The 144179-nt window shown below is 37.4% G+C and overlaps 1 protein-coding gene across 2 annotated transcripts; it reads left to right on the top strand.

Moving 5' to 3' along the window:
- The first annotated feature begins 49509 nt into the window (after positions 1 to 49509).
- SLC12A2 (solute carrier family 12 member 2) lies at positions 49510 to 143376 on the top strand. 2 transcript variants are annotated; one of them, XM_019964596.2, is made up of 27 exons: positions 49510 to 50382; positions 75107 to 75226; positions 76481 to 76556; positions 76900 to 76995; positions 89264 to 89403; positions 91274 to 91384; positions 91962 to 92070; positions 94960 to 95087; positions 95184 to 95268; positions 97153 to 97304; positions 101543 to 101650; positions 102684 to 102807; positions 103783 to 103884; positions 105213 to 105368; positions 106670 to 106769; positions 111281 to 111392; positions 112906 to 113046; positions 123894 to 124000; positions 127516 to 127595; positions 129823 to 129948; positions 132647 to 132694; positions 134117 to 134239; positions 135725 to 135836; positions 137044 to 137130; positions 137455 to 137590; positions 137896 to 137963; positions 140524 to 143376. In XM_019964596.2, exons 1-27 carry the CDS (start codon positions 49651 to 49653, stop codon positions 140657 to 140659), a joined length of 3615 nt encoding a protein of 1204 aa, XP_019820155.2. In that variant the 5' UTR covers positions 49510 to 49650; the 3' UTR covers positions 140660 to 143376. The 2 variants fall into 2 exon arrangements, with proteins under 2 accessions (XP_019820155.2, XP_019820156.2); XM_019964597.2 differs by lacking the exon at positions 132647 to 132694.
- The last annotated feature ends 803 nt before the right edge of the window (positions 143377 to 144179 follow it).

Below are 144179 nucleotides of genomic sequence, written 5' to 3'. Positions count from 1 at the left end.
GATGTGAGGAGCATTAGTGTTGATGGTAAAGGTAGAGTGAAGCAAAAAATTTGATCCCAGAGCTCCAGCAACCTCGGAGAGAGAACCCCAAGGCGAAAAGTCCCAATTCAGCTAACATTCTGTAAAATCCAAGGATTTAAGCAACCAGTCAGCTACTCCTTCAAGTGATGTCTAGAACACAGTTTTCGTTATTACTTGAGATTTTTGATGTTTCAGATATCACTTGAAATGAACCTTGTCTGTTGCCTGTAAAATTCCTCAGTTAAATTGGAATAAACCCACTTAGCAATAGAATGAACATTTAGCACATTAATCCCAAATAATGAATTGACTAAAGAATTTGGTGGCAAGTTATTAAATAATTTGTATTCACTGCAGCACTGTGGCTAAAATCTATCTGACTCAAAATAGAGGCATTTACTAACAAAGAGAATGTAAGCAAGACTTGGAATTAGCAGGTTAACACCACATCTTTTCAGCATTTTAAATCCTCTTCTTTAAGGATGGATTCAATATCATTTTTAAGAAAAGCCCTCAAAATTTGACTTCTCTTTGGCTTCCTCACAAAGAACCAATGAGTAACTCTTGACAATATTTCTAACTATGAATGAATGTTACACACAAAATATGGCATTTACCAATGGAAAATATATACTTTTCAGGTACATCTGGGAATTATATAAACAGAAAAAAGCTAGTCAGTGTTGGTTCAGAAGGCATGCTTTTGAGTAATGTTTTGTCTACACTTTCGGCTTTCCTGCTTACCTAACTTTCTTTTCTTGTCTTCATTTCTCAACATCACCAAGATTTTTAGTCTATCCTAGAGTATTCATCATTGCCCAACTTATAATTTCAAGCTAAGCATGACTCAGAACGCCCTTGATTTTTAACATTCCACCTTCTTTGGTTACCAAAAGGTTACCATTTTTCGATGTCCTTATCAGTCAGCTAACATCAGGAAACTGATTCTACATTTTGATAATTTTCTCAGAAAAGAGAAGACAGCTGTTAGACAATCAATCTAAAACACTTCTATTTTGAATATAAACCAGGTGCATCTTAAATTTCAGTTCTTTCTTATCTGTACTCACTCAGTGGCTGATAACAGTGCTTTCACTTCCAAATTATTTGGCGTTTTCTCCACAGCATTGTCAAGTCAATATAAATCAGCTGAGAATTTTTAAAAGTGGCGATGAAATGCTGAGGTAAACTCAGTGAATTATAAGCTTTCTCAGGCATAATTCTTATTTAGGTTTGCTTTTAGACAACTGCTCTTATTTCAAGGTCAAGGAGGAACTGACACTTCCCTTCAGGTGAAATCTGTACTAATTTGAAACTGCAGGTGTTAACCACATTCATTATACAACATAAACAAACATTGACACCTTCCAAAGACAAAGAATGATACTCTGTGGCTAAAACCAACCAAGAGAGACTGCACTGATCCCATGAGCCCCAGGGATTATGCATTCCCTTGAGATGTGTCTGAGCCTGATCCACAGATGCTGGAGGAAAGGTCAAAGTGAGCAGCACCAGTGATCGATAGTATGGAGGCAGAGTAGGTGGCTGAGGAGGGAAGGGGGAAGAAGAGATTTAATAGTGGGAACAAGAGGAGTGGGTACTGAGAATGTAACTCCACAGGTTCAGGATGAGAACACTTGGGACTATAGGAATGGCTGATCTACAAACTTTGAGTTATGATGACATCTGGCTCATCCTTGGAATGGTTTTATTTCTGTAGTTTCTGATAATCTGAATAAAGATTCCTATAATTCCGAATTTCCTCTTCAAAATTTTAAGCATCAGTCAATTCAGAAAATATACATTTAGAGCTTAAAGAAAGAAAATTAAAAAATATGATTTTAGTAATAAATTTGCAGACTCATTATGTAATTTACTCCAAGTATAACTTGTAATTGGAGGTTCTATATTTAAATTCTCATGAAGTATAAAATAATTTTAAATGACCCACTCATTTCAGAGAGAAAACATGGATAGTATTTCTTAAAACAGCAATAAAGATCTACTTTAAATTCCTACTGAAACTGCCCCACAAGTGCAATTATTGCTAAGGTTTATAGTTTTTAAAGCAAGAGCCAGGAAAGTTTACATAAGTTGCGTATACCAAGTAAATGAATAAGTATTTTTAAACATTTGTTCAAATTATGACTTTAGCATATTATAATTTTATATTATAATTATAGCATATTATAATTCAGAGAAGGAACTTAGGGACATTTTAGTCTAATTCCTTTCAGGGTAGAGGTGAAGTAATGATGCCCACGAACACCCTGGGTACTCAAGTTCACACTTGGTACTTCAAGATCCAAGGCAAAAAGTCAATCTAGTTCTAATTCCTAGTCTACCGTCCTTTCCCTTGTATCACACTTTACCAGAAGAAGTAATTTTAAAAAATGAATAAATGTCATAACGCTAAGGTGTTGGCAAAAATACTCCATTGATCATGTTATGTTTCATCTTGGTCAAAGTTCAAGATTATAGTCTGCTTATATGCAGACCATCATCAAAGTTAGAAGACAGGAAAGAGGAAGCATATACTGGTATGGTTACCATATCTTGGCAATGTATTTGTAAAACAGAGGAAAATTGTAGATTTAGCTCCCCATAAATCAGCTGTATTTAAAGAAATATGGCTATTCTGAGAGACTTTTTCAAGCAACAACAGAAAAATTAGGATCAAATTTGCTGTTATTGTAAGAGAAGTAGCATAAATTCATTACTTTTTTTTTTTTTTTAGGTTAAAAAGATGACCAACAGCCAAGAATTTGCATCAGCATAAGGAAGCACAGATTTTCTCACATTTGTTTCTTTACTCACATCCCAGAGAATGAAGAATTTGTCTAGGCGTATTTGTCCCCCGGGTGTATATGACAGCTAATACAGTGATATTTGCCCTGTGGCTTTCAGACTTGACTGAAATGACTGGTAGAATAAGTGTGTGTTATGGTTGACAGCCTTCTAAATTTGATAAAGAAAACTATAATTATAGCCAATCTTACCTGCTCTAAACAAAATAACAGTACGCAATGAGAACATCTTTGTCCTATTCATGACCTGTAAAATGGCTTAGAAATGATAGTGTAACTGGATGCTTTGATAATTAAATATATATTTACCTGACTACCTAAGATATCCACGACAAAAACAAAAATGTAAGCTAGTAGGTTTTTGTTTGTTTTAGTTTCTCTAAAATTATTCACATCTGTAGTCAAATATAGTTTTTTCACATGATGCCTACTAGACAGAGAAAAAGAATACAAGATACTATACTTTTTTCTGTAAAGGGCTTCTATAACTTTATTTAGATGAAGTAGAACTTCCTTGGTGGTCCAGTGGTTAAGAATCCATGCTGCCATTACAGAGGTCACAGATTCAATCCCTGGTAGGGGAACTAAGATTCCCACATGCCACATTATGCAGCAAAAGAAAAAAAAGTAAATGCATTATTTAGGGGAACCATATAAGTCTATAGCAGAAAGAGACTAGAAAACAAAATAAAACTGTTTATCCTATTTCAAATATGAACAGAATTAAGATCTTTTACTTGGATTTTTTTTTTCACTCTTTAAGTTCTTCCTTAAAATTTTTTATAGTGTAAATCTTTCTTTCTATGACTTGAGCCCAGTTTTAATTTTCCACCTTCAACAGAGGTAGAACTATTTGTGAGGACTATAATACTTGATAATCTCCACTAGAAAGGTAATTACCAGCACAAACAAATGTTTTGTACTGTCAAGGATGGCTTATAAAGACATTGTTTCTATTGCAGTTGTATGCTGGTGAAGGCTCCAGACTGTTCTTCTGATTACAGACGGAAGCGTAGCTCCTTCTTAGGGACTTCCCATGTGGCGCTAGTGGTAAAGAACCTGCCTGTCAATGCAGGAGATATGAGCCATGGGTTTGATCCCTGGGTTGGGAAGATCCCCTATGGGAGGGCAACCCACTCTGGTATTCTTGCTTGAAGAATTCCATGAACAGAGGAGCCTGGCAGGCTGCAATCCATAGGGTCGCACAGAGTTGGACACAACTGAAGTGACTTAGCACAAGGTACTTTTATATCTAATGACAAAGAACTGTCTTAACTGTCACCTCCCACTATCTTTTTATCCAATGATCGCGAGTGGTGGTAGGATATGGGTAATAGTGGTCTATTCCTCGCTCACATGAAAGTCCATTAGTAGTCACACATAACGGCCTCTTAGGTCTTGTTGTTCGGAACTAGATTCCATGGCCATATCCAGCTGCAAAGGGAGGGTAAGAAATGCAGCCTTGATTTGGGGCAGTCATGTGCCCTAATGGCACATAACCAGAGGCTTTATTAATAAGGAATAAATGAAAAATGGACTTAGGGGAATAACAAATAGTCTCTTTCACACTCCACACCACACATTTTAACTTTGAGTTGTACCTAGTTTCTGTCATAGGAATTTCTTTAATATCAATTGGACTTTCAACCAAACTAACATTATTCATAGTTTTCAAACTCTTCAAATGTAATTCTGCAGAACAAATTAAAATTGCAATCAAGGATAATAGAGAAGAAAAAAAATCTCTAAACATCATGTTACCTAGAATTTACAATGACATGCTAATTTGTATTTTAGGAGTGAAGAAAATAATTACTTAGTTTTCACTCTAAATAAATTTCATATAAATCGATTTATTTTATTTAGTAAGAGCTCAGCTCTGATCTTGTGTCTTGCTGCAATTTCTCAAAATAATTTGAAGTGTTACTTTAAAGGGACAGGACTCTGTCATAAAATTTAGCTTTGGGAATTCTAAAACACAGCCAGGTCATTGTCATGCCAGAACACTTCAAGGTGCTTCACAAAAGATGTACAATTACTTACAAACTGTAATGCAATCTGTGGTCTCAAGATAAGGGTTGAAAACAGAAGGAAACAAGTGAGTCATTACAACTATTAGCTTCTATTTTTGATAAGATTATAAAAGAGTTGGTTGCTTTCAGTCTTAGCTGCTTCCTATGTGAATATGCACGAAGAATGTAGGTGTGGTAAATAAAACAGAAGCTATTTTCATACATTTTCATAACATCTTACACATACTTTTAAACTGAGTTCATTGCTTGCAATCTAATCTTCAAAAAATTATGTTACACTAAAAATTAAAAGAAAAATAAAGAAATAAAAATTAAAAGAGAAAAACAGCTCTTCCTATTTTTACTGAAATAAGGTTTGGATTTGATGTCTCCTACATTCCTATATACTTGCGCTCTACATAGTATGATTTATATTATCTATATTAAATCTTTCAATATTTAAATGTTTTTCTTTTCCTTTTTGCCTGGGCTATTAGATAGATGAGCACTAACACTTCTAGATTTCTGGGCTCTATGTATGTATTGAGGGAAAATTAGATGAAGATTACTTTTTTTTCTTCAAAACTACTACTTGCTTTTCTGACTTACTATAGCCTCAATCAGAGTCATTGGTGCCCATCCTTCTGATGGGTTCAGAGTTTCATCACTGACATTTTGACCTTTGATTCTGTTAAGTCAAAGAGTTTTGACTTAACTCTCTGTATCTTTGATAAGCAAACACAAAAACCAGAAAGACAGGCTTGAAAAGATGACTGATCATCAGAATGGTAAACACAAATCTGGAATTTCCAGTGAGGATGCCCTGTGATGAATATAAGTTAATTTCAAACTAGGCATCTCTAACAGCACCTAACAAATGTACCTGACACAGAGGGTTAATAGCAATTGCAAGTGCTATACTGCTGAATTTTTATCCTCAATGTTCAATACTTTTTCTTTAGTAGTAATAACAGTGTCAATAGCTAGCATTTATTAAGCATTTACTACGTGTGGACACTGTTGTATGTACAGTATACATTCTCTAATTAAGTTCTTATCATAATTTATAAGGCAGGAACATTTTCTTTCCAGTATAACTTTTAAGATAACTGGATCACAAGAAGGTTAAGAATTTGCCCAATATCACACAGCCAGGATATGGCAGATGGGAAATATCTACCCAGGCAATCTTACTCTAGAACCCATGCTCTTGATCTCCAAACAAACCTGTCTACCTGTCTTCCTCCTTTGTTCATGACATAAGTCATACCTGCAAAAAGATATTTCTCTTAAAAATAAAACTGAAGACGTATTTGGACCATTTATGTTTTGTGGCTCATTTAAATAATATTTAGGTTGCTGCTTTCTTATATGATAACTACTATCTACTATCCTTCCATCCATATGGCCATAGTGGAAGCATCAACTGACTCTGTCTTCTAAACTAAAATTTACTGAACAGTGAGTGAAACCTGACTCAAGATGAGCCACTGTGATCTTTTCCAGGATGTATAGTGTTGATTGAGGTTCCAGTTTTAGCCTGGTTATCTTCTTGAACAGTGAACACAAAATAAGGAAGGTGGTAACAACAGTCATCTACCATATGGACCAGGTAAGAGAAAAAACTGATATGGGAATGAAAAATAAAGTAAACCTTCACAGAAAAGCAGAGATGATTTCCTGGGGTTACTATAGTGGGCTGATTACAAAACCAACTCCAATTCTTACCTCTCCTTCCTGTACGCCACTCCCTTCCCAGTTATGACTTTACAGCTCTTCCCATCAAAAGGCAGAGCCTATTATCTCATCTCTTGAATCTGGGCTGGCCTTGTGACTTGGAGAAAGTAACAGAGTGCTAGTTTCAAGCCTAGATTACAAGAAGCCTTTCATATTTACACTTTTTCTCTTTGATCCATCCACTCCCTGAGAACATGCTTGGCTAGCTTGCTGGAAGGATAAGGAGCCCAGCCATGGTATCCCATCCAAGGTCATTTTAAGAAGCCAGTCCCTATGGGATGCACAAACTGACCAAACAGACATGAAGAAACCCAGCTGGGAGTGTGCAAGCCCAGCCTAAATGAACAGAACAACCCAACCAACCCACAGACTTCATGAAAAATAAGAAATGAGTATCAGAAACCACTAAGTCTTTGCTTGCTGTGCAACATTAGCTGACTGATAGTTACCTACAATGCTTCCATCCATGGTTTTGGAGGCATAGACACATCTCGGCACTAAGATTCCATGGCTCACATTTACAATAAAATTTCCAATTAATCTTTTTTCCTCAGTGGAGCTCCTGTCATTTACAACCCAGGGAATTTTAAATAACTGGGGTTCGATAGGATCTGAGACTAGCAGGGACAACATCTTACTCTTGCCCAGAGTCCCACAAGAGGTAGCCATACCATGCAATAGGGTGGCTCAAGGATACTCGGTAGGGGAAAGACGGGGCTTCTTAAGAAAATAAAACCCAAGTTAGCTATTCCAGTTAGAGGCAATTTAATCCAATTGGTTATAAAATTAATAAAAGAGAGAAAATAGGGAAGGAGGGAGCTGGAGGATTACGAGCAAGAAGGGTGGTACCCAAAGACTAGCAACTGCCAGCACTCCTGGGTTGGGGCTCAAAGCCTGTACCTGTCGCCATGCTGATAGAGACTGTTGCAGTCAGCTCTGGATCTGCTGCTGACGTGCCACCCCAACCAGGAATGGAAATTTGGCAACACTGTCACTGCATTAATTGCCATCATCACTGCCTGAGACTCTGTCAGAAACTGGAAATCACAAAATGATTTCCTTTTCCTCACTGTCTGAATCCCAGTATCCTGTCAGTGCCTCCCAATGGCAACCCTGGTCAGAAGACTACTGGCAAGGGACCCTGGGAAGTGTAACCTGCAGACTTTCAGCTCTCTAAAATATTAAAAGAGCAAAGAATAGCAGCAGGAACAGAGCTGATAGCAGACAAGTGACCGGTATACGAGAGACTGTCATAGGAGAGGTGGCAATACATTTTAAGAGAACTATCTCAGAGGGTTGCTAAAGGATCCTTGTGGTCAAACTAGGTTAAAAGAAGCTGAGGTGCCTCTTATTCTAGACCCTGTGGAATTGGACAATAAGCATGTTCAAGTGCTTGGTGTCGAAGACCAAGGGTTTACCACTAGATGTATGGACTGCACAGTGTTCATGGGACTCAGGCCGAATCCTATAGAAGGGGAAAGGAAATCTAAAAAAAAGAAAAATTGACTTTGAATTTTTCCCTCAACATAGTAAAAGAGAAATCAAAAAGATTAAATTTATTTGGAGAAAGAAAAAAAAGTGACATTTCTTATAACCGGAGCATTTAGGTGTCCTACATGCTCTAGAATGGTGGCGTTCCAGGAGATGTGAGCATTCCATATAACACAGGATGGACAGGAAACCAGGGGATTGAGTGATATGCTCTAGGATCACAGAGGTGTTCAGACTCCTGAGCTAGTCTTTCTGTTGGACCACGCTGCCATTGGATCAACAACAAATGCTGCCGCCATGATTGCATAACAGTGCACTCGAAACAGACACACCATGAGCTCCACTGTGAATTCTTCAATGTATTTGTGGCCAGGTTTCTACTTTGTTAGTGGTGATATTGGCAGTATTTCTTCTAAATTATGTAACCAATATGCTAATATATTCTCATCGCAACAATTTAAAAGTATGCATATGATATGCTCAACGCATGAAAATAACCCCACCACTGCCACCCACACACAGACACCCACCCTCCTCAGAGGAACTGTCATAGGAGCTGAGATCGCTAATCAAGGAACAAGAACCTTGAACTCATGCCTTTATGAAATCTGGCCAACTGAAACCTGGGTGGAGATGAAAACCTTATAAAACTATCAATGAGGTGAGCTGGGTTTTATCACCTGTTTGTTTTACAGTACTGAATCTACTTTTAGGGCAGACTGTTTCTTTGATCTGATAATCCTAAATAGGCCATTTAGCTATGTAAGTGTTAAACTGATCCCACATCAGCATAGAAGGTGTTTGAGACCGTGAGCCCCTCAAGCTTGAATGTTTTGGTCCATAGAGGTTCACACAGGAGGCTGCCTACACAGGAAAGCTAAGTATTAGCTTACATGCTTACAGTGCTAAGTGCATGACAGGTATTACTCTGTTTGAGAGAACTGTTTTGTTTTATCTATTTGGCTTGAGATCTCATTGTCCTAAAAATGTCACTTGTTCTTACAGATGAGGATAAGTATGTGTAATTGTTTGCAGTCTTGCTGACAGGAGCTTTGGAGCTGAGCTCTGAGAAGCTGAAGGGGCTGTTTCCTCTAGAGTCATGGTGCATGTTAGTGCTGCTTTGAGCTCCATGAGACAGTTGGCAGCCTTCTAAGCACTGTGAGATGGAAGGTTCCTTCACAGAGGCAAGGGTACCATTAGCAATGGTGATGGTGAGGCTCCTTCAGGGCCATTATAGTCAGTGAACATGGACCCAGGGGCACCAGAGCAGGGCAGGAAAACAGTGGTGGGTTCCTCCTGGAGATCAGAGCAGGCCAAGTGCACAACTACTCCAAATAATCAGAGTATTAGATATTAATTCAAGCCCAGATTGTTAAAGCTGGCAGTTAAAATTCACATAAATATATGTGCCCTAAAATTTGTTGTTTTGAAAGAATATACAGCAAAGCAGCACAGGCTATCTCTGGATAATAGCATTAAGGGTGTTTACAAATTCTTTTTGTAAAAAAAAAAAAAAATCTTTTTGTGCTTTTGCTTATGAGTATTTTCTCTTTTTTTCAGTAACGTACATGTACAAGTTGTAAAATTGTTTTAATAATTATTATTAATTATTAATTTAATAAAGTTATTAAATATAATATAATAATTTAATATAAATGATTAATTTAATAAAAATTATTCCAGAGGAGGGAAACAAAAGATGATATGCTACATTTCAGTTCAGATCAAGACCTACATTGTCTTGTGCTTACGTGACAGTTTTTGAAGAGCATGTGAAAACTTGTCTTACTTTTTGAAATATCATTAGTTAGGACATAATTTCCATTCATTAAGATCAGGTTATCTGGAGCAGTGGCATTTGGGTGTGTGCTGATAATCTGGTAAGCATAGTCTTTTATAGTCACTTGGGACTTGGTTTGTTTACCTGTTCTTCTGCTGAAATGATAGAGCTGCGATTGGAGGCCTTGTCCTGGTAAACAGGTCTTCGGGCCACTGAGGTCACTTGTTTGGTCCTGTTCGCTGCACAGTTAACACCCCTCCACATCTCCAGAGTTCTACAGCACAGTCACAGGAAGAATACATAAGACCTCTGTTCTAACTGTTTGCTCTAGTAGAAGATCATGTGTCCACAGAGTCTTACAGGTGGACCTTCTTGTTTAAGTATGTAGATGGTAGCCAAATATCTTAGACTGCCCAATTTTAGATACTGTCAAGCCATTTGTTCTAAAAAATATAAGTATGTAGATGGTGGCCAAATATCTTAGACTGCCCAAATAGATATTGTCAAGCCACTTGTTCTAAAAAGTATGGTTTAGAAGTAGGAGACTTTGGGGGGTTCCTTGGCGGTCCAGTGGTTAGGACTCTGAGCCCCCACTGCTCCAGGCTTGGGTTCAATCCCTGGTGTGGGAACTACAATCTTGCAAGCTGCTCTGCCAAAAAAAAAAAAAAGTAGAGGACTTTATGTTTTAATTGAGTGAATTGGATGATATGTGAAATATATCTCAATAAACTGTTTTAAAAGAGGAAGCAAGAACATAGGGTGACAGAATAATAATAAACTCCAGTGCTCTGACTTCAATAATTATTTGTTGAATTAATAGTCTAATAAATAGTTATTAGAATAATAGCCTAAATAGAGACATTTAATCAACCTGTTTTTTAAAATAAGTATAATATGCATAATTCAGAATTTATATCATTGGTAAAAATGTAAGAAACCAAAGCTCTAAGCTTTAGGACTATTTGAAGAAAGTCTCCATGTACAAACCATAAAATTACAACTAATCAATTTATTTGTACCACTATTGTGAGTACCAAGAAAAAACAGAGGGGAATCAGATCTAGAAATGTAAATATAAGTCAATTTATGAGGGCAGTTTTAAAGATCTGAGAATGGTGTATGTGACAGGCAGCCTACAAGATGATCCTCAGTGATCCCCACTTCCTGGTACTCATATAATCCCACCCCTCCCCCATATTACATTAGAATTGTTCTATATGACCAATAGCATATGGCAGAAGTGATGGTTTGTCATTTCCAAGGCTAAGTCACAAAAGACAGTGTAGCTTCTACGTCCCCCTCCCTACCAACGCTCTTGCTCTCAGGTAATTTGCTTTGAGAACATGAACTGCTGTGTCATGAGCATTCCTTACAGAGAGGGCCTTGTAGTGAGGAAATGAGGCCTTCTGCTAATGGCCACATGAGTGAGCTTAGAAGCAGATCCCCCTGTTAAGCCAAGCCTTCAGAAGACTGCAGCCTCTGCTGACAGCTCAACTGCAGCTTTACAAGGGACCCTGAGCCAGAACCACCCAGCTAAGCTCCCCCTAGATTCCTGACTGTCAGGAACTGGATGGGATAATAAGTGCTTGCTGTTTTCAGCCACTAAGCTTTGGGAGTAACGTGTTACTCAGCCATAGATAGAGTAGAGACTAAAACAACTGACAAAATGTAGAGATCCAAGACATATATATTATTATAGGCCTTTCTAGAAAACATACAACTGGTAAAATTCTGTTTGCCCGGGTCCTTCTATCCTATCATTTCCTTCCTCCCCAAAAGATTTCAATGTGCTCAACTGGAAGATTTCACTCTCCCATGGAAACATGTTTTCTAATTGTATAATGAAAGTCCATAGAAAATTTACATTTACTTTAAGTTGGTCATGGTTTTTCTCTTCAAATTTTAATGTTCTATTCTTAAATACTAGATGTACTTTTCTTATAATATCCACAAAATTCATTATGTAAGAAGCATGATTTAACATTCAGACCTAAAAGAGTTGACAAATTTTAAGAATTTGTTTCCATTGTAGAATTTTTTGATCTTTTTAAAAAAAAATCGAAGTATAGTTGGTTTATAATGTTATGTTAGTCTCAGGTGCACAGCAAAGTGATCCAGTTATCCATATACTACTGAATATACATGTGTGTGCAGCTTATTGGAAGATACTGAATATAGTTCCCTATACTACACAGCAGATCCTTGTTGTTTATCTATTTTATATATAGCAGCGTGTATCTATTAATCCCAAACTAGAATTTTCTTATTCTTATTACGATTTTGACAATAGGTAATTTTGCATTTGAGTCAAGCTAGAACGCAGAGGACGCTATCCCTTTTGTAGATGTATAGCTGAAAAGCATGTGGAGGTGTTGCTGCCCAGCGTCAGATAAAATGAGCTCAGACTTAGAGAAAGATATTCTTATTAAAGAAAGAAAAAGAGAATTTACTTTCTTCTCCTGGTCTAACAATGCCACTTTATTACCATGAATATCTCCGAATAAAAAAGTGAGTATGATGAGTGATGAGAATGTGATGGTAATATAGATTGTCTCCCCAGCCCCACTTTTCCTCCCCACTGTTTATATGGCTGTTGGGTGACTCCTGGCAACTGTGTTCAACAAAATACATCCTTTGACCCGAGCTGATAGTGCCGAGGTGAACATCTGCTTATCCTGGAAATCTGGAATGGTGAATAAGGTGGGGAGAATGAGAAAGGGATGGGGTTGATTTAGTTTTATTGAGAATGGCTGAATCTGTGACACATAACCTCGCTGCTGTCTGTGTCGTGTTTTTATCCATGTAGCATGAAGCAGAGGAAGACTGCTGGCTGAGAGGGAGGTAATGAATCTGAAATACAGAGACAAGTATACATAGGAGCCCAGAGAACGTTCCCAACTCTGTTTCCTTGTGCCTAGTTCCTCAAGATACCCCTGATATTCTTCTAATACATTCCTCTTTTTTGTTCAAATGAGGTGGGTTTCCATTACTTGAAAATAAGAGGTCTAATATGGAAATATTGTAGTGATATATTCTAAGGATTAATTAAGGAAATCGGAAAAGATTTAACCTCACAGCTGTTTATCACAGCATAGAAAACGTTAAATATTTAACAGAAGCAGATTAGTACCTCTTGATTAAAATGAAAGAGGAGACTGAACAAGTTGGCTTAAAGCTCAACACTCAGAAAACGAACATCATGGCATCTGGTCCCATCACTTCATGGCAAATAGATGGGGAAACAGTGGAAACAGTGTCAGACTTTATTTTTGGGGGCTCCAAAATCACTGCACATGGTGACTGCAGCCATGAAATTAAAAGACGCTTACTCCTTGGAAGGAAAGTTATGACCAACATAGATAGCATATTAAAAAGCAGAGACATTACTTTGCCAACAAAGGTTCATCTAGTCAAGGCTATGGTTTTTCCAGTGGTCATGTATGGATGTGAGAGTTGGACTGTGAAGAAAGCTGAGCCCCAAAGAACTGATGCTTTTGAACTGTGGTGTTGAAGAAGACTTTTGAGAGTCCCTTGGACTGCAAGGAGATCCAACCAGTCCATTCTAAAGGAGATCAGTCCTGGGTGTTCACTGGAAGGACTGATGCTAAAGCTGAAATTCCAATACTTTGGCCACCTCATGCGAAGAGTTGACTCACTGGAAAAGACTCTGATGCTGGGAGGGATTGGGGGCAGGAGGAGAAGGGGACGACAGAGGATGAGATGGCTAGATGGCATCACCGACTCAATGGAAATGAGTTTGAGTGAACTCTGGGAGTTGGTGATGGACAGGAAAGCCTGGCGTGCTACAATTCATGGGGTCAAAAGAGTTGGACATGACTGAGTGACTGAATGGAACAGAATGTACCCAATATATAGAAATCATATTTTAGGGTAATATTAAGATAAAATTATGTGTTTATGATACATGCTAATGAAAAATGTAAGTTTGAGGGGGTTATGTCCTAATTAGTCACATTTTTTTATTTATTCATATATAGGCATACAAGAAATTATGGCATTGTATAAACTGTCAGTAGTGGTTCTCTATGGTAGAATTGCAAAATTTTTATCTCCCCTCCTTTTTAAAAATCTCATTATTGGTAAGGAACTTGCATTTCTTGTGCATTAAGAACAAAGAAAATTTTATACCAAAAGAAGAATTAAAATAATATGTGGGAAGTTTGTCAGTCCACAAGTAAAACTAAAAGCTATAAAAGTTTAAAAAGAGTGAGAGCTCAGGAATAGGTTAATATCGGAAATGAGATAACACTATGATCATGAGAATGTGAAACAAGAGAAAAAAAAAAAAAGCCTCCTCCAAGTACATTACAGCTTGATTGCTATAATTATAGTGTAAAGATAAGGAAGAGGTTTATAACAACTAGTTGGATAAGCAATATGTGGTTTGTAAGGCTCAGTCATTCTCTGCAGGCAACTAGCCACTGTCTCTAATCTCACCCATACAGTAATAACTTAATTCAGAGTATAAATCCAACAGATACTAAACATACCCTAGAGGGATGAAGTATGCAAAAATCTAAGCATACAGTGATAAACTGTCATTTATATTTAAAGCAGATGGTAGAAAAGGACCAAAAAGAAAAAATTCAGTGGAAAAGGAGAAAATGATCAGATTGCGTATTAAACATATTTTTGCAGAAACAGATTAAACTAAACCATGATTTATTCAAATACAAAACATCACAATCAAACTCTCTCTAAATACCTGCATGGCATCTCACCCTTTCTAACCTGTTTTATACCAAAGAACTTCAATCACAAGACGTGGTTGGCAGTATTTCAGAAATGCTATTCAACAGTACAAAATCCTTTTTTTGGAAACTAGGATTAGCTTAACACAAATATGGGTATGTAAAAGTAGGCAGTGAGTTATGCAATATTTATTCAAGTGGAATTCTTCCAATATTTTCTGGAAGAGAGGTACTTTTCAATAATGCCATTCTGTAGACCAACATCTTAGAGAGAGTGCTTATGAATATGCTTCTTTTCCTCAAATGAGTGTTTCTTAAGACTGAAAAGGCACAAAAGTGTGAGAGCAAGATAAATCTCAGATTTTAATGTAATTAGTGACTAATTTCAATGAAGTTTATATAGAAATAAAATAAGCTCAGATTTTGTATAAGTTCTCTCTACTACCTTTTATCCATTTATTAAATTCTGGGAAAAAATTTACTTGGATCTGCAAGATTCTAGTATTGCTCCTTCAGTTTACCCACAGCAGGCTTGCTGCATATCAGGAATGAACTATCTCTACCTATATTGTCTGTGCAGTAAGCCATGTCCATCACTGTCTCCCTCTCTTAACTGTATGTTACTTATTTTCTTCTTGAGCATCTTCAGTCTGGTCCCTGATCTGATGGTAGAATTGAACTCCATGTTCTCTCCCATCATTTATAACCCTAAACATTGATGTTCCTATGTTTCTATTTTTCATTAATTTTTTCTTTTTCCTCTTGACCCCTGAAATCTGATCATTATCTGAAATTCAGTCTATAGCCATTGGTCATCTCTCCACAGTCTTTTTTTAGAGCATTCTTTCACTCTCAATGGAGAAGGAAATGGCAATCCACTCCAGTGCTATTGCCTGGAAAATCCCATGGACAGAGGAGCTTGGTAGGCTACAGTCCATGGGGTCGCAAAGAGTCGGACACGACTGAGCGACTTCACTTTCACTCTCAAGATTTCAGTTCCTCAATTTTAGTCCCTGCTGCCAGCTGGGTGTTACTATTATGTTATGGCCTCGTCTAGAATAGAACCCATCATCTTGCTGTCTAAGCTGACTATTCTCATTCTTCATTATTTCATTACCGAGATCTAACAGTTCTTTCACAGAGTCTCTGAAATCCATCTCTCCATTTCACTTTGCAGTTACCTTTCTTAGGCTATAGCCTTATGACATTGGTTTCTCCCTACTTGGTATCTCTCAGAAGAAGAGCTAAGATAGGCTTGCATATTGGTAGCTTACATGGGCAGTGATATCAAGAAGCATGATTTAGAGGCTGACGGAGTGGGACAGTAAAGGAGGGAAGGCCGGTTCAAAGATTCCTTACTGAATTGGCCACCACTCTGGGTAACTGATGTCAGGTCTCACCAAGATCTTCTAATGAGCCTTATGAATTGCATCTCTGAAAATCCACCTGGGAGATGAAAGGAGGAAATATTTACTTATAAGATCCGTCCCCCATTGATTAAAGCTGGTTTTACTGGCAATGCCTCCTCTGCACTTCCTGATTGCACGTGCATGAGACTGCACTTCTACTGGCCTTTGAGAAGCTCTGGGCAGGAAGCAATAAATAAATGTTTTTAGCTTACATGCGTTTTGTCCAGTTGCACCTATAAGACGTGGCACAAAGGGGACTGAGTGGCTTATAAAAGGCATATGATGTATCTTATCATTTAATTTGCTGTGTGTATCTCTTGTCTCTTCAACAGAACTCTGTCTCAATGGCATATATCCATTTACCAACAACTACTACCACTCCATCCAGGCTTTAGCCCCAGTATTGATGCCAAAGCACTTTCACACACACATAACACCTGTTTTTAAAGTTAGTATTTTGAGTTGTTTTTTTAACAATGTTACTATGTTCCTATTATCTGGTTTTCTTAAGATCATTGCACATTTATGTAGGAAGTCTGGCTAGTTTAGCAATATAGCCACTGGCTAAAGAAGGCTATCTGAAGTTGAAACACTGGACTCATTAACCCTCACAGTCCAGCCAACTAACCTAGTAATTTAAGGTTAGTTTTTGTAATATCTTATTTTTACATCTTACAGCTTAGAGAGAGATTTTTTGCATTCTCTAATCTATTCCATCAAGATGAGTTGGAAGACTTCGGCAGTGGTGTATAAGACCAAGTTATAATGATCTCGAACTATGCCTATTCCTACACATCAATACTGTTGATTCATAAAATGTTCCAGTGAGAAAACAAATTCACCTTCTTTATCCTCTGAGTATAATATAACATCCACAGCATTTATCAATGTCTTTAGTTACTTGGTTTTCAAATGTTGAAGATAAAAGTTAGCAGAATACCTCTCCTAGAGGAAGTCTGGGGAGTTCTTTGGACCTGAAATAAAATCCTTAACATTTTTAAGGGAGAAAAGTTCAAGAATTTGAAAAAGGCATACATTCACTTAACAATATTCACTGAGCACGCTATTGTAAAAAAGCACTACAGCAGTCCCCCTCTTATCCACCACTTTGCTTCTCACAGTTCCAGTGACCTGCAGGCAACCATCGCCTGAAAATAATAAATGGAAAATTCCAGAAATAAATAATGTATACATTTTAAATCATGTGCCATTCCAAGCGGCATGATGAAATCTCAAGCTATCCTTCTTCACTGCATCTGGGATGTGGATCATCCCTTTGTGTAGCACATCCCACTCTAAGTGTGGTCACTTAGAGACCTTCTGGGTAGCAGTCTCACAGCGTTTGTGTTCTAGTAACTCTCATTTTGGACTTCCCTGGTGGCTCAGACAGTTAAGTGTCTGTCTACAATGTGGGAGACCCGGGTTCGATCCCTGGGTCGGGAAGTTCTCTGGAGAAGGAAATGGCAATCCACTCCAGTACCAGTGCCTGGAAAATCCCATGGACAGAGGAGCCTGGTAGGCTACAGTCCATGGGGTCGCAAAGAGTCGGACACGACTGAGCGATCTTCACCCTTCACCCTAACTCTCCTTTTACTTAATGATGGTCCCCAAAGAGCAAGACAATGCTGACAATTCAGATATTCTCTCACTTTGCTTAATTTATAAATTAAAGTTTATCACAGGTATGTATGTATAGAAAAGTAGCCTGGTATCTTCCACAGGGGGTCTTGGAACATATTGGCCATGCCTTCCATGGATAAGGGGGAATATTATATAACATCATGTTCATCACTTCAAAAACTAGTGTTTACTGCTCTACTTATAAAAAATTACATATACTCTCTGCAAAATAAACAAACAAAAAACACAGAAACAGTACAGTACCTATAATCATACCACTCAAAGATAAACACTGCTAACCTGTTACGGATATCTCTAGTGCTTCCATGTTAGAGTCCTGTTTAAAATGCTCTCATGGGAACAAAGTGAAGGTTAAAAAATGCAAATGCAAGAATCTCTGTTCAAGTAGACTCCGTGTTTTCTAGTCACCAGGATTATGTCCTACTCTCCATGGTATCTACCCCAAGGGCTGACACATACTATGCACTAATAAAATTGTTTAGGGGGCAGTTCCTGAGTCTCATTAAAAACTAAACCAAAACATATTAATAAGCTCATTTCCCCAGAGTGTCTGCTGTTAAGTGAGACATTTAGAAGGCTGAGTCACATTAACTCCTTCTGATCATAAAGGGATATTCAGGAACTTTAAACAGAGTTTCTCTATATTCACGAAAAGATGGTAAGTTTTGGATTTTAATTAGGAATGGAATTTGGCGGTACAGGCAAGAAAAATCTACACTTAGCTAGTTGTTGAAAATCGGAAGAGTGGTATCTATTGAAGAACATGTGGGGATGGTGTCATTGTCTCAACACTCCTTCATATCACCTCAACAGGAGGAATAAGACAAAGATTGATTTATCATATCAGGGACTCATTTTCACATAGGATAAAAGGTGAATATACTGGTAAAATTATCATTTTAATATTTATGCAAGAAGATTGAAAACAAAGCCTATTTTTTTCCTTTTGTTTGGGAATTACATAGTACTTGACTTCAGAAAAATTTGCTTTCCAGCAGTTATTCGTAGGCTGGATATGAACAATTAGTCTTTTTTTATATGGAATATTTTCTCTTGTACTCTAGTATTAAAAGGAAGATTCTGATCCATCTATGGAGAAAAGAAATCATCTTTATACCCTCAGGAGAGAAAATAAGTATTTCCAGTCTCTTCCAAAAGGTGGAGATGAGGGACTTGCCTGGTAGTCCAGCGACTGAGAATCTGCCTTGCAGTGCAGGGGGTGCAGATTTGACCCCTGATTGGGGAACTAAGATCCCACAGGCTGCAGAGCAACTAAGCCTGTGCCACAACTACTGAGCTGAGTGCTGTAACGCGGGATCCCTCATGACTTAACAAAGATCCTGTGTGCTGAGGCTAAGACCAGACACAGCCAAATAAATACATAAGTATTTAAAAAATACATATTTTTTAGATAAGCATTTTTTTTTAAGTGACGATGAATCCCATGTTTGTAAAACCAAATTCTTTTTGACCTTGAGGAAATGAAACTAGCTTGTTTTCTGATAATAGTTTTTCTATACTTTTGCTGAGGTTATTGATATTAGTTTTACTATGCAGTCAAGATTTTGTATGAAAGGATAGAGGATATCCTTTGAGTTGAGACTTCAAAAAAAAAAGTAATAGGTCTGACACAGGAGGCCAGGAGGGGATGGATAATGGTACCATTAGAATTAGTTCTGTGTGACTCCCTGATGCTTGTGATAACAGAATTCAACCTTGGTCCTATGTCCCTGGCACTGGTTTGTTTAGCTGAGATTCTGCCTTGGTCCTGGTTATCATTCTGCTCCAATACCCCCAAGAGAAATAAGAACCATGTCCAGCCTGTGCCAGGCGCCTTTACTGAGGTTTGGTATCACCTCTTCCCGTAAAAATGGCAGGTCAAAAAGGAAGCCCATTATTTAGGGACAAACCATGCAGATGGTATTTCTGGTTTGTCTCCCAAGGTCAGCTGGCTGCTTTACCTAGAATCCACGTTGAACAGTTTTTACATCAAATCCTCTGTACCAAGATGGCGGATCATCAGTCACTGAGAAGTCAGGCCTCTTCCTAACTTCTCTGCCTTCTGAATAATCTGTTTTATCCCAGTCCTGAGAGGGCCAAATTGTTCAGTTAACAGGACAGGTTTTCAGACTACCCATTGGTTAGCTGGAGAAAATAATATGATATGGGATGAATGGTCAATAGCATAATATAAGAAACTAAGAGTAATCAATATCTTTAAGATCCCATCAAGAAGGAAAATTATATGCAAAATAGCTCAATCACTAATTAGTAGTTGTTCTCAATTAGAGGCACCTCTGTTTTATGTTGACTTTTTCAAAATATCTTAAAATTAGGGAGTTAGAGTTACCAAGTTATTTGAATTGTATTGTAAATCACTGGGAAAATTCAGTCTAATTCATGTAAAACTCCTCAATTATCTTGGTAATTTAGAAAAATTAGTGCTTCCTATCCTGATTTACCCAAATAAGTATGGTTATTGACCTGAACTATTGTCTTTTTATTGTAAGTAGCATTCTGGTTTGGATTGGCAGTTTTTTAAGTGACATTTTAAGGCTTAACCTCTTTATTAGGAGAAAGAAAACTTAAGAAAGAGAACTTTTTAAATTCCTTGCTTTGTAACAGTTGCTAATAAATGAAAAAAAAAAAAAATTCCACAACCACAAAGACTGAGTCTTAAGTTGAGTTTATTCTGACATTTCATAGACAAAATTCTAATTTTCTAGTATCAAAAGATATAATCAAATGCAAACATAGTTGATTTTAAAAGAATTTTAATGATTTATTTAAGTGAAAAGGCCAAAATTATTTGTTTATAATCAAATTTCCCAGCACTGCCAAATTAGCTTTTTACTTACAAATTTTGTCAGGCTGTTTAGTCAACTAAATGGATGTAGGGCTTTCCAGGTAGCACTAGTGGTAAAGAACCTGCCCACCAATGCAGGAAATATAAGAAACACAGGTTTGATCCCTGGGTCAGGAAGATCCCCTAGAGGAGGAAATGGCAACCCAATCCAGTCTTCTTGCCTGGAGAATCCCACACACAGAGGAGCCTGGCAGGTTCAGTGCACAGGGTGCAAAGAGTTGGGCGCGACTGGGTGACTGAGCACACACGCGTAGACTCACTGAGGGGCTCTTAACTCTAGAATTCACTCCCCTGGTGGTCCAACAAATATTAAACTTACTAGCCTTCAGGGAATGGCATTAAATACTTTCTCCTCGACAACCACGAACACAAAACTAAATAATACTTTCATGTCAAATGACCAACTATAGTTAATTTAAATGTATTTTCATAAATAAGAGACAATATTTATTTTTAGAAACTAGTAAATAATTCTAATTAATATACTTATGAAGTGAAATGAAGTGAAATTTGCTTACTTGTGTCCGACTCTTTGCGATCCCATAGACTATACAGTCCATGGAATTCTCCAGGCCAGAATACTGGAGTGGGTAGCCTATCCCTTCTCCAGGGGATCTTCCCAACCCAGAGATCAAACCCAGGTCTCCCACATTACAGGCAGATTCTTTACCAGCTAAGCCAAAAGGGATTTGTGTATATTCACAAGGGAATTGTGAGCCACAAGGGAACTGTGGTATACTTACACCAACTGTTTAATATAATAATAAATAAAACTTTTATTGACAAATAAAATAGCAATTATCAATTTATAAGTAAGTTAATAAGCCTGTTTATACTTTATTGCATTTGTATAGAGAACACCTAACATATTTCTATAGTCATAATGCTTTCCCAAGCAAAGTGAACCAAATATTTATTTGGTGAATTTAGGTAGCAGAAGAGAACATTTGCAATTTATATGTTTCAAGCCAATTTGAGGAGATATTACATACCTCCTTCAAGCAATACAACCTAATATCCAAATCTTCTAACCTATCCTAAATTTAATGAGAATCTTTGTTCCAGAGACCTTGTGTGAAAGTTCATAACATTATCAAATGGCAAAGAGATGATTCTATACTATGCATTCTAAGATGCATTTTTTCCAGCTAACTCATGGGGTGCTATAAATGCTAAGCATTTATAAACAATCGATGACATTAGAAGATTACAAAAACAAAGATAACATTTTTCTGTTTCTCCTCTGAGGGCCAAAAAGCCAAATGAAATGAGAAAGATAAAGGTCAAAAACAAAACCCTCAAAAAACTCCACCTTGAGTGACATCCCAGAACATTCATGGGAAACCAGGTAGAAGGTAGGAAAGATAGGGACAGATTTTAGCAGATGTTTTTGAATTATCCAATTATTTAGGACAACTGCAATTAATTCCAAGGCAAGTTTAACACTCAAAAAGAAACTGATTTGGAAAAGGTAGGTTGCGAGTTTAATTGAATACAAGCACAAATGAATGAATCCGTAACTAAACATCTATATAAGAAATACTTATACAGGAAGTAAGCAAACTATCTGAGACCTATTCAATGGTTCTGTCTTCCCATAATTTCTCATCTGCTGCTGTCATCAAGACAGAAAGACTAATTTTCAAATGTCAATAGTAACAGCAAATATTTTTGGAGTGCTATGCAAAGAGCTTCAGCAGATTAACCTCAGTTATCCTCACAGCAACCTATTGAGACCTATTCAGACCCCTGGAGTTGGTAAGATGATAATTTTAAACTAAAGACATTTGAGATTTAACAGATACAGAAAGAAGCCTGTTCAGAGCTTCTCTTATTGAAATAAAGGCAGAAGTTTCTGGAAGAGAGGTAGCCATAAATCCCCTGTCCATGGGGAGCTTTACTGCCCAGAAAAAAGATGGCGAAGACCACCTGCACCCACATCAACAAACTTTATCACAAATTTCCTTACTTTCCATTTGTCCCCCTAAAAGCCCATTTGTTCTTCCCATAAAGCCTCTTCTCCCCCTCCCCATCCTTATTAACTGTTGGGAAAATCTCATTTTTCCTTATGCTCCCATGTACATAGCTGATTAAAAGCTGTCTTTTCCCTTGGTAATCTGACTTTTGTCACTCTAATTCACATGTCCCTAATTATCAAACCCAGGAGGGTAGAGGAAACATTTTCCTCTGACAAATCCTGCAATGTAAGTAATTTCATCCTCACTGTAGACATCAGAAAACTTAAGGCTCAGGGAAATTAGGAAACTTGTTGAAGTTCACTGAACTAAAGGAATCATGATTTTAAATACAAGATTATTGCTTCAGAGAACATATGCTAGTTATCATTTCATTTAATTATTCATATTGGGTCCAAAGCCTCTACCAGCCTAAACAAACTGTCAAAACTTAAAAACAATTCTTCCAAGACCCTACCACTGATGTCTTAATTCTGAATGTTTCAGTATTTACCAGGAGGGACATTATTTGGATGACTGCAAATGTACTCAAATTGTGTGGTAAAAACAAAGTACATAAAGCAATTATCTTAATTTTACTTCCTTCACAAGTTTCTAAAATTGGTATGCTTAATTCACGGGAAGAAATTCCTTACATACAATTGGAAAACTGACTCAAGGTGAAAAAATCTAGCAAGAGCAAGACTCCATTGGTCATACGTTACAAGGAGGGAGTTGAATGGACAATACACAGGACCTAGAGCAGTCAGAGAACAATGTCTGTGAGGCCCTAGACATGCCCCAACTTTGCAAAGATGAGGAATCTGCCCCAGGGCAGTCATTACTAACAGCCACAAAGAAAGGCAGCTAGCCTGATCACAGAGATTAAACAGTGGCTCAGAGAATGAAGATTAAAGGAGGATGTCCTGGGGATGTCCCTGGGTTGGGAAGATCCCCTGGAAAAGGAAATGGCAAGCCACTGCAGTATATTCTTGCCTGGAAAAACCCACACAGAGAGAAACCTGGCAGGCTATAGTCCACAGGGTTGCAAATACTTAGTGACTAAACAATAACAAACCTGGGGATGGGAGTCAAAAGGAAGTAGGAAGCCCTGCATCATACAGCAAATTCCCCTTATCTATTTATTTTACATATGGTAATGTATATGTTTCAATGCTATTATCTCAGAGGTGCAAAGGCAGAAAGTTCCTGCGATGGACACAGATAAGCAAGTAGTCTGCAAAACACTGAAGCAGGTAGCACCACAGAGCTAACTATGTTACAACAAGCCAGAATAAATATTACTGCCTTCCTCCAGTGAAAACAATTGGGATGAACATGGATAGAGTTCCAGGATATTTTTAAGAAAAAAAAATCAAGTAACAAAATACTATGTACAATATAACACTGTTTCTGTTTTTAAAAATCCATAAAGCATCCAAAGAAGACATATAGATGGCCAATAGACACATGAAAAGATGCTCAACAACACTAGTTAGTAGAGAAATGCAAATCAAAACTGCAACTGTACCACCTTGCTGCTGCTGCTGCTAAGTCGCTTCAGTCGTGTCCGACTCTTTGTGACCCCATAGACGGCAGCCCACCAGGCTCCCCCGTCCCTGGGATTCTCCAGGCAAGAACACTGGAGTGGGTTGCCATTTCCTTCTCCAATGCATGAAAGTGAAAAGGGAAAGTGAAAAGGGAAAGTGAAGTCGCTCAGTTGTGTCCGACTCTTCGAGACTCCATGGACTGCAGCCTACCAGGCTCCTCCATCCATGGGATTTTCCAGGCAAGAGTACTGGAGTGGGGTGCCACTGCCTTCTCTGGTACCACCTTACACCAGTCAAAATGTCTTAAAATAGCAAATGTTAAAGATGTGGAGAAAAGGGAACCCTCCTACACTGTTGATTGGAATGTAAGTTGGTGCGGCCACTATGGAAAACAGTATGGGGTTCCTCAGAAAACTAAAAATAGAATTACCATATGATCCAGCAATCCCACTCCTGGGCATGTATCCAGACAAAACTTTAACTTGAAAACACATGCATTCCTATTTTCACAGCAGTGCTATTCACAATAGCCAAAACATGGAAAACTAAAAGCCCATCAACAGATGAATGGATAAAGAAAACGTGGCACACACATACAATGGAATATTATTCAGCCATAAAAAGAACAAAATAATGCATGTTCAGCAACATGGATGCAGTTAGAGATGATCATACCAAGTAAAGTAAGTCAGAAAGAGAAAGACAAATGCCATTTGACATCACTTACACGTGGAATCTAAAATATGGTACAATTGAACCTGTCTACAAAACACACTCACAGACACAGAGATCAGACTTGTGGTTGCCAAGCGGGCTGGCAGGAGAGGGAGGGATGGACTGGCAGTTTGGGGTTGGTAGATGCAAACTGTTACATTTAGAATGGATAAACAAGGTCCTACTCTTTAACACAGAGAACTATATCCAATCTCCTGGGATAAACCATAATGGAAAGGAATTAAAAAAATATATATATATATATACACACATACATATATATATATGTAAATATGTGTGTGTGGGTGTGTGTATAACTGAGTCACTTTGCTGTATGACAGAGATTGACACAACATTGTAAATGAACCATAGTTCAATTTTAAAAATCTATAAAGTGGTATATATTTCCCAAGGATACATATGAATATCCATCTGTAAAGGCATAATAAAAAGACTGGAAAACTACTGTGGAAATAAACAAATGAGAGTAATCTAAGGATATTTATGCAGGGCTTGCTATATTGAGGGAGTCAGGCACCATCACTAATGTTTGGCAGAGGCTGAAAGACAGGCAGGGGAGTGGTAAAAAGAAGTGCTGTAGTGGGAAACAGGAAGGCTTTGGGTATTCTGTGATTGGAAATTGTTGGCATGGAAAGCTAGAGACTGGCTAGCTAGAAGCAGGGGTATCTTAAGTGATTGGTTTAGGGAGCATGTTTTACTCTCTCTGGTTGGTCCTGAGTTGGAAACTGGCAGTCATTGACCAAACTTGCTGAGCTTGTGGTTTGATTTACCAGCCTGGGTGCTAGAGAGAGTGTGTGTCAGTGTTCTGTTGATATACATGGTCTGGCTCTTGTTCATTCGTATATTCAGTCCCTCATTATGCACTAAACTGGTATTTCTGGTGACCATTAGCAAGGTGGGGAGGGGTATGGTCATCAAAGACTAAACTCCTTATCTGTAATTTTTACTTTTTTATTTAAAAAATTACTTATTTTTATCTGTATAATTTTTTAAAATCCTGAAGCAAAATGGAAGAAGGACGTAGTTGTCATTTCTAATGTTTACAACAGCATGGAAGGATTGATGCTTTTGAACTGTGGTGTTGGAGAAGACTCTTGAGAGTCCCTTGGTCTGCAAGGAGATCAACCCAGTCACTACTAAAGGAAATCAGTCCTGAATATTCATTGGAAGGACTGATGCTGAAGCTGAAGCTCCAATACTTTGGCCACCTGATGCGAAGAAATGACTTATTGGAAAAGACTGATGCTGGTAAAGATTGAGGGCAAGAGGAGGAAGAGGCAATAGAGGATGAGATGGTTGGATGGCATCACCAACTCAGTGGACATGAGTCTGAACAAACTCCAGGAGATAGTAAAGGACAGAGAATCCTGGCATGCTGCCATCCACAGGGTCACAAAGAGTCAGAGACTACTGAGAGACTGAACAACAACAGGGCGAGATGGAGCCTATTGTTACTGTACTACTGAGAATACTAAGGCACTAGGAAGTTAACTTGGAGAAGGCAATGGCACCCCACTCCAGTACTCTTGCCTGGAAAATCCCATGGATGGAGGAGCCTGGTAGGCTGCAGTCCATGGGGTCGCTGAGAGTCGGACACGACTGAGTGACTTCACTTTCACTTTTCACTTTCATGCATTGGAGAAGGAAATGGCAACCCACTCCAGTGTTCTTGCCTGGAGAATCCCAGGGACAGGGGAGCCTGGTGGGCTTCCGTCTATGGGGTGGCACAGAGTCGGACACAACTGAAGCGACTTAGCAGCAGCAGCAGCAGCAGCAGGAAGTTAACTTGCCCAAGATCATACAGTTGATAAATAGCAGAATTTAATTCCACATATATCTGATCCTAAAAGCTACTTTCCAATATGCCATGCTGCTGCTTATGATTATGAAAGTATAGTTATTCTATCATTAAAAGAGAGGATGGTTATTTATACTAGCTAGAAAGGGTAAGCATAAGACATGTTGGATTAACACAATATTAGCATCTATGAGTATATTAGACTCTGTCTACCAATATGGTATTAGAACTCAGAAATTATTGCTATTCTTTTTAAATTGAATTTATAAGCCTATCATATAACAGTCCTGAATGAATTAATACAAGTCTGATCCTTTGTATTTCCAGAAAGCTAGCTTTGGCTTTTGAATGAGATAGCATCGAACCAGATGGGATAGTATGGAACCTTTTATATCTTCAGAGAATTCCATTCAGAGCAAAACTTATCACCTCTATTGCTGATAAAATGGCATGAGCCAATTCCTCCTCTAGGAGATGCTAATGATTCTACTTCCTGTAGGTGTAAAGCAGAATGTGAACCAGTTGACTGTTTTTCAGTGCTAATGTAGCTAACCTAACCTCATCAAGTTGATTTAGAGCTTATACTTATAAATGTCTTATATTTACCTCTGGCTGAAGGAGTGCCAAGGGCTTCTTCGGTGGTTCAGCAGGTAAAGAGTCTGCGTGCAGTGCCGGAGACAAAGGAGATGCAGGTTCATTCCCTAGGTTGGGAAGATCCCCTGGAGGAAGAAACAGCAGCACGCTCCAGTGTTCTTTTATGCAACTGGGCACACAAGGAGTGCGAACTAAACTGAACTCTTCTTTCTCTTTAAATCTTATTGGGATCACAGGTTATATAACCTATGAGTTTTTAAAGTAATTTTTATATCAAGTAACTATAGTACTCACATGAGACTACAGATGTGTAAGTATTTTTGTTATTTTTCTGCCTTGAATGTTACCTCAATGATTTACACAATAATCTAGTAGCTTTACACTGAAAAGCACATTACAGTCATCTGAAGAGCTTAAAAAACATCACTGCCTCGCTCCTCTCCATCACCACCTCTTACCCAAGAAATTCTGATTGAATTGGTAGCCTGGCTGGCTACAGTCCTTGGGATCGCAAAGAGTTGGACATGACTGAGCAACTAACACTTCACTTCAGAGTATCTGCATAGCTATTTTTTAAAAATTCAACAAGTAATTCTAACCTGCAGCATGAGTTGAAAAGCACTACTGTAGACTGTGAAAATTAATAAATAGAAAACATAATTAAAATAGTCAGGAGGCCAGAAGAGGGAGCTCTCACGCCCTAGGAAGCCAGCAGAGACCAACTCTTCCTGCCTGGCAGGAGCCCAGCCAATGAGAGACTGTCACAACTCAGCCATTAAAAAGTCACTATACTTTCAACTCTCAGTTCCTCCAGTAGACCCTTTGTTCACAATAACCCTTCCAACTTTCTTTCTTTGCTTAAAAGAATTCCCCTCTCCTTGTACTTGTGGACTTACTTAAAGCATACCAAGGTCATAGACCTCAAATTGAAATTCTTTTGTTGATCCCAAATAAAGCCATTCTTGCTGGAGAAGTAACTGGCAGTTCATTTTGGGTCAGTAAGACCAAGACAGTTGTGATGCAAAAGATTTCATGATGCAGTTGTTCAGTGTGTTTGTCAGCATCCATCCCTTTGGGGAATGATAGTCTCCTCTGATATGAGGTCCTAGCAAGTTTGACTTTACCCCTATCCACCCACAGCAGTCCTAGTGATCTGCATACAACCCAGTTCAAAGTGATCCAGACCATGGCGGAGACCTCCCTAAAGAGTTAATGTCAGTAGGTGGGAAATGTCAAAATTGGAAAGGGAGTATATGTCAAGGCTGTATATTGTCTGTCACCCTGCTTCATTCAGTTCAGTTCAGTTCAGTCGCTCAGTTATGTCTGACTCTTTGCAACCCCATGGACTGCAGCATGCCAGGCCTCCCTGTCCATCACCAACTCCTGGAGTTTACTCAAACTCATGTCCATTGAGTTGGTGATGCCATGCAACCACCTCATCCTCTGTCATCCCTTTCTCTTCCTGCCTTCAATCTTTCCCAGCATCAGGGTCTTTTCCAATGAGTCAGTTTGTCTCATCAGGTGGCCAAAGTATTGGAGCTTCAACGTCAGCATCAGTCCTTCCAATGAATATTTAGGATTGATTTCCTTTAGTATTGACTAGTTTGATATCCTTGCAGTCCAAGGGACTCTCAAGAGTTTTCTCCAGAACCACAGTTCAAAAGCATCAATTCTTCAGCACTCAGTTTTCTTTATGGTCCAACTCTCACATCCATACATGACTACTGGAAAAACTATAGCTTTGACTAGACAGACCTTTGTTGGCAAAGTAATGTCTCTGCTTTTTAATATGCAGTCTAGGTTTCTCATAGCTTTTCTCTCAAGGAGCAAACATCTTTTAATTTCATGGCTGTAGTCACCATCTGCAGTGATTTTGGAGACCAAGAAAATAAAGTCTCTCACCATTTCCATTGTTTCTCCATCTATCTACCAGGATGTGATGGGACCAGATGCCACAATGTTAGTTTTTTGAATGTTGAGTTCTAAGCCAGCTTTTTCTCTCTCCTCTTTCACTTTCATTAAGAGGCTCTTTAGTTCCTCTTCACTTTCTGCCATAAGAGTGATGTCACCTGCATATCTGAGGTTATTGGTATTTCTCCCGGCAATCTCGATTCCAGCTTGTGCTTCATCCAGCCTGGCATTTTGCATGATGTACTATGCATATAAGTTAGTTAAGTAGGGTGACAATATACAGCCTTGACATATTCCTTTCCCAATCTGGAAGCAGTCTGTTGTTCCATGTCCAGTTCTGTTGCTTCCTGAGCTGCATGCAGATTTCTCAGGAGGCAGGTCAGGTGGTCTGGTATTCCCATCTCTTGAAGAATTTTCCACAGTTTGTTGTTATCCATACAGTCAAAAGCTTTGGCGTAGTCAATAAAGCAGAAGTAGATTTTTTTCTGGAATTCTCTTGTTTTTTCTATGATCCAACAGATGTTGGCAATTTGATCTCTGGTTCCTCTGCCTTTTCTAAGTCACACTGCTTACTTAACTACTATGCAGATTACATCATGCAAAATGCTGGGCTGGATGAATCACAAGCTGGAATCAAGATTGTAAAGAGAAATATTAACAAACTCAGATATGCAGATGACACCACTCAAATGGCAGAAAGCAAGGAACTAAAGTGCCTCTTGATGAAGGTGAAAGAGGAGAGTAAAAAAGCTGACTTAAATGGCAGAAAGTGAAGAAGCAGCAAAGAGCATCTTGATGAAAATGAAAGAGAAGTGAAAAACCTGCCTTAAAACTCAACATTCAAAAAACTAAGATTATGGCATCCAATCCCATCAATTCATGGGAAATGGATGGGGAAAAATGGAAACAATGGCAGATTTTATTTTCTTGGGCTCTAAAATCACTGCAGGGGGTGACTGCAGTCATGAAATTAAAACACTTGCTCCTTGGAAGAAAAGCGATGACAAACTGGACATAGTATTAAAAAGCAGAGACATCACTTTCCTTACAAAGGTCCATATAGTCAAAGCTGTGGTTTTTCCTGTAGTCATGTACAGATGTGAGAGGTGAACCACAGAAAAGGCTGAGCACTGAAGAGTTGATGCTTTTGAACTGTGGTGCTGGAGAAGACTCTTGAGAGTCCTTGGACTGAGAGGAAATCAAACCAGTCAATCCTAAAGGAAATCAACCCTGAAACTGAAGCTCCAATACTTTGGCCACCTGATTCGAAGAGCCAGCTGATTGGAAAAGACCCTGATGCTGGGAAAGATCGGTGGCAGGAAGAGTAAGGGGTGACAGAGGAGAAGGTGGATGGTTTGATGCCATCACCAACTCAATGAACATGAGTTTGAGCAAACTCTCTGGGAGACAGTGAAGGACAGGGAAGCCTGGTGTTCTGCAGTCCATGGGGTCTCAGAGTCAAACACAACCTAGAGACTGAACAACAAAAACAAGGGAAAGGTGTTTTTCCTCTACTCACCTTAGGTGTGATGGCTGGAGTTTAACTGACAAAAGAGAGATTAACAAGAGAAAAACAAACAGAAGTTAACACATGCATTGCACATACTTCCAGGAGAGTTCAGTGATGAAAAAATGACCTCAGAGGGGTGTTTAAAAGTGGGGCTCATATGTTTCCTTAATAGAAGAAAAAAAATTTTGTAGAGAAATGACAGGACAAAGGAAAGGGTTTTCAGCTTCTAAAGGGAGCAAACTGTTGAAAGGTAAGTATTAATGTTAGGAGGAAACTAATGCTGCCAAGCAGGGCCCTGTGGGACTCCCGGGCGCAGCAGCCCTTTTGTCCCCCATTTCTAAACCTCCATGACCCTCTCTCAGTTCCAAATGGCAGTACAGTTGCTAATCAAAGGAGGAACAGCAACAAAACCAAAAGATTATAGAACCAGAGAGGCTCATCAAAATTAGGAAACTGGACCACCTAAGACCCTGCACACACTCTAATATTGTCAGCAACACCACCCTGACGAAACTTTGCAGAGAGTCTTACTGCCATACTCCTGTCTGTTATAACCTTTCTCTGCTCACCAGGGAGGGGGGCAGAGTTCTTGAGGCCCTAGCCTACTGTGTTTCCCCTTGACTGGCAAAGTAATAAGGCCACTCTTTCCTTCTCCTCCGTAATGGTCTCCCTATTTCAGTTCAACACTGGTGCAGAGAGAACCAAGATTTGGGCAGCACTAATGGAAGATACGGGCCAGTTGGTAAGGAATGTTATGTAGGTTCCTCTGGTGCCATCCCAAGGCTGACTGGAGTCTAGAGTTATGTCCCATGTCCAATGACTAAGAATTGTTCTGCCCTTTGTGGTATAGACCAGGAGCCATGTGTCTGTTTCTTTTCAATTGCCTTCAGCTCAAAATAATCCACATGCCAGAGTGGCATATTTTAGGGTGGTACACTCTGAACCCTTTCAGAAATCCTCTTCTGTGACTATAGCTGTAAGGACAACATCAGGAATGACTCATACCATCTTTATTACTGCATGGAAGTAATCATTCACCACTAGAAGAGAAGTGACGCTAACACACAAAGAGAAAAAAACAGAGAGGTGGAGAAAGCACTTTGATTTTCTTTTAGTAAATATTTACTTATTATGCTGTTGGCTGGTTGTGAAAATGAGCAAGGACCCTCAAGGTCCATGTCCTCCATCTGCCTTTTGTCTGTGGACAAACTTTAACCAATGAGTAAGTTTAATCGGAGAAGTGAGAAAATGAAGAGACAAAGGGAAACAGTTCAGGAGGATTCAATTATAATAGTTTAGTTATTAAGCACGGGCTCCCCGGGTAGCTCAGCTAAAGAATCATCCTACAATGCAGGAGTTTCTGGTTCCATTCTTGAGTTGAGAAGTTCCCCTGGACAAGGGATAGGCCACTCACTCCAGTATTTTTGGGTTTCCCTGGTGGCTCAGATGGTAAAGAATATGCTTGCAATGCAGGAGACCTGGGTTTGATCCCTAGACTGGGAAGATCCCCTGGAGGAGGGCCTGGCAACTCACTCCAGTATTCTTGCCTGGAGAATCTCCATGGACAGAGGAGCCTGGCGAGGTACATTCCACGGGGTCACAAAGAGTTGGACACGACTGAGCAACTAAGCATAGCACAGCACAGTCATTAAGCATAGTTAATGATCTTTAGTTCCTTCTCAAGAGCTACAAATATTCTGAGCCATATCCTGTGAGCTGTTTTGTGGATACTAAAACCCTCACCAAGTGGAAGATATTAACTACATGATGACCAGACTAGCCATGACATTAGCTGCCACAATTCCAGGAACTGGCCTCAAGGACATGGGAAAAAACTGACTTTGGAACTAAAGATTAATTGTACTTAAAACAATCAACATGACAGGGGTCAGACCACTGATGACTAATTTTAAGACGAGTGTTAGGGACTTCCCTGGTGGTCCAGTAAAGACTCCACACTCCTAATGCAGAGGGCATGGGTTGGATCCCTGGTCGGGGATCTAAAATCCAATATGCAGCATGGCATGGCCAAAAGAAAAGAAGACCATCAGAGTTGACCATGTTGTTTCTGCAATAGACCCCTCCCTCTGTCTATAAAAGCTCTTGCCTGCTGTTTGTCAGTGGTGAGGAGTCTGCCTTTGGACAGGAGTCTACCCTCCCTGCCAGTTGCTGGATTCCAAAATAAAGAAAACTTTCCTTTCCACCAACCTTGCCTCTTTATTGCCTTTTGAAAAGCAAGCAGCCAGACTCCACTTCTGATTACAGGGGTAGGTGACTGATAATAAGCCCCTGGATTCATCATTAGAGTTTATATTAGATGTTCTATAGAATTAGCTTAAGCTATTTCATGCCAGTTTGAGTTGACAGTCTATTGCTTGAAACCAAAACTGCCCCCCCAAATATAATACGCAGTTAACATTTTTGCAAAATCAGAACCATTTTTTGAAGTCATGGAATAGATGACTCCCCTCTCCAATCACGGTTTTAAAGTCTTTTTGTGTGTGAAATAGAACAGCCTTATTGCTGACTGTAGAAAGTTTTAGTGCTCTGGATAGAAGATCCGATCAGTCATAATAACATTCCCTTGAGCCAAAGCCTAATCCAGAGCTAATCTAATCCTAATCTAACTCTTTTCAAATCCATAAAGGCTGAAAAAGGTGAGCAAGCTGCTGCAGAAAAAACGTTTGAAGCTAGCAGAGGTTAGTTCATGGGGTTTAAACTTAGAAGCTGTCTCCATAACATCAAAGTGCAAGGTGAAGCAACAAGCGCAAGTGTATTAACAGAAGCTGCAGTAAGTTAACCAGAAGATCTAGCTAAGATGACTACACTTGGCTACACTACACAACAGATTTTCACTGCAGAAGATGCCATCTAGGACTCATAGCTAGAGAGGGGAAGTCAATGCCTGATTTCAAAGTTTCAAAGGATAGGCTGACTGCTGTCAGGGGCTAATACACTTGTGACCTAAGTGGAAGCCAGGGCTCATTGACCATCCTGAAAACCCTAGGGCCTTTAAGAATAGGAAAATATTTGTAATACATAAAAGACAAAAAAGGTAATTTCTTTAACATAATTAGTTTTACAAATCACTAATGAAATCAAGCATGATCATATGGGGACTGCCTAGACACAAAAGCCTTTCCTTGTTCCTCTTTTTCTCATTTGTAGGAAAAAAGATCTGAACTGACTATGGCTCAGATCACGAATTCCTTACTGCAAAATTCAGACTTAAAGAAAGTAGAGAATACCACTAGGCTGTTCAAATATGACCTAAATCAAATCCCTTACGATTATACATTGGAAGTTACAAATAGATTCAAGGGATTAGATCTGATAGACAGAGAGATTTGTAACATTGTTTAGGAGGTGGTGAGCAAAACCACCCCCAAGAAAAATGCACGAAGGCAAAGTGGTTGTCTGAGGAGGCCTTACAATAGCTGAGGGGAGAAGAGAAGTGAAAGGCAAAGGAGAAAAAGAAAGACATACTCATCTGAAAGCAAAGTTCCAAAGAATAGCAAGGAGAGAACAGAAAGCCTTCCTAAGGGAACAATAACAAAGAAATAGAAGAAAACAATAGAATGAGAAAGACTAGAGATCTCTTCAAGAAAATGAGAGATACCAAGGGAACACTTACTGCAAAGATAGGCTCTATAAAGGACAGAAATGGTATGGACCTAACAGAAGCAGAAGACACTAAGAAGAGGTGGCAAGAATACCGAGAAGAACTATACAGAAAAGATTTTGATGACCCAGATAACCACCTAGAGCCAGACATCCTGGAATGCGAAGTCAAGTGGGCCTCAGGAAGCATCACTATGAACAAACCTAGTGGAGGTGATGGAATTCCAGCTGAGTTACTTCAAATTCTAAGATGATGCTGTGGAAGTGCTGCACTCAATATCCCAGCAAATTTGGAAAACTCAGCAGTGGCCACAGGACTGGAAAAGGTCAGTTTTCATTCCAATCCCAAAGAAAGGCAATGCCAAAGAATGCTCAAACTGCCACACAATTGCACTCATTTCACATGCTAGCAAGGTCATGCTCAAAATCCTTCAAGCTAGGTTTCAATGGAAGCTTCAGTGGCAGCTGTGCAGCACTGGAGCTGCCGTGAGGAGATACCCCACGTCCAAGGTCAAAGGAGAAGCCCCAGCAAGATGATAGGAGGGGCAAATTCACGTTTAGAATCAGACTCCATTCCCACCAGAAATGCTCGGAGGGCTCAAACAAATCTTGTGTACACCAGGACCCAGAGACCCCACAGAGACTGAGACAGAACTGTATTTGAGTGTCTCCTGTGGAGGTACGGGTCAGCAGTGGACTGCCACAGGGCCAGGGGCTCTGGGTGCAGCAGACTTGAGTATGGCATAAGCCCTTTTTGAGGAGGTCGCCATTAACCCCACCACAGAACTGCCAGAACTTACACAGGACTGGGAAATAGACTCTTGGAGGGCACAACAGAACCTCGTGTGCACCAGGACCCAGGAGAAAGGAGCAGCGGCCCCACAAGAGACTGACCCAGACTTGCCTGTGAGTGTCCAGCAGTCTCCAGTGGAGGTGTGGGTCAGTGGTGGCCCGCGGCAGGGCTGGGGGCACTGAATGTAGCAGTACATGCATGGGACCTTTTGAAGGAGGTAGCCATTATCTTCATTACCTCCACCATAGTTTGGCTCCAAGTAAATAACAGGGAGGAAACACAGCCCCACCCATTGACAGAAAATTGGATTAAAGATTTTCTGAGCATGGCCCCCATCAGAGCAAGACCCAGTTTCCCCCTCAGTCAGTCTCTCCCACCAGGAAGCTTCCTGTAAGCCTCTTATCCTTCTTCATCAGAGGGCAGACAGACTGAAAACCACAATCACAGAAAACTAATCAAATTTATCACATGGACCACAGGCTTGTCTGACTCAATGAAACTACGAGCCATGCCGTGTAGGGTCACCCAAGACAGACGGGTCATGGTGGAGAGTTCTGACAAAATGTGGTCCACTGAAGAAGGGAATGGCAAACCACTTCAGTATTCTTGCCTTGAGAACTCTATGAACTGCATGAAAAGGCAAAAAGATATGGCACTGAAAGATGAACACCCTAGGTTGGCAGGTGCCCAATATGCTACTGGAGATCAGTGGAGAAACAACTCCAGAAAGGATGAAAAGACGGAGCCAAAGCAAAAACAACACCCAGTTGTGGATGTGACTGGTGATCGAAACAAAGTCAGATGCTGTAAAGAGCAATATTGCATAGGAACCTGGAATGTCAGGTCCACGAATCAAGGCAAATTGGAAGTGGTCAAACAGGAGATGGCAAGAGTGAATGTCAACATTTTAGGAATCAGTGAACTAAAATGGACTGGAATGGGTGAATTTAACTCAGATGACCATTATATCTACTACTGTGGGCAAGAATCCATTAGAAGAAATGGAGTAGCCATAATAGTCAGCAAAATAGTCTAAAACCCAGTACTTGGATGCAATCTCAAAAATGACAGAATGATCTCTGTTCATTTCCAAGGCAAACCATTCAATATCACAGTAATCCAAGTCTATGCCCTGACCAGTAACACTGAAGAAGCTAAAGTTGAACGGTTCTATGAAGCTTCTTCACAGAAGAAGGTTCTATGACCTTCTGGAACTAACACCCTAAAAAGATGTCCTTTTCGTTATAGGGGACTGGAATGCAAAAGTAGGAAGTCAAGAAACACCTGGAATAACAGGCAAATTTGGCCCTGGAGTACAGAATGAAGCAAAGATTAGCAAAGGCTAATCAAGTTTTGCCAAGAGAATGCACTGATCATAGCTCATCTCACACACTAGTAAAGTAATGCTCAAAATTCTCCAAGCCAGGCTTCAACAGTACATGAACTATGAACTTCTAGGTGTTCAAGCTGGATTTAGAAAAGGTAGAAGGAAATGGCAACCTACTCCAGTATTCTTGCCTGGAGAATCCCAGGGATGGAGGAGCCTGGTGGGCTGCTGTCTATGGGGTCGCACAGAGTCGGACACGACTGAAGCGACTTAGCAGCAGCACAGGAACCAGAGATCAATTGCCAACATCCATTGGATCATCGAAAAAATGAGAGAGTTCCAGAAAAACATCTACTTCTGCTTTACTGACTATGCCAAAGCCTTTGTGTGGATCACAACAAAGTGTGGAAAATTCTGAAAGAGATGGGAATACCAGACCACCTGACCTGCCTCCTGAGAAATTTGTATGCAGGTCAAGAAGCAACCGTTAGAACTCTGCATGGAACGACAGATTGGTTCCAAATCAGGAAAGGAGTACTTAATAAGCCTTTCTCTACTCCAAATGACAACGTTTCTATTTTTTGGCCTCACAGGGCGTTGGGCACAGGAACTTGTGCTCAGCAATCCTAGGAGAAAAAAAAAAAATGCAGCTATCTAATACAAAAACACGCAAAGGATATTAACAGGCAGTTGAAAGAAAAACAAATAGAATCATGTGCTTAACTTCACTCATAATTAAGTAAATGCACACCAAAACAAATTATGCTTTCAATGACCAGAAAAGCAAGCATAAATTATTCTGCTAATGCACAAGGCTGGCAAATAACAGGTGATGGACATGTAAATTGATACAACTTTTGGAAGGCAATTTTGCAACATCTATCAGTATTTATAATGCCTGTACACTGTGAAGTGTAAGTCTACAGCTAGGATTTCATCCAGTGAGCAAACTCTCAAAGATTACAAGGCATATGTTTCCATATGTTTACTGATTCATCACTGGTAATAACAAAAACCTGGGGGCTTCCCTGGTGGTCCCGAGGTTAACACTCTGCGTTCAGCTCAGGGGACTCCAGTTCAATCACTGGTCAGGGAACTAAGATTCCTCATGCCACACCGCATGGCCAAAAGGAAAATAAAAACCTGCCCATGACCTAAATACCCATCAATTAGTCTGCCTGGTTAAATAAATTATTATATACCCAATCAGTTCAACATTATTTAGCACTGCAAATTAAGAATTATATAATACGTGCTATTAAAAGAATGGAATCATGCATGCTATTAAATAAAGTGAACAAAAACAAAGAATACCATATGCATTATCCTCTATATGTATAAGGGGAAATATATTCAAACATTTTCCCAGGAAGCATACAAAAGAAACTGTTAATTAGGCAGTCAGTTAGGCAGAACTTTAGGGAGAGGAACTGGTAGAGACTTTTTCATTTTATGACTTTTGCTTAATTTAAACTTTTATTTTACCATATATATGAACCTATATTATATATTTATGCTATATTATATAGTGTATTTGATATTTATTTATACATTATATTATACATTACATGAATTTATCATTGATATATATTTTGTATATTAATACTAGATAATTTATAATATAATAAATATTTTATATAACATATTATCCATATTGAGATACCTTTCAAAATCATGGCTGAGAAAGGATGGGTTCTAGATGGTATTTTAAAATTTATTTTATAGTAAAATACAATATCATAATCAGCTTGTTTTCGTTGAGCAAACATTTGAAGATATGGTAAAGAATCTTAAAAATAATACCATTCTTTGTACAAGCACTTGGGAAACAGTTTGCCACGTATGATTTGTCACCATCTATTGGAGATGAAGGACACACCCTTTGAATGAGCAATAGTCTCCTAAATACAGACTTTACAGAAATATATACATATATTCACCAAAACACATGGACTAAGATGTTCACTAGAAAAATGTGCCCAATAGCAAACACAGAAACTGACCTAGAAAGCACCAAAATATTCATTACCAGTGGAATGGCTACATCAGTTGTGATACAGTCACTTAAGGCAAAGCTATAATGCTGTGAAAATAAATGCACCACAACCCATCAGCATGGATCAACTGTACAAACAAAGGATGAAAGGGAGCGAGATACAAAAGAAACACGTAGTATGAGTCCATTTATACTATGCTTAGGGTGTATACACAGATAGGAAAACCAAGGCATTGACTATCACAAACTATCTGGGAGTGGGACAAAAGGGTTGTAAGCTGGAAGGGGCACGCTTGGGGGCTTCTGGAGACCTGACAGTGTTATGTGACCTAGACTGTGATTTGTACAGATATTTGCTTTGTAATCTTTATCAAAACTTACACATATGTTTAAATGCTTCCTTGTATCTATGTTGCTGCTACTGCTAAGTCGCTTCAGTCGTGTCCGACTCTGTTCGACCCCATTGACGGCAGCCCACGAGGCACCCCCGTCCCTGGGATTCTCCAAGCAAGAACACTGGAGTGGGTTGCCATTTCCTTCTCCAATGCATGAAAGGGAAAAGTGAAAGTGAAGTTGCTCAGTTGTGTCCGACTTCGCAACCCCATGGACTGCAGCCTACCAGGCTCCTCCATCTATGGGATTTTCCAGGCAAGAGTACTGGAGTGGGGTGCCATCGCCTTCTCCGGTATCTATGTTACATGTCATAATAAAACCTACAAAAATTCAACAAAGCACCTGATACCATTCTGCGTCTAAATCATAGTTTACACAAACCAATATTCTATCTATGATACCAAAGGGTATTTTATGCTAGTTTCCAAGGAGTCATCTTTTGGGCTTGCAGGATGAAGTCTAAGATTTGGGCATTTATAACTCCAAAATAAAGTACAGAGAAACAGGATATCAAACTGTGTCCAAACGGTCATAGTAAAAATCAGCCCCAGTACCGAGTATATTTAAAATAGACGAGAAGATGGAACTTCAGACTATTCTTCATTGTTAGATCTTTAATAGCTATTCCTATCTATACAGACCATTACTTTTCAAGAAGATAGTATTTCTTGAAGAATTTACTACACAAATGTCAAGTCCTCTTAAATAATACTATTAATATATTCTTCCTATTGTCATTGTTCATATCTACCTACCCTGCAAAAAAGGAATCTGACAGCTGAACAAAAGAAGTATATGAGGCATGTCTAGAGGCTTAAAGTCATCTAACTAAAAGAAAATCTCTTGTCTACTTAAGCTCCACATCCAAACACCTGTTGGTGGTGATGGGTGATGGTGAAGTAAGAGGAAGATAAGCTTTGAATTGCTATGCTACACACACACACACACAGTCTCACATACACCACCATTTTGTATGGGGAACCTGCCACAAAATGTTAGTGGTGTATTTCATTTTCACTTAATATTTGTTGGTACATTTTTTAGTTCCATGTTCAACATAATTACTACTCTAATGGGATGTTTTACAAGCATGCAAAATGCAGATTTCTACCCAATGGCATCACAGGGAGTTTCAGCTCCATGGGTTTTTAGCTGACTACATCGATTGCCCAGTAAATGGTGACATTTTCTAACCTGCTGTACAGAGACAAGTGTCTAAATTTTGGCCAATAAGATGCAAGCATGTGAGTATGTGTGTGTTAGAGTGTGTGTGTGTGTGTGTGTGTGTGTGTGTGTGTGTTTAAGGAAGTTGCTTGTTTTCCACTTTCTTGTTCCCTCTTCACACTAAATAGAAAACAGCAAGAGAAGAAGTAACTGCCTCTGACCCAGAGATGACAGTTCCTGATGAGAACGGCAAAGCTACCTGATCATCTTGAGACACATTTCTGGAGTGTTGTCTGAGTAAAAGCCAAATGTTTATCTTATTTCTGCACTGTAATTTGAAGATACTGTTAAAGTAGATTTTAAATATAAAAGCCAAAATAAATTATTTGTAGTGGTGCAGGGTAAAGCATTTGCCTACAGTGTAGGAGACAAAGATTCAATCCCTGGGTCGGGAAGATCCCCTGGAGAAGGGCATGGCAACCCACTCCCATATTCTTGCTGGGAGAATTCCACGGACAGAGGAGCCTGGTGGGCTACAGTCCATGGCGTTGCGAGAGTCGGACATAACTGAGCCTGCACAGACTAAATGAATATGAGTTTCACTTTAGACACACCTGGCAATGCTAACTGGTAAGAATAACAAAAAATAGGCAGTATAAATTAAATCACGGCCTTATATCAAACAAAAGTAAATGTGATAAGGAGAGCAAACATAAAACTTTAACCTGAAACATATATACATATTAATTTTATGTACATGGTCTGGTAATGGCAAGTTTCTCTCTAAGAATTATAAAAAAGGTAAAAATCACAGAGGGAAAAATTGAGATACTTCACTCCAGCCGATTTTAAAAATAATTGCACGTCAACACTAGGTTGAACAAAACTGCAATGCCACTGATAAACTGAAGAGAACCAATTTAGTTTAAGGAATGTGTCTGTGATATTTAAAAACGCCTAAAATTGGTAAGTAAAAGACATTGGGAAAATGGCAAGGAGCATTGTATTAATACTGATTCTTGTTTGCAAGCCATGGGAACCAACACTGGTTAACTTAAAAGAGTTAATTACTGGGAGGACATAGGAAAGCTGAAAGGAAAGAGAATTGGATGCAGAAAGGACAAGAGAAGTAGTTCCAGAGGAACTACAATACAATCTTCTCTGAGGGACATCACTGGAATAAAAGCACAGCTCCCTGGAGATATTTTGAGGCGGAAGATGATGGTTTCCTGGTGACTGCTTTCAGGAGATAACACCTGAAAGAAATGAGGTGAGATTGGGCAGAGGGAGAAGCCAACTCAAGCTGCGGATGCAGCTGGAGCCTCAGCCAACCCCACAGGGTGCTCCTGAGAGTAGCCCCAAGTAGAGGCAAGGGCCTTTGTTTGGTGCTTTTCTCCAGTCCAGCCTTGGGCTGTCCACAGATAAGGCACTTGTCTATAGTTAAGGAGGCAGTGAAGTATGAGCAGCTAATAGACACAGCAGAGGACTTATTTTCTGACTTTGCACCACACCACACAAAATTCAAAACTCTTAGAAAAAACAGACAGGCACACTTGGTCATGTGCTCAGAGTTTGACTGGAGTGGTCCAGGTTCTCTAATATTCTGTCCTTCTAAAACTGCACAGAGAGGCCATACACCCCCCACCAAAAAAAAAAAAACCCATTTGTATGCTCTTACCAGAACAAGGCAGAGTGGAAGCCAGACTCCCAGGATACAGCCACTGTGTATTATAGGTATCAATGGACAATTCAGGAATAATGATATGTAAATCACTGGTAGGTTTTAAAAAGTTCACTCTCACTAGCAACTGATGATCTGAAAATTAAGCCTTGCAAATGAGAGTGACAGGGCTTTCCAGGTGGCTTTATTGGTAAAGAACCTGCCCGCCAATGCAGGAGACATGAGAGATGCAGGTTCGATTCCTGGCTTGGGAAGATCCACTGGAGGAGGGCATGGCAACCTACTCCAATATTCTTGCCTGGAGAATTCCACAGACAGAGGAGCCTGGCAGGCTACAGTCCATGGGATCACAGAGTTGGACACAACTGAAGCAACTTAGCACAGTGAGAGTGCCAAAGATTAAGAAGGATCTTTCTCAGAATTTCCAAGTGTGGTGGGAGACAGGCACTCAAATACAACGCTGCTGCTGCTGCTGCTAAGTCGCTTCAGTCCTGTCCGACTCTGTGCGACCCCATAGATGTCAGCCACCAGGCTCCCCCGTCCCTGGGATTCTCCAGGCAAGAACACTGGAGTGGGTTGCCATTTCCTTCTCCATTGCATGAAAGTGAAAAGTGAAAGTGAAGTTGCTCAGTCGTGTTCGACTCCTAGCGACCCCGTGGACTGCAGCCTACCAGGCTCTTCCGTCCATGGGATTTTCCAGGCAAGAGTACTGGAGTGGCTTGCCATTGCCTTCTCCGCAAATACAATGCTAACAAAAGAATAAAACTGTATAACCTTCCTGAAAATCAATTTTGCAATGCATGCCAAAAGTTTTAAAAATACACCTATTCTGCAGTTGCACTTCTAGGAATTTAGCCTAAGGAAATAACCAATTATAAAAAAAGTAAATGCGCAAAAAGATATTTAGTGCAGCATTGTTTGCTATATTTATAAAGGAAGGAAGTAAACTAAACATTTAGAAGAGGTTATAGAGTCAGTAAATTATGGAAAATCCAAATGATGCAATATGATGAAGCCATTAGGAATCAATTGGTTGCGAGATAATCATATACACAGAGAGATGGTCATGTTACTGTAAGTTTTAAAAATTACAACACAAAATACGTAGTAAATCTTCTTGTAATATCAAAAACCAAAAGGTAAATGCTATTTTAGTGTGATGGCATTACACGTACTATTTCCCAAATCTGTAACAGAAAAAAGACAGCTTACATGTCACTCAAAAATTATTTAAAAGCCTCTTAAAATCAAAACAAAAGCAAAATTTAAAAACTGAAGTAGGACACATCTTCCAAAAAAGATACAATTGAAAAGTTCAGCCTTGGAACCATTTTTTAAATTTCAATAAAACATTATATGTTTCAAATATTTAATGTTTATATATATTAGGACTTACCATGTATCAGGCACTGTCCTAAAAACCTTCTAGATAGTCATCACATAATCCTCATAACTCTATGCGTTAGGTACCATTATTACCCATATTTTACAGATGAAGAAACTGAGGCACAGACATCCCACTAGCTACAGGACTAGTAACTAGTGAAGATGAGACTCAAATCCAGGTAGTCTGGCTATGGAGACCATTATTGTAATCACTTGGCTATTTTGTAAAGTATTTATTTGAGAAATATTAATATTTGATAACAATCTTGTACTCTTTTGCAAATGTTCACTGCCTGCAGAATTCGAGGTAAATCACTGCAGACAAACAGCTTTTCAACAGAAAATCTGAGTGAAGGTGATATCCTTGATTAGTCTTATGACAAACACATGTGTAGGTGGACGTAAGGAAGGAGAAAAGACAGATTATGTTTATTTTAAATGTATTTATCAGGAATTTACTGTTTGGATAAGAAAAAACATAAAAGATTTCAATTCAAAAAAATCTTGGGCTCCCTTTTTTGAAAGATATAATTTACAAATACTAATTTAAATGTTATTGAGATGAAAAGCACAGTCAGATTTTGATTGATGTTTAATTCTATCACTGCCTTTAAAATCTTAATATATATTTGGACTTCCCTGGTGGTCCAGTGGGTTAGGAATCTGCATGCCAGTGCAGGGGAAACAGGTTAGGTCCCTGCTTTGAGAAGGTAGCACATACCTTGAGGCAACTAAGCTTGTGTGCCATAACTACTGAATATACATCCTGCAATTACTGAAGCCCACGTGTCCAGAGCCAGTGCTCCGCAGCAAGACAGGCCACTGAAGCCAGAGGCCAGTCACCACAACGAAGAGAAGTCGCCTCTCACGGCAACTAGAGAAAGCCCGCACACAGCAATGAAAACACAGCACAGCCAAAAATAAACACAATTTTTAAAAAAATTCTGTATTTTTTAAAAAGAATATGATTGGACTTATATAAGAAAAGAAAATTGTAACACAGCATACACAAGCTTCTCTAGAAAGTCTTTTTCCATAATAAACACTTTATTTCTCAAGAAAAATACCATTGATCTAATCTGTATGTTGATTGCTAGCTAGTAAAAAAGGGAAATCATAACCAGGCAAAATGTGAACACAGCTAACTAAAACTCACTGTAAAAAAAAAAAAGAAAAAAGATAAATAAAACGGTGACCTTAAAGGCTCTACATGGTTTTATACCTTACAACTTCTGTTGCTGTAAGATATGAAGAGTTGTAGGTCTAACATAATCTTTATCTCCTTCCAGGACATTTTAGCAGCTGTGAAATAAGAGGCTTGGAACAACATCCTAAGTCCCTTCTAGTCCTAAAATTCTAAGTACATTCAATATATAGTTCTAAAGACATTTATACATATCTTGGCCGGACTGACTTCCTGGTGAAAGGGGAAGATGAGAAAAATGCCTGAGTTACTCCTCCATCATGGCCCTTACAATGAGTCCGTTCTCAAAGTTAGTCTCTAAATTGACAACCAGTATATCTGATAAATGTTTGTGAACAGCAAATTACAGAAGACCTCTCCTGACAACGTCTCTACGTGTTTCACATGCATACTTTGATTCTATCTCCCGGAGCCCTTGCTCCCTCTCTCATTACCCCCTCATCATGTTGGCTAACACGTCACTAAATTCAATGTATATTCACCTTTAACCGTTCTCCACGTCGTGGCCCATTTAACACAGCTGATCCTACTTTGAAAATCTGGTTTTCTTCTCATGTCTTAGGCCACTTCTCCTTTAAGTTAGTCATCAAATGTTGGAATCACACAAGTCTGGGCCTTGGGCCTTCTTTTAAACTCTATATGTATGCTGTTTTATACGGAAGGCACTAGGCCATGGGACTATTTAATAAACTAAAGTTAATAAAACAAAAAATTCAATTCTTTAGTTGCCCTAGGCATTTCAAGGGCTCAAAAACCACAAGTGGCTCATTGTATTGGGCAACACTGAAATAGAATATTTCCGACATTCTATTACACAGTGTTGCTCTATACCCTCTCCCTGAGTGACTGTCTTTATGCCCAAGTTGTCAGTTATTATCATCTATTTGCAGAAAAATCTTCACATTTATACTCTTGTAAAAACTTTTTTGAGCAAAAGACCAGTGTGGCCAAACACTGCCTTAATTTTCCACTTGGGTATCTCAAAGCCCAAAATGCCCCAGACCAGATTTCTCAAGTTCATCTCCAAACCTGGCTTTAGAATGTTCTTCCTAATGTCACTGCCATCTAATTCCAGGTGAACTAGTTTGAAAACTCAAGCTACCCTCTATTTTTCCTTATTCTTTCAATCCATTTCCAAATCCTCTGCATTATTTCTTAAGTACCATACTTCTCAAAATTTTCCCCTTCCTCGTTTTTCTGCCACCCCCATAATCCATACTCCTATAGCTTGACTAGTGGAGAAATTTCTCTGAATTTAAATCTTGACTGAGAGACCTCAGGCAAATTTCTTAGACTCCTCCTTAACCAAGTTCTTCATCTGTAAAAATAGGGATAATACTATGATATTCTTCATAGTGTTGTTTTAAGGATTGAATAAGATTATAAGTGTAGAGCTTAGCATAGTGTATAGGACATAAATTCTCTAAATATTAGCTACTATGATTACTATCATCTCGTGCCTAGATTACTGAAATTGTATCCTGTCTTTCCATACTTACTCTTGCTCCTCTCGAATCTTCTGCCTGCAATGTAACTAGAGACTTTTAGTAAATATAAACCTGATCATTTGCCCCCTCAATCTCCCTGGAAACCCAGTTTATAGGTTTTATAGGTCTTTTGGAATAGACCTCTTTTTATCACACTTGTTCCTTAATCCCTGTGCTTTAACCAAAGTGGTCATATTCTTTCCAAGAAGGCTTTTGCTCATGATATTTCCCTTTTCTGAAACCCCCATGACAGTTAAAATTTTATTCTAATCATCCTTCAGACTTCACTGAACAGTCACTCCTACCTAAGTTTGGTCCCTCTCTTTTGCATTCTCATTATACCATATTCCTCTCTGTCCCAAAACCTCTCGGTTTGCAATCACACGTTTATATGAGTGGCTACTATTTATTATTACTATACATTTCTTTGTTTCCTTCAACAGACATGTTATATTGAACTTCTGATATTCCTCCAACTCAAGTCTGCTACATTCACCATCTTCTTCATCTCAGAAAACTGCAACACCATTTTTCTAGTTGCTCGGGCCAAAAGTCTTGAACTCTCTTCAATATTCCATATCCATCAGCATACTCTATTGCCTCCACACAGTCTGACCACTTTCCTTCCATTTCCACTGCTCCACACAGTGGCCAAAACCCACAATATAACTTTCTGGATTGCAGCAATATCTCCTATCATTTGCCTACTGCTCAGTCACTCTGTCGTGTCCAACTCTGCGACCCCTATGGACTGTAACCCACCAGGCTCCTCTGTCCATGGGATTCTCCAAGCAAGAATATTGGAGTGGGTTGCCATTTCCTCCTCCAGGGGATCTTCCTGACCCAGGGATCAAACTCAACTCTCTTACATCTCCTGCATTGGCAGGTGGGCTTTTTAACCACTAGTGCCACCCACATGTGATCATATTGAAGATACTGCGTTAAGGAGGTGATCAATGTTAAAATGCATCATAACGGTGGAGCTCTGATCAGATAGAAATGGTGCCCTATAGAAAAAGCAACACCAGAGTTCTCTTCCTCTTCCTATGTCTTCACTGAAGACATGGTGAAAAGGCAGCCCAAACTAACATACCATTCCACTCAAAGTAAAAGTCAAAGAGGTGCTATACAATCTGGTCTTCATGTCCCCAATCCCTAAATTCTGATTTAAATCTCCTTTGATTCTCCTTAACCCTTAAACAGCTTCAGCCACATCCACCTACATGCAATTCCATCAACATTTTGGGCATGCTCTCACCTTCCGACCTTTGCTTCTCCTCTGCCTGGAACACTCTTTTCTCAAATGTTTGCATCATTCATTTCCACAGTCAAATGTCACCTTCTCACTGGGGCCATCCTATGAAAAATTTGGTACCTCCATCTTACACATGTTACCCCTACTTCAGTTCAGCTCACTCGCTCAGACTCTTTGTGACCCCATGGACTGCAGCATGCCAGGCTTTCCTGTCCATCACCAACTCCCAGAGCTTGCTCAAACTCACATCCATTGAGTCAATGATGCCATCCAACCATTTCATCCTCTGTCGGTGGTCCCCTTCTCCTCCTGCCTTCAATCTTTCCCAGCATCAGGGTCTTTTCCAGTGGGTCAGTTCTTCACATCAGGTGGCCAAAGTATTGGAGTTTCAGCTTCAGCATCATAGTAGTATCATAGTCAGCACATAGTAGGTGCTTACTATTTGCTTAAATCAATGAATGCTGAATTCCCATAGCCACCAAATTAGCTCTGTAGCTAAAAGATACCACAAACACCGGCTACTAAGGCAGCAATCCTGTCGTAGAAACTGTACTGCCACTTGACTGCTCTGGCCTCTTCTAGTTTTCTGGGCTTCCCTTGTGGCTCTGCTGGTAAAGAATCTGCCTGCAATGTGGGAGACCTGGGTTCGATCCCTGGGTTGTGAAGATCCCCTGGAGAAGGGAAAGGGAAAGGCTACCCACTCCAGTATTCTGGCCTGGAGAATTCCATGGACTGTACAGTCCATGGGGTCGCAAAGAGTTGGACACGACTGAGGGATTTTCAGCTTCACTTTCACATAGGTTGACACTAGTGGTAAAGAACCTGCCTGCCAATCCAAGACATGAGGCACGGGTTCGAGCCCTGGGTCAGGAAGATCCCCTGGAGAAGGACATGGCAATCTACTCCAATATTCTTGCCTGGAGAATCCCATGGACAGAAGAGCCTGATGTGTTATAGTCCACAGAGTTACAAAGAGTTGGACCTGCAGTTTTCTGCCAATATAACTAAAGCTCATGATGGACTTAAACTGTGGCTACATGATCCAAGAGTGGTTCCTTCCTCTCTTCCATCTTTACAATAAAGATAATAAACTAAGATGAAAAGTGAATGTCAAATAAAATCATGGATAGGACAATTTTTTGAAAATTGCCTGGTTGCAGCCTTCTTCACAGTATTTCCAAACAGTTTCACAAACTCTGCCTCTCTGATCATGCTTCCAGGATTCAGCAAAGGATGGTTTTCATCTCTATAAATAAAATTTTAAATGACATAAACAACAATACAAAAAGACACGAGGGAAGAAGTCATTCATGGTTATCTGTTTTTATGTAGGGCTGTGGGTAGAATTTGTTAAAAATGGATTCTCTCTACTGCTAAGAAAGTTACAAAGTTCCCCTGCTTTTGACAGAATAAAAAATAGGCCTGGACAGGAGAGAGGTACCTTACTATTTTACTTGAAATAGAATTCTTCAAAACCTAAACCACGTGGAAACTTACAGGCGAGTGCTCCACTGTTAGTTTTTGCTCTCAGTATATTCATTAAAGAAAAAAAAAATTCAAGTTAAAAATCGTCTTGAAACAATAAGTTATCACAACTAGGCTCCGTTCTCGTCTTCAAACATCACAGCTTTTAAAAAATGAAGGTGTTACTGTAAGAGTGAACACACCCACTGCATCACTACAGGAATTAGTAACAGATTATGCAAATTAACGCTGCCTGGGGGTAAACGCCTCAAAGACCGTACAGAGGAAATCCTTCCTCCCCATAGGCTCAGGCCTGGAGTGAGTGAAGGGAGTAGCGGCGAGCCAGATCTCCGCGCAGGCCTCGCCCGGGACACATATTGCCTAAAACTCCGGAAGCACCTGCGGGATGGACGAGAAAACCGGCCGCATCACCCGCAGGCGCGCTGGGCGGTCAGCGGCTCCAGCATCGCCTCGGGTACCAAGCGCCGCAGGGAAATCAGCCCAGTAGCCCTGCAGCATCTCGCGAGATCTCGCCTTCGGAGCCCCGTACTGCGAGCTCAGAACCTAAAAAAAAAAAAAAAAGGCGAGCGGGCGACAGCCCCCGGAGCCGCCGCCGTGGTGGCAGCTGGCGCCTGAGCATCAGCGATCGGCGTGCGCCGAGGCAGGGCACGCGCGCCCCTTCTCCAGGCGGCTCGGGCTGGGCGCCGTCCGCAGCTGGTCCGCCGTGGCCTGGGTGCCGGCCCACTGACGCGCGGCCCCAGGGGCGGGGAGAAAGGGAGGAGGCCGGGGGCCAGCTCCTCTCCACCGCAGAGTGGGGCGGGGGAAGGAGGTGGAGGGGTGGGAGGAGGGCGACGGAAGAGGAGGTAGCCGCGCAGAGATCTTCCCGGCGACGACGGCGGGCGGCCGCTCCCCGATCGCGCTGCTCGTGCTGCTGGAGGCCCGGCTCGGACTGGCCGGACGCGATTCCTGCGTGGAGCCGCGCAGAAGCCGGGACCCGCCGGGAACCGAGGGAGCCTCTGCCGCGCGCCTCTGCCGGTCCGCGGGTGGGCGGGCTGAGGGGCGGAGGAGCCGGGGGCCCCGCCTCCCGCGTGCTGCAGCCGGAGCCGCCACCGCCGCGGCCCCGCCGAGGCTTTAAACAGCGGGGCCCGCCCCGCGCCCGCCACACTCGCGCGCAGACTCGGCCGCCGGAGGCATTCGTGCCGGCTCGGGCTAGCGGCGGCGAGCGCGCGGCTGGGAGTGCGACTCCCCCACCTGGCGTTGCGGCCGCTACCACCGCCGGCCGGGGGCGCGGAGGGCGTGCAGCCCGCGAAGTCCGCCAGGTTCTCCGGGTCCGCCGGGGGTCGGGCGGCGATGGAGCCGGGGCCCACGGCGCCCTCCTCCGGCGCCCCGAGGCTGGCCGGGGTTGGGGAGACGCCTCCAGTCGCCCCGCTGGCCGCCGCCGGGATGGACCTGCCCGGCACAGCCGTGCCCTCAGTGCCGGAGGATGCTGCGGCTGTGAGCCGTGGCGGCGGTGGGGTCCGCGGGGAGGGCGCCGCGGCGGCCGGCGACGGACTGGGCAGACCCCTGGGGCCCACCCCGAGTCAGAGCCGCTTCCAGGTGGATCTGGTTTCCGAGAATGCCGGGCGGGCGGCGGCGGCGGCGGCTAGCGCTGGGGCGGGAGGCAAGGAGACCCCCGCGGATGGGAAAGCCAGCGTCGAAAGCGGGCAGGCTAAGGCCAGCGAGGAAGCCAAGGGCCGCTTCCGCGTGAACTTCGTGGACCCGGCTGCCTCTTCGTCGGCGGACGAGAGCGTGTCGGATGCGGCAGGGATCGGAGGCGACGGGCCCAACGTGAGCTTCCAGAACGGCGGGGACACGGTGCTGAGCGAGGGGAGCAGCCTGCACTCGGGCGGCGGCGGCGGCGGCAGTGGGCACCACCAGCACTACTACTATGACACCCACACCAACACCTACTACCTGCGCACCTTCGGCCACAACACTATGGACGCCGTGCCCAGGATCGACCACTATCGGCACACGGCAGCGCAGCTAGGCGAGAAGCTGCTCCGGCCCAGCCTGGCGGAACTACACGATGAGTTGGAAAAGGTGAGCTCTCCTGGCCCTCTCCCTGCAGCCCTCCCCTCCTCCCCAGCCTCTGGTTCGCGCTGACCGCGGGACACAGCCGCCGGCTCTCCACGGGTAAGGCGACGGGAATGGACGTGCACGACTCGCTGGCATCTCTGGATTCAGCTGTCAAGGGTGGAATTGCATAGGAATGTAACTTAATATCTTGAAAGTTTGCAGCGGGTTAGGCTAGTTACGTGATACAGGAGAGGCTGCTTTTAACAATCTCCCCATCCAGTTGTGTATCTAGTTATGCTTTTTTTTTCTCCTTACCCACGCTTAACAGTTACCATCCCTCTGAATGACAGTTGTGCTTTTAGGTCCGGACAAGGGAGTGTGAGGGAGGTTTAGTTGAGGACATTTCTCAGGAGAGAGTGGAGAGAACCTGCCATCCGTGTCTTTTTTTAAAGGTTGTATTGTATGCCTTCTGTATACCCATTAGGGCTCCCAAGAGTGGGAACGTTAGTGTTTGAAGGGAAAGCCTTAGCAGCGTGTGTTTGTGGTCTATGAATTATTAAAGCTCTGTTCCTGCAATCTTGAATGTGCAAAGATCATAGAAATCTTAAATCTTGGGACAAGCTGTTCTTGATAATAGCATAAATCCACCTTTTATAATGTAAACCTTTTGGAAGAGGGTCACATCAAAAAGGGGGTGGAGTGGGCAGAGTATAAAAGAGGGAGAGGGAGAGAAAAACAGGAGACTTGGGGAGGATGTCTATCTAGAAAAGATCTTTTGGGGTCTTGCGTAAGTAGTTACACTTCGTGAACGGAAAGCCATCCCTATAAACTATTGATTTTTGTAATTCTATTTTTTATGACCCCATAAGACTTTTTATTTCTTCAGGGTACAAAATCGTTCTTTTGAGATAACATTGATGCTTTTGAGATTTGATTAATAATTAACTTTTTTTATAACTTGGATTACTTGAAGTCTGCCTTTACAAGTGTATAATGACTACATTGATGGAATTTGTGAATGCTGAGTTAGTAGTACCATGTAGATTGATGTGATCATAGTGTCAAAAAGTTGAAATAGAAATACAGAAAGTGTGTAATTTCTTTTGGATATGATTATTTGATGTCATACAGTCATTTTATACACACCTGTCCCAGTGTTTGAAAATGTGACATATTCATTGAGATAATTACTGAGGTCCCAACCCTTATAGTGTATCGATTGTTTAAAAGCCTGGCATCATTTAACTTTGGGTAATACTATTCCTTTCATTCCGTTATGGTATTTTGTCATTTCAGAAGAAAACATTTTTTAAAAAAATTTTATTCATATTTCTGTTGTTTCTCTTAAATCTATTCTTTTTTTTCAAAATTCCTTATATAGTCCTTATAAAGTAGATTATGTAGCTGGTTTATGTAGCTGGTAATTCCCCTTTTGTTAGAGCATTTTTATTATTGAAAATACTATATTGATATTTTCAGATTTATTTCATCAAAGCCCTTAGTTGAGTAGTAAAACAGTCTATATTTATGCATAAGTCTTAAAGGCTTTTTTAATGGAAGGATATTATTATATACCTTGATCTTGTATGCTTCCTGGGAAAGTTTTTGTTATTTTAAATTAAATTCTCTAAATAGGAAATCACTTCTAGTTGTCCCAGAATTTCAGGGTTTTGTTTGGTGTTTCTGGTCGGCTTACAATGTGTGAGCAAGAACACCTGCGTTGTTTAGAGGTGCAGTAGTTGAAGAAGTCACCTAGGCTATCAACCTCAGCTTCCTCATCTTTCAGAGTTATTTTGAAGATTAGAGAAAAAAATGTACACAAAGGCCCTTGTTCAGTACCAGCAAAATAATGGCTAGTGTAGTCACTATTTCAGTCTTATATTGGCCCTTCATAAAGTAAATAGTTAGGAACTTCCCTGGTGGTCTAGTGATTAGGACTCTGGACTTCCAATGCAGGGGGCAGGACTTCAATCCCTGGTCACGGACCTAAGATCTCATATGTTGTGTGCTGCAGCCGGAAAAAAAAAAAAAAAAAAAAATTTAAAGTACATAGTTAAGCTTTAGGATTTCACTTTTAAGATTCGTTTAATCTCTATAATTTTCAATGAATTGTGGTAACTAAGATGTTACGTTCAGAGTTTCATTTGTGCAGCATGTGGTGTAATAAGTTCTTTGTAGTTTTTTACCTTTTACTATTCAGGTCCTTTATGGGCAGTGAAAAGGTTTATTAGGTTAAGTAAGTACAGAACCTCATCTTGAAGATAGTTTTGTTTAGAAATTAGCAAACAGATTAAAGAGACGTGTCGTGTTAAGGAGTACCAATCTGGCCATAGATAAACCGCTATTGAAGGAGGGCAGGGTGAGGCTGATAGTACAGGTTGGCAAGATTCCCAAATGTTGTCCTTCACTTTTTAGATTGACTTTTACTCATTAAAATCTTTTCTACTGCTTGTAGCCTTGGATGAAATCACAGTGCTCAGAATTCTATAGCATTTAATCCTAGCTCTTGATTGACTGGAGTCTGGTCAGGTCACTGGGTTCTTCATTATCTACCATGGATCTAAGTCTGTGCTGGGAACTATGGAAGAATAAAAAGTAAAAGAAAAGCACTCCAGGAACGTGTTGGTGGAGAGGACTACACTGTCTTCCGTTACTTGAGTTCCTTTCTTTGCCTAGCGCTGTAACTTTTTAAAGCATTTTGCCTAAAAATCCAGCTGAGGAGGAATAGTTAAATAATCCAGGTGCATCTTGCTGTATTACACAGCCATTCTAGGGCCAGGACTCATGAGTCCCCCATTTAGCAAATATTTATTAGGGAGAAGAGTTTCTTAGGTGTAGGTCACATGACTGTGGCACTAGGGAACGATGCAGTGATTAGCAAAATAGAGACTGACTAAATGGCACCCCACTCCAGTACTCTTGCCTGGAACATCCCAAGGATGGAGGAGCCCAGTAGGCTATAGTCCATGGGGTCACAAAGAGTCGGACACGACTGAGCAACTTCACTTCACTTCACTTCTGTCATACTCTAGTAGGCATACGTTAACCAAACAAATAATGTAATTAAATCCCACCCCTGCCGGTGCTGTGAAAGAGGAGTATAAAATGTTGATGAAGATATAATAGGTCCTAATTTTAGTTAAGTTTGGGGAGGCCTTTTTCACAAAGTGTGACACTGAAGCTGAAACTTAAAGGCTAAGCTGATGATAGAGCAGAACAACATGCCGGGTCAAAGGAACAAAATCTGTGAAGATACTGAGAGTGGTGTGTTCAAAGAACTATAAGGAAGCCAATATAAGATTTATTTATAAAGGTTGTGAAAAGTGATTGATTTCGTATGACGTAGCAACGTGAACTGTTTTAACATCTTTTGATTGCCGGATGAAGAAGGGATTGGCAGCGGGGAGAACAGAAGCAGCTTTTGCTGTGGTCTCATTATACACGACAAGGGTTGGGGGCAGAATGAGTGCGATGTACGTGGATTGGATATGGGCATGAAAGAGAAGCTGACTCCTAGATTTTGGACCTGAGCAGCTGAATACGTGGTACTTTGCTTAAGATGGGAAAGACTGGAGAAAGAACATTGATTTGGGGAGGAAAGAGAGAATGCTTTTTGAGTAGCTTGTAAGACGTCTTAGTCCAAGAATCATTTTGAGGGAGAAGGGGCAGAAATATGTATATGAAATACATGTATGTATGTGTATATACATATGTATGTGTATATGTATTGATGGTCTAAAGTCACGCGTGAAGTTACTTGGGAAAGTGGGTAGATAAAAGAACGAAACATGGTCTGGGCTTTGACTTGGGGAATGCCTAGAGGTCTACTGCAGATTGTGGGTACACTGGCAAAGGAAATAAAGAAGGAGCTCTTAGGCTGGTGAGAAATAGCCAGAAGATCAGTGTCAGGGAAACTGAGAGAAAATAATTTTAAAGAGGACAGAAAGTCTTCAAAGCTGATGCCAATAATTGATTTTTTTTTTTAAAGAATAAAACTGATATAGTGATTTCTGCCCCTACAAGAAGCAGTTAAAAAGCAGATGATAAATAAATAAGTATTTGATAGATAATTTCAACATGTATGATAGAAAACATCAGATGTGGAAAAATGTCTCATGTTTCACTAAGCATGTTGCTTTTTTATTTAATTCCTAAGAAATAAGTCTTAGACACATTTTACTTATGATAAAATGGGCTCATAGAACCTGAAGAAATTCCTTAATACCACTGTCATAGAAAGTGGTACAGATGAAATTCACACCCAGGTTTGTTGTTTTTTTTTTTACTGTAGCCAGGACATAGCTCCTGTTTATTATTGTTTCTTCTTTCTCTGTATTCCCTGGGCCTGCTCTGAGATGGCAGGGATGTTGAGGGGGACATGTTGGGGGTTGCCAACATCACTCTTCTATCTTGACCTGAGAGTGGAATGGTTACATAACTGAAAGAAGAGAGGAGGAATTATTAACTAACGTGATTGTCTCTTTCACTAGGACCTGAGCTGGTATCTCATTCATCTCTGGACAGAGAATAGGTAGTTAATAAAGATTTGTTTGTTGAGTGTATCAGGGTGATCAGTTCCTCCCACTTAACAAGGACTTTAAACAAGTGTAGCTACCACTCTAAGTGGATTGTGTTGAGTCTTGGACAAGAAATTCCACACACTGCTAATCATATCAGTACAGAGCTTGAGTTTTGGAAGATCACCCAGGAAGAAGAAGAATGGGTCAAATCCCTGGGGATAGGGAGTAGAGTAGGTCCAGGTTGAGTAAAGGTGGGACCTTCATCAGAAATATTTGTGTGTGGCATAAACTTGGACTGTTTCACGATTTTGCCAGGGCCCCCACCCTCTAAGGGCTTCCCTTGTGGCTCAGCTGGTAAAGAATCCGCCTGCAGTGCGGGAGACCTGGGTTAGATCCCTGGGTTGGGAAGATACCCTGAAGAAGGGAAAGGCTACCACTCCAGTATTCTGGCCTGGAGAATTCAGCTGAGCGACTTTTCAGTTCAGTTCAGTTCAGTCGCTCAGTCGTGTCCGACTCTTTGCAACCCCATGAATTGCAGCACGCCAGGCCTCCCTGTCCGTCACCAACTCGCGGAGTTCACTCAAACTCACGTCTTTCGAGTCGGTGATACCATCCAGCCATCTCATCCTCTGTCGTCCCCTTCTCCTCCTGCCCCCAATCCCTCCCAGCATCAGGGTGTTTTCCAGTGAGTCAACTCTTCGCATAAGGTGGCCAAAGTATTGGAGTTTCAGCTTCTGCATCAGTCCTTCCAGTGAACACCCAGGACTAATCTCCTTTAGGGTGGACTTTTACCACCCTCTAAACCAGAGCCACCAGAGCTGAAGTCTGGTTTGCCCATAAGACTGTACACATTCTCCAAGTATACACCAACTGACTACCTGGGAAGAAGGAAAGATAAATTTGAGGTTTAAAATGTGGCAAAAAATCTGTGTACTGCTTTTGTAATCAATGTCTTCATGTGTTTGTGTTAACACTTACATTCCCGATCTTGTTAGACCAGAGTTTAAAGGACCAAAAGAGAGTTTCTTGGTTCTTATGTATTGAGTGTGTTCATTTTCACTAATTTTTTTATTACATGTTTCATATGTGTTTGTAAAGCCTGTGACACTAATCAGATTGGCTCCATGCTGAAGTGAAATGAATATGAATTTTTTAGTTATTCAAAAAGTCTTGATTGAGCACCAGTAATAGCCCTGTTCTGAGTGCTGAGGATACAGCAGTGAGCACAAAAGAATTGTAGAGCTTTTATCTCAGTTGTAGGAGAAGTAAGCCAGTAAGTCCGATATAACTGCTGTGAAGAAAATGAAAGGTAGATAGATGCTAATGGCTGGGGTGGTGCTGTTTTAGGCGAGTTAGAGAAGCCCGCTCTGACTCGAGCAGTCACTGCTGCTGCTGCTAAGTCGCTTCAGTCATGTCTGACTCTGTGCGACCCTAAAGACAGCAGCCTACCAGGCTCCCCCGTCCCTGGGATTCTCCAGGGACACTGGAGTGGGTTGCCATTTCCTTCTCCAATGCATGAAAGTGAAAAGTGAAAGTAAAGTTGCTCAGTCGTGTCCGACTCTTAGTGACCCCGTGAACTGCAGCCTACCAGGCTCCTCTGTCCATGGGATTTTCCAGGCAAGAGTACTGGAGTGGGTTGCCATTGCCTTCTCCACGAGCAGTCACTAGACAGGAGCTAAAGATCAGCTCATGCAAGTACCTTGGGAGAAGAATCAGCAGAGGACTGCAAACACCAGGACCTTGAGATAGGAGTGTGCCTGGGGTATGCTTGACGTGACTGAGAAACAAGGGGACCAACAAGACTGGGGTGACTAGTAGGAGAGTGATAGGGGAGGCTGGGACAGTAGTGAAGAGCAACAGTGTGAAACCTGGTAGATCAGGATGAAGACTTAGAATTTTACCCTGAGTGATGCAGGGAGTCATGGGAAGCTCTACCCTGAGTGATGTAGGGAGTCATGGGAAGCTCTGAGCGCAGACTTGACATGATCTGACTTACAGTTGTAAAACATCACTGTCATTGCTGTGTGGGGAGTATCCCATCAGCACTTAGAGTGGAAGCTGGGAAACCAGGTAGCAGTGTTATGATGATGATGACTTATGAAGGTGATAGTGTTTGATATGATGACAGGTGTTTACATGCTGATTACATTTAAAAGGTGAAATTCTTGAGATTAGCAACTGTTTGAGGAGTTTTCCCTTGTTGAGAATAGAATCAATGTTTATGAACAGGTGAGAGACTGGGAGGAGGAAGTTTGGTAAGTGGACTCAAGAGTTGGGTTTCATCCTACAAGTTAGTTCTGTAATGGGGCAAATAGTTGTAAAATTGCAGCTACTTGTTTGTGAAGTAATAGAACCTAAGAAAATGGGTTTTAATTTCTAGCATAAAAATGTGTTTTTATGAGAACTGGTAGTTTTTCAAAGAGGATAAGGGAGTGGGGAACTAGTGAGTTGACTCCACAAAGTGAAGGAGTGAGGGATGGACAAGGAAATCTACTTAACTTCCGAAGTTAAAAACATATCAATGGTTTCCCATTAAATATTAAATTTATCATCTGCCATTGGCTTTATTATTCTTCCATTTTTCACTAGAACCTGTAATAGTGCTTTCCTAAAGCTATTAAGAAAGATCCGTATAGTCAAAGCTATGGTTTTTCCAGTAGACGTGTATGGATGTGAGAGTTGGACCATAAAGAAGGGTGAACCCAAAGAATTTATTCTTTTTGACCCTTGGTGTTGGAGAAGGCTCTCGAGAGTCCCTTGAACTGCAAGGAGATCAAACCAGTCAATCCTAAAGGAAATCAGTCTTGAATATTCATTGGAAGGACTGATGCTGAAGCTCCAGTACTTTGGCCACCTGATGCAAAGAGCTGACTCATTAGAAAAGAGGCTGATGCTGGGAAAGATTGAAGGCAGGAGGAGAAGGGGACAACCGACAGAGGATGAAATGGTTGGATGGCATCACTGACTCAATGGACATGAGTTTGAGCAAGCTTCAGGAGATGGTGAAGGACAGCTGTCCATGGGGTGGCAAAGAGTCAGACACAACTGAGCGACTGAACAACAACAACAAAGCTATTATGGTAAAGAACCTGCCTGCCAGGGCAGGAGACATGAGACATGGGTCCGATCCCCGGGTCAGGGAGATCCTCTGGAGAAGGGGATGGACAGAGGAAATTACAAAATCCATGGACAGAGGAGCCTGGCGGGCTATAGTCCATACGGTCGCACAGAGTCAGACATGATTGAAGCAACTTAGCACAAAGCTGTTATGAAAAACTTAAAGCCCACAGAAGAGCTTGGGGACTTCTGATTAGAAGAAGAGGGAAGTCTGACAAGCAAATACCGCTGGTGGAATCTCATCTCTGTAGAAGCTGGTTGTGGCTGGTGTAGTCATAGTACCCTTGGACTCAGAAATTTCTCTGTCTGAAATTTTCGCTATGCAGTTCCTGAACACTGACAAACTAGCTATTTATCTAGAGTAAGCATACTAGAAACCTCTGGGTGGTTCTTTGTTGGGTCGGTGTGACTTGGTTCCTTGAGTGACGTAGTTTCTAACAGTTTAGTGTGTGAGTCATTTCGGAGCTGTATTGCAGGTAGGTGGCTTGGAAGACAGGCTTGACTATGCTCCATTAGAGCGAGACTTAAAGGAACTATGAGGATCCTGGCCATCTGCTGTACCATGACTTTTACCCCATCATTTCACCTAAATAGTTTTTGTTAAAAGTCACGGGTAACCTCCTTCATCCTCAATCACTAATTCCAGCAAACCTTTTTTCTCAGTGGCATTCAGCCTTCCAGCAGCATTTGATATTCTTTTGAAGTCTTCTTGACACTTCCTTGGCTTCTATAACACCAGTCTCTTAATTTTCCTTCTCCCTCTCTGGCTTTTTCAGTCCAGAGTCTTCTGCAGTCTCCTTTGTCTCTAAACTGGCCCTCCTCTAGGCTTGCTTCTGGCTTGCTTTCTTCCTTTGTCGTCTTGTCTCTGTATATCACCTTTTAGTATCACCTGAAGGCTAATTACTCCCTGGATTTTGTCTCTTACTAATTAATACGCGCTTTCTGAGTCCTGGGCATCCAGTGCCTGCTAGACATTTTTGCTTCATGTCTAAAGACACCCCACACTCATAAACTTATTTCTCTCCCTCTGCCCCCCAAAACGAAACCGCCCAGGCCCTCTTCCAGTGTGTCCTGTGTTTCTGAATGGTACTACCATTCATCACATTGCCCGAGTGAGAAGACTGAGTCATCCCTGACACTTTCCCTTCTCTCTGTATATCCAGGTCATCACCAAGTTCTTTGCATCATCTCTGTTTTCAAAATATGATTTTCATCCTCGCTGCTGCCATCCTAGACAACTGCAGCATGTCCCTCTCCAGCAAGCTTTTATGGTTTCCTCTTATTCACTGTGCCGTATCATTACTGTGCCCAGACTGATTCTTTTAAAACAAAATTGACCATGTTATTCCTTGGCTTAAAACTAGCCCTGCATTGTCTAGCTCTGGGCTACATCCTCTTAAATGTTTCTGTTCTTAACAGCACAGTATTTTCTTTGGCCATTGGGCCTTTGTAGTATGTAATACGATCCAGGAAATCTTCCTCCTTTCTCCCTCACGCCACACTGATAAAACTTTTCAGTCTTAAAGTTTCACTTCAGTCCTTATTTCCTGGGAGAGGAAGCCTTTAACCTCCAGTCTAGGACAAATCTCTTTTCTCCTGGAGCACTTATTTCAATTAGAGGGAGTGTGTGTGTGTTAAGATGGTTATTTGAGTCAACTTGAGTTGACTTCAAGCTCCATGAGAAGCAGACTTACGTCTTTGGCTGTTTATCATTATGTCCCTACTACATAGCAGATCCTGTCAATAAATGTTGAATAATAGAACTGTTTTTTTTTTATAAATTAATGTTGCAGAAGAATCTTAAACTTTTAATGTTCCTTATATCGTCATCTAGAATTTCTAAAGGACATGTGACAGCCGTGTGGCCCCAGTTGGCACATGAAAGAGCTAAGTGACCTACCTGTCCAAAATCATAAGACCCATAACTGGCAGAGACGAGGCTGGAACTTGCAACAGCCATTTTAACTCCCCGTTAATTCCAGTGTCCCACAGTTTAATCCTATACAAGTTCTTGCTATTTGGTGGATTGTTTCTTGCTATTTGGTGGCAGTTGTTTTTTAGTTCATTGAAAATAAAGTAGAAAAGGTTTGGACTCCTCAGTTTCACAGTGTGGATAGATCTTTTCCCGACAGAAAATTCTTTTCAAAAAATTTTAAGAAAGTTTCTTATAAAAGGACTCAGTAAGTTCCCCCCCCCCCCCCCCCATTTCTTCTGCCTTTCTTATCTGTATCTCTCAAAAGTGGGATGTAATTTTTATGATCTGGGCTTTCACGTTTCAATACTATAACCACTAGTCACATTTGGCTGTTAAACTGAGTTTAAACTAAAGTTAAAACTACATGTACTTGAGCCATATTTTGAGTGCTCGGTACCCACATGTTGGCTGGTGGCCACCATACTGGACAGTGAAGATACAGAGCGTTTCCCTCATCACAGAGAACCTATTAGCCTGTGCTTCCGTTTAAATAGTCACCGCTAGTTTAAAATTGTTAAAACAGTCACTTTTTCCCCCTAATTTTGCATGATATTCTTCCTTAAATAAAGTTGTCTAAACATATCAGGCCCTCAATGAAATATTTGTTGAGTCAGTGGACTTTATCTCTTTCCTCATCTTTAATATTGGAAAGTCTGTGAAGAATCTGTTAATATCGTATAAAGTGTTACATTTTCAAAGCACTCTTAACTCACATGTCTGCATTTGGTCTTCCAGTCTGTCTTTGGAGGAGGTGGGTTTTCAGGTCTTGGAGTAGCAGTTATATTTTGCAAGGTTGTGGTTTTCCTAAGCACTTAACTAACACTTGGTGAGGCTGCATCTCTTTGAAACTAACTTTCTGTCTTCCTTTCCTTTTGTTTGGACCAATGATTCCCAAATTTTAAAAGATTTACCTGGAAAAAAATTACTCCTCCTTCCCAAAGAATATGTCTTAGACAGATTTTGGTTATCATTATGACAGTAGTACATTGTTGTGGGTTGTTTTTTTTTTTTTTTATTGATATGCTGAGTGTCAATTTTGAAACATCCTAATATAGGAATCTAACTATTAAAGGTCTGGATTTAACTCTTAGGTGTATTATTGTTTTTCAGTTGCTTAGTTGTGTCCTTCTCTTTGTGACCCCATAGATTGCAGCACTCCAGGCTTCCCTGTCCTTCCCATCTCCTGGAACTTGCTCAAAGTCATGTGCATTGAGTTGGTGATGCCATCCAACCATTTCATTCTCTGTTGCCCCTTTTCCTCCTGCCCTCAATCTTTTCTAGCATCAGGGTCTTCCAGTGAGTCAGCCCTTCGCATCAGGTGGCCAAAGTACTGGAGCTTCAGCATCAGTCCTGCCAATGAATATTCAGGATTGATTTCCTTTAGGATTGACTGGTTTGATATCCTTGCTGTCCAAGGGACTCTGAAGAATCTTTTCCAGCACCACAGTTCAAAAGCATCAGTTCGTCAGTGCTCAGCCTTCTTGATGGTTCCAACTCTCACATCCGTACATGACTACTGGAAAAACCGTAGCTTTGACTGTACGGACCTTTGTAGGCAAAGTGATGTCTCTGCTTTTTAATACTCTATCTAGGTTTGTCATGGCTTTTCTTCCAAGGAGCAAGCATCTTTTAATTCCATGGCTACAGTCACCATCTGCAGTGACTTAGGAGTCCAAGGAAGTAAAGCTTGTCACTGTTTCCAGTTTTTCCCCGATCTGTTTGCCATGAAATGATGGGACCGGATGCCATGATCTTAGTTTTTTGAACGTTGAGTCTTAAGCCAGCTTTTTCACTCTGCCCTTTCACCTTCATCAAGATGCTCTTTAGTTCCTCTTCTCTTTCTGTCATCTCATCTTGTTTTCAATTTCTCCTAGTTTTTTTTTTTCCGTACGTAGTTAGTTGACTGTCAGTCAGGGGTTTAAGTCTTGCCCTTTCCACTTAATACTTGGATGATCTTTAGAAAGAGTACCTGCCACCTCAGGTCCTCAGTTTTCTTCTGTAGAAAATGGGAAAGACGTTAACTCATAGTGAGAAATAGCATATATTCACGTAGGAAACATGTGAACTACTAAGTGCACACTGTGCACCAGGTGAAGTTTTGTTATCACGTGTTTCTCCATGTTTATTGCTTTTCTAATACTACATATTTAGGAAGTCACTAAGTTGCATGTTTATATCCTTGACAACTTCTGGTTCTTCTTATTTTAAAAATAAAACAATTTAAAATGTAAATGATACAGTTATATCTTCCAGTATCACTTAAGTTTTCTGGTACCTTGAATTAAAATGTTCTTTTAAGCTATAGTTTGTTGACATTAGCAGGTTGTATGGAATTTGAAATGATATATAAATTAAAGTATTCTTAATGCATTTTGTTGTAACTCAGTCTTGAACAAGATGGGCTAGGTAGAGGACTGAATTCTTTGACTGTAATCAGCAGTTCTGACTTGGTTCATTGTAAAGTCACATGGTCACAGCATCCACTTTTATCTGTGGCACTTGAGTTTTGAGCTCTGCATTAATGCCGCTGGATATTAATAGACCATTGTTAGCCAGAGCAGATTGGATTCCTGTAAAACAATACTTTGTTTTGAGAGCATAGTCTGTATGGGGGGCATTACACTGAATACACCAATCACCGACAGCACGGATAGGAAATGTTGGTAGCTTTGGGATGATATAATTGGCTAGTGCTTGATGAAAAAATGCTTAGAATAAGCCCAGCCACTTTCACATCTGTATTTGCATATGTATGCATTCATTTGTAGATACTGATTTGGCTTTGCTTCATAATATTTTAACACTTTAGCTTACTTTAGTATTAAGTAGATGCTACTGAAGTATATGAGAAATTTTTATCTAAAGTATCTTTATGAATGCCTTAGTTCAAAAGTTTGTTTTTCCAATTTAAATAGTATTTTTTTGTGAATTTTAACTTTCTTGAAGTATAATTTGTTTAAATCAATAGTAAGCTGCTTTTAAAGAAAGTAGTGAATTATCTTAACTAACTGTACCCTGAAATGAAGATTTCCCACTCGTCTTTCTGTCATTAACAATGATTTAATTTGCCTTAATAAAGCTGGGCCCAGAAGTTTTGTTTCACTTCTCTTATTGTGCAGTGTAATATTAACCCTTGCTAGCCCTGCTCTAAAGTGCTTATCAGTTGCCACTAAAGCAAACAACACAGGGAGGAAGCGCTCATTTATTAAAGACATTTTAAACACCAGAGACAGTGCACAGCATTTCTAGTAGAGGGATCACTTCAGAGCCAGGTTCTTCACGCTGAATCCTGTTGACGTGCTGATGTAGAGGGTATAATCCTTCAGCACGATTCAGCGTGGAGATGCCATATTTGTACGTATAGTCATGTTTTTGTTTATTCTTCCAAAGGTAATATTAAACTGTCAATATTATAAGAAGCAATGTAGTGGAGTCTAGATTAATAATGTTTTGCAGTATTTATTTTTATGTATTTGTTCAACATCTAGTCATTTGAACTCACCCATGGGCAGTTGCAATAATACAGCACTTGTTTGTTGTCCATAATAATAGCCAAAATTCACCAACCACTTACTTTTAATGTCAGACAATGTACCAAGTAATTAATACATTTTCTTTTTTAACCTTTTAAAGGTCTTTTTAAAATTGTGAAATATAGCAAAGAAAAAACATAAAGCCTGTGTGTAATTTAATCAAAGAATAGACCATTGCTAACACCCCAGAAACCCTCTGTGTACCCCTCTCTGATCTTCCTGTGCCAAAAGTAACCACTGTCCTAACTTAATGGTGATTATTTCCTTGGGTCTGGGTCTTGGTGTTTGTTTTTTTTTAATGTCTTTGGTCACCTTTATGTATTCCTAAGACCATTAGTCTAGCTTTGCCTGCTTTAAAACTCGACATGGAATCCTATGGTTGTTTTTTATCTGTCATCTTTTGCTCTCTGTGTGTATTTATGATTCATTCATTTGTACTCCTGATTAGCCTCCATTATATGAAATGCTACTGTTCTGTAGTTGTGGATGTTTGAGATTGTTTCTGGTCCTTGGCACTTGTTACAATGCTGACATGAACATTTTAATATGTATCCTGCTTCATTTAAGTGTTGTTTATCTATAGGGATATTTCTAGGAGTAGATTTGCTGGATGAAAAGGTGTGCAGTTTTTTCAGCTTACAAAGATAATGCCCAAACTGTTTTTCCAAAGTTGTGTGCCACTTTATATTCCCACTAGCAGTATGGGAGAGTTTTTTGGGTTCTGTACAGTCATGTTTTCTCACTTTATCTTCTTGAACATTGTGGGATCGGTAATACAATCTCTATTTTACAGATGTGGAAACTGAGAGCCAGAGGTGTTAACTTGCTGGAGTTTCACATAGCTAGTGAGGAGCAGAGCTGGGTTTTGAACCTGCATCTGACTCAGGACTTAAAATTTTACTTGTTACTATTTCAGGACGTTATTTGGAAAAAAGGGATTGCTCATAAAGGCCCATAGAGGCTCAATATTCATTCTCTGTGTCTTTGATTAAAAATGTCAGGAAAAGCCATTTTAATTTATTTTGAAGGAGTAGAGGTAGATGCTTAGATAACAAGAGCTGAATAAATAAATTACTGAGTGTGATATATGCTATGAAGAAAATAAAAGGGGCACCGCTGAGAAGAAACTGTATATTGGGTGATCTGGGAAGGAGGCTACATTTGAGTGAAGACCTAAAGGTTGAGAAGGAGCCAGCCATTTTCAAAGTGTGTTAAAAACAAAGGGAATAGCAAGCAAAAAGTTCCCCAGGAGGAAATACTTTAAAACCAACATTTCAGCAGCAAAGCAGTGTTATATCTAATTAAATATTTTAGTTAGAAGTCTTTCAGTAATTTCCTAACTTTAAAGGATAGGATTTTGAGGATGTACAAAAAACTTAAAGAAAAATTATTAGGAATAGTGAAGTCTATAATTGTAAAAATACAGAAACTTTACTTCTATTTTTTAAATAAATGTATTTATTTTAATTGGAGGCTAATTACTTTACAATGTTGTATTGGTTTTGCCATACGTGAACATGAATCCGCCATGGGTGTACACATGTTCCCCATCCTGAACCCCCCTCCCTTCTCCCTCCCCAGAAACTTTACTTCTAAAACAGACTAATATTTACTTTTTCTTCAGTTATGTCAAATCTTACTGTGTGTGGACACAAACCACTAATAATAAGCCTGAAGAATTCTGTGTGGGTAATTTTATTTTTCAAGCCTTCTAGAAAGGGCATGGATGTGTAGGTGGATTCCCAGGGGTCAAGAGGTTGCAATGATAAATCATATATTGGAGGAAAGAACCTAGAATGACCTTAATTCAGTTCAGTTCAGTCGCTCAGTCATGTCTGATTCTTTGAAACCCCACGGACTTCAGCACGCCAGGCTTCCCTGTCCATCATCAACTCCCCTGGCCTACTCAAACTCATGTCCATCATGTCAGTGATGCCATTCAACCATCTCATCCTCTGTCATCCCCTTCTCCTCCCGGCTTCAGTCTTTCCCAGCATCAGGGTCTTTTCCAGTGAGTCAGTTCCTCACATCTTGTGGCCAAATTATTGGAGTTTCAGCTTTAGCATCAGTCCTTCCAGTGAATATTCAGGACTGATTTCCTCTGGGACTGACAGGTTGGATCTCCTTGCAGTCCAAGGGACTCTTAAGAGTCTTCTCCAACACCACGGTTCAAAAGCATCAGTTTTTCGGCACTCAGCTTTCTTTATAGTCCAACTCTCACATCCATACATGACTACTGGAAAAACCATAGCTTTGACTAGAGGGACCTTTGTTGGTAAAGTAATATCTCTGCTTTTCAATATGTTGTCTAGGTTGGTCATAACTTTTCTTCCAAGGAGTAAGCGTCTTTTAATTTCATGGCTGCAGTCACCATCTGCAGTGATTTTGGAGCCCCCAAAAATGAAGTCTGTTACCATTTCCATTGCTTCCCCATCTATTTGCCATGAAGTGATGGGACCAGATGCCATAATCTTAGTTTTCTGAATGTTGAGTTTTAAGCCAACTTTTTCACTCTCCTCTTTCACTTTCATCAAGAGGCTCTTTAGTTCTTCTTTGCTTCTGCCATAAGGGTGGTGTCATCTGCATATCTGAGGTTATTGATATTTCTCCCGGCAATCTCGATTCCAGTTTGTGCTTCATCCAGCCTGGCATTTTGCATAATGAACTCTGCATATAAGTTAAATAAGCAGGGTGACAACATACAGCCTTGACGTACTCCTTTCCTGATTTGGAACCAGTTTGTTGTTCCATGTCGAGTTCTAACTGTTGCTTCCTGACCTGCATGCAGATTTCTCAGGAGGCACATCAAGTGATCTGGTATTCCCATCTCTTGAAGAATTTTTCACAGTTTATTGTGATCTACACAGTCAAAGGTTTTGGCATATTCAATAAAGCAAAAGTAGATGTTTTTCTGGAACTCCCTTGCTTTTTCGGTGATCCAGTGGATGTTGGCAGTTTGATCTCTGGTTCCTCTGCCTTTTCTAAATAGCATTTAAAAAAATATTTTGTAATTTTATTTATTTATTTTTGGCTGCTTTGGGTCTTTATTGCTGTGTGCAGGGTTTTCTTTAGTTGCGGTGAGTGGGGCTACTCTCTGTACTAGCAGTGCTCGAGCTACTCACTGCAGTGGCTTCTGTAGTCGTGGAGAACGGGCTCTAGGGTAAGTGGGCTTCAGTAGTTGCGGCTCCCAAGCTCTAGAGCACAGGCTGAACAGTTGTGGTGCACAGGCTTAGCTGTTCCGAGGCAAGAAGGATCTTCCTGGATCAGGGGTTGAACCCATGTCTTCTGCATTGGCGGGTGGATTCTTTACCACTGAGCCTCCAGGGAAGCCCTGACGTAGAGCATTTGATCAAAAGAGGTTGCTAACTTGAGCAGCTAACATGGTTTGTAATTGGAAAAAGAATATCCTAGATAACATAGAAACCAAATGATTGATTAGTCTGTCTTAACTACCCTACCACCACAGCATCCAAAAAAGCTTCCAAAGTTAAATAACTAATGTAACTATCTTGGACAATTTCATATTTAAACATTTTACATGCCTTCCAGGTGGGTTCTGTCTGTACACTAGCAATTCTTTCTCATAGGTGGTCTCATGCAGCTGTCTGTAGCAGTCTCATATACACTGTAGACCCTGGGGGAATTTCTGCAAAGCACAAAGAGATTTTTAAAAAATCCCTTCCACTGTCATGGAGTGCAGAACTACTTCTGTCATTTTTTACGAGGATTATATCAGAGACCCTTAGCTTCTCTAGATTGGGAAGCAGAGGAAGGAAGGATGAAGCAAGGTAAGAGTGAAAATAGCTGAGGAATTGGGAAGTATAAGCAGGACAGTTCTTAAGTTGGGCAATTTGTCTATTGTCCTCCTACCCAAAATAGACAGCTTAAAATAATTCACTTTGGCTCACTCACTGTAGTATGTGGAATTCTCTCGTTTAGAAGATTCTCTGCATTGCCACATTAACAGCTGCATGGCTTGGGTAAGTTAACCTATCAAAAGACTGTTTCCGTCTTTGTTAGGTAGAGATTATATCTATCTCTCAAAGATATTCCAGTTCAGGGAAAGAGGATGTGTACACGTTTAGGGAAATGTCTGGCACACAGTAGGCTTTCAGTAAATGCTGGCTGTTATGAAAGGAAGCCAGACAGATAATAGGAGTCCAAATATACAAAACCAAATTATTGCCTAACCTACAAATCAATTCATATCCAGAGTCAAACTCTTTAAAAGTCATGGGGGAAAAAAATCATCCTTTTCTCTGTGATATTTTCCATGTGTGTATGTAGTTATAGGAAATAATAAGAGAATTGCTCAGAAACAGATGAAAATACAGTGTATTTAACATCTCAGGCAGATTGTTGCACTGTTAAATAGGCTTTTCCTACTTGTTTTTCATTTAGTACAAATATTAATTTGGAAGAATTTGAAACTTCTGGAATGGATTAATGTTTCAGTTCTACTTATATGTGATCACCCTTCATGCTGGACTTTTGAGCTTTTTGGTGGTTGTAGTTAACAGAAATTTTTAGCATTGTCTGCCACAACCGCTGGAGAAGGTAATGGCAACCCACTCTAGTACTCTTGCCTGGAAAATCCTGTGGACGGAGGAGCCTGGTAGGCTGCAGTCCCTGGGGTCGCTAAGAGTTGGACACGACTGAGCGACTTCACTTTCACTTTTCACTTTCATGCATTGGAGAAGGAAATGGCAACCCACTCTAGTGTCTTGCCTAGAGAATCCCAGGGACGGGGGAGCTTGGTGGGCTGCCGTCTATGGGGTCGCACAGAGTCGGACATGACTGAAGCGACTTAGCAGCAGCAGCAGCCACAGCCACATCAATGAATAGATAACTTGATAACCTGAATAAGGAAAAGCATTTTTGTATATTTAAAAATTTCTCTGTTCTCTGATAGAGAGCAGCTACCACCCTATGCATAGCATCTTCTAAATAGTGTTAGTCGCTCAGTCATGTCCGACTCTTTGTGACGGCCATGGACTGTAGCCCGCCAGGCTTCCCTGTCCATGGAATTCTCCAGGTAAGAATACTGGAGTGGGTTACCATTTCCTTCTTCAGTCTTCTAAATAAGTAGTTGTTAAATGCATTTGAACTTTTATAGTTTTATATCTGCCCCCAACATTGTATTCCTGTTCATGTTTTTTTTCCCCTGTGGCTTAAGATAATTTGGTAAGGTTGATTTACTGTCTAAAAAGTCACATCAGTTGTGTTTAGAATCCAAATGTTACTTCATAGTTCAAAATGCTGTAATGCAGTATAGTTCCCTAGTCTTCATTTGGCAGGGTAAATGATTCATTAGCCCATATTTTGTGGCAGCCAGAAAGTGATTAGCCAGTACATATAATTTTGTCATGTTGGAAAACTAAAGCTATCTAATATTGTTTCTTGTTTTTCTTCTTTTTGCAATTTTCATCTTCAATAATTTTAACTTTGTGTTTCTATGTAAATGAATACCCTATCTTATACAACCCTCACAGTAACTCTGTAAGTTGGTGTGTTAGTTTAATAACTACTTTCTAGTTGCCGAAGTAACACTATCTTTTCCTCTAAATAAGTGGACCTTTACATAGAAGCATGCATTCAGTTCAGTTCAGTCGCTCAGTCATGTCCAACTCTTTGCGACCCCATGAATCGCAGCACGCTAGGCCTCCCTGTCCATCACCAACTCCCGGAGTCCACCCAAACCCATGTCCATTGAGTTGGTGATGCCATCCAACCATCTCGTCCTCTGTCGTCCCCTTGCATTCATGAGACCATAAAGCATGATTGAGGTTTAATGCAACATATATATCAGAGATACAGTGTGAGGACAGAAGGAGAAGGGTCCCTAGTTGTAAGAGGAGTTAAGGAATGCTCACTGGCATGCGCTTTGGTCCTCCATGTAACATGGTGGGTTTGAGCTTCCCAGCAGGTGCCATGAGAGCAGCATTGTGTGGGCGCTGAGACATGTGCAGCCCCAGGGAAACTGCTGCCTTTACTCTGATGGGGTCAACTGAGTGTGTAATCTTGTCCTTGTTGAGAAGTGGCCAGGCATTGAAAAGCCGGGCCACCTAGGAATAAGTTTTCTGCTAATCCTTTTGAAATGTATTAACTGTGAGTCACACTCTCACATTTCTCACATGGCATTCAAAGTTAAATTGCTGGACTACAATCAAGTCATATCAGCTGACTTGATAGTCAAGCTCTAAGAAGGCCCAACTGGTATATGTGGCTGTAACACATTGATCTTTATTTGTAGTTTTGAGACTCCAAGGAGGTGGTACACGTAGGCAGGGATTATTATACCATTTTACAGATTAGGAAACAAACTTTCATAAAGAGGCTGTGACTTGAAAAGAAGCACCCAACCGTTTCTTTGACTGCTTGAGATTTACTGGTATAGTAGAAAATAAAATGCCCTGAATAAAAGATAGAAAACCTACCTTTCATTTTTAGTCTCTACTATAAAAATATGAATTCTGGGAGGGCTGAAAAGTCCTTAGCATGGTTCTTAATAAAATCAATTAGTAAATATTTGTTTAATGAATGAATGGAAGGATGTGGTTGTAGTTTATGCCAGAAACTGCTTTTTGCAACTGTAGGATCTTCAAATAAAAGAATATCAGGAGTTATTTTAAGGGATTGGAACATTTCCCTCTTCAAAGGGTGTCCATATTTCAGCAGCCTTAAGTCTGTCTGGAAACGATATTTTAGTAGCCGTAGATCTCAAGAGAGAGTTTGATACAGCTTTGCTCAATTCTTTAAAACATCAGTAAAGCAATAAAAACCCGAACATTTTCCCCTTCTCCCAAATTAAAAAAAAAAGTGTGTAGCTTACTGTCTTTTGCCTACTATGATCTACAATTGCTGAGCTGAGATACTTTTTACCAAGGCTTTACCAGTTTAATGGTAAAAACAGAATGAATTTGTATAAAAATGGATAGGGAATAGGCTTTGCCCAAATGTGTTATTAGTATTTTTTAACTGTATTCAGAAGTTGCACTGTCTAGACAGTCTTGATTTTCCTTTACACAATAATAAGCCCCTTTATTCAACTTTGGAAAAAGCATGTGATCATAAATCATTCTGATCCCTGCATGATCATCTTTCGTGGGTATTCACATCCTTGTCTAGTGATGTCACAAACACCATCTATACAACTTTGCACACTTAAGATGAAATTTTTGTGGTCTTAAATAACTGGCATGTCCAAAGAAAGAGAACAACTGTGACATTTTAATGTGATATGTACTTAAAGCATTTGTCAATGAAAAGTGCATTGGCGTGCCCATGGTGAGGATGTACACAGAAGATATTACTGCACTCTAGGTTACAGAGCCAGTGAGACGTTTTTAACTGTAATTAAAAAATCCTTGGATAAGTATTTTTTCCTAAAGCTTTGTTTTTGTCCATTATTGTAAAAAGAAATCTGGCTTCATCCTAGTTTGTCTCTAAAATGCTCAGGAATCTTATGTTAGGGAAGAAACAACAGGTCAATTTGGCAAGAAATTTTTTTTTTTACTGAGGAATCATCATTAAACCAACCCCTTGTATTGAAGTAGTATTCTCTCTTAGGTCACGCAGAATATGAACTATGACTTCTGATATGTAAAAGATAATTTAAACCAGTGAATTAAAAGACAAGTTAACTTTTGGATATTACAAACTGAAAAACTATAAATTCTTAAAGACATGCATTGCAGAATAAATTAATTTATATTATAAACAATGTTAATTATTAAGAACTTACTGTCTTTCTGATCAAATACCTTTTTTGATATTTGTGTTCACCAAAACGTTTAAGAATTAAAAACTAATCCAAAAGAGAGAAACTACCTCCCTTTCCTTTTCATTTAGAAAAAAGTTGTTGTTTGTGATACATTGACAATTTCTTTTTTTCTTATATGGTAAGAGCTAGAGTAGTAAACATAATGAACTGTTCAAGTGACAACATCAGTATTTACATAGCAGGCTGAAATTCAGAGGGGACATCTGATCTGGAAATGTATGGGAGCCATCACTTATTACTCGTCACATATGGATGGTGGTTAAAGCTACAGGTCTGGTGAGATGACCATAGGGAAGAAATAGGGTGAAAAAAAGAGATGGGTCTAAGACCAAGTGTTGAACTGACTTCTGCCATTTAAATGCTGGGGGTAAGAAAAATAAATAAATAAGTAAATGCTGGGGGAAAGAGGCTGAGAGAGTATGGTATTTCAAAAAATGTTTGAAGAAAGAGGGGTTTGTCAACAGTATCATGAGCTACTTCAAAAGACCTTTGAGAGAGAGACTAAAAAATGTACATTAGACATTATATTTGGTAGCAGAGAAGACTTTGAATGTCTTGAAACATTTCAGTGTTGTAGCATGGTGAAGCCAGATCGGTGAGCATTGATAAATAGACTGTATAGTATTTCAGCAAGTTTGGCTGGGCATTTGGAGGTGGGATGTGCAGTGTATAGCAAAAAGATAACCATGATTAGAGGAGAAAGAATGATCAAGTTGAGGTCGAAATTTGAATATACAAGGGAGAGTATCCATAGTGTAAAAATTCTACTTTTCTCTACTCCCTGCAAAGAAATGATGACCATGGAAATCAGTTCCTTTTCATTCTTATATTTTTTGTAGTCTCAGAAAAATGGTCAGTTACTCAGGTTTTCTCTCCCGAAGTTTCTCTCTTCATTTTTTTCCGGTAGCTTCCCCCACTAGCTCTTTATCCCTGGCCCCTCTCCTAAGTTCCAGTCATGAATTTTTTAATAGCCTGATAGAACTCTTTGTTTCATGGCTCCTCAAATTCAGTATGTCCAATTGAATTAATCATTTTCTTTTCAGACTGACATAATTGATCAGTATCTCTCTCTGTTCCATTGAGAAATCCTTCCAGTCACTGAGGGCCTACCTCTCTGGGTCTTCCATTGTTTCCTTTGCCTCTCTTCCCCACCCCATTCTTGCTCCCAGTCTCAATCCCTGCTTTGTAGGTTCAGGTTTACAGTGCTACATTTTGAAAGATTATGTCCCTAAATATATTTGAATTAATTTGGTCCATCTCATTCAATATGGTATTATCCAAAAAATCATTTCTTTCTGACATTGTATTCATTATATGAAAAACAGTAAAAAAAAAAAAAAAAAAATGTTTGTCTAAAAATGGTAGATAGAAGATTTTATTTATGTACCTTCTGTCAGTATAATATATAGTCCATAATTGTACATGTGAAATTCTTCTGGTAGTAAGATTTGTATATAATAGTGTGTGTGTGTGTGTGTGTGTGTATAGATAAAATGCCATACTCAACAGTGTCCCTATTTCTCTGAAACTAATGTATTTATAGAAACAAAATGTGTATTCTATGTTGGTTTCCTATTATTTTGGAAATTAATATAATTATAAACCCAATTTCATTAACTTAAATTTGTTGATTTAAATATAAATGACATAATTGATTTTAACTTTTGAATTGTATTTTAAAGATTAATAACACTTTTTAAAGTAGAGCTATTGTAACATGATAAGGAAGTTAAAAGTTTATTTGGACTCCTCTTTGTTTTAAAATACATTATTCATGCAGAAAAACCTTATTTTGTGTCTTAAATAATAGTTCATAGTATAGTGGAAAGTAGTATAATTATTGCTAGATTGTCAACTTTGAGGTTGAATTCTAATAAACACCCACAGCAAAAATTTTGAGATGCCATCTTGCTTCTGAATTATTAAAGACACCCACATTAGTACTTAGCCTTAGAGAAAGTAGCCTGTTAGGTACACACATCTTTAGTTTTCTTTTAATAGAAATGGGAATAGAAAGTCTCTCTTCATTATTATAGGTATTGAATTTTCTTGTAATACTTGCAGGTTATATAATAATTTAAACTGTTATTTTATAACTGAAGAGCATTAAATATCCTAGAGTGAAATCTAAGGAACTTCTGGCTATTTTAAAGGTAATTGAGTTAAAAGGCAGACATTTTTGTTCTTGTTTTATTTGGATAATGGAACAGTTGAGTCATCAGTTCTCTTTTGGGGGCAAGGCTTGGGGAACTCATCAGTGATGTCCTACTGTCTAGAACGTAAACGGCGGTGGACATAAAGCCAAAGTGGGGTGCTGAGCTACCAGGCCCCTGATTACATTTTTCCTGTTTGTACATGTTTCTAACATGTTTAGCTGTTACTGGTTTATGTCAAATTCTACGTGAGAAAGAGGGCTAAAAATAGGCAGATACATTGACTGAAATGAGGAGTAACAGTCTGCAGTCTGATAGAGAAGAGGTGAGAAAGATGAAAAGATGTAGTCATTGCAACAAGTACTTCATGGTCTAGCAATTCTATATGTATACCCAGGATAAATAAAAAACACATGTAGCTCAGTAGTTAAGAATCTGCCTGCCAATGTAAGAGACGCTGGTTCAATCCCTGGGTTGGGAAGATCCCCTGGAGAAGGAAATGGCAACCCACTCCAGTATCTTTGCCTGGGAAGTCCCATGCACAGAGAAGCCTGGCAGACTGTAGTCCATGGGGTCGCAAAAGAGTTGGACAGAACTTAGCGACTAAACAACAGCAGGTCTTGGTTGACAGCACTTTGAAAAACCATCAGCAACAATGCATTTGAATCTACTTGGCTAGCAGAAGTCAAAGGAAAAAAGGAAGTTTGTATTATTACATACATTTCACTCTGTTGTAACACAAAACTTGCTTCAGCTCATTTTTGTGAGAAAAATTATATTCAGAATTCAGTAGAGTGTGCAACCACTGAAAATGATTCTTTAAAAGGAACTATAAAAAAAAAAGAAAAAAAAAAGGAACTATGGACAGGGAAAGAGAATGTAAAGAACAGAAACTAAGAATTATAGAATCAGACGTGAAACATAAAAGCCTTAGAGGGAAACACTTGTGAAAATGCACTGTGTCAACCAGTTCATGTCTGAATCTGAGAAAAGTCAGGCAAGAGTGAAGAGCACTGAATGAAGTACTGAGTAAAGACAGCAGTTAGGAGTGAACCTTGGGGTCAACAGAGTCCCACTATCAGCAACTGTACAGAGAAAAGCGTTCATTGGTTCCAAAGAGGAGTTTGACAGTGTTAACACTGAAATTTCAGATATGGGTTGGATGCATCCGGGCAATATGAAGTTGAGACTAGAGAGACAAGGTCTGAATTGACCCACCTGGCTAGCCTATACTTAGCAAATAGTATTCTTTATGTTCTCGGGATACCACCAAAATGTAATTAAAATTTGAAATTATTAAAATGGATTTGATGTCACAATAAGATTTACAGGTTTAAAACTCAATGATTAAGGTTTTCTTCCACTTTATTGATTTACATTTTCGATCCCTGGGTTGGGAAGATCCCCTGGAGAAGGGAAAGGCTACCCACTCCAGTATTCTGGCCTGGAGAATTCATGGACTGTATAGTCCATGGGGTCGCAAAGAGTCGGTCACAACTGAGTGACTTTCACTTTCAGGTAAAATATTTAGAAACTCTTGGTTCTTGGAATTCTGTACTGTGCCCTCCTTAAACATGGTTAAGTGTGTTTAGTGATGATTGTTTTATCAAGTGGTTTTAAATGTTAAATAACTCTTAAGCATAATTCACATTTCCTCTTATGACCAGGAACCTTTTGAGGATGGCTTTGCAAATGGAGAAGAAAGCACACCAACCAGAGAGGCTGTGGTCACATACACTGCGGAAAGTAAAGGAGTCGTGAAGTTTGGCTGGATTAAGGGTGTTCTAGTATGTACCTATAGACCTAATTTTAGAGTCACATATTTCTGTTTATTAGAAAGTCTTCCTAGTATTATCATTAATTCTCAAATAATGTTTTCTCTTCCTAAAACAGTTTTATCTGGTTTTTAAGGAGAACCAAATTAATAACTTATACCTCCTTTTCTTCTGGGTATTAAATTGGGTAAAGGAAATATGCTTATTCATTTAATTGAATTATACTTGGTTACCTCTGAATTATATTATATAACCTCTTATGAATCTCACATATTGTCACTTCTCAGAAATTAAGTATGAAGCTGTTACATTGATGGGAGCAGCAGGATCAAGGAAGCTGGGCAGGCAGCATAGCTGAAATGTGCCTGCTTCCTTTCCTGCTACCAGATTGTCTTTTGAAGAGAAATGTGTAGAAGTTAAGCAGCAGAATATAGGAGAAATATTTATGTTGAGATCACATCAGTAGACAGGTTTAGGTAACTAAGGTTCAGATTTACTTTTTTTTTTTTTCCCCTGTGTTTGAATAGGCTCTAAGGATCTAACTAGAGTAGACAGTCTGACTGAGACTCTGGAAGCGCTAAATTAGAGTTGTGTTGATATTTAGGGGAGTAGAGGGAAAGTTCCAGTTCTAGCCATAGTTTTATTGTCTAATTGGTAGAATGCATTTTATGCTCTGGGTTGTATTGTTTGCCTAGTCTTAGATTTTAGCATTTCAGAAGACTGTATACTGTGTATGAGCATAATAAATAAAAGTAAAAATAAGTTGGGGATATTGTCTTACAAAGAGTTTTGGTTTCTGAAACGTGTCAATAGTTAGCATTTGAGTTGACGAATATTACAGAATTATTTAAGGCTACTTAGAAATTATGAAATGAGGATGTTATTAAGGAGTAAGTTAAAAATTAAACTTACTTGGTTTGAAAAGGCAGAACATACACCGCTCTTCTTTAGGGCTGAAGTCTTAAAATATTCCTTGTATCTTTCTTGTTCATTTGCTTCTGCTGCTTCACATAATTTGTGTGTGTGTGTGTGTAAAATATATACACACTCATATATTACATCATATTTATACTTTAGTTAGCTCACATTGAAGCTCTCACTAAAGCTCTTTTTAAAAATATCTGTTAAAGAAAATCTTCGGATAAGAGATTTGAAATGACTTTCTGTAGTTTTAAAAGTATGTTATCCAGCTATTGGCTAGTTGAGCATTTACTGTGTATTGTATTTAATTACTTTTCATCTGTGACTTGGCTCTTCCTCTTCTAGGTACGTTGTATGTTAAACATTTGGGGAGTGATGCTCTTTATTAGATTGTCATGGATTGTGGGTCAAGCTGGAATAGGTGAGTGAAATTACATACTGTTGATTCATTTGAGAATGAGTAGGCAAAGTAACTGAGTTCATAAAATTCAATAAAGTTCATAAAATTCAACTGAGTTCATAAAATTCTAAAGTTCATAAAATTCAATCAGTTGGAATCATTCTAGGCTACATTCTCCTTTGTGTCAGACAGTTGTCTTAATGTCCCTTTTTCTAATTCTGGATTTGATCTAAAATGGGTTAAAAGTAAGATAATTTGTAAGTTATAATGTTAATTCAGTATACTTAGACTCATCAGTTCTAGATGTGGCAGATTTAAATGAGACTACAAGTATTCTCAAGTTCTCTTTTCTCTTTCCCTGAAGGTCTGTCAGTCATTGTAATAGCAATGGCCACTGTCGTGACAACTATCACAGGATTGTCTACATCAGCAATAGCTACTAATGGGTTTGTACGAGGAGGTAAATTCAGTCTTTTCACATCATCGTCATTGGATTACTGACACTAAATAAACAGATTTAAAAATATTTCTATTTTTTACCTTAAAAACAACATTTTGGGTTCTGTATAGGCAAGAAAGTTGCTGTTGAGCACTTCTGAAGTAGATTTTGAATATAAAATTTTAAATTGATCCATACACAAACATGTATGCTTCAAATTGTTCAGGTGTTCAGGTGTCTGGTAGCAAGAATGGAGCTTCTAACTGGGTTTCTTCTCCGTTGAGGCACCCTTTGTTACCTCCTCCCAGGATTTCGCCCTTGGATTAGTGTTGTGCAGCCTGCATTTGGTCAGTATTATACAGGTGTCACCTCGTTCCTCCCCACTGAAGGAAATGTTCCTCATGGTCTTAACAGCTTGTGTAAGTTAAACCTGAATCCATACCCTCAAATCCAGCTCTCTTCTGAGGGTACCCTGAGGCCTGTTGTATTGGAGCCCACAAGATCTGCCTTGTAAGGTTTTACTCTTGCCAGGAAGAATACCCAAGACAGCAGGAGAATGGTTTTGGGACCCCTGAGAACAAGAAGAAAAGAAGTCCATTTTCTAAAGCAGAACTCATCATTCAGCTGGAGGGGAAGATGCTGAGAGAAAGAAGAGAAGATGTGTACCAGCTCCTATAAATTTGTCATAGCAGATCAACTGAGGAGGGCATCTGCCTGTTCCATCTGCCTCAACTATTTTGCAGATCTGTATTTAACGTTACGTACATACAACTTCTGCTTTATCTGTATTAGTACTTGGGGAAAGAACCAGATTCAGCTTTTCATTTTTCCCCAGTCTCTTCATATATCTTATGTTTCAGAGGATTCAGATCACTGTGGCCCTAGCGGAAGCTGGTAGCTCATATCAGTACAGTTATGACTGTGTGTTGGCTGTTTTATGTGTACATGAAGTTGGGGTCTAAGATGTGGGTATGCCCGAGAGTTAATCAGGCAATGCTGAGAGGTTCTTGGTTGCTTGTCAACTAGGTGCCCCATGCCTCATTTCATTCTGCTACTATTAGGGAATGGAAGTAGAAGGAGAAATGGATGCAGTATTAGTTATTTGAGAGGATCAGCAAATCATCATCGACTTTCTCCTTGTCTTCAGCCCTTCAAATCTAGATTGTGAGCCTCAAGGGGATTGGGGCACAGACCCACTGTCAGCACAAACCCCAGACTGTTCTCTATGGGAGTTCAAACTTCTGGAAAGTATAGATTTTCCTGCATTGTGACTAAAAAACCACTTCATGCAGTACTACCAGTAGTTTTTATATATTTTTACAAATACTTCAGAGACTTGTATCCAATCTTCTGTCCTGGGTCATGGACAAAGTATGAGAATGTGGAATGCATGAAGCTGTGTCCCAAAAAAGTACCGTGTTGCAGTTTTGTCTGACTTCCCTCAAAATGATAAGTCAGTTTACAGAGTAAACTAAAACTATAGGGAAAAACACACACACACACACATATAAATATATATATATATAAACATAATATATATATATAAAACATATATATATGGAATTATATAATTTGAAATTCTTATGTTACCACTTATTCTTAAATGACAAAGTAAATATGTTTGCTGAGATAATGAAACCTATAGGAAAAGAGAAGCCGTTAATTTAAAGAAATGACCAAATACTTTGAAGCTTTACTAGAAGGCATTGATTTTTCATTTAGATCAGTCAATGATGTTAGAAACCTAGTTGATCTTTTATAGAATATAAGTGAGCTGCATTATCTGCAGTTAAAGTTCCTGTAGATTCTTGCAATGAATGTAAACTCCTGTCTCCTCTATATATGCTTCATAGACTTTGAGATCCCTAACAGAATTTATTTTGGTTTCTTGGTAAAACAGTATTACCACATGGGAAAAAGTGGATATAGGTATAAAACTGGTGAGATTACATTTTATTCTGTATTCATGATTCTAAATTAAAAATACCAGTATGAATCATACAGTTTATCCCCAAAGAGTGTATTTCTTAGCTCTCTCCACAAAAATCACCTGTCACGGATGGTCAGCCCAGTCAGTGAGCACCCCTAGTGCCCACATTGTGTATTTTCATTCCAAGGAACCAGGGGACCTTGGAGAAATTACTGATTCCATATCCGGGTAGGACATGTACTAGACAAGTCTAGACATCTTTTCTCATCAGTAAGTAAAGAAGATAACAAAGGCTATTGTTTCATGTTAAAAGGACTGAGGAGCCAACTTGAAAAAGCTAATACTTTGGATAGTTTGAACAGGAGTACTACTAATTATAACTGATTTAAATGAAAGCATAATATAAGATAAAATCCCTAGCTTCACAGACATCACACAAACATACAAAATCTCATTTTTACCTTTGTAGAATGCTGGAGAACTAATTTATTTTGAAAATTGATAAAGAATCTAGTGTGAATCAGGCTTTCTGAATGAAAATTTCCTTACCTCAACTCAGTATAAGAAAGAAATGAATAAGAGATTTATCCTTTAGGTAATTATTCTACAAAATAAGTGAAGAAGAAAAAGAAATTTGAGTACCCCAATTCTGTAAACACTTTACTTAATAAGAGCACCTGTGAAGTACTGAATGTGATGTGCCTATAGCTCCAGGAAGCATAGAATAGGCAGGGAAAAGAGGACTTACAAATGAGACTATAGGATGACAGCAGCAAATGCCAGACTGGGAATCTCTCTGGAACAAGGAATCCTTGTTCAGTAAAATTTTGCAGGGAGCAAAAAGATAGAGAGGGGGTTATGGTTTAAAACAAACTTTCAGACTTGCTTCGTGTATAGATGGGGTTATCTTTCAGTATTGTGGGACCAGGGGTGCCTACACTGAATGCCCTCTATCCCAGTCACTGAGGACTTAATTTTGACTTCTTCCTTGAAAGGGCTGCATAATGGGAGATCAGGGGAACTGGAACTATCTAGAAGGTCAGGGTGCAAAGAGTTAGGTAGAGATGCAATGGGAATAGCAATATCTGCATTGGATGCCCTCTAGCCCAATCACTGAGGATTGAAAGTTGACTATTAAGGGAATTAACAAGAAAATATTTTACTCAAAATATTGCTGATTGTGGTTGCTCTGTTTAATAATTTCATTTTCAAGAGCCCTCTTTTAAACTGGGAAGGCCCAGGGGGATGGTATGGGGAGGGGGGAGGGAGGAGGGTTCAGGATGGGGAGCATGTGTATATCTGAATAAAATCTTAAAAAAAAAAAAAAAATAAATAAAAATAAAGACATCACTTTGCCAAAAAAAAAAAAAAATAAAATAAACTTGAGCATGTAGTAATTAATATAAACTACTTTGAGGTAGTGTTTGACAGTTTCATTTGTTTTATCTTGGTTCTTAATTATAATATGTATTTTTCTATATTAATACTGAATAATATTTTATTCTCATTTTATAAGGTGTGTGCTTCCAACTCCACGGAAGTGTGTGAAATGTGTTTTGTTCTTTATGCCATAGGAGAGATTTAATGTTACTAAGTAAGATCATGGCATCTGGTCCCATCACTTCATGGCAAATAGATAGGGAAACAGTGGAAACAGTGTCAGACTTTATTTTTTGGGGGGCTCCAAAATCACTGCAGATGGTGACTGCAGCCATGAAATTAAAAGACGCTTACTCCTTGGAAGGAAAGTTATGACCAACCTAGATAGCATATTCAAAAGCAGAGACATTAGTTTGCCAACAAAGGTCCGTCTAGTCAAGGCTATGGTTTTTCCAGTGGTCATGTATGGATGTGAGAGTTGGACGTGAAGAAAGCTGAGTGCCGAAGAATTGATGCTTTTGAACTGTGGTGTTGGAGAAGACTCTTGAGAGTTCCTTGGACCGCAAGGAGATCTAACCAGTCCATTCTGAAGGAGATCAGCCCTGGGATTTCTTTGGAAGGAATGATGCTAAAGCTGAAACTCCAGTACTTTGGCCACCTCATGCGAAGAGTTGACTCATTGGAAAAGACTCTGATGCTGGGAGGGATTGGGGGCAGGAGGAGAAGGGGATGACAGAGGATGAGATGGCTGGATGGCATCACTGACTCGATGGACGTGAGTCTGAGTGAACTCCGGGAGGTGGTGATGGACAGGGAGGCCTGGTGCTCTGCAATTCACGGGCTCGCAAAGAGTCGGACACGACTGAGTGACTGAACTGAACTGAAGTAGCCTTTACACTGACTTTAACAGTACCTTTTAGAGATTTAAACAGGTAGAATCTAGAGAAGTGTAGTTTTTTAAAAAATAGAAATTAACTGTCAACTTGTAAAGAAATGTGCTGTTCTGTGCTTAGTCGCTCAGTCGTGTTCAACTCTTTGTGACCCCATGGACTGCAGACAGCCAGCCTCCTCTTGTCCATGGGAATTCTCCAGGCAAGAATACTGGAGTGGGTTGCCATGCCTTCCACCAGGGGATCTTCTCAACCCAGGGATCGAACCCAGGTCTCCCACATTGCAGCCAGATTCTTTACCGAGTGAGCCACCAGGGAAGCCCAAGGATACTGGTGTGGGTAGCCTATCCCTTCTCTAGGGGATCTTCTCGAACCAGGAATTGAACTGGGGTCTCCTGCATTGCAGGTGGATTCTTTACCAGCTGAGCTACCAGGGAAGCCCTGTAAAGAAGTATAATGGTGTCTGATTATGAAGTCTAGGATAAAAATAATACGGAAACATTCAGGGGAAGAAAAAGAGTTAAAACTTAGAAAATGCAAGGTTTTTAGTTTCAGTCTTGATTGGAATATAGTAATAATGGGAGGAGGGTACTATTTGAAGCTATTAGTGGCAAGTTAGAGAACCATCTCCTCAGTCCTCTATTTCCATGGAGTAGAACTAGCACCGCCAACTAGCTGATGGAGTCCCCTCTTTCCTTCTCCTCTGGCATACTCCCTGCCCTAGCCATATACACATGCAGCCCAGAACTCTTTCCCATCCTGCAAATCCTGCCAGTGTTCTTGAAAGCTCCTATTTTACAGAATTTACAGGTTCTGCAACTCAGATGGTGCTGGCCAGCTTTCTACTGTCACTCAGATCTGCGTTTCCTAGATTTCACAGGCCAGAGTTTCTTCTGTCCACAGACAATTAATCTCTGAATATCAACTCATTATGAAATAGAGGACAACCACAGGCAGCCTTTTATAATATGGAGATGTGAATTCTGGATTTTGATTTATAGTGTATTATATGAACTGAGCAATAGAAGGGAACAGTTCTTCAACCACTGTGTGGTTTGGAGCACTAAAAACAGAGGTCAGTACACTTTCAAATAAAAGCCCAGACTACATCAAATTTCTGGGAGGTAGTTCTGAGAATCTAAAATCAGTAGAAACCTACCTATGTGACTAAGATCAAATTTTTACATTCCTTGTATTTCAGTTCATCAACAGATAATTGTTGAGTATGGGTTTTAGATTTTTAACTATGAACAGGCTCACATTATGTGAGACAGAGATTATGTTTCTCCCCGCTGCTGTCACTCCCCTCCACCCCCACTTAGATAGCCACTTGTCTAGCTCCATTTGTCAACAAACTATCTACTCCATACTGAATTAGTTTTGGTGCTGTTGTTGAAAACCGAATTTTCTGTGTATTGTCTTTATTGTATCCTGTTCCATTGATTCGTTTATTCTTATACCAGTTATTCCAAGACTACCCTGTTTTGATTGCTTAGCTTTATAAGTTCTAAGTCTTTAAACTTTGTTCTTTTTCAAAATTGTTTTGACTCTTCTAGGTTCTTTGTATTGCCATATAAAATTTTTGAATTGGCAGTATCAATTTCTCTGAAGACAGAAAACCTTGCTGGGACTTTGGGATTTCACTCTTAACATTTTTGCCGGGGAAGAATGGTCATGTTAACAATATTGACTCTTCCAGTCTCTAAACATGGTGTATCTTTCTATTTATTTAGATCTTTGTTTCTGTCAGCAGTATTGTATATTTTTCAGTATAGAGATCTTGCATGTTTTGTTCAATGTATCCCTCAGTCATGTTTTTCATCTGGTAGATGGTAATTGTAAATTTCATTTTCCAAATTTTTTAATGACTGTGTGTAGAAACGCAGTAGACTTACGTGTCTTGGTTCTGTGACTTTGCTAAAGATAAAGTCGTCATCTGTGAACAGACATGGTTTATACTCTTTCTTTTCAATCTTTAGTGTTTTCTTCTCTCCCTCTCTTTTTCCCTCTCCTTCTATTTTGTCAGCCTGTTGAAATAGATAGGACCTTCAGTACCATGGTAAAGAAGCAGTGAGGATAAACATCCTTGTGGTGTTGCCAGTTTTAGGGGGACTGAGTTGAATATATCACTATTAAGATGTTAACTGTGGAGTTCTAGAAGATGTAATTTGTCAGATTGAGACAGTTCTATTTCTAGATTGCTGGTAGTATTTATCATGAATGAATGTTGGATTTTGTTACACTTTTTCTACATCTGTTGAAATGGTTATGTGGTTTTTTTCTCTTATTCTGTTATTATCAAAATTATATGGTATTTTGAATCTCAGTAACCTCGCATTCGTGGCATAAACTCCACAAAGATCAAAGATATATTTGGTCAAAAAAATATTATGGTTTCTGCTACTTTTTACTTGCTAACATTTTGTTAACGACTTTTGAATCTATGATCATGAGAAATATTTGTCTAAAATTTTCTTTTTTTGTCATAATCTGTGTCAGGTTTTGGTATTAGGATTAAGTTCAACTCATAAGGGGTGTTGGCTAGTACTGGTTCTTCCTCAATTTTCTGAAAGAGTTTTTGTAAAACTGATCTTATTTCTTCCTCACTGCTGAAGCTCCCTGGGCCTGTGGTTCTGTGTGTGTGTGTGTGTGTATTTCAAATTTAATTTCTTAGGAGTATTTCAATTTACTGTTCTTGTCATAGTTCTGACAACTTTTTCAAAGAATTTGTCCATTTTCACCTTAATTGATTTTTCTTTATAGTTTTCTGCAACTGTGGTCTTAACTTTTTTTTTTTTTCCCTACATTGGGCTTTCCTTTTTTTCTGTTTTCTTAAGGTAGAAGCTTAGGTAATTGATTTCATATTATTTATTTACTTTTAATAGAAGTGTCTTTTTTTTTTAATGTTAGTACTTAAAGCTGTAATTCCTGCTTTAGGTTTATCCCACTAATTTTGATAGGTTCTCTTTTCATTATTGTTCAGTTCAAAATACTTTTTAATTTCCCTTGTGATTTGTTCTTTTACTAGTGGGTTACTTAAAAATATGTTGCATAATTTAAAACATATTCAGGGGAAGTCCATACATTTAATTCAGCACTGTTATCAGTAATGCTATGTCATTTCAGTTCTTTGAAATATATAGTGACTTGTTTTATGGCCAGTAATCATATAGCTGTTGATTAACCTAGTCAGAGTTTTGGTTATTGATTTGAAATCTACTGAGAGCTGCAGGGACATGTATCCCCAAATCAATATGTAGTAATAATGGAACCCAGTGTATAGTATTGTATTACTTAGCATCTCTGGTGTCTGTTTCATTGGTGTTTTCTACACTTAGAAGACAGGGCATTTTACAGCCAAATTTTGAGAGTTCATGAGGATATCTTTTCCATATCGACTTTCTGTGTTTGCTTGAACAACAGATTTTTTTTGTAAATAAAATAGTTCTTCTATTGTTGCCTTTTAATTCATCATAATTTTTTTATACTCTTCAGCTTGTTCAATGATAATAAAATGTCTTATTTAATTTTACATACTGTACTGAATAAGCACTCAGAGAGACTTGAGTTTAAGCCCATTTCTTCCCTTACTATATGTGTGACTGTGGTCAAGTTACTTAACCTCTGTAAGCCTGAATTTTCACATATGTAAAATGGGAATGATAATCGTACAGTTGTCCCTTGAATAACACATAGGTTAGAGATGCTGATGACCCTTATGCAGTTGAAAATCCTTGTATAACTTTTGAGTTCCCCAAAACTTAACTATAGATTACTATTGACCAGAAGCCTTGTAGGTAACATAAACCATTGATTAACAGATATTTTGTGTATATGTATTATATACTGTACTCTTACAGTAAAGTAAACCAGAGAGAATAAAATGTTATTAAGAAAATTCTAGTGAGGAAAAAGTACATTTACAGTACTATACTATACTGATGCCATACGTTTTACATCATCGTTTTACAAGATGAATCATTTGTTAATACCTGCATTAATATTGTCTTATATGATACAAAACACTATTTATGTTACATGTATTACTAACACTAGAGATAAAACGAAAAGATGCACTTTGCTGTACACCTGAAAGTAAGACATCATGCAAATCAACTATATTCCAACAGAAGTTTTTTTAAAATATGAGAAATTAAACATTTAACAAATGAAAAGATAATGTGAAAAGTGGAATTTATATTTATTTACTGGTATACCAATTCACACATTGAAAACGAACAGGCAGAAATATGATTGCTTTATTGTAGCCTAGTATAATGATAGGAGAAGGCAATGGCACCCCACTCCAGTACTCTTGCCTGGAAAATCCCATGGATGGAGGAGCCTGGTAGGCTGCCATCCATGGGGTCGCTAAGAGTCGGACACGACTGAGCGACTTCACTTTCACTTTTCACTTTCCTGCATTGGAGAAGGAAATGGCAACCCACTCCAGTGTTCTTGCCGGAGAATCCCAGGGACGGGGGAGCCTGGTGGGCTGCCATCTATGGGGTCGCACAGAGTCGGACACAACTGAAGCGACTTAGCAGCAGCAGTAGCAGTATAATGATATGATTGTATCATGGTAGCCTAGCCTCTGCACTAATGAGTGAATCCTTGTACAATTTTTATGGCATACAGTATTATAGTCATATTCATAGTATAGTATTATAAACACTGTTACATTTTTAAAAAACCACTTATCTGCGATGATGTGCAGTTTCTCTAATTACCAGAGAGGGAGGGACAGAGCACAGCTTGTTTTGTATGTTAATTCTCTGAGCAGTTAATGTATTAGAAAGAAAATTAACATATTAATTTCATATTAGGTATCATTTACCTTAAACCTATGTAAAGATAGACTAGTGTCCACATACATTTTATGTATTAATGACATACCTAACTTGTTCTTAATTTTTTCTGTATTTCTATACCATGTGATTCATGTGTGAGTTTTTTCAAATTATCACAGATCTCCAAAAAAATTTTCAGTATATTTATTGAAAAAATCCACATATAAGTGGACCTGCGCATTTCACACCTGTGTTCTTCAAGAGTCAATTGTACTTGCTAGAATTAAGTAAAATGTGTAATTTTACTTAATTACAAAATAAACATTTTATTTTAAGGTGTGTATCACTCTGTGTTGATTAGTAAATAAACCAGCCTTTCAGAGCAGTAGATCTTTTATACTATTTTGTTACTAAGGAAAAAAAGGGAGGGGGAGAAAGTTCTTAAAACTGGTTGCCTCAAGGACACAGGAATAGAAATGAGAATAGGGCAGAGTACTGTTGCTTTTCATCAGGAATTTATAGGAAGATGAGCAGATGCTTTTAAAATATTCTTCATGTCTAACTTTTTATTTTCATTAAAAAAAATAAAATATTTTAAAAAGTAATGAAACTAGGTCCTAGGTTTTAAGTTTAGGTATCCCAATTAGTAGAAGATTTTTAAATAGTTCTGAAATGTCAGAATTTGTTACTTATATTCATTATTTCCCTTCCAGTTATCTTTACCAATGTTAAATACATCTGAAGATATATATTTTTTCTTATTAGTAATAGACTTGAAATTTCAGAAAGTCAAAACTTTAAACACATAACAACTGAATTCTATGCTTTTATAGGTTCTCTTGGTGTATTTGTCTGTCTAAAGAATATTATCAACTATTGAAATACATGAGTGGCTGACTGATTTCAGTTAACCTTTTATTGTGACTTAATTGTCCTATCAATTAAGTTAGGATAAATAATACTTGTCTTAATTCATTATTGATATTGAGATTAAATGACATGTTCATTAACTATAGGCTGTGATAATTATGATATTCTAGGGATTTTCTGTGTGATTAATTATGTGATTTAGTATCTTTAACTTTAGCTCTTTGACATAAAAATTGTCATTATATGTAAGTCCATTAGAATTTTTAGTGTTCAAAAGTATTTGGGGAAATTTTTTTTCATTTTATCTCATTTTAAAAAATGAGACTAATACTAAATGAATCTTCAGAATTTTAAAGACGGTAAAAATTATTAATTGGTAAAGTGAATTACTAAGAAAGTTTTTTTTTAATTGGCCTATAGTTATTTTACAGTGTTGTATCTGTGCCTGCTGTACTGTAATGAGGAAGTTTTTGTGGATAGGTTTAAAGTATAGAATATTTTGAGAAACTTGATCAAATTAACCCCAAAACCTATTACAGGTATTTTCAAAATAAAGTTTGCATATTTAGCAATTTATTAAATTGTAGAATCTGTTGTTGCATTTGTCTTCATTATATGGTTTTAAGACTTTCTTAAGGCAGAAAGTGAAGAGAAACTAAAGAGCCTCTTTATTGAAAGTGAGAAAATGAAAAAGCTGGCTTAAACTCAACATTCAGAAAACGAAGATCATGGCATCTGGTCCCATCACTTCATGGCAAATAGATGGGGAAACAATGGAAACAATGACAGACTTTATTTTCTTGGGTTCCAAAATCACTGCAGATGGTGACTGCAGCCATGAAATTAAAAGACGCTTGCTCCTTGGAAGAAAAGCTATGACAAAGCTAGACAGCATATTAAAGAGCAGAGACTTTACTTTGCCAGCAAAGGTCCATCTAGTCAAAGCTATGGTTTTTCCAGTAGTCACGTATGGATGTGAGAGTTGGACCATAAAGAAGGCTAAGCGCCAAAGAATAGATGCTTTTGAACTGTGGCATTGGAGAAGACTCTTGAGAGTCCCTTGGAGAGCAAGGAGATCAAACCAGTCAATCCTAAAGGAAGTCGATCTTGAATATTCATTAGAAGGACTATGCTGAAGCTCCAGTACTTTGACCACCTGATGTGAAGAGCTGACTCATTAGAAAAGACCCTGATGCTGGGAAAGGTTGAAGGCAGAAGAAGAAGGGGACAACAGAGAATGAGATGGGGTTGGATGGCCTCACCGACTCAGTGGACATGAGTTTGAGCAAGCTCTGGGAGATGGTAAAGGACAGGGAAGCCTGATGTGCTGCAGTCCATGGGGTCGCAGAGTCAGACACAACTGAGCGACTGATCAATAAAAAGAATAGAATGTCTCATCAGTGTCTAGAAAAATGTACATAACTTAATGTAACTTCAGTACTATCAAAACTAAGTTTTGATTATGACCTAGAAACCAAAAATAAATTAGAAATTTAGGGGAGCTTTTAGAGACTTTAGATAAGTATACACTGACTCAGAATCAAAATACTGATTTAAGTTAGAAAAATACTTGCTTCATGATGATAGCTTGTTTAATGGCTTTGTCTACTCTGCCATTTAGGCAGGATTTATAATATAAATTAATATAAACATATAATATGAATTATATTAAATGCAATATGAATTTATTAATAAATTAATATAAATTAAGTTTTATTACAATAAAACTGGGCTTCCCTTGTGGCTCAGCTGGTAAAGAATCCACTTGCAATGTGGGAGACCTGGGTTCAATTCCTGGGTTGGGAAGATCCCTTGAAGAAGGGAAAGGCTACCCACTCCAGTATTCTGGCGTGGAGAATTCCATGGACTGTATAGTACATGGGGTTGCAAAGAGTGGGACATGACTGAGTGACTTTCACTCACTCATGTAATAAAACTATGTCTCTTCAGGATGTCAGTATGTGCTGTTCATTAAGTTTCTTGTGATACCTTCATTTTTCTTTAGTATTCACATTCAGCAAATTACCACACTAAGTAACTGAAATCGTGTCAATTATCATTTTAAGTGTTATTTAAGATTAACATATTCCTTAGAAAATCATTGGGAAATGATGTCTCTGAATATGAGGAGGAGGCTGTTGCCATTTTAATCTAAGCTTTAGAAAAGAAAGAAGGGATTTAAATAGCAGGATGATTTTTATATTTAATGTGAGAAAAGTTTTCTGGATGTTCAGAACTGTTATGAATGAAGTGGGTTGTAAAGAATTCTTTCTGGATGTTTCTTCCTAAAAATATGCTCACCCACTTGCCTATTACTTTAACTGCTATGTTCACTGGTGGCGTGTGTTTGTGAACTCTTGTGTAATTGAAAGGATTCTTTGACATTTAAAATTCTAACATTAGTACTTGTGTTTGTTTCTTTTCTTTAGGAGGAGCATATTATTTAATATCTAGAAGTCTAGGGCCAGAATTTGGTGGTGCAATTGGCCTGATCTTCGCTTTTGCCAATGCCGTTGCAGTTGCTATGTATGTGGTTGGATTTGCAGAAACTGTGGTGGAGTTGCTTAAGGTAATTCACCTTTTTCCAGTCATTCATTTCCTGGATCTTTACTGAGGATTTACGTGCCATTCACCATGTAAGATGCCAGGAAAGCAGCAAGGAACATAAAACTCGTCCTTCAAGAAGTTTAGTGTGGGAGATAGACCAACACATGTCAGAAGTGGGTAACTGCAGGAGGTCTTGACAAACTAGGAGGATCACTTAATTTACCATCCAGGAGTAGGGTGGCAGAGAAGTGTCAAGACAGCATTTTCAGAGGAAGGGAGTCAAGACATTAGCACCCAGGTAGGAGAGGTGAGATATGGTATGAGGGAAATAGGAAAGAAAAGAAAAGAAAGACCTAGAAGGGGTAGAGTATGGTGTGTTATTAAAAAAACAACAACACAGAACTGGCAATATTTCAGTATGGCTGAAGCCCAAAGTGGCACGAGGTTTAAGATAAGAGGGAAGAAAGAAAGGATCAAGTCAGGAAGGGTCTTGTTTGCTGTTAAACCTGGATTGTATCTTAACTGGAGTTGAGATCCATGATGATCAGATTAGGTGCCTCAAGAAATATGTGATTACTGTAGAGAATTGTGAGGGATCACCATTGGACATGGAGACAATTTAAAAGCTTGTAGCTATCCTGGGAGAAGAGATGTTGGTGAATATTGAATCAGTGATGAGTGGTTTTTAATCAGTTGAGTAAATAGGGTTGATTGATGGGATGTGGGAAATTAGAGAGCAAGAAAGGAGGACTGATTTAGATGGATGGTAATGCCATTTACCATGAGATAGAGAACACAGAACATGTCAGTTTGGGATGTCTGATTTGGTATATGTAAGTCAAGCTGGCCAGGAAGTGGTTGATGATACTGCCCTGGAGTTGAGAAGAGAACTTAGTTGAAAAGAGTAACTAGTATGCGTGTAGTTAAAGCAGTAGATAGGATTCAGTTTTATTAACTGAGAAGAATCTTGAATGACACCTGTAGTTGTTCATGTTAGGTTGTAGTGTATGGTATATTAGGAAGTGTAACATCTGAAAAGGACTGATACTTGCATTGGCATGGACCTTAGCTGCCTAGGCCAAAGGGACAGAGAAAAGGAAGTAAGCAAACAGTATAATCATTAAGAATTCATAGTCTTTCATTGTTTAATTTAGTATATGTTTTTTAATGTCATTATTTGAGCCACAAATAATTTTGTTCTTAGAATGGAACAGTGTCACTTTGGACAGCTGCATGAAAGTGTGTTCATCTCTTTTCCTTATGCAATGGAAGAGACTGTTGAAAGCTGAATTCACTAACCACAATGAATACAAAATATATTTCTGCTTTGTAACTTAAAAAAAATCCTATTAATACTACTTAGTCATATTATTATTATAGGACTTCCCTGTAGCTCAAACGGTAAAGAGTCTGCCTGCCATGCAGGAAACCAGGGTTCGATTCCTGGGTTGGGAAGTTCCTCTGGAGAAGGGAATGGCAATCCACTCCAGTATTCTTGCCTGGAGAATTCCATGGACAGAGAAGCCTGGTGGACTACAGTCCGTGGGGTCGCAAAGAGTCGGACACAACTGAGCGACTAATGTACATACACATAGTCATATTATAATTTTTTTTTGCTTGTTAGCAATCCATTTTTAAAATTTGAGTCTTTATAAATATAGCAGTATTAATATTTGATCATATTTTTGATGTCTTCAGATGTTTGAGTGACATCTTAATAGTAAACAGTAATTCATTCTTTTTTTGCTAGATCTCCCTATTCATTCCTTAAATAGGAATTTATTCAACTTCTATCTGTGAAGAACTGTGGTATCTCTAAAATGTTTCAAAAAGAATGGAAGAATTAGGCTGAAGTAAATAATATTCTTCATTCTATTATTTTCTTTTTGTAGGAACATTCCATACTTATGATAGATGAAATCAATGATATCCGAATTATTGGAGCCATTACAGTGGTGATCCTTTTGGGTATCTCAGTAGCCGGAATGGAGTGGGAGGCAAAAGTAAGTAATGGTATCATTGGGACCTCTGTAAATGGTGAGTGTACAAACTTTTAGAGCTTATGTTTTAGGTATGTTCTAAGGTGTGGTAATACCTTTAGATTTTGAAGGTTCCTAAGTGGCCATTTTCAAAGACAAATAAGGTCATTTCTGTTTGGCAAGGTGGGGAGTATTTGGAAATAATAGTCATTTAAAGAGGTAATCAAAGAGTATGTAAGAAAAAATGAATTATGGGGTATGTCAGAGGGAGTTACTAAAGGTAATATCAGTACTATAATTTTTTTCTGTATTTTAACATTTGTGGTGTTAGTGCATCTAACACGCACATCTTTAACTCACTTTGGAAATAGTTGGCGTGACCCTACTTTTGCTCTCCATTTTCCCCCAGTGTATTGAATATTCTGAGATTGTTCCTTTAACAAAAATTTATTAAGTACCTGCTTTGTACTTAGCACTCTGTGAGGCTCTGGGAAAACAAGACAGAAATCTTTTCCCTTAACGGGAGTTATATTCCAGTGGCACTGAATTGGTGTATTGACATAATATGTTTGATTTTGATTTTTAACGTTTAAAATTTCAGGCTCAGATTGTTCTTTTGGTGATTCTACTACTTGCTATAGCTGATTTCGTCATAGGAACATTTATCCCATTGGAAAGCAAGAAGCCCAAAGGTTTCTTTGGTTATAAGTGTAAGTAAGAAAGAATTTTTTTTTTTTTTTAAGGTGCACATTATAGCATTCTAGTGTTAAATAAATTTAGTACATTTTTCATATTTTGCAATGTAATTGAATTTGGTGTAATGACTAACACTAATTCACAGTCCAGTTTAGTTTGGTTTCTTTATGTTTATTGTATAATTGGAGTAAAAAAAAATCACTTTTATTTATATCTTTCATTTTTCATCATTAGCAAAATGAAAAGTGATAAAACATAGAGAAATCAGTGCTACCGAGGAAAAGTGCTTTTGTTCTCATTTGGGGAATTTGTTACTGAAATTGTAGCTTCTGTTCTAATGTTGCTTTTCCAATCTTTCAGTTGTATTTAAACATAATAGTCTAAAAGTGCCTGAGACTGTGAAAGCAACTAGAAATAGTTTCTTGATGTAATTCTACAGTTTACATTATTAATTGTGTGAGAATTTTCCAGTTTTCATCTTCCATAACCCTTTTCATTCTGCCTCTTAACTTTCACTACAGGTATCATTTCCATGTCATTTATTATTTTATAAAGTGTCTTTCTGTATCTCCGCCCCACTCCCTCCACTGAGCTGCCGTTCTGAACCTGTCTCTTCAAGGCAGAATGAAAGCCAGAAAGAAGAGTTGCAATAGCATCAGAGTTGCTTTTCCCTTAGAGTAAAGGATCTGCCTGTGTTAAATTGACAAAAACTCCTTGTTTTTTTAGTCTCCTGACTCTCAGCAACATTCTGTTTAGCTGTCCCATTCTCCTTTGGTGTCAGACACTGTTTTCTAGTGAGTTCTTTCCTACCTAATTCTTTGGTCGCTATGTCTTTTACTCCTGTTACCCCTTCTCTTCTCTCTTCCTCTAAATGTCGAGTCGTACAGTGTTGTCCTGGGCCTTCTAACTGTATTCTTTCCTTTGGCAATATCTGTTCTCATGGCTCAAAATGCTTTCAAGAGACTGACATGTTTCTATTCCTTGGTCTCTCCTTCAAACTCCAGATATAAGTATATATTCAACTGCTTATTTGATGTCCCTCCTAACTAACCCTTCTTGAACTTCTCCATCCTGATATATGAAAGAAATCAGGATCTCAGTGTTTTCTACTTGCTGTTTTTCTAATCCTTCCCTCATCAGTACATTATTCTCCTATCACTAAATTGAACCACTACAGTAACCTTCTAATTGGTTCCCTGCATCAGATGCTGATTCTTCAGTCCATTGTCTCTGCAGCATCCACGTAAGCATTGATCATAGCATGTCATTTCCATGACTCTGTGCCCACCTTGGCTTTTCATTATATTGAGGACAAAATCTAAACTCTTATAAAATAAAATTTTGCATGATCTCACCCCTGCTGATATCTTCCATTTCATTTCATCTCCCCTGTACTGTGAGAGCTTTGCCTTCTTTCAGTTCTTCAAAAGAGCTAAACCTTCTTCCTGCCTCAGGGCCTTTCTATATGTTGCCGGTTATTCCTGGTGTACTCTTTCCCTGGAACATCACATGGCTGATTCCTGCTCCGTAAAGCCTCAACTTAAGTGTTAACTCCTTAGTTGCATCACTTTAGCTTTGTGTAATAAACACATTGAATTAGATCATCTCTCTCTGATTATTTGTCACAACACCCTGTTTCCATTGAGTACTTTTACTGCCTTTGGAGAAGGCAATGGCACCCCACTTCAGTACTCTTGCCTGGAAAATCCCATGGATGGAGGAGCCTGGTAGGCTGCAGTCCATGGGGTCGCTAAGACTCAGACACGACTGAGCGACTTCACTTTCACTTTCATGCATTGGAGAAGGAAATGGCAACCCACTCCAGTGTTCTTGCCTGGAGAATCCCAGGGATGGGGGAGCCTGGTGGGAGGCCGTCAATGGGGTCGCACAGAGTCGGACACAACTGAAGCGACTTAGCAGCAGCAGTAGCAGCAGTGGCTTTTTGTTTTTTTTTTTACTTATTTGGTAGCTCCCTATTGATACTACGAGGGCTTCCCTTGTAGCTCAGTTGGTAAAGAATCTACCTGCGATGCAGGAGACTTGGGTTCGATTCCTGGGTCAGAAAGATCCCCTGGAGAAGGAAATGGCAACCCACTCCAGTATTCTTGCCTGGAGAATCCCATGGACAGATTCATGGCAGGCTATGGGGTCGCAAGAGTTGGACACAATTAGTGACTAAACTACAACTACTACTACTATTGATACTTTTAAGTTCCATGAAGGTAGCTTGTTGCTACTGGACTTCCTCAGTACCTTGAGATACCAGATGGCTCCACTGTTGGCACATGGTGTATACTCAGATACGGGATGGATGGATGAATGGATGGATGGATGACAGTTTATTGTTTGTTTCAATTTGAGGACCTATTAGAATAGATGGAAATAGTAGGAACTAGTTGACACTTTCATTATTATTGAAATGGAAAGGACCTTTACCGAGTTTGTCTTAGCTAAAAATTGTCTAGATGCCTGATGGATAGCCTCAAAATTCAAACAGTTCACCCCTAAGAAGTAGAGAAGACAGTACAGATAAGTTGCATGTAAGGGAAAAAAACAGTTCCAGGTTACTGTGATGTCCTTTTTGTTCTTCTATCTGCTTTCTTGTTTCTTTGACCTCTTGGCCTGTCTTAAGAATCAAGTTAGAGGTATTTCAAACATAATTAGTAAGGTATACAAAAAAAACAGTGCATGAACCAGATCACACCACCATTTTGGCTGTAAACTGTTTCCCTCATACAAGAAAAGAGGAACACCAATACTTGAATTTGAAAATATTCAAGAATTTACCAGTTACTGGAACTGAAGAAATGTTAGGGATCATAGATCACCACTTACTCTTAACCTGAAATTTTATGGCCTAATCTGCTATCCATTAATTGCCAAAAATCTTTTATTCTCTATAGATGAAATATTTAGTGAGAACTTTGGGCCAGATTTTCGAGAAGAAGAGACCTTTTTTTCTGTATTTGCCATCTTTTTTCCTGCTGCAACTGGCATTCTGGCTGGAGCAAATATCTCAGGTGATCTTGCAGTAAGTATTATAAAGTACTTTACTGATTTCATATAAAAGTGATATACATATATTTATTTTTAACAGTAGACTTTAAAAAATGTTTTTGTCTTCTAGGATCCTCAGTCAGCCATACCCAAAGGAACACTCTTAGCCATTTTAATCACTACGCTGGTTTACATAGGAATTGCAGTATCTGTAGGTAAATAACCTTACATTTCTCTATGTGTCTCAGTCATTTAATGATGTATATACTATAAGTATTCATTTTCATGATATTATATTTCTAACTTTTAAATTAAGAACTATTTCAATAAAAAGACATGGAGTTTTGTATTTTACTTCAAAAGTACTTAAGTAAACTAGTGGTGACTTAATACATGTTGTCTAAGCCACCAAATCCTCTATTGTTTCTTGTCTGGGATTTTTATTTAATTATATAGTAAGTTAGAAAGTATGTGAAGTCTCATCTGCAGATTCTTAAATTTCACTGAGACATATTTACAGAAAATATAATTCATGTGTAGAAGTAAATGAATTTTACTTTCTGATCTTCACAAATTTTAGCATATTTTTGTGTATGATGATTATTTTTTATATTTTTATATAATCTTACTCTATTAAGATTGTTTCAAGGCCATTATGCAGAACCTGACATTTTTTACCATAAAAATTTGATTTCAATTAATAGGAGATACTACATTGAATGAAAAGTATTACTAAATTAATGAAAATGATTTTAAGCTATTTTAATACATTGATGGAATCATATTATAGTACTTGAAGAAAGAACTTAAGAGGTCAGTCAGTCTCTAAATCTTTTATGTGTGAGGAAGCCAGTTTTGCCGCCAAAAATAAGATAATAGCACTGCCTCATGACAAAGAGGGTTTTGGTGTTTTTATTTATAAGTAAGTAAGTAAATAATTTTGAAAGTCTAAGATAGGTTCTTTAACTGAAACATTCTAGTCTAGAAAAAAATTTAATAACTACTGATTTTATATATAATTTGCATACAGTGACTATAGATGCTGTCTTGTCTTGAATTTATTGTACATTCATGAAATTAAATACTTTATTCAGAAATCATATTCCTAAAGTACAAGCACTATATTTAATGTCTAAATTCTAAAATTCAGGTTTTACAGTTAAAAATTTTAAGCATACTAGAAGAATAAGTCATAGTCTAGTACTAATCAAAAGAATCACAAACTCCAAATTCATTAACTATAGAATATATATTTTTCATAGTATTTGATTATTCAGTCTGCTGCAAATCTCATACTGTATGTTTTCTTTTTTTAATTTTTTCATTTATTTTTTATTGCAGTAGAGTTGATTTACAATGTTGTGTTAATTCTTGCTTTACAGCAAAGTGACTCAGTTATATATGGATGTACATTATTTTTACTAATCTTTTCCATTATAGTTTTACTAGGATATTGAATATAGTTCCCTGTGCTATATAGTAGACTTCGTTTTTTTATTCATTCTGTGTGTAATAGCTTACATCTGCTTACCCCAGAGTCCCAGACTATCCCTCCCCGACTCCTCCCACCTTATATTTTCGTATTATCAGGGTGGACTTAGTTGATACAAAGGTTTAAATAGAATTATATAATTCATTCATGTTTAAATTACTTTTCCTCACAGAAGATTGATGTTACCTCAAGTCTGATCTTTGGCACATTTTAAATATGAAGTATTCAGAGTATGTGAAACTGTTTCTGCCGTTTGGAACTCTTTCAACATAGTGTTCCTGTATTTGCTTTAGGACATTTTAATCAAGTAGTACAGGAAATGATTTTGCTAATGTATCATTTTCACAGTGATGATTACAAGATTTTTAAGTATATACATATACATACTTTATAAGGTTTCATTTCCCTGACTCAATACTGGGGACCATGATGCTTTCCACATTCTGTTCCAGGTAAAGCTTCCTTAATTGTAATACACTGTATTCAATTACTATTATAAGCAAGTACATACCGCCAGTACCATAAATTTCTTTGTGGGTGTATATAATTTTGAAGTGAAGGTAAATGTTAGCTTGATGATTTGTCCTCATTATCACTCGTGCTTCAGGTTCGTGTGTTGTTCGGGACGCTACTGGGAACGTTAATGACACCATTGTAACAGAGCTGACAAACTGCACTTCTGCAGCCTGCAAGTTAAACTTTGATTTTTCATCCTGTGAAACCAACCCTTGTTCCTATGGCCTAATGAACAACTTCCAGGTGAGCATAAATTTGTATTATACAAGCGTTCTGTGTTCTTCTGGAGGTCAAACTGCTGTCAGTTCTACCATTCAGAGTATAGCAGAAAGTTTTTGCTATTGCTTTATACTCATACATCAGTGAAGACGGCATGCAGCTCATAGTGCATGCTCAGTCGCTCAGGCATGTCCAACTCTACACAACCCCAGGGATTTCAGCCCGCCACATTCGCCTGTCCATGGCATTTTCCAGGCAAGAAATACTTGAGTGGGTTGCCATTGCCTCCTCCAGGAGACCTTCCCCACCCAGGGATTGAACCAGGGTCTGCTGCATTGATAGGTGGATTCTTTACTACTGTGCCATCTGGGAAGCCCCATGTAAATAATTGGGCAAAGAGAAAAATATAAAAGAATGAAACCTGAGCCTGTTCAGGGGCAAAAGGCCCCCAGAGGGCAACACTTCTGTAATAAGGTATAATAAATAGTAATTGTATATAGTATACTGTTTGAGAAAGTAAGAAAGCGTCTCACACATAGTCATATGTGCTGGGCCTATTTCTGGCTTCTCTGTTGTGTCCCATTGATCTTTGTGTCTGTCCTCCCAACAATGCGATACTTTCTTGAGTACTGTAATTAGATTGTCAGTCTTAAAATCAGGGAGCTTGATTCCTCCTGCTTTATTCTTTTTTCAAAATTATTTTAGCTATTTTAGTTCTTTTGCTTTTTTAGATACATTTTAGAATAATCTGTTTATCTACAAAAAAGTCTTGCTGGAATTTTGGTAGGAAATGCATTAAACTTGTACATCAATTTGGGGAGAACTGATAGCTTTACACTGTTCTAGTCCATGAACACATATATTCTACTCTTTATTTAGATCTTCTTTGACTTCCTTCATCATTATTATGTAGTTTTCAGAATATCAGTCCTGTATATTTTTTGTTAGATTTACACCTAAGTATTTTGTTTTTATTTTTGACCGACTTAAATCCGTACTAACTGAAATGAATTCAGCTTTCTGATTTGAGATTTCTCCCTAATTCCTCTATATATAAATGCCCTTTTAAGTATTGATCAGTATCAGCAGTCTTATTTAATTAAATATGGCTAATATAGTGATGCTGTGTTAAACCACCATTGAACAGCAGAATTAAATTATTAATGCGTGCTTAAAAGTTTGTGAACTAGTAAACATATGAACTCTGTAAAGATTAGTAGTAGTAGTAGTAGTAGTAGTAGTAGTAGTTTAGTCGCTAAGTCATGTCTGACTCTTGTGACGCCATAGACTGTAGCCTGCTAGGCTTCTCTGTCCGTGGGACTCTCCAGGCAAGAATACTGGAGTAGGGTAGCCACTTCCTTCTCCAGGGGATCTTCCTGACCCAGGAATCGAACCTGAGTTTCCTGCATTCAGGCAGATTCTTTGCCAACTGATCTACAAAGGAAGCCCCAATAAAGATTAGTACTACTGCTCGAGTATTTGCAGGCTATCAGTCCTGCTTTTTATTTATTCTATTTTTGTAAAATTTATGAGTTTTAGATAAGATTTATAAGATGAAAAGGAACTAGTAAAATTTGGAGGATATTTTGAGAGTTGCTTGATAATTCTCAGGATGCTAGAAAGAAAAAACTCAAAGGTATAGATAGATTCAGGAGATTAAAACAAGATATTTTGTGGTAAAGTTGTAGAATAGATCTACAAATTCAAAGTGGAAAATAAAAATTCTGCTTCCTCGTGTTTTTCTAGTAATACTTAAACCTAATAAACAGAATAGTTGTGGATTTAATGTATTTCAGAACATTATGTAGAAATATTATGTAGACATTTTATGTAGAATCTGTGTGGTTTACATGAAAATTTTTAATGGCATTATGTATATTTTCTTTTGTTTAGTTTCAAACAATGGGCTGCACTTTCAGTGGTTAAAAATATTGAACTCAATTATGTAACGATGTTTGTTTTTTTCTAGTCACAAGACTAGGCAAAATCGTAGAATGAAAGAAAGTATTCATGTCCAGCTAATTATTCAGGCCAATTCTGACATTGATATTGTGTATGAAAGACACAAATGTTGGTCTCTGCCCAGTGACTGAAAACGCCAATCAGATTTCTGTATTGTTGCCTTAAACTACAAAAGTATGTTGTCTTTATTAAGTCTAAGTATGGAAAGTATGGACTTAATCAAAGTATAGGAGTTTGGTATATGTAAATATGCTTTTCTAATTTAAGTAAATTTTTTAAAAGTACTTTGTGAAGTGATAAGAGAATGGAAAGAAAATTCTGTCAAATTATTAATTGCTTGTCACTTGGAGAATGAAGAATGGTGACTAGAACATTACTGAGGAGCATATAAATGGAGACTCCATCATGAAATCTATACAAAGGCACACTATATAATGCTATTTTGCATATAATCGATAAATATATGTACATATAATTGAGTCACCTTATCTTAAATGTTCAATTTTATTTAGTTTTATGTTTCTTATTATATTTCTATATTTTAATGTCCTCAGAAAACTTTGACTCACCATTGTTTAATAAACAAAGTGTGATGATCGTTCACTACTAGTAAAATTTATAATGGATAGATCAAATTAACAGTACCTAAATCCATTAAACAGTTCTTGCAAATTGACTTTATATTTTGACAGATTTTAAAGGCACACAAGGAACAGTGCTATGAAAACCTACCCTACCTACTTATCTTCATTTGTATTTATTAGTTGTTTTTCTTTATAGGTATAGTATTTTTCTCAAACCAATGAGAATAAATTATAGACATCACAACATGACAGTCAGATTGAAGTATTTAGAACATTCTTTACAAGTGTGGTTGAATTATCCCACCCAAGTAATCCCAGTGTTGATGAAATACTGTTGTCTAAATATATATTCCATATTCATAGTTCCTCACTTGTTCCATTAATGCCCCAGGTCATTTTTTCCTGATCCAGGATTCAGTCTATTGTAACACGTGGCCTTTAGTTGTGTTATTTTAAAATGCTTTAACCTAGAGGAGTTCACAGCTTGCTTGTTTTTAACCTTTCAAGATGCTGACATTTTGAAGGGTTCAGGCAAATTACTTGGCATTATGCTCCTCAGTTTGGGGTTTATTTTATTGCCTTCTCATCATCTAAGTTAGTGATGTATTTTTTTAAGTTTAACTTCCTTATAGGGAAATGCTTGAACATGTTCAAAGAGAGAAAAAGCAATCTAATGTACCTGACATACCCATTTTCTAGCTTCATCAGTTATTAAAGCATGGCTAGTGGTGTTTTGTTTATGACCCCCAATTCACAGATTACTTAGAGACAATTCCTAGACTTACATCTTTTTGACTGGATATTTCAACTTTTAGCTTAAAAAAAAAAGAGGATTCTTTAAAAACAAACAAAAGACATAACCATGATACCAATCTACTATCTTAACGTAAAAAAAAAAAAAAAAGAAACAACCTTCCTGACAGAAGTGTCTCATACCAGTTTGGAGTATTACTGTGCACCTTCGTCTGATTAACTGGCTACGTCTACCTACCATTTGACTAGAAATAGAGGTGAGAGGAACAGATTAAACAAGGCCATGGAGATTGTCAGCAAAATCCAGAGATAGGGTTTCTCTAGGAGAAATAACATAAAAATAAGAAAATTTAAAGAAAGGATGACTCTATGGATTGAAAAAGACTTAAGACAAAACCACCAAATATAAAGTGTAATCCTTTTGTGGATCCTTATTTGAACGAACTATTTTAAAAAGCAAGAAAAGAGAAAGAATTTGGGAATTGTGGATGCGGTTGAGTATTTGATGCTGTTAAAGAATTAAGCAGTTTTTAAGATGTGACAGTGACTGTAGTTACAGTTTTTTAAAGTTCTTACCCATTAGAGGTACGCACTGAAACATTTATGCATGAAATAATATCTGGAACATTTATGTGTAAAATGGTTTATAATAACGCAAAGATTGGCCTCTTGAAACTGATGCATATTTTATAGTTTGGCATGCTCTTCTCGTTGCCATTGTGTTTGCCTTTGATGTTGTACGAAATAAAAGGTCTTTTCCTACATTAATTAAGGGATGGTGATACATCATTTTCAGAAGTTTGTAATGCATGTAAGAACCATTATTGCTGTGGACTATTGCTTTTGTTATTGTATTCTCCCCAGTATTGCTATCAGTGTTCTTCATAGGAATAGTAAAGATGTATAGTGTTGTGGATTTTTTTGAATTGTGTATGACTGACTTTTCCATTGTCACTTTTTAAGGTAATGAGCATGGTGTCAGGCTTTGCACCATTAATTTCTGCAGGTATCTTCTCAGCCACTCTTTCTTCTGCATTAGCATCTCTTGTGAGTGCACCCAAAATATTTCAGGTGAGTATTTCACATTGCAAATTTTATTATAGAGGTAGACAAGGTAATATATTTCAAATGGGATTTTTAATATTTTTAAATGATTTACTTCTGTCAACCCTGTGTATTTATATGATACATGCCAACACATATATCAAGAATGCCATATTTAATTTTATGCACAGGAATGTGGATATGTATATTTATATAAACTGTTGTGCATTTATCCACTGACAGGTATAGTTTTTGAGTTGTCTTTCTGGAAGTGGTAATGAATTTTTGCTTTTTTGACATGCTCTATTAGCATAAATTTTCATGTCTTACCAAAGATAAAAAGTACCATAAATCAAAAGAAGATACTTTATCTTGTTCCTGTTAGCATAATGCCAAAATAAGTGTTTTATTTTTATGAATATTTGAATGTCTAGGATGTGCCATACATTATGTTAGGTGCTCAGGATATAATGATAAATAAAACATTATCTCCCTTTAGTGAGCATCAAATAAATAAACAACTGATACTGCATAGAAAGTACTTTTTATTACTAAAACAAGTGAAGTATTGATTCTGCAGCTTTGTTCTTAATTTCTTGTTATAATTAATACAGTAGAGGTGTAGAATATATCCTAAAACTATTTTCAGTATTGTTTTAAGAAAAGTGATTAAGTTTTATATTAGGATTTTTATTTGCTTTAAGTCTTAGATTTTGACTTGGTTTTCTTGAAATAGGTCACACATCTATCATACTTCTCAAGCTTCCACACTTCTATATATATGCCTGCTTCTTTGACTCTTTATTTGTGTAAGACTGTCAACCTGGTGTGGGGTAAAATAGATAAACACTACAGTGTATTCTAAATCTCCAGCCTTTCTGATACTGGAAATGTTTGACTCTTCTTTACAATTTGTTGGTAAAGCAGTATGAGAGGAAAAAAAAGAGGACCAAGAATTAGAAACTTGGGTTCATTTCCTGATTTACCTGTTGTAACTGTAAGCAGATCTGTATGTCTTATTTTGATGTATTCCATTTTAATGTTTACATTTCTTTATTAGGCTCTATGTAAGGACAACATCTACCCAGCTTTCCAGATGTTTGCTAAAGGTTATGGGAAAAATAATGAACCTCTTCGTGGCTACATCTTAACATTTTTAATTGCACTTGGATTCATCTTAATTGGTTAGTCTATACATGTGTGCTGATGTAGATTTTGGGGCATTTATAGTATTAACTGTCAACATTGAGTCATTAAGTCATAAAATGTTACTTTGCCTGCTATACTAAGTTTCTTTTTGATCAAAGGAAAAGAGTTTAGAAAATACTGCAGATAATAGCATTCATTAAATATTTGCTCAAACTCATACCCTCACTAACTCCCTATTAGGCTAAAGGGAGCTCCTAGGTTCTTATCCCTAAAACAAGTATGATAGTAGCATAGGGTAAAGGATTATGGTGTCTTCCATGAAGGTAGAACCTCTGCTGATCTTTTTGGTTCCTTTGCCTCTGATTGGGTCTTAAAGAACGTTTGGACTTTGGATTATACCATGGAAACTAACTTTCTCATCTGATGCTTAAAAATGTATCTGGTATAGCTACTTTTTGAGAACAGGTTGGCAATATTTAATAAAGTTTCCTATGATCCACCAGTTCTTAGAGCTTTGTACCCTGCAGAAACTTTTATATAAAAGAATATTTTTAGTGTCATTAATTATAATAGTGAAAAATGGAAACAACCTAAGTGAAATATTCAGCAGTAAAAATGTGAATACACTTGGTTTTCATATGTTAATATGGATGAATCTCAAAAATAATGAATGTAAAAAAATTTGAATTACTGAATGATAATATTGTATGATGTAATTTATGTAACTTTTAAAACATCCAAAACAGTGCTCCATAATCGTTGTGAGCCATATATGTATGTAGGAAAACAGTATAACGTCACTGGAAAGAATATTTCAACTTTGAGAGAGAGAGTCATAAAGGAGGTTTCTACTGTGTACGTAGGATATGATTTAAAGTATATGAAGTATGTATAGCAGAGTTCATTAAATCTGGGTTATGGATTTAGGAGTATTATGTATTATCTAAAGGTTTGAAATGATTCATAGTTTTGAAAAGTTAAATGTCTAATATGTCATATTTCTTTTGCAGCTGAATTGAATGTTATTGCTCCAATTATCTCTAACTTCTTCCTTGCATCATATGCACTGATCAATTTTTCAGTATTTCATGCATCACTTGCAAAATCTCCAGGTGATTTTACATTTTCTTTAAAAGTTTCGTAAATGTGGCAATGTTTGATTTTAGAGAAAATAAAACTTTAATACATTTTAAAAGATGGCATGTGTGGAATTAGTTCACTAATGCTTCATTCTGCCTTTATAGTTGAGTCAAATTGAGTCTTCAGAGATCTTCTGTCATGCAGTTTATTGGTAAACAATGTCTGTTTCTTGCTTCAAATAATTTAAAATAGCATTAATCTCAAATTCTGGCTAACTGTGAAAGAATTATTTTGTTTTTTTTTCCTGTATTTATCAGTTCTAAGAACATTGTTACGATATAGTACCCTATCCAGGAATATTTTTAACACAATGAGTTCTGTGGAATTCTAATATAAGGGGTCTTTATCAACTGAAAAATTACTCCATATACAGTTTTTATGGGTATTTTGTTATAAACCATGACAACAGTTGGGCATCAGAGAAGGAAATGAAATAACAAAAACACTATTGCTTCTATGGGCCTAGAAGTTTCTCAGAACAAGAAAGATAAAACATGGGAACTTAGGAGACAAACATCTTAGCTTCAGTTTTTAAGAATATAAAGTTTAGAGATGGATGTGGGTGTAGCTCTAAAAGGCAACACAAGGGATTCTTGTGTTGAATTTTTCTTTATCTTGACTATTTTAATACCAATATTTTAGCTGTGATACTTTGGTATCATTTTGCAAGATGTTATCACTGGGAGAAATTAGGTAAAGCACCCCCAGAATCTCTATATTATTTCTTAAAACTTTGTGTGAATCTGCAGTTGTCTCAAAATTAAAAGCTTAATTTTTAAAAATATAAATTTTATTGAGATGAAATACTTCCCCAAATGATGATAAGTTTTTTAGCAAGTAGGTGAGGTTTTTTAACAGTTCCAAAGAACAATTTATTTGAATTGTTTTCTATATTCATTAACATATGGATGTGTCTTATGCTAAAAACCAGAAAATAAAATCTCACTATTAAGGACAAAATTTGAAACCTAATTTTTTCATCTTCTCTTATTTTTAGCATTCACTGAGTTCAGGTTGATTTGTATTTTTTTAGTAAGGACTTTTTGAATAGGGAACTAGTAAGATAGGATAATGTTGATATAAATAGATGTGCCCACTTCATGGCTATCAAGAATCATGACATTATGATCAGTGATGGTCTATGACTTTACTGTTGAATTAGCTTTACAGTTCACATTTAAAGACTTCTCAGTGTAGCAGCCACAGAGAAATTTATTTTGTGCATGCATATGTACCACTGTCTAAAGCAGATGAGGTAGCTGAGTGACTTTTATTTATCTATATTATTTGTTTCTGTTAGGGTGGCGTCCTGCATTCAAATACTACAATATGTGGATATCACTTCTTGGAGCAATTCTCTGTTGCATAGTGATGTTTGTCATTAACTGGTGGGCTGCATTGCTAACATATGTGATAGTTCTTGGACTTTACATTTATGTTACCTACAAAAAACCAGGTCAGTAGTCTTGTCTCTTAATATTTAGTATTTCAAGCTAAAAAATGTTTAGATGTTCTTTGTACCTTTTCATATCTAAACATCCATCTTTTGTATTTTGGAAAGGCCTTTTGCATAAAACCTAAAATGCTTTCTTTCTAAATATATGTAGTTTTAGTGAAAAAGTTACTCTAAGACTTTTTATTCTGTGGAATTTCATTCTTAGCCATGAGTTTAATTAATCCTATTTGTAGAAAAATAACAAATTCATGTAATAAACATTCTGTTTCACTCAATATGTTTTAAAATTAATCTTTGAAAGGATTTTATTATAGTACAGAAGTTTCTGTTAGCCTGATAAGCATTATATGTATTACCTAATGTGGTTTAGTACCTACTATAATTTGTACCACAGAATCACAAAATAATAGAACACATAGTATCTTCCCACTAGCTTACTGTATAGCAAGGACAATTAGACAGATATACTTAACTGGGAATAAAGAGGGAAATAGTTGAAGATTATCTAGAATGTGTAGCGTTGATAACTGCTGGGTATATCTCCACATAAGCAGATGCTGGGATAGGTTAGGATGAGTCCAGTTATTTAGTGTGATAACATGTAACAAGAAAATCTATTGAAAAAACTTGAGAAGTTGTGGCCCAATAGAGTAGATTAGAAAGAGACGACAGAGTAGTTGCAGTGTAGTTATTTTACACAGTGAGGAAACATTTTGTGATCCAAGTACGAGAGAATGAGGTTTTGGATTAGAACAGTGGCTTTAGAAATGAAGTGGACAAAGAAGATATTGTTTTAAATATCTTAGAAACAATTATTTCTCTAATATGCCTGTTAAGTCTCTAAAGTAACAAATGTCTAAAATCATCATTTGTGTTTAGACTGTTTATTCAATAAGAAGTAAAATGTGCCTTGATGTTCAAATAACTTAAACGGTGAAGTACTATAAATAGTATTTTATAACAATCATAGATCTGCCTTTTTCCTTTTTGACCTTTGGCTGTATAAACAATAATTTTTAAATGTTTTTTTTTTCTTTGTTTGCAAGACTCATTTTGAGCTGAATGCACAGCATGTCTGCAGCCCTTTCATCTCAGTCTTTTCCAAGTTGTACACTTTCTTTAAATGTTAATAATAGCTCAGATTAGCATTGCCTTAATTTCATGCTGTAGATATAAACTATTGAAATTCCTGATGAGTACAACAGTTTATTTTAGCAGCTGACTTTTTAAATGTGCAAGCATTGGTTATTGATGATTTGTGATCACTAGTATTATGGTGCATGAACACTGTCCTCTTACAGATGTGAACTGGGGATCCTCCACACAAGCTCTGACCTACCTGAATGCACTGCAGCATTCGATTCGTCTTTCTGGAGTGGAAGACCACGTGAAAAACTTCAGGTAAGTGATCAGGTAACACAGAAACATTTTGTTTTAGATGGCAATCAGGACTTATTGTTTAGTAATATTTTCACTTGGTGATATTTCATGAAAAATTATCTAAAAGCATAGAATATTGTTTCTTGTTTGGTTTGATTTGAGCAGTTTATTCAAAAACAAGGTTGAGGCTTCTTGTTCTCAAAAATTTACAGAGAGAAAAATTATCATCTACCTTATAAAAATGTTACGGAAGTTTTGGAGGTTTCTCTTTGAAGGCTTTTAGATAGGTATCGTTAAAGTAAACTTTTTTCCCCCCTCTGTGGCCATTCAAGTTTATAACTATTAAGGATGAAATTCATAAAAATACTTGTTTTATAATTTTACTCAGGCGGTAAATATTTTCATGTTAGTGGCTTTGTTCTCACTGTGGAACTGGCAATCAGTTTTTGTGATAAAGAATCAATGTCAGAGTAAAGAGCATTTCTTACTATTTCCTTCCTTTTTATTTTATCTTAAAATTTAGTTTATCAGTCATCAATTTAAATGCTATTCCTTAATTTAACGTTTCTAATAGTCGAGATTCAGTTATTAAAGCACTGTTGGAAATCAAAAGTATTAATTTATTTATATAGATTCTTAGAAATTATAGATTATTGTTAAGTGTAGCTAAAAGTAGGCTTGTCATTTTTTTAAAAATAGACCATTAGACAGTCATTCTCATACTGTTCATGTAAGCCTGGCTCTGAACAGGCAACTCTTTAGTCATGAGTAATTGCTTCTGATTGGCTTCTGAACAGTAATCACAGGAATAAATTCCTGTTTTCAGTAAAACAAAAGACAGAATCTTTTTAAAAGAAAATTTCAAGATGGATAAGTGCTCTACCAAATTTCTCTCAAGAAGAAACACCTTTGTATTAATATATTCTTTTTGTTACTCTTTGAATATCCTCCCCCCACCCCCGCACCAACCACCACTACCACCAATTTGTTTTGTCAAATGAAAGATTCCCATAGACCACAGATCTTCAGTTTTGGAGTAGAAAGAAATAGGGAAAAGAAGTGAGAGCCCTGGGAGGAAAACTTTAATTTCAGCGCATTTTTAATGTTTTCATAGTTAATGCAAAGTATGGCAGAAAATAGAAATCCTTCCTTTGTGCAAAAAGCTGTGTCCCGGAACTGAGAGTATGATCAAGAATCAGAATTAACTTGCCGTCAATAAAAAACTGTTATTTGGCTTATTAATAGAAATGGGAATTTTTTAAAACCTTTAAAAACTTAAAAAAAAGTTTACTCTAACAAGTGTTTTAAAATTATCAGAATTATACATGAACATATTTAAAAGAGGAAAAGCTTACATTTGTTGTGAAAATTAGTAGTTGTCCTACTTCTCAAATCCCTATTTCTTTTATGCCACTAGCAACCAATTTCAGTTCTTAGCTGAATTGTGTAGTATTTACTTAATAGTCCCTAAAAGCATGTTTGTCTTATTGTATTGTTTGATTTTAAATTTTAGGCATTCTGTCTTGATTTCTTTCATCCATGCATGCCCATTACACACACACACACCCTTCTCTTTACCCTATCCTCCCAGTATATTTTTATGTCACTATTTTGATTAGGTTAGACTTGATGTTTATATTTTTATGACTTTTAAAGCATAATTCAGAGCTTAGCCTTGTAAATTATGATTGCTTTCTTTTCCTGTACAGGTTTTATGTTTTCTATGTAGCCAATAAATTGTTTTTCCTATTTCAGTTTCTATTTATCACTATCTCAGCCTTCACCAAATTTGCCAAAAGATTTTGTTTTCTTCACTTTATAGTTTCTATTTCCTTGAAGTGTCTTTCTCATCATTTCCTGCCTCTTTAATTTGGGTTCTTAGATTTAGCCTTGTCTGAAATGTCTGTGATCTGGGGCTAGGGAAGTTCTGCATTAGGGTTAGGGCTCTCAGTCAAGCCCTTAATGGAGATTAATGTGACCGTGATGGTTCTTTGAGAAGTTTAAGTCATCTTAAAAGTTTTCTTTTTTAATTTGATTAGATTTTTCAGAAAACAATCTTTTAATCTTTGCTTACTGGTAAAGTTCTGGCTGCCACAGTTCTGAGAGCTAAGTGACAAAGCAGCTTGGAGATTTCAGTTTCCAGCATATGGCGAATGTTCTAACTCCCTGCTTAAGGTAGCTGCTTATGCCCTCAGCTATTGCTCCCAGACCACAGGCCTCTCTAGCAAATAAGCTCTAGCCTAATAGGGTTGGAGAAAGGCAAGGAGAGTTGCCCATCATAGTGATGGAAATGACTTGGGTTCATCTAGATGCTTCTTATGCAAACTTTTTAAATTAGTTCTCCTTATTTTTGTTTTTTTAACACATTGCCCCTGCCACTTACAGAGGCATCTACTGCCTGTCAGTCCTAGGCATTTTGATGATTCTTAGGTGTAAAATCTGGATAAGGCAATGGCACCCCACTCTAGTACTCTTGCCTGGAAAATCCCATGGGCAGAGGAGCCTGGTAGGCTGCAGTCCATGGGGTCGCTAAGAGTTGGACACGACTGAGCGACTTCACTTTCACTTTTCACTTTCCTGCATTGGAGAAGGAAATGGCAACCCACTCCAGTGTTCTTGCCTGGAGAATCCCAGAGATGGGGGAGTCTGGTGGGCTGCCATCTCTGGGGTTGCACAGAGCGGACATGACTGAAGTGACTTAGCAGCAGTAGCAGCAGGTATAAAATCAGGTGGCTTCACAGTTTTCTCTTAATGCTCATTTATAATTTAGCGTTTTCCTGATTTGTCAAATCCTTTATTGTTCTTGCATTTGCTTTCTGGCTTTCAAAATTTCAGTGCAATTGTGTCCTATCCTCTTCTCTATATTTTGGTGCCTTAAAAAAAAATCCTATCATACTATGGAGATTTTAAAAGAGGGAGTAAAGATGAAGGCAGATATTCACACTCTGGTTACTAGACGACATCCCTAATATATTTTGTTCTATGCCTTTTTTTGGTATACTATTATACCCAAGTTATGCCTTTGTGGTATGTTTACTAACATGTTTACTATTTAGTAAAGATGGGGACTACAGGTTCATTTCCCACAGTACTAGGTTATATTAGTAATGGGTTAAACTACCATAACAAAAAGCTGAAAAAACAAAGTGGCTAAACAAGATAGATATCAGCGTTCTGTGATAGTCCAAAGGTAGATGGACAGTTTATGGCTGCTACATAGATTGGCTGCACTTGGTCACTCAAGTCCCCCATTTCTTCCTTTTACCTCATCAGCCTGCCATTCCCTAGGATATGTTTTTATGTCCATGTGGCCAAAGACATCACCAACTCCACAGTCTAGATTACAGAAAAGGTAAAGAAAGTATGGAGGGTGACCCAGGTTCCTTTTAAAGGGTAGGATGAGGAATTAGGAACATCATATGGGCTGGAAATCAGTCATAGGGCCACTTTGAGGAAGGCTGAGAAAGGCAGTGTTTAGCTGGGGAGCCATGTAACCTGCTAACACTCAGATGGAGAGACGGGACTACTAGCAGTCTCTGGGCTGCTAAAGATGACTTCATGTTTGGTTGCCTCAAATCTATTCCTCCAGACAGAACTGGATTTTCAGATGGCTTGCTAAAATTCTGAATCAGTTTGTAGTCTTTATTCAGCTTTTCCTGCTTATTTTATGAGAATAGTGAGGAGCTACTAACTAATTTAGTAGGTAAGTCAGAATTCTCAGCCTATTTGCTTTTTGTTAAAGTTCAACTATACACACTGTTGTTTTAATGAGTTTTTGTGAATCTGTTTGAATTTATGAAATGGATTTGTGAATATTTTTTCCTCAAACAATATTAACTTTTATTTCTAGTCAGTGAAAATCAAGAGTTAAAAATACATGAAAAATCATGTGAGTGTCTTATTTTTTGAAAGGCAGTTGAATTAATTTTGGCTTTCATTGTAATGAATTAGAATTAAAACTTTTAGTTCAAATAGAAACCTTTTCTTCACCATAGGTGATTTTACTCATAGAACAACATTCACTAAAATTAAGCTAGATTAGGGAAGACTGATATTATTAACCAGAAATGAGTATGATTTGATCAGGCTAAGAAGGAAAGGGACCTGTTCTTTACATGAAGACATGGCCGTGTTCTCATGAAGTTTTGTGAACTCTGTTGAAAGAATTGTAATATTTATTACTTTTAGAAGATGAAAAGTTGTTACATGTTTTTAATCGACATGTTTTTAATCGGTTATGGTCATTTCTTTCTGTAGTATCTCCCAGAATCTTGATGTATATTACCTATTAATTTAGGATATTTGGTATGATGTTTGCTCAAAGAAGATTTTGTTTCTGCATTTCTTATGCACCAAGGAACCCTGGTTATGTCATCTTCTATGAGAATCGTGTAGCCTGTGTCTTGAGGACAGTTGTGTAAAGGAGAATCTAGTGTAACAATGTAGTGTTAGAGAAGCGACTTGAAATCATGTCCATGTTATCAAAGCCTTAAATTTCTCTAATTACATTTCTCCTTTTAATCTTAAATTAGGCCTCAGTGTCTTGTTATGACAGGTGCGCCAAACTCACGCCCAGCTTTACTTCATCTTGTTCACGATTTCACAAAAAATGTTGGCTTGATGATCTGTGGTCATGTGCATATGGTAAGTCCTAGTTTTATCTTCCATATTAAAACATTTTACACTCTGTGTATATCATTTGTAATTTGTGAATCTTTCTAGATTTGAAGTAATTTGAGTAGCTTTTAGGAAGCAATATTGCTTTAGCTAAGAAAAATAGCCTACTAAGGAGCTAAAAAAAACTAAGGAAGCTGAATGGAATTCGGTATGTGTTTTTTTCTTACTGATAAATCTAATAAAGTCCTGAGAACGCCAGGAACATTTACTTGTCAGATATGGTACTGATAAATATTTAGTATCTGGTATGTAAAGAGTAGGGTGAAAGCTGAATTCTTGCCCATTCATTTTAGTTTTATTCATGAGTAAGGAAATTACTAAAAATAGGGGTAAATGTTCATCTAAAAGTAGTTTTATTTTTGGCCTCTTGGCTAAAATCACTGGATGATGGATCTTTTCTGCATAGGAAATTGGAGTATTTATTTACCAGATTAACTTACCTCCCAGGCTCTATTGCATATTTTATTTTGGTGCTAGAAATGCATGTTATATGCCCTATGTCCCAGCCGCTGCTAGAGTTAATCTTCTGCTTGTAGAGTAGTAAAATGTGTGTGTAGGGTAGTGAAGAACACACTGAGACACTGACTCCACTTGGGGCCTGTGGAGTTTCAGTTTGTCTCCAAGTAGATCAGTTCAGGTTGGAGTCTTGAGCGTAAGAAATTGCACAGAGGCAATTTTTCTACTAATAATGATAAATTGTACCATTCCTTGTCTTATTTAATTGATAAGTCATGTCTGACTCTATACGACCCCGTGGACTGTAGCCCACCAGGCTCCTCTGTCCATGGGATTTTCTAGGCAAGAATACTGGAGTGGGTTGCCAGTTCCTTCTCTAGTTCCTTATTCATGTATAATTAAGGTGAACTTTTAATCTTATTTTTAGGGTTTTTTTTTCTTAATACACTTTAGGTAAAACATATAATACATTTTATGTGTTGCTTACAAGGATCAAAATAGAATTGCAAGTTGAAAAAACTCATTTCCTTTCATATGTTATGTCATTGTTCAACAGAAGGACAAAGGAAAAAATGAATTTATATAGCTAACTTTGACTTTTAATGATATTTCTAGGTTTCTGAGATTTAATAACTCAGACATTTGAGACAAATGAAAAACAAGATGGGAAACTTTCCATAGAAAAACAGAAGGCTCTTATTTTTCTCTGTGTAATATCATCTCCATTTTCAGTAATTTATAATTTCTCTCATTTACTACTACCAATACTTATTTATTTTTCAAAGTCTGTTTCCTTTTCTCTTCTTTCTGTGCCTCTGTTCCATCAACACTGTCTTTTCATAGTCTTTATTGGATATAATTCACCGATTTGAGAGTAAAACGCTAGCATTATATTGTACTTCCCTTCTCCCCCCACTGCTATGTTCAGATGCCTTGTTTAAGCCAAGATAACAGGAAGCTTTTTTTATGAAAATGGAATAGATTACCTTTCAGTTAAAGACTTATTAATATTTTTACCTTAAAGGGCCCTCGAAGACAAGCTATGAAAGAGATGTCCATTGATCAAGCCAAATATCAGCGGTGGCTTATTAAAAACAAAATGAAGGCTTTTTATGCTCCAGTACATGCAGATGATTTGAGAGAGGGTGCACAATATTTGATGCAGGTAAATTTCTTACCTCTTTTAAATGATAACATTTTAATTCTGTGTAAGTGTTCAAAATGTTTTTTATTCCAGGTTTCATTATTCACATTAATAAAAATTGTAAACTTTCAACATATGTTTATTACCGTATACCACTACAGTTTGTGTAATTTGAGAGTTAAAAGGACTATAGAAATACTGTGCTGTTAGCTGACAGCAAAGAACCTCTTTGTGAATTATCTTAGCCTATTTCTGTCCTTTTCCTAAGGTATTTCCCATTCACTCCCTGCTGCGACTCACTGGGTTTTTTGGAGAGAGTGTTAAGTAATGGCAGTCCTTATTTAATTTTTTAAGAAATTTTAATTCCTTATTTTATTTCTATTATTTTACTAGTTCTAAACTTAGACTTATTGTGGGTTTTGTTTTTGGCATAGTAACCAGAATATGGGATTTGGAATCAATCCTAGGTTTAAATGCTAGCTAGCACTGCAACTTCCTTATTATAGATTTTGGACCAAACAAAAAAATTATTTAACTTCTCTGAAACTCAGTTTCCTCAACTCTTATGGTTGTAGGAAGACAGTGTTGGCCAACTTACTTTTATAGGAACCTCTTTCTTCAAAAGAAAACTTCAAGCAAAAGCCCCTTGTTTTGCTTTGCTTTGTTTGAGCTGCTTTGTTAAAATAGAGTGGGAGATTCAGAGTACTGTCACTGGCCTTGTTCTATTTTGTGTCTTTTAAAACTTGACAAGCATGTGGTTAAGAATACCCTAGGCAGTCCTCTGGAATAATAAGAGGTAGAAGTAGGATTGCTTTGACAGACATAAAGCCTTATCATAAATCTATAGTGATTAAGAAATCGTGGTGTTGAAGTAGGGACAGACATTTCAACTGAGTAGAAACTGAGTCTTTGATATAGGAAATTAAATACATGACAGAGGTGACATTGAAAGGATAAACTGGGAAAACTGATTATGTGAAAAAAATAACAGGTCTTTATAAAGATGAACAAAAAATATTTCCAGGTTGAGTTGAAAGACCTACACAAGAACAGAAAAAATTTTAAGCTTTTAAAAGAAAACAGAAAATAAATTTTTGATCTTGGACTAAGGAAGAAGTTTTTAAATGAGACACAAAAAGTTGAACTATGAAGAAGAAACCAATTTTTTTTTTAGTTAACATATAAAACTGCTTCTTAAAGAAAGCATGAAATGAAAAATGAAGCCACAGACCTAAAGGGAGAAAACATGTTATCAGCAAAAGAATATGGGCCACAATATATAAAGAAATACTGTAAATCAATACGAGATTTTTTTTTTAAAGGAGTAAAAGACATGAAAAGAAGAGGAAACCTAAATGACAGAAGTTAAAACTAAAACCATAGTACAGTCTTTAGTGCCTTTTCTAGTGGCGGTAGATTTGAAGCGCTTTAACAGACCAGACCCTGGGAAGAGGAGACTGGACTGGTGCAAAGAATTTAAGAAGGCCTGCACAAGTTATTTAGAAGATAAAAGATAATCAGGAGCAAAATGATTGGATTAGTTTGTCCTTGATTTTTCCCTATTTAAAGTGTGTTCACCTGAAACTGTATTTTACTCAGAGATCAAAGTATTGACACCATGGGAATAAAGGTTCAGCATCCTAGATGTTTCTTTGACATCTCCACTAATAACCTGCTGGAAGAGCTGTCTTTGAATTATTTTCTGATATGTGCCCCAAAACATGCAAGAACTTTCATTGTCTTTGTACAGGTGAAAAGGGGACTGGGAAATCAACTCAGAAGCCATTATATTATAAAAGTTGTCTCTTTCACCGAGTTGTCAAAGATTTTATGGTTCAAGGTGGTGACTTCAGTGAAGGAAGGAAATGGACAAGGAGGGGGTATCCATTTAAGGAGCATTTTTTGAAGATGAGTGTTTTGCTGTTAAACACAATAAAGAATTTCCCTTCAGTGTATCCACGGGAAGGATACAAATGTCTCACAGTTCTTCCTAACAACAAAATAAACTCCTCATTTAGATGGGTCTCATGTTGTTTTTAGGCAAGTGATTGATGGTTAAGTTGTGAGAGAGATAGAAAACCAGAGAACAGATGCAGCTAGTAAACCATTTTATGAAATGCAGATACATAGTTGTGGGAAGCTAGTTCCCAAATCTAAAGAAAACAGAAGGACTTCTAAAGAAATCTGACTGTCTGGGCCTATCTGTATGTGGTCTTGCTCAGTTCCGTTCAGTTGCTCAGTCGTGTCCAACTCTGTGACCCCATGGACTGCAGCACACCAGGCCTCCCTGTCCATCACCATCTCCCAGAGTTTACTCAAATTCATGTACATTGAGTTGGTGATGCCATCCAACCATCTCATCCTCTGTCATCACCTTCTCCTCCCACCTTCAATCTTTTCCCACCATCAGGGTCTTTTCAGATGAGTCAGTTCTCATCAGGTGGCCAAAGTATTGGAGTTTCAGCTTCAGCATCAGTCCTTCCAGTGAATATTCAGGACTGATTTCCTTTAGGATGGACTGGTTGGATCTCCTTGCAGTCCAAGGGACTCTCAAGAGTCTTCTCCAACACCACAGTTCAAAAGCATCAATTCTTTGGTGCTCAGCTTCCTTCATAGTCCAACTGTCACATCCATACATGACTACTGGAAAAACCATAGCCTTGACTAGAGAGACCTTTGTTGGCAAAGTAATGTCTCTGCTTTTGAATATGCTGTTTAGGTTGGTAATAACTTTTCTTCCAAGGAGTAAGCGTCTTTTAATTTCATGGCTGCAGTCACCATCTGAAGTGATTTGGAGCCCAAGAAAATAAAGTCTGCCACTGTTTCCACTGTTTCCCCATCTATTTGCCATGAAGTGATGGGACCAGATGCCATGATCTTCATTTTCTGAATGTTGAGCTTTAAGCCAACTTGTTCACTATCCTCTGTCACTTTCATCAAGAGGCTTTTTAGTTCTTCTTTGCTTTCTGCCATAAGGGTGGTGTCATATGTGTATCTGAGGTTATTGGTATTTCTCCCAGCAATCTTGATTCCAGCTTGTGCTTCCTCCAGCCCAGAGTTTCTCATGATGTACTCTGCATAGAAATTAAATAAGCAGGGTGACAATATACAGCCTTGATGTACTCCTTTTCCTATTTGGAACCAGTCTGTTGTTCCATGTCCAGTTCTAACTGTTGCTTCTTGACCTGCCTACAGATTTCTCAAGAGGCAGGTCAGGTGGTCTGGTATTCCCGTCTCTTTCAGAATTTTCTACAGTTTGTTGTGATCCACACAGTCAAAGGCTTTGGCATAGTCAATAAAGCAGAAATAGATGTTTTTTCTGGAACTCTCTTATTCCGTGATCTATCAGATGTTGACAATTTGATCTCTAGGTCCTCTTCCTTTTCCAAATCCAGCTTGAACATCTGCAAGTTCATGGTTCACGTACTGTTGAAGCCTGGCTTGGAGAATTTTGAACATTACTTTACTAGTGTGTGAGATGAGTGCAATTGTGCGGTAGTTTGAGCATTCTTTGGCATTGCCTTTCTTTGGGATTGGAATAAAACTGACCTTTTCAGTCCTGTGGCCACTGCTGAGTTTTCCAAATTTGCTGGCGTATTGAGTGCAGCACTTTCACAGCATCATCTTTTAGTATTTAAAATAGATCAACTGAAATCCCATCACCTCCACTAGCTTTGTTCATAGTGATGCTTCCTAAGGCCCACTTGACTTCACATTCCAGGATGTCTGGCTCTTGGTGAGTGATCATACCATCGTGATCATACCATCTGCGTTATAAATTTTTAAAAATATGTAACTTAACACTTCAAACTTATATATGCCTAGATAATGGAATATACAGTAAAAATATAAGGAGATCTTGAAAAGGATTCATAGTGTGCTTATATGTATTCATCAAGCTTTTAAAGTGAGTGGTGATTATTACTTTATTCACTTTTTGTATGTAAAATATGTAAATATTTCAAACGGAATGCTACCCCTCGTCATAAGGTTGTTTCTAGTGCTTAAATCTTGCTTACTTTTGTATAATAGGAACACTTTGATAATTACTTTATATATTTAATAAGTGTTATAAAGGAAATGAAGGAAAATACTTACTTAGAGCAATGTTTCTTAACTTTAGCCTGCATCAGAATCACCTATTGGACTTCCTAAAACACAGCCTTCTGGGCCCTGTCTTTATAGTGATTCAGTAGGTCTAGGGTGAGGCCCAAGAATTTGCATTTCTAACAACTTTTCAGGTGATGCTGCTGCCATTCCAGTCCAGGTACTGCACTTTGAGAACCATACCCTCAGGGGTTTTTGTAGTATATATGACAGTATTGTAAATTTGCCAAGAGTGAGGAACTATATTGCTTAGCATTCTCTTCCACCTAACATGCTCATCCCCACATGTCATGACAGTTTCACCAGTGTGGGCAAAGGGAGCATCAATATCATTCTGAGACTGCCTTATAAACCTGACAAATGCTGTTCCTCTTACAAAGATGCTCAGGAGATGGTTTATTGCAGTGGCAGAGTGTCTGAGGAACACTGTTTTAAAATACCCTTACAAATTGCCTCTTTAGAACTAAACACTGAAATATGAGTAGAGTTGAGTATGAGTTGCAACTGAGAGTATTTCTCTTTCGTTCATACCTTCTCAAAACCCATTACATAAAGTGGCAAATGCCTTCATGTCTGTTGGAGGTTTATAATCTTTGTCAAAGTAGTTTGTGCATTGATTTCTTTATACAGTAACTTACAGTTCTAGAGATGCTGTTTTATATGGGTTTCTTTTATTATACATTCTGATTTTTTTAATTTCTTTGTCACTTCATTTATCAGGTTACTAATTATAAGCATTTATTTAGAGACTCCCTGTTTTAAGAGGTTGAGTTCAGTTCAGATGCTCAGTCATGTCCGACTCTTTGTGACCCCATGAATCGCAGCACGCCAGGCCTCCCTGTCCATCACCAACTCCCGGAGTTCACTCAAACTCACGTCCATTGAGTCAGTGATGCCATCCAGCCATCTCATCCTCTGTCGTCCACTTCTCCTCCTGCCCCCAATCCCTCCCAGCATCAGAGTCTTTTCCAATGAGTCAACTCTTCACATGAGGTGGCCAAAGTACTGGAGTTTCAGCTTTAGCATCATTCCTTCCAAAGAAATCCCAGGGCTGATCTCCTTTAGAATAGACTGGTTGGATCTCCTTGCAGTCCAAGGGACTCTCAAGAGTCTTCTCCAACACCACAGTTCAAAAGCATCAATTCTTCGGCGCTCAGCCTTCTTCACAGTCCAACTCTCACATCCATACATACCCACAGGAAAAACCATAGCCTTGACTAGAGAGACCTATGTTGGCAAAGTAATGTCTTTGCTTTTCAATAGGCTATCTAGGTTGGTCATAACTTTTCTTCCAAGGAGTAAGTGTCTTTTAATTTCATGGCTGCAGTCACCATCTGAAGTGATTTTGGAGCCCCAAAAGATAAAGTCTGACACTGTTTCCACTGTTTCCCCATTTATTTCCCATGAAGTGATGGGACCGGATGCCATGATCTTCGTTTTCTGAATGTTGAGCTTTAAGCAAACTTTTTCACTCTCTTCTTTCATTTTCATCAAGAGGCTTTTTAGTTCCTCTTCACTTTCTGCCATAAGGGTGGTGTCATCTGCATATCTGAGGTTATTGATATTTCTCCCGGCAATCTTGATTCCAGCTTGTACTTCTTCCAGCCCAGCGTTTCTCATGATGTATTCTGCATGTAAGTTAAATAAACAGGGTGACAATATACAGCCTTGACATACTCCTTTTCCTATTTGGAACCAGTCTGTTGTTCCATGTCCAGTTCTAACTGTTGCTTCCTGACCTGCATATAGGTTTCTCAAGAGGCAGGTCAGGTGGTCTGGTATTCCCATCTCTTTCAGAATTTTCCACAGTTTATTGTGGTCCACACAGTCAAAGGCTTTGGCATAGTCAATAAAGCAGAAATAGATGTTTTTCTGGAACTTTCTTAGTTTTTCCATGAAAAGAAATGCAAAAAAGCAAAATGGCTGTCTGGGAAGGCCTTACAAATAGCTGTGAAAAGAAGAGAAGTGAAAAGCAAAGGAGAAAAGGAATGATATAAGCATCTGAATGCAGAGTTCCAAAGAATAGCAAGAAGAGATACCAATGCAAAGAAATAGAGGAAAACAACAGAATGGGGAAGACTAGAGATCTCTTCAAGAAAATGAAAGATACCAAGGGAACATTTCATGAAAAGATGGGCTCAATAAAGGACAAAAATGGTATGGACCTAACAGAAGCAGAAGATATTAAGAAGAGGTGGCAAGAATACACAGAATAACTGTACAAAAAAGATCTTCACGACCAAGATAATCACGATGGTATGATCACTCACCTAGAGCCAGACATCCTGGAATGTGAAGTCAAGTGGACCTTAGAAAGCATCACTATGAACAAAGCTAGTGGAGGTGATGGAATACCAGTTGAGCTATTTCAAATCCTGAAAGATGATGCTGTGAAAGCGCTGCACTCAATATGCCAGCAAATTTGGAAAACTCAGCAGTGGCCACAGGACTGGAAAAGGTCAGTTTTCATTCTAATCCCAAAGAAAGGCAATGCCAAAGAATGCTCAAACTACCGCACAATTGCACTCATCTCACACACTAGTAAAGTAATGCTCAAAATTCTCCAAGCCACGCTTCAGCAATACGTGAACCGTGAACTTCCAGATGTTCAAGCTAGTTTTAGAAAAGGCAGAGGACCCAGAGATCAAATTGCCAACATCCGCTGGATCATTTTAAGAGGTAGTCTTGCCAATAGCTTGCTTATGGAGCCCTTTGGTAGTAAGACTGTAACACTGCTAACTTATTTATTTCCCACCACCCCGCCCCCTTTTTTTTTAAAGGCAGGAGCCACTTGATTGTGAACTGAATTTTAAACAGTCATTTTAAATTAGTAGAAAATTCTTGTTTTTACTGAAAATTCATATTATATCATGATGATCCTTAAACCACATGGATCTCATCCAGTCTTAGTGTAGCTATAATTACCTTTTTTCCTGGGCAAAACTAGCCTAGAATTATCCTATAATATATACTGAATGTTTCTGAAACCTTTTCTTTTCTTCATCAGCTTCATTTTGAGGTAAGAAGCAATTTTTTAAAAAATTTTCTAAAATAAGGTCAAAATCACTTAATATTGCCAATAAGAATATTTAAAACTAAATTATACCCATGTCCTGTAGCTCCTTTCCATATATATAAAATGCCATAATATTAAATTAATTAAATAATAATTTGAAACCATCACTATTAACTAAACCTTTTAAAAACAAACCATCCAAAACATGAAGCCAAAACTATAATTTTTATCAGTGATTCTTAAAGTAATAGAAATCTTACTATAGTATTTAACTGGATAACCATGATATTTGGAAATGTTTTCACTTAATAGCCAAAGACATAATATTGAGGAAACAGCTGTTCTTTCTGCCACACTAAAAACAGTTACCAAAAAATAAATAAACAAATAAAAAGTTACAAAATAAAATGATACAAAGAAAATTATTATAAAAAACTAAATGCATTTTTTGTCAGCAAATTCTGGTGGAAGATATGCAAAAAACATTGCTAACAATTCAAAGAAATGACAGAGGGAGAATGTCTTGATTGAAACTAGAGATATTTGTAACAATCTTCAGATGATTGCACTTTGCTAAATCAGTTTCAATTATGGAAGTTCACAAAGAACTTATTTTCTCTGAGCCAAAAGAAATACGTTCTAGAAAAGACATATTTTCAGTAATGGTATTTCTTTAAAATACTGGATGTTTTATAGAAACATAAAATATTACTCCTAACTAAATAGCTACTTTGATTGTAATTTACAAAGGATTTAGGATGACTGATGTGAAATTTCTTTACTCAGTCATTCAAGAGAAAGTTATTACGATAATGAAGTTGTAAGCAGAATTGCACAGAATACCTCAGGATGTTTAATGTTATACAAATAAAACCTTTTAATTATAATAAGATTGTGCAAAAGTTTGTGATGAGAAAAGGAATAACTCTGACATTATTTTGTATTATGAATAAGTTACCAGTTGTCTTGTAGCTTAGTTCTTTAAAAAAAACAATATATATATATATGTAAAATTGAAGATATTTCTTGGTTTTCACTTACCAGAAAAGTGAAACAAAATTATGCTCTGTAGTTAGTAGCCACCTTGCTACCTAACACTTAGTTTTAAAAAACAAAAATAAGTATTTTTTATCTGTTTCCTAAAGGTAAATGGTTGTTTATAATTCTGAGTTTAAAAAAATCTTTTTTGAAATTTGCGCATGAATAGAACATTTTGGAAATGACTGTGAACTTCACATGGGTAGGCTTATTGCTTTTGTTCCCAAGTTATCCAGTCTTTAGGACAGTGGCACATGGTCAGCTCTTGAAAAGTACTTGAATTAATCTTTAACCAAAAATGATTTAGGTATATCATGTATAAAAACTTAAGTGTGACCTCAGAGCACATAAAAACTTAATTCAAAATGGATCTAAGATCCACAGATAAGGGTAACACCATAAAGCTCTCTGAAAAAAACATAGAGGTAAATCTTCATGATCTTGAATTTGACAACATATTCTTAGATATGGCACCAAACGCACAAGCAGCAAAACCAAAGATAGACAAGTTTGACCTCATCACAGCTAAAAACTTTTGTACATCCAAGGACATTATCAAGAAAGTAGAAAGACAACCTACAGGATGGAAGACAACCTTTTCACATCATATATGTGATAGTCCTAATATCCAAAATGTATATAAAATTCCAAAGAAACAAAAAAAACTCTATTTAAAAAGGGGCAAAGTACTTGAATACACATTTCTCCAAAGATATAAAGATAACTAATGAGCACATTAAAAAATGCTCAGTATCATTAGTCATTCAGTTCAGTTCAGTCACTTAGTCCTGTCCAACTCTTTGTGACCCCATGGACTGCAGCACACCAGGGCTCCCTGTCCATCACCAACTCCTAGAGTTTACCCAAACTCATGTTCATTGAGTTGGTGATGCCATCCGACCATCTCATCCTCTGTCATCCCCTTCTCCTCCTGCCCTCAATCTTTTTCCAGCTTCAGGGTCTTTTCAAATGAGTCAGTTCTTTGCATCAGGGAGCCAAAGTATTGAAGTTTCAGCTTCAACATCAGTCCTTCCAATGAACACTCAGGACTGATCTTCTTTAGGATGGACTGGTTGGATCTCCTTGCAGTCCAAGGGACTCTCAAGAGTCTTCTCCAACACCACGGTTCAAAAGCATCAATTTTTTGGCACTCAGCTTTCTTTATAGTCCAACTCTCACATCCATACATGACTACTGGAAAAACCATAACCTTGACTAGACAGACCTTTGTTGGCAAAGTAATGTCTCTGCTTTTTAATATGCTGTCTAGGTTGGTCATAACTTTTCTTCCAAGGAGTAAGCGTCTTTTAATTTCATGGTTGCAGTCACCATCCGCAGTGATTTTGGAGCCCAAGAAAATAAAGTCTGCCACTGTTTCCATTGTTGCCCTATGTATTTGCCATGAAGTGATGGACTGGATGCCATGATCTTAGTTTTCTGAATGTTGAGCTTTAAGCCAACTTTTTCACTCTCCTCTTTGACTTTCAAGAGGCTCTTTAGTTCTTCTTCACTTGGGCAATGCAAAATCAAAGCTATAGTGTGAGATACCATTTTATACTACTAGCTTGTATATAATTAGGTAAACAAACAAGAAATAAGAAGTGTTGCTGAGGAGGTAGAGAAACTGGAGTGTTTGCATTGCTGGTGAGAGTGTGAAATGATACAGCTGCTGTGGGAAATAGTTTGGTGGTTACTCAAATGTTTAAACAAGGAATTACTGTATATCCAATAATTTATTACTCTTAGTCATATACCCAAAGAAATTAAAAGCCGGGAGGCAAAGAGATGTTTTTAGGCCAGTGTTTGTTTCAGCATTACAGTAGCCAAAAGGTAGAAACAACCTAATTATGTATCAGCAGATGAATGGATAAACAAAATACTGTAAATACATAGAATGGAATATTATTCAGCCATAAAAAGGAGAATAGTTCTAATAGATGCTGTAACGTGGATGAACCTAGAAGACAGTATGCTAAATGAAATAAGCCAGGGCCTGGAGGGAGGAAAGAATTAGTGTTTAGAGAATTTCTGTTTAGGGTGATGGGAAAGTTTTTTGGAAATAAATAGTGGGGTTGGTTGTACAACACTGTGAATGTGATTAATGCCATTGAATTGTGCATTTTAAAATGGCTAAAATGGCAAACTACTTTATCTTTTATGTGTACTCAGCCTTGAGAATAGGATTTTCAGTGTGTTTTAAAAATATTATAAAAGAAGAAATTAATTGGATTTGGGGGCATATTTGTTAAGCACATTGAATTGCAACTCTGCACGAAGTTGCGAGAACAGTTGATGGAATTCTAAACTGTAGCCAGCAATTTGGACTTCTGATCAGGTTTTAATGGCTGTTATCAAAATATATATAATTGAGAGTATCACTGTATTGTTATGATTTTTATGAAGGGTTAAGTATATTCCATCATCTTTCTCTTACTAAAATCAAAAATATTGATAAGTCATGAAAGTACAAAAATTTAGAACTTTTCATCTGTTTAATTTTATCTTCTATTTTTATATGTTTAATCATAAGTAATATGATTTATATAGTATATGTAATTTATTATGAGTATGCATGTATTGCTCAAGAATTTTTACTGATAAGAGTGCACAATTTTGAAATGTTGAGAGTCTGCCCATTAGGATATTGTCATTTAAAAACCATTTTGTGAATAGCGGATCTTTAAAGTTGTATTTTTCTGTGTTTTAGGCTGCTGGTCTTGGGCGTATGAAACCAAACACACTTGTCCTTGGATTTAAGAAAGACTGGTTGCAAGCAGATATGAGGGATGTAGATATGTATATAAACTTATTTCAGTAAGTATCCTTTTAATTCAGTAATTTAGTTGATTGATAAAGTACTGATTTTGAAAGCTTGCACTGGTTTTTGAAGTCCGTTCTTACATAGTCTTTTCCAGTAAAAGGATAAGAATGAAAATAATCACTTGGAAGTTATTTCCATTTCCTTTTTAAAATGCACTTAATATGTTTGCTTTTCCGCACCTTTGAGTTGACTATTCACTTTTCAGTGGTATTGTCAATGAAGTTTATAAGATAGCTTAGTTTTGATTTACATCAGTTTACAGGTTGTCTGGGAGAAGGCAATGGCACCCCACTCCAGTACTCTTGCCGGGAAAATCCCATGGACGGAGGAGCCTAGTCGGCTGAAGTCCATGGGGTCGCTAAGAGTCGGACACAACTGAGCGACTTCACTTTCTCTTTTCACTTTCATGCATTGGAGAAGGAAATGGCAACTCACTCCAGTGTTCTTGCCTGGAGAATCCCAAGGACGGGGAAGCCTGGTGGGCTGCCGTCTGTGGGGTCACACGGAGTCGGACACGACTGAAGTGACTTAGCATAGCATAGCATACAGGTTGTCTAATGAGTTCTTATCCTTTTGTTACTTTGTCTTTCTGATATTACTATATCCATGTTGTTATTAATTTTTGCATATGTGTTTTAATATATTACAAATATGTTTTGGAACTGAATTTTTTAATAAAAAATAAAATTTTTTTATTTTGTTAGATTTTGTTTTTAAGCTTGAAAAGTACTTTCTTTTTCTATAATAGTATTCCTGGTATTTATTTAGCAAATCTCTTTGTCTCGTCCACATGAGCATAAGGATTCCCTCTCCCTACATCATAGTTGATTGAAGAGTAGCTGCTTCTTGTCATAGCTGCTGATGAAATAGAACAGTTCACTCTTTATAAAGTAATTTCTTAATAAAAATTTTCATTTTAAAGAAAAATTTATATCTAGCAAAATAACTCTTAAGACCAGATTCACATCCTATTTCTCTGTGAATTTTTGTCAGTTCATCCTTAACTAACTGGAGCTGCTTCCCTTCCCAGAGCTCCTATTGTGTCTATTGATAGAACCATATAATTATTTGCCTGTGTCACATATAATATTTTTGTTTTTGTAGCTGCCTTGAAACATTTTTGTGGAAGTACCCAGGTCTTATACTTTATTTTTATAAATCTCCTTGTATTGATTAGTAAAATATGCCATACATAAGATTTCCCAAGGAATTGTTAAGTGGTTTTAGTAAAACTCAAGCTCTGCTGGTTTGTCAGAGGTTGTGACTGTTCTTCGGGCTTGTTACTTGTTTATAAACAGCATTTCATTCTCCCTTTCTTATTCTGTGGTCTGTACTTTGTATACATGGGGATCAGGGAAAGAAGGACAGTATGAAAGAAAGAATCCATCATGTGGGCCTTGAGCCAGGGAGTATGCTTTTTTCCTTTGCAGATATAAGAGCAGTGAGATGGAATAGTTATCCTAGAAGAGAGAAAAAGGGACATTTTTGCAAATAATCATTCGTTTTTTGCTGTGTCTGTAATAATGGGAGCCCTGAAAGAAGGGAGTCTTATCTGACACTGATCTTGCAGGAACTGAAGTGAATGTTTGCTCTGAAAGTCCGGTATTATGTGTCAGGCAGCAGTTTTAAATAGGTCAAATATTGCTCTCTGGTTTCTTAAACTATAAGAGTTGGTGGCTGTTTGAAAGCAGTGATATGGCTTACTCTTTTATCTTGTGACACTTATGTTTTGGCTGTGATTTGAAATACCTGGAACAGTTGAGGAATACTTTATTTACTATATATGTATTAACAGTATGGAGGGTCTAAAACTGCAAATCAATTTCTATAGCTTAAAGAAATTATATAGATTATAGGAATTTCTATATGTTATAGCAAAAATATTTAGCTTAGAGCTATATTCTCTGAATTTTCTTAAAGGAAATTGATTTTGGTTCAGTTACTTTATTAACTATTTAAAAAAATACTTGTAGTTATTTCTTTTCTAAGAATTAATTAGACTTCTGACAGTAGAGCTGAGAATGTCTATTCATTTTTTCTCCAGTGAATCTCTTTTGACCATGTTTAAAATTCAGCCAAGGAGAAATGAGGTTGTCTCCCTGTGATTTAAAACAACAATGATAAGAGACCTTTTACAATGACATATTTATCAATAGGAGCAAAAATTTGATCATTTTATTAGTTTTCTTTTTGTTATGTCTAGCTATAGGTTACCATATCATTTTTATATGCATATTATAAACATTGATTACTTGTGTAAGTAAAGATAATAACTAGAGAAAAGCCTGCTGCCATTGGGCTTCCCTCATAGTTCAGTTGGTAAAGAATCCACCTGCAATGCAGGAGACCCCGGTTCTATTCCTGGGTTGGGAAGATGCCCTGGAGAATGGATAGACTACCCACTCCAGTATTCTGGCCTGGAGAATTCCATGGACTGTATAGTCCATGGGGTCGCAAAGAGTCAGACACGACTGAGTGACTTTCACTTTCACTCCAGGGAACAATAAGTTTTTTAAGTGCCTTTAACAGCTTAGGTCTACATGATTTATGATGTTAACAAAGTTTTCAGAATTTAAGTCTGGTTTTAGAGTTGTCTTCGAGGTTTTAATGTATTTTACCTATATATAAGAGACTCCTGTTTTTGTTTTTAAAATAATTAAAAGGGCATATCAATACATGTCTGCAAATACATATATAATCTTAGGACTACTTTTTAAACCAGTTTTGTAAAAAAAATTTTTTTTTTTTTTGTATTTTATTTTATTTTTTTACATATTTACTATTTTTTTAAATTTTATTTTATTTTTAAACTTTACATAATTGTATTAGTTTTGCCAAATATCAAAATGAATCCATCACGGGTATACATGTGCTCCCCATCCTGAACCCTTCTCCCTCCTCCCTCCCCATACCATCCCTCTGGGTCGTCCCAGTGCACTAGCCCCAAGCATCCAGTATCGTGCATTGAACCTGGACTGGCATCTCGTTTCATACATGATATTTTACATGTTTCAATGCCATTCTCAAATTACTTGAAAAATACCCTTCTCCTTTCATAAGTGATAAGAGATCCCTTCATACTATACAACCTGGTCTCATTCTCAGGACCTGTCTTCTTTGCCTTCACATTTTTCTCTTGGCTTTAAATGTATAAGCCTAAATTATATATGATGAGATTACTGAAAGTTTTGTTTTTTCTTGTAATTTTAGTCTGTTTCTGATAGATAAAACTATAGTTACTGCTTTAAACCACTACTGTAGGTAAAATGTCAATACTATAAAGAACTATACTTAAGTAGATTTTAGAGGTGTTACAGAAAAAGGGGATGGGAAATGGTATAGGTTTTGAAAGTAACATATGATATCACCATAATTTTCAAAGCATATTTGAACAAATCAGATATTTAAACCTGAAAGTAATTTTAGAGATTGTCAACTATTGCCTTTATAGAGAAGGAGACTGAAATTTTTGTGATTTAAAAAAATTGCTGTTTTTTTCATGTTACAGTGATGCTTTTGATATACAATATGGAGTAGTAGTTATCCGCCTACAAGAAGGTCTGGATATATCTCATCTTCAAGGACAAGGTAAATCTTGTTTGAGATAAGATATATGTATATCTTAATATATTCTTAAGTATATCTTAAGAATAGTAATTACTTTTTTAGAAAAACATCCTTCAATACTTTTAATATTTACCATCTAATCTGTGTCATATACTTACTGTATGTCATTTAAAGATCTGTTTGGCACCACCAGAGTTTGTATTTTCTCTTTGTACCAATCTGGATAAAAGCTAGTGATTACTAATATAATACAATTCAAATTGTAAGTTTAAGAGAAACAAATGTTAGCTATGATTGTAGTTTGGCCAGATTTATAAAAATACATGACAAGTAAAATAATCAGAGGAAAACATTTTAGACATTTTCATGTTTATGAAAAGTGTACTTTGTACATAGAGGCATATTATTAATGAAAGATTCTTTCTTCAGAGAAGACCCTATAAATATTTTTAAAATTTTCTCATTTTGAAATAATTATAGATTCACAAAAATGTGTGTACCCTTCATCCACTTTCCCCTAATGGTAACATCTTCTATTCCATTTTTTCTTCAGTTCAACATCAAAACCAGGATATTGACATTGGGACAATTTGCATACCTTACTCAGATTTCACCACTTTTATATACACGCGTGTGCATACAAGCACATGTGTAGTTCTGGTTTCACTTGTCACATTTGTTTCATGTAAGATACAGAGCTGTTCCATCACCACAAAGATTTCTCTTGTACAACTGTTTCATACCTTCTATCATATTCTTTCCCTAGTCTTTAACCCCTGACACCCTAATCTCCTCTCAAGCTGTATAATTTTTCAAGCATTAAAAATTTTTTTCCTTAAATTTAAAACCTGTTAAAGTATACTTAGCATTTTTACCAACTTTATAAAAACTATGGAAAATTCCGTACCCTCTAATGCTTTCCTGGGTAGTTTAAAAAATACTATAAGCCTGAGAAAATTTGCATACCTAATATTTACCCTTATCAATTAATTAACGAGATCATCAAAATTAGCTAAGCCTAAATAGCTGAGAGCCATGTAATGAACTTGTGTCATCTGTTTATGTATTTAAACTGTTTTAATCCTCCCACTCCCCCCACCATTTTAAGGGCATTGTGCAGTTCTGAAAGGAATGCTTTGAGATCTTTATCCATGTAACACAAAAGTATGGCCTGCTGAAAATGCATTTTCTTACTCTGGAGTAGGCCTTGCAAAATACTATTTTCATTCTCTCTTGCTCTCACAGTAATTTTGGTTTAGGATACCTGTTAACTCTGCATAATTATTACTAGTGTTCCCTTTCACTCTCAAAAATATCAGTTTAGCTAATAAATTATATATTCAAGTGTTAATAATCATTATGAGGATTGTTTTGAAACCCTTGTTATTCATCATTAAGATCTGAAACAGGAATATGCTTTAGCACATGGCTTAAGAGCACAAGCTGTGGAGTCAGATATGCTTTAATAATTTCCAGCCTTTTCTCTTAGTAGTTTTGTAGCCAGGCCAAATTTGCTGCCTTCTGAGCCTCAGTTTTCTCATCTGTATTCAGAGGATTATTGTGAAGATTGAATAGGGGATACTGACTGACACCATCTTAGCAAAGTGCTGGCACCTGGGCTTATATACTTCCTATTTTTATTTCTCCTAATGTATGCATATCAGTGATGAGGACTATGGATAGAGGATCAATTTCATATCATGTTTCTCTTTATGATAAATGCTTTTATCGTGGAAGCTAAATGTTTGCTAACCCCTTCCTACAAAGCAGAAAATGAAGAACGTACTTTAAAAATAAAGAGATAACACGTTTACCATGAGCTAAGGAAAAAACTCTATCCCTTAGTTTTAGTTCTACAGTCATGGGTATAATTTTTCACTGTTGTCTATCATCTTATATGTATATCAACATTTGTCACATTCTCCATTTTTTTACATGTGTAAATGACTTTGAAATTAGAGTTGATTCACATTTTATACCATATTATGTTCTGTAAAACCAACTCATTACTGATTTCTCTCTCATCACCTAATTAAAATGTCTGACAGTTGTGGCCGAATATAATTTAGTTGAATGGTCATTTCAAAGTGGATTATCACATTCCTTTATATAAGAAATAATTTATTATGAACTCACTATTAACTCATAATAAACTGCACTTAAAATTGTCATTAAATTGATATTACACCGTGATGCCCTCTTTGATTGAAAGATTTAGAAAACATTTTGAATACTTTTATGTCTACAGAAGAATTACTATCATCGCAAGAGAAGTCTCCTGGTGTAAAGGATGTGGTACTAAGTGTGGAGTATAGTAAAAAATCAGATTTAGATACTTCTAAACCATCCAGTGAGAAATCCATTACACATAAAGGTAATTTTTATTAAACAAGAAATTTTATTAATGGTTTTAGAAGAAATGGTTTTTATTATATGGCATGTCTCACAAAGTAACTAGTTTTCAAATATGTACTCTTCATTTCTAGTTGCTCAGGTGAAAGTTATGCCTTTCAAAAATGGCTCCAAATAATTAATTATTTTTAAGGTATTGAATAACTCATAGAATAGAAACCATGCTAGTTAATTAAATACTAATATGCTCTTGTATGTTTTTGTTTATACTTAATTTTAATTTGAAGCATAGGTTAAAGCTGAGTTTGCAAAGAAACTTGGTAGTTTTGGAGTAATGTGTATATAGCATATGATAACACTGAAAGGAATGAGGCTTATAAGATTAGTTTATCTGATTTTTTTGGTTAATCAAGATATTTTAATACCAGAGGTTTTGTTTATGTACTGAAATACCCTGAATATTTATATATCTACTGTACCTAGTATTGTTCAGGTAGAACAGTTTAATAAAAAATCAGTTTAATCTCCTCCCAAGAAACGAGCTCTTTATGTTTAGCTGCTGAACTCTTTGAGTCATAACTATAGACATAAATACCCCTGGTGGCTAAGTCAGGGTTTAAGCCAACAAAAAAACCTTCCAAGTCTCCTGAGACTTCAGGATAATTTCATCCATAAATCTCTGTCATGTCTATGAGAAGGAAAAAGGAATGACTTCCAAATCTTACTCTCCCACCCTCACTCTCCTACCTCTGTTCAGTCTAGTATCTCCATCTGTCCTACTCCCAGCTGACATGCAACAAGAAAAATCTGCACTGTAAATCATCAAACCATATCATACTTTTGATTCCTATAATTCTGAAATTGATTACCATGGAAATTTGATAACCTAACTCTGAATCTCTTCTAGATCGTTTAGAAGCATTAATGCTGCTTTTTCTTTCCTCCTTATTTGTTTGCTTAGAGTAGTGATAGTTGAAAGTTCAGTTGCGACCCATTTTCCATATCAGTTCTTTGCTGGCTTGTTTTTTTTTTTTTTTTTTTCTATTTCACCTCAAAATTCTATAAACTGATTCTGCTAACTCTTAAACGTTCCTGCATTTATTTTTAGTTTATGGTATACATTCTTTCATTTTCTCTTACTTTTTTTGTTGTTGTTCCCCTTTTCTCTTGCCTCAAAACAGATCTTTTCTTTATGGGAATATGTTAGGAATTAATAGGTAAAGCTATGACAGGAGAAGTAATATTTATCAGTCATCTACTGTTCCTCTCACACTGTAGTAGATGCTATCCTTACATGAGCTTATTAATGTTTGTCACAATCTTATGAAGTCATCATTTTTAAAGAGTAGGGGACTAGGTCAGTACATTTCTGCTCATCTTTTTCTTTTAAAAATGTAAATGCCTTTAAAATTAGTTTAAATCACTTTTAAGTGTATTTTCTTCACATTTCTGAGCTCTTTGAAATGAATACAGAATGTCCAACAGTCTTTTATTACTGTTAAAGATAGATAATATCAAACGTCTGCTTTATAAGAACAGTTTATTTAATACTATAAAATTAGATTTAATAATTGAAATGTTTCTTATTCCATAACATGCATAAAAATTAGCATTCAAAAATAGCATACATTTTATTTTGTTAGCTTTCTATTTAGCTATTTTCAGAATTACATGGAAAATGTAGAAAAGTTTATATAAAAAGCCTGCAGAATGATAAATATTCTGTTATTGTTTTTATATTTCGTATGTCTGTCTTATTGAGGCCTGTAGTATGCAGAGGGACAAAAAGAGTCCCCTTTGAATACACATTTTATGATAGGCACTGAGCTCAGTGCATTAATGCTTGCAACATAAAAACTTTAAGAGGTAGGTATTGTTCAACCTTTTAACAAATGAGGAAAGTGAGGCCTTAAGTAATTAGCTCAAGGTCACACCACTAGAAAAAGGTTTAGAGGTACTCTTGAAATGCTGGGAGTCTGACTCAAGAGCCCGTCACTGTAGTGTACTCTTTCCTGTCCAAGCTGGGAGTTTTATGTGCCTTAAACAAATAGTATAGCTTATTTTAAGAAAAAAAAATTTAAGTTAAGAAAAATATTAATTCTGGGAAATATTTATAGATACATAAATATAAATGGACTGGTATATGCTACATATATGCATATACTCACACACACATACACATATATGTATGTATATACAAATTTATATATTTGAAAAATCACTCCTGTATAACCTGGCGTTTTATATAAACCATAAGACTCTTGTCTTTGATCAAATGCCTTAATATTTCAAGTGGTAATTAATTTTTACAAAAACCAAATATCTGTGCTTCTAAAATTACTTGGCAGCCATTTGCAAATGATACAGTGGCATGTTTGACTGCAACATCAATTTTTTGATATCATGTTTCTACTCTGTAAGCCATAGCAACTGACTTCAAGTTTGCCAGTTTAAAAGTTCAAAAAAAATTCTAGTTTTTGCCAGTTTTACCAGAATAAAATTTAGGGGCGGGTGTTACTCAGTAGCCCTGTTGGAGGAATCTAACATGTTTGCTTTTTCAATCCTGAACACTCAGTCTAGAAATATCTTCAGTCTTAATTATTTTTCACACTGTTTCTTCATACTATGTTTGCTTATAAATGTGTTCTAGTTACATTTTCATTATTTTATTAATAAAAAGGCAATTAACTTATATTTTGTGTTTCTTAAACATAATCTAGATGAGGAAGAGGATGGCAAGACTCCAACTCAACCACTGTTGAAAAAAGGCAGGCATTTTTCATCATTTTATTTTAATCTCCTTTCTCATACTGTTAATTCTTTAACTCCAATTTTATTATTTTCTTTCTTTACCTTGGTTTTTATTTTCATGGTGAGGTGATGTTACAGTTATTTATTAAATGCAGATTAGAAAAATAATGACTGGTCCAAATAAAGCATTAAATCATCCCAGGAAAAGGTGATATGTCAAAAACAAATTCTTTTAAATCATAGTAGCATTTCAGGAATATTCAAATCCTGAAAGTCAGTATTTTAATTTTATATTTTAAACTGCATGGTTTAGATGATAAGTAGAGACACTGAAATAGGTTTATTTACAGTGTCACTTGCATTCTTTACCATCAGTTGTACCCAGCCAAGTCCTTAATTTTGATACTAATATATTTCTCATTTCAAAAATTACAATATTTCTCACAGTCCTGCTGCGTTTGGGAGATACAGTCATGTCAACGTACATGAATTTTATGAGAAGGAGATAGAGGTGAGAGTTATGGAGCAGTGTGGTTTGGTAGCCATATTATTTCATCATGCAAAGTCATTCGTCATGTTTGCATACATCATGGCAGCATGAAACGTGAATGATAAGACATTCTTCAGAAGTGATCAGATTTCTTTCTGTGGATTTATGCTTTTAAAATTTGGTATAGGGATTTCATTGTAGTCATTTGCTTGCTCACAGTCAGTGCTGATTTTTTTCGTCCTTTTTAATTCCTAGCGATGTAAATGAGAATTCCCTTGACAAATTGTTCTTTAAACCTGCAGCAAATGGGTGCTCTTCCTGGGAGTTCCCACATTCTTTTTGTGGTTCACAGAAAGATTTGGTGCTTATATGGCTTTAGAATTGGGCCTCACATATTGAGGGGACAGAGTTAGGTAAAGATGAGGGAGTTTTTCCTTCTTCAGTGAAACAGTGAGAGGTTTTACTGTGATAACTGCATGATTGTATTGATATGTCTCCCACTTCCTTCTGTCTTTTATATTACAGATAAAAACATTTATTTTAAATATTTTTGAGCTTTAAATTATTGAGAAACCAAATTACAAAAGAAATATCTTCATGGAACAGGGATAAACTTACTTTGCCCAGTCAGCCTAAAACAGCTTTTCAAAAGTCAAAATCTAGCAGTTATAATTTTATTTACTGGTTTTTGTGATTCTCTTTCATTCAGAATGCTTCAAAATATTAGAAATTAGGCAAGGTAGTTTGGATGAGTATAGATATATTTATCTATAATCATTTAAAAGTATGTTCAAATTACAAGCAATTGTGTCGTGAAGAATGCCATGTATATAATTGTCTTTCATTATAAACATCTGAATATACAAAAGTTAGGGAACTATAGGAATTTAGCAAGATATACTTTAAGATTTACCTCTCTTATATCTTATTTTTCTGCTTAATCCTTCAGAATCCAAAGGCCCTGCTGTGCCTTTAAACGTAGCTGACCAAAAGCTTCTTGAAGCTAGTACACAATTTCAGAAAAAACAGGGAAAGAATACTATTGACGTCTGGTGGCTTTTTGATGATGGAGGTAAGGTTGCTAACCTATTTTTTTTTAATAAGTTTAAATTTTTTGGAGTTGTGGGGGTGGTATTAGGAAATAGCATGTACTCTTTACTCACTGACCCATTCCCATTAGGCCAACATTCCCCAAAGCATTAGGATTAGTTCCAGAATCAGGCATCACACTTAGTTGTCATCTCTCTTCAGTATCCTTTGGTTTGAAAGTTGCTCAGCCCTTCCTTGAGCTTTATGACTTGAAAATTTTTTTAAAAAATTAGACCGTTTTGTAGAATGTCACTTGATTTGAGGTGCTGTTTAATGATTCATAATCATTAGTTTCAAGTTATGTATTTTGGGTAGGAATATCACAAGAGTGATGCCGTGCCTTCTGTCTGCATCTCATCAGGTGGCTCTTGATGTTGATTCGTCTCATCACTGGTGAAAGTAGCTTTGACCTTTGAGTAAGGTGGCTTTCACTGTGTTTATATACTGAAAAGCTATTATTGCCACCTTTTATAATTACGGGTATTTGGGGCATGGGCAATTTCTTTGAGACCATGTAAATATTCTATTGTTGCTGTGATTTTTGCCACCATCTTGAGCACACATTGATATTTCCACCTGAATTTATTTTTGCTGTTATTGTTATGGTGTATATGTGGTTTCCAAATGATGATTTTTCCAATCCCATCATTTTTTCCTTATTTATTAGTTTTATCTGGTGTTTAACTATAAAGAAGAGCTTTCTCTTTACTTCTATTTGTGTGGACTTAACAGTCTCCAATTATATTCAGTGGGTTAGCATTTTTCATTTTTATAATTTATTTTGATGTCCCAGATTTGACCAGCAGTATCCTCTTTAGGCTGACTTCTGTGTCCATTTGTCATGTCCCGATCATTCTTTATTTTATGATAAAATATGATGTTCCAGGCTCAGTTTTGTACTTCACCTGCATCAGCACTTGAATGACCCTTTAATCCAAAGAGCCTTGATTCCTTTCAGTGAAGAACAGTATTTAGAAACATCGGTCAGAGCATTAGATACGCCCGTTTCTACTAGGGTGTCACTGCTTCCATGCCCTCTCAGTGGACAGATGTAGGAAACACACACAGCACTTATTTGTATGTACATGTGTAGATTGAAACCACTTCCATTGCCAACACTGCAGGCTTTGCTCCAGCTTCTCCCTTTTCATGTTTCGAAACATGACTCCCATTAGCTTCAGTGAACATTCTTTTTCTCAGTCCTGATATAACAAATCTCCCTACCCTTCAAGGTCAGTACCTCATTTTTTGCTTTCATGACATGGGCCTTGTCTTCACTGGACCTCCCTCCTTATTCAGGTCTGCCAAGTGGATTTTTGACTGAATCATTACAGGCAGGACAGAAAAAAAATGTTTGTTATATATTGAGGTGTGGTAAAGAAGTTTTTAGCAGCTAACTTGAATTAAAAGTTTTTAATTGAGAAATCAATGTTAAATATAAATGATCTGTTATATTTTTATGACTTAGGTTTGACTTTATTGATACCTTATCTTCTGACTACCAAGAAAAAGTGGAAAGATTGTAAGATCAGAGTATTCATTGGTGGAAAAATAAATAGAATAGACCATGACCGAAGAGCGTAAGTCTGTTTTAAACTGATGAGCTTTTATCTAATAGTATTTCATTATCTCAATATCGGTTTGGTAGGGTAACAATTAGACAGTACAGAAAATGTCAGTAATGTTGCTCTGTTCTGTAGCGAAGCTGAAGAGTCTAAAATAAAACCTCATTCTCTTTAATTTAGTCTTAATGTTCAAGTTTAGATTCTTGGTTTTACTCACATGTAGTATTTTTAATATGTTGACATTTTAGAACATCTTTAAATACTTGTAGCATAGAAGCATTAATCAGCCTTTTATGAAGAAAAATTAGCAGGGTAAAAAGTGCACAAAAGTTATATATCCATATATGTATTATACTTTTCAGACTTCTAGACAACAGAAATGCATGATGGCCTTGTCCATTCTCTCATTTCTGTCTGTCCTGTCACACAATTCTAGTTCTGGTTTCAGTGCTTCTGTAAGTACCCTCTGTCTCATTTCTGACTATTTCATAATATATTGTACATATGCTCCTAATTTCATGTTTGGAAAGAAAAGCTTTGATCATGTGACACCTCTGCCCCAAGGAATTTTAACTTCTTCTCTGTTACATACCATAGAAAGCCTGTGTGACAATCAGGGCCCTTTATAGTCTGTCTTGTTTCCTTTCTGTCTTTATCTCCTGTTTGCCCAAATATGCCTTATACTTCAGTTTACATTTCTGCACCCACCCTAAACATACATATGATTTCAGACTTTTACTTCTTTGCCTGCTCTCATCTCTCTACTACAAATAGTTCTTCACTAGCCTCCCTTCTGTGTTAAAATAACTCCATTCTTTAAAACCTAGTACTTATTGACACCTTCCTCATAAACGTTCCCTGTTTCTATTTGTTACAAATAACTGTTTACCAGTTTTTATTGAAATTCATGTACATATACAAACTGACTAAAATTAAAAAACTAGGTGCCATTCAAATTTAATTATTGTCTTCCTCTGTCCATTGGATACTAAGGAAAAATTCAGAGAATGTAAGAGAATACAATGCAAGTTTCTAGATAATTTAGATGTCTACTTTGTGAATGAGTAGTATAAATTAATTCGATGGATTTTGCTCAGCACCTGACATACTTTTCCTGTAAATCATTCTTTCCTATAAATCATATGGAGTCAGCCCTAAATAGAATAAAAATATTTCTGTATACAGCCTTCATGTATATCAGTGCTGTTCACTTTTGTTCTAGGATGGCTACTTTGCTTAGCAAGTTCCGGATAGACTTCTCTGATATCATGGTCTTAGGAGATATTAATACTAAACCAAAGAAAGAAAAGTAAGTTATTAGATAAATTGTTTTGTATAAATTTCTGATTGTTTTATGGATGACCTACTCAGACACTGTAATAGGTCATTTAACTTAATTACCTGGGGGTTTTGCCTGCTTTTAGTTACATGTGAAGTCAACTTTTTCTTAAGCTAGCAGATAACTGACTGACATTGCAGATATTGAAGTAAGTCCAAAGGGCCCTTTATAGTCTGTCTTGTTTCCTTTCTGTCTTTATCTCCTGTTCCCCCAAATATGCCTTATACTTCAGTTTACATTTCTGCACCCATCCCAAACATACATATTAACTGTCTGTATTCCTTTTTTTTTAAGTATTGTAGCTTTTGATGAAATGATTGAGCCATACAGACTTCATGAAGATGATAAAGAACAAGATATTGCAGATAAAATGAAAGAAGATGAACCATGGCGAATAACAGATAATGAGCTTGAACTTTATAAGACCAAGGTATTCTTTCTCTCCTGCTTCCTTTTCATTAATCTTCCTTGTGGTTTTTTTAGAAAATACTTAAGAAATAAATATCAAGAACTACAGTTGGTTATGAAAAGAACTAGTTGTGTAAACTAAATCTACTTTAAGTTGTACTTATATTTGGATAGTGCAAAGCACTGATTTTTTTTTTTTTAAGTTTGGGAATGGATATTTTTATTATACCAAAATTGATTTTGGTTTCTTTTTATCTATAGTTTTATGTACCAGGGAAAATTTCAGTTTTTGAAAGGACTAAGAATGACTGTTATGTTTCATTTCAGACATACCGGCAGATCAGGTTAAATGAATTATTAAAGGAACATTCAAACACAGCTAATATCATTGTCATGTAAGTAATAACCTATACTAAGATTTTCTTGGCTATTCATTTTATGATAATTCAATTAGGATTCATTTCTTCTACCAAAAATATATCTATAACCATAATAACTTAGTGGTTATGAGAGAAAAACAAACTTTTTTTTAATACATTTTGCTTTAAGCATATGAAGAAATCATATAAGATAAGAAAGATAAACAAAAATATTTACCTTAAGCTTATATAAATCTAAATAATTCCTTATCATCGTAGCATATTCTGGGATTTTTTTCCTTTATGCTTTTTCCCACTTTTAAAAAATTCCTTAGCTTTGGAAATACCACAGCATAACCTGGAAATACCACAGCATAACCATCAACATTTGTCGGGTAATGGGGCTGCAAGTTGAAATTTGGTTCCTAGACAGTTTCTTCATAGAAATAATTCCATCAAGTTAGGCTAAGGATTAAATTTAAAACATGGTTCATATCTGAATTCCCACTCCCAAGTTCCCACATACAAAATGTCATATAGACACAATGTCTTTGCATTGAATTTAGATACTTGTGCTCACTCTGGCTTTTCTTTCACTAAACCAGGTTGCCTAGATCTTTCTTGAACCCAAATTTTCTAAGTCCTGGAGCCTGGTCCTTATATAGGTAAAAAAGGCTCAGATCTCTGGAAACATGTCAAATTATGAAACTAAGTAATACCAAAAGATTGCTATTTTGACTAACAACCAGGAAATTTGACTACACCAGGAAATTTCCAATTTTGCTGATGGTAACCAAGTATCTGTAATGGAAGTCACTAAAACATAGAAATCTAGAGAAAAACACTCTATGGAGCAACTGGACATACATCCACTACCTACAAATGAAAATGAAAGCTCAGAGATAGGTACAAGAAATTGAACATTAATATATAGAATTAATTATGTTTGAATTTCATTCATCCGTATGTAGTTACCACTATCAAAATTCAGATAGAAATATCCCTTTCTCCTAAAACAATTATAAGGGGAGATTTGAGGTTTAATTTTAGATACTAACTCATCAGTGGCCACAGGACTGGAAAAGGTCAGTTTTCATTCCAATCCCAAAGAAAGGCAGTGCCAAAGAATGTTCAAACTATCACACAATTGCATTCATTTCACATGCTAGCAAAGTAATGCTCAAAATTCTCCAAGCTAGGCTTCGACAGTATGTAAACCAAGAACTTCCAGGTGTTCAAGCTGGATTTAGAAAAGGCAGAGGAACCAGAGATCAAATTGCCAACATCCACTGGATCATAAAAAAAGCAAGAAAATTCCAGAGAAACACCTGCTTCATGGACTATGCTAAAGCATTTGACTGTGTGTATCACAACAAACTGTGGAAAATTCTTGAAGAGATGGGAATACCAGACCACCTTACCTATCTTCTGAGAAACCTGTATGCAGGTTGAGTATCAACAGTTAGAACCAGACATGGAACAACAGACTGGTCCCAAATTGGGAAAGGAGAGGATCAAGGCTGTATATTGTTACCTTGCTTTTTTAACTTATATGGAGAGTACATCATGCGAAATGCCAGGCTGGATGAAGCACAAGCTGGAATCAAGATTGTCGGGAGAAATATCAATAACCTCAGATACGCAGATGACACCACCCTTATGGCAGAAAGTGAAGAGGAACTAAGAGCCTCTTGAGGAAGGTGAAAGAGGATAGTGAAAAAGTTGGCTTAAAACTCAACATTTAGAAAACTAAGATCATGACATCCAGTCCCATCACTTCATGACAAATAGATGGGGAAACAATGGTAACCGTGACAGATTTCATTTTCTTGGGCTCCAAAACCACCGCAGATGGTGACTGCAGTCATGAAATTAAAATACACTTGCTCTTTGGAAGAAAAGCTATGACTAACCTACACAGCATATTAAAAAGCAGAGACATTACTTTGCCGACCAAGGTCCGTATAGTCAAAGCTATGGTTTTTCCCGTAGTCATGTGTGGATGTGAGAGTTGGACCATAAAGAAGGCTGAGTACTGAAGAATTGATGCTTTTGAACTATGGTGTTGGAGAAGACTCTTGAGAGTCCTTTGGACTGCAAGGAGATCAAATCAGTCCATCCTAAAAGAAATCAATCCAGAATATTCATTGCAAGGCCTGATGGTGAAGCTGAAACTCCAGTACTTTGGCTACCTGATGCAAAGAACTGACTCATTAGAAAAGACCCTGGTACTGGGAAAGATTAAAGGTGGGAGGAGAAGGGGATGACAGAGGATGAGATGGTTGGATGGCATCCCTGACTCAATGGATACAAGTTTGAGCAAGCTCTGGGAGTTGGTGAAGGACAAGGAAGCAGTACATGGGGTCACAAAGAGTCAGACACGACTGAGCGACTGAACAACAAAAATTTGCTATTCTTAAGATATTTTGTAAGAAATACTTTGTTCAAACTTGAAAAAAAAAAGGAATATATGGTATAGTAGTTGTTACAGCATATATTGTAATTATAGTAATTTTTAGTTACTATTACTGTGACTTATAGTTTTTATTATTTTATTCTTAGCTTAGTTTAATTTCTTGTTGTTTTTTGATACCAGGAGTCTCCCAGTTGCACGAAAAGGTGCTGTGTCTAGTGCTCTCTACATGGCATGGTTAGAAGCTCTATCCAAGAACCTGCCACCAATTCTCCTAGTCCGTGGGAATCATCAGAGTGTCCTTACCTTCTATTCTTAAGTGTTTTATCTGCACAGTGGACAGCCCTCCAGACGGTACTTCAGTGCCTAGTGAAGTAACTATCACTGAAATCTTCAACATCACAATGGTGAACTGTGACTTTTTTTCACTATTTCATTAATTTGAAAGCACACAGGGAAGTTGCTCCATTGATATATGTATGGAGACTTCAGTTTTAGTCAATTCCGTATTTCAGTCTTAGTGAATGATGATTCCTTGTTGGACTGAAGCTTGTGAGAGTAAAGTTTTTCCTTTGCTACTTGAATAGCAATAAAAGTGTGTTATTTTTTGATTGATGAAAGGAGTACAAAAAGCCTTTAGCCTTGAGGTGCCTTCTGAAATTAACCAAATTTCATCCATATATCCTCTTTTATAAATTTGTAGAATGTCGAACTTTGCCTTCAGCTATTTTTATTTCTAATCTTTCCCACCTTAAAATGGACACTGCTTTTCTTTTTCCATTGACCAATTAGTGTTGAGTACTGTATGTTTTCTATTACTTTTGTAAATGTGTTTGTTAGGCGAGAATTAGGGCTAGTTAATGAAAATGCAAGGGAAAAAATATGAGAACCGAAAAGTGACCCTAAGGTTAGGTTTGCGTTAGGATGTATAAATGTAGATCTAGGGAGAAAAAAGCCCAATAAACCTTTTTTTTAAAACCTCTAATTGGCTGTTATTTATATCTTTTTTGATTATTATTATTTGAATCCTTAGGGGAGGTTGAAGATTTATCCAGTACTTCTATATACCATCCTGAAAAATCACATATTGTCATTCTCTAAAGAAAATCTTTTAAAATCATTTATATTTATTAGAAGAAAGATCTGTCCTAATTTAGAATTTTCCTCAAATCTGAGGGAGTTTTACAAAGTGCTAAAAGACTTTCCTGGTTAAAATTAGACAAAGCATTGTCATTTAATAGAATATTTCAATAAATATATGGAATATCACTATATCATCCTTTTTATAAATCATTAAAATATTTATTGTTTCATCAAATGGTTAAATGGACCACTGGTTTCTTAGTGAAATGTTCTTAGGCTTAATTCATTCAACTGTCAAGTACATAGTCTTAATTAATATACTCAGGTTTGAACAGATTATTCTGGACATTTAAATTTAATCCATTCTTAATACTTTAAAACTTTTGTGTTAAGAAAAACTGCCAGTTTGTGCTTTTGAAAAGTCTGTTTTGACATCATAGTCTACTAGTACAATTTGGACAGTGCGTATGTACTGTTACTAAAAGCTTTATATGCAATTATTAATGTGAATTTTTTGTTTTTATTCAAGGAAGGATTTCCTAGAAACATTTCAAGGGATTGTATGTCTACATATCTGTATGTGTGTGTGTATATATGCATACACATATGCATATGTGTATTTATGACGACACAATGGTTGTTTGCATTTTAAAGTGTTAAGATTTATCATATTAAATTTTTTGTTTATGAGTTCACAGATTGAAAGACAGGTTTCATGGAGAACAAATGTGATCACTGGAAGGGCATGTAACTTCACACAGTTATCATTCGATTAGGAAATGGAGAATGTTTCATCTAAAGTACTCTTCAGTGTGTTCACTGGTATAAGTTTCACTGGTGAAGAATTTATGTAGGTGTTCATGAATCTCGAAAATATAAAATTACTACTGTTGTTCAGTAGTGCAATATCTTTGCTGCATGAGTATGAACTAAGTTAATATCATAACAGAGATCTGATAGTAATTTTAAATTCAGAATGTTAAGAGAATGAGGTAATTGTTTTCCTAAAAACTTTTTCCTATGTTATAACTCACACCATTGTACCATTTTTTGGAGGTTTTGTAGTGTTTAAGAGGAAAGACAGTAAAAATGTCATATTCAATAAACAATATCATGTCTCAACTTTTTAAATGGTTAATAGGGCATAACTGAGTGCTGCTATCTTGAAATGTGCACAGGTACACTTACTTTTTCTTTTTTTAAGTTTTTCCCATTCAGGAAAACCTTGTTGTGATCTGTACTGCAGGAACCAAATGTCATGCATCATACATATGTGTATAAAGTACATAAAATATATCTAAATATACATAATGGGGGAGGGTAATATTGTCTGTGAAATAATGTAAGAAACTTTTCACTTAAAAAGAAATGCATTACTTTTACTTAACACTAGATACCAGGTCAGATTTTTCAAGGTTGTTTTTGTGCTATCTCTGATAAATTTCAACAATTAATTCTTAGAAATGTTAGCCAGTGTTGAAGCTATTCTACTCTATTTTATTTATGCTGAATTTGATTGTTTTAATGCCAAAAATTTTAAGTTCTAATCATTGCTGATAACTTGGAAATAAACAGTTATGCAATGGCATATGACCGTTCATTATTTCTCTAGGTAAAAATTCAGTGGGTTTAAAGAATGATGGTGTTAAGCTGATTATTAACAGTTAATTAAATCACATATTTATTTGTCACATTATTTCATTTGTATTTTTAGGTTTCCTTTTACATTCTTTTTTTATGCTTTCTGACATTACATATTTTTAAAGACTATGGAAAAATAATTTAAAGATTTGAGCTCTGGTGAATGTTTACTAAGTTTGAAAATGTAATATTTTGATAATACTGTACTATAACTGTCACACAAATGCTTTTCTAATGTTTTAACGTTGAGTATTGCAGTTGCTGCTTTGTACAGAAGTTACTGCAATAAAGGAAGTGGATTCATTAAAACAATTTAATGTCTATTCATTTTATCCATTTTATAAATCCCTGTCAACTCTGTGATTTTTATCTCATTTATACAACTTATTTCATGGATGTCTTGAGTTTTTTAAAATGGCTTTTACCCTAATATTCATTGTTTGGAAAAGTTGTTTGAAGTTGTTCACTATCCTTAAACCTTTGGAGTAATCACTAATTTTCTTGACAGATTGAGCTATATCAGACACAGCTCATTTTGATATTTTATAAATCATTTAACTTTTCTAATTCTGCTTTATTTGTCTTTTGGTTAAATCATGTGTTTATGAGTGAAGAAAGTAGAATATTAAAATGGATTCACAGTCCCTGAGTATAATCTGATTCATTTCTTGCTAAGATTTTTGGCAAAGCTAATTTACAGTTTTACAAAGCATTTTCACTTTACCATTTGAACATTACAGTAGGTGTATTATATGTGCGGGACAGCTGTTTCTCTCTCTCCTACTCTTGAGAAAGTAGCTTGGAGAATTGTAGCGAGTTTCCCAAGATCATGTGATAAATCAACAAAGGATACTGGTCTAGAGCACAGATCTTTCATCTTCACGCATATCACCATTATTCAGTCACTGCTGCCTGATCCATAACTTAATTACTGGTTTAGAATGGTCATTTCCAAACTACTCATACTTACCTGCCCAGGAAGTTTGTGCTCAGGTAATACAAATTACAGTTACAAGTATATACTGGGCACAGGCTATCTAATAGATCTGAAACAAATGTAAGTGTCCATTGTATGATCTTTGCTTTTTGCTTATTCCTCAAAAAGCTGCTATTCA

The sequence above is a fragment of the Bos indicus genome, chromosome 7 (assembly GCF_029378745.1).
Source record: "Bos indicus isolate NIAB-ARS_2022 breed Sahiwal x Tharparkar chromosome 7, NIAB-ARS_B.indTharparkar_mat_pri_1.0, whole genome shotgun sequence".
Taxonomy (NCBI): domain Eukaryota; kingdom Metazoa; phylum Chordata; class Mammalia; order Artiodactyla; family Bovidae; genus Bos; species Bos indicus.
Note: the sequence above shows the minus strand (reverse complement) of the source record. Positions and strands in the feature narration are given on the sequence as shown.

Excerpts from the sequence above, each read along its gene's own strand:
- SLC12A2 (XM_019964596.2), top strand. The coding sequence starts at position 49,651 with ATGGAGCCGGGGCCCACGGCGCCCTCCTCCGGCGCCCCGAGGCTGGCC. Across the intron at positions 95,088-95,183 it reads ATATCTCAGGTGATCTTGCA|GATCCTCAGTCAGCCATACC; the intron begins GTAAGTATTATA and ends TTTGTCTTCTAG. Across the intron at positions 113,047-123,893 it reads GTGCACAATATTTGATGCAG|GCTGCTGGTCTTGGGCGTAT; the intron begins GTAAATTTCTTA and ends TCTGTGTTTTAG.